This window comes from Anomaloglossus baeobatrachus, chromosome 12 (genome assembly GCF_048569485.1).
Source record: "Anomaloglossus baeobatrachus isolate aAnoBae1 chromosome 12, aAnoBae1.hap1, whole genome shotgun sequence".
In the NCBI taxonomy this organism is placed as follows: domain Eukaryota; kingdom Metazoa; phylum Chordata; class Amphibia; order Anura; family Aromobatidae; genus Anomaloglossus; species Anomaloglossus baeobatrachus.
The window spans coordinates 119,425,526-119,569,704 of record NC_134364.1 but is presented as its reverse complement, the minus strand read 5'-3'; the positions used below and the strand labels follow the sequence as shown (position 1 = coordinate 119,569,704).

The 144,179-nt window shown below is 50.5% G+C and overlaps 1 protein-coding gene across 2 annotated transcripts; it reads right to left on the bottom strand.

Moving 5' to 3' along the window:
- Window positions 1-50,135: 50,135 nt before the first annotated feature.
- On the bottom strand, window positions 50,136-112,925 carry SPINT1 (serine peptidase inhibitor, Kunitz type 1). Of its 2 annotated transcripts, none has more exons than XM_075330951.1 (10): window positions 112,148-112,925; window positions 78,076-78,230; window positions 75,134-75,278; window positions 70,800-70,979; window positions 62,592-62,624; window positions 61,985-62,110; window positions 58,180-58,230; window positions 57,472-57,642; window positions 56,416-56,472; window positions 50,136-52,977 (listed from the first exon to the last, which is right to left on the bottom strand). In XM_075330951.1, exons 1-10 carry the CDS (start codon window positions 112,539-112,541, stop codon window positions 52,787-52,789), a joined length of 1,503 nt encoding a protein of 500 aa, XP_075187066.1. In that variant the 5' UTR covers window positions 112,542-112,925; the 3' UTR covers window positions 50,136-52,786. The 2 variants fall into 2 exon arrangements, with proteins under 2 accessions (XP_075187066.1, XP_075187067.1); XM_075330952.1 differs by lacking the exon at window positions 112,148-112,925 and adding an exon at window positions 99,608-100,010.
- Between the last annotated feature and the right edge of the window lie 31,254 nt (window positions 112,926-144,179).

Sequence of the window (144,179 nt, the reverse complement as noted above, 5' to 3'; positions counted from 1 at the left end):
TTCTCTTGATGAGCTTCAAGAGGTAGTCACCGGAAATGGTCTTCCAACAGTCTTGAAGGAGTTCCCAGAGATGCTTAGCACTTGTTGGCCCTTTTGCCTTCACCCTGTGGTCCAGCTCACCCCAAACCATCTCGATTGGGTTCAGGTCTGGTGACTGTGGAGGCCAGGTCATCTGGCGTAGCACCCAATCACTCTCCCTCTTAGTGAAATAGCCCTTACACAGCCTGGAGGGGTGTTTGGGGTCATTGTCCTGTTGAAAAATAAATAATGGTCCAACTAAACGCAAACCGGATGGAATAGCACGCCGCTGCAAGATGCTGTGGTAGCCATGCTGGTTCTGTATGCCTTCAAATTTGAATAAATCCCCAACAGTGTCACCAGCAAAGCCCCCCCCACACCATCACACCTCCTCCTCCATGTTTCACGGTGGGAACCAGCCATGTAGAGTCCATCCGTTCACCTTTTCTACAAAGACACGGTGGTTGGATCCAAAGATCTCAAATTTGGACTCATCAGACCAAAGCACAGATTTCCACTGGTCTAATGTCCATTCCTTGTGTTCTTTAGCCCAAACAAGTCTCTTCTGCTTGTTGCCTGTCCTTGGCAGTGGTTTCCTAGCAGCTATTTTACCATGAAGGCTGCTGCACAAAGTCTCCTCTGAACAGTTGTTCTAGAGATAAGGTGTGTCCAAACTTTTGGTTTGATTACTACTTTGCACACTCTTGGCATTCTCTGGATGAGCTTCAAGAGGTAGTCACCGGAAATAGTCTTCACTGCACAAATTTGAAATATTGCCATTTTCTCACTGGCCACTGGGGCTTTTTTAGACCGTAACTTCCTGTTCTATCAGGAAATATGACATGCATATTAGCTACAGTGTTTAGATCGTGACTCGGGATAATCGAATACCGCAAATATTCGGGTTCGCGAATATCCGACGAATAGGTCGCCGCTATACGAATATTCGATGCGCAATGTAAGTCTATGGGAAGCCCGAATAGTTGTTATTCGGGTTTCCCATAGATTTACATTGCACATCGAATATTTGCGAACATTCGAATAGTGATGACCTATTCGGCAAATATTCGCGAAGCCGAATATTTGAGGTATTCGATCATCCTTAATCGCGACCCTATCTTTTGAACTGAAATGTATAATGAGCATGTGCAAAGGTCATTGGGGGAGGGACATCACCTTCTGTAATTGGTGGATTCTGTTTTACCAGCAGTAAATAGAGGTACTGTTATTATAAGCCTGCCTCTGATAAGGAGCCTGCAGAAAACACTTCCTGAAAGTACAGGAAGTATGTGTTAGGATCAGGATCAGGTGGTAAATAACCCAATCGCCAGTCGGGGCCCACCGTGCTCTAGATGACAAAGGAGCTGCTGGCAACTCGAAGGTTAGGCAGCAAATACAGAGCTGGGTGGCTCAGTGAAGACCTGGGAACCGGTCACGTGTGTAGGGACATGTCAGACCGGACGATAACCCAGTTAGCGTTTTGGTGTACCTGGTGCTACACTGACCACGTATGCAGGGAACACGTCAGGCCGGGTGGTGACCAAGTAGCGTTGACCGGAAGACCGCCGCAAAAGCGCCCTGTCGGCCACGTGTGTGAAGGACCCATCAGGCCGAGCGGTCCTCCGATTAGCGTTTCTGGTCACCTCTCGACTGGCCACATGTGTGAAGGACACGTCAGACCAGGTGGTCACACCAGTAGAGTTGACTGGGAAGCCAAAGAGGATAACAGGGTCCACACACCCAGCCCAGAAAACTCCCTGTTAAGGCCACAGGGGTCCTGGGGTATGCTGTCCATGCACGTAGGAGGCACAACCGGACAGGTGGCGCACCAGCCGCAGCCCAGTTAATGCCACCGGGCTGCTGCAGCAAGACTGGAACGGCAGGAGGGAAGCACGGTGCCTGACCCTGATGTGCTGAGTCACGAATCTTGGCGTGACAGGCACCGTTCGCCTAACCCTACCTACCGCTTCCAGAACTAGTGGTTATGGCCACAAAGAGACTCAGTACATGGAGGTGTGCACAAAGCAATGACATAAGAAGACTGTGAACCTCCATGTTGTCTCCAGCCCCTTTTATAACCTGGGTCGGCCCCAAACCCAGGGTGGACCACAATGGCACCCCCAGGGTCCAATAGCAGAGTGCCATGTCATCAGAGACATCACCAGTGGCCTATCCGGAACCGCCACGTCACTGATGACCTCATGGCTGCCACGCCCCAAACACCTCAGCAGTCATCATCTGACGACCAATGGTGAGGTGTCGTGTCATAGGGGCGGGCCTCCACGAGCAAGTCCGGAGTGGCCACATCATCAGGACACCTGATGTGTGTCGGCCTATCAGAGTCTGCCACCTCACAGACATGCCCAGTGAGGTCCTTACCGGACCTAGCCTCTGATGCACTAAGTGCCTGAGCATGCTCAGTAGCCTGAACAACAGTCTCAGAAATCAGACTATCTGCCTGAGCATGCTCAGTAGGCACAACACAGGACTTAGACACAACACGATGTCCAAGTACCTGTGCAAAGAGGCTTTTCGCACTAAGTGTAGGAGCATGCTCAATAGCCTGAACTGAAGACTTGGCCTCAGAAATGGCACTATCAGGCTGAGCATGCTCACTAGACGAAATACTGGACTTAGACTCTGGCTGGGGTAAATCGGCGCGCGCATGCGCACTAGCCTCCTCTCCACACTCGTGGAGGATGAAGCAGCCAGCTGAATGACTCTAGGCGCCGCCAAAAATGGCAGCCGGTGCCTGGGCGCAACTGGAACCGCAACAGGCTGCTTGCGGCTATGGCTGCGCCGATTCGTAACAGTATGACTCTAAAAAAAGTCTCAATGGTCAGTGTGAAAATTGCAAGATTTCAATTTTTTAACTGAACTCTAAAACTACCATGAACTGCTTATAATATTGTGTCAGAGTGGACATTTGTGCCAGCAACTGCCTCCTTCCCTACCATAAGTACTACCCTACTGGTGACCCAACAAATACAGTCGTGCTCAAAAGTTTACACACCCCGGCAGATTTTTTGCTTTCTTGGCCTTTTTTTTCCAGAGAATATGAATGATTATTATTATTATTATTATTTATTATTATAGCGCCATTTATTCCATGGAGCTTTACAAGTGAGAGAGGGTATATGTACAACAATCATTAACAGTACAAGACAGACTGGTATAGGAGGAGAGAGGACCCTGCCCGCGAGGGCTCACAGTCTACAGGGAATGGGTGATGGTACAATAGGTGAGGACAGAGCTGGTTGCGCAGTGGTGTACTGGACTGAGGGCTATTGTAGGTTGTAGGCTTGTTGGAAGAGGTGGGTCTTCAGGTTCCTCTTGAAACTTTCCACGGTAGTGGAGAGTCTGATGTGCTGAGGTAGCGTTCCAGAGTATGGGGGATGCACGGGAGAAATCTTGTACGCGATTGTGGGAAGAGGAGATAAGAGAGGAGCAGAGAAGGAGATCTTGTAAGGATCTGAGGTTGCGTGCAGGTAGGTACCGGGAGACTAGGTCACAGATGTAGGGAGGAGACAGGTTGTGCATGGCTTTGTATGTCATGGTTAATGTTTTGAACTGGAGTCGTTGGGCGATGGGAAGCCAGTGAAGGGATTGGCAGAGTGGCGAGGCTGGGAAATAGCAAAGGGAGAGGTGGATTAAGCAGGCTGCAGAGTTTAGGATAGATTGTAGGGGTGCAAGAGTGTTGGAAGGGAGGCCAGAGAGCAGGAGGCTGCAGTAGTCGAGGCGGGAGATGATGAGGGCATGCACCAATGTTTTTGCTGATTCTTGGTTAAGGAAAGCACGGATCCGGGAGATATTTTTGAGTTGTAATCGGCATGAGTTGAAGAGGGCTTGGATGTGTGGCTTGAAGGATAGAACAGAGTCAAGGGTTACTCCAAGGCAACGAGCTTGTGAGACTGGGGTGAGTGAGCAACCATCAAGTTTGATGGAAATGCTTGTTGGAGGAGATGAGTGAGGAGGAGGAAAGACAATGAACTCTGTTTTGTCCATGTTAAGTTTTAGGAATCGTGCAGAGAAGAACGTTGAAATAGCAGACAGACATTGTGGGATTCTGGTTAATAAGGAGGTGATGTTAGGTCCAGAGAGGTAGATCTGTGTGTCATCGGCATAGAGATGACACTGGAAGCCGTGGGATTCTATGAGCTGTCCCAGGCTGAAGGTGTAGATGGAGAACAGCAGGGGTCCAAGAACTGAGCCTTGGGGGACACCGACAGATAGGGGGCAAGATGAGGAAGTGGTGTGAGAATGGGAGACGCTGAAAGTTTGGTCAGTTAGGTATGAGGAGATCCAAGATAGGGCCAAGTGTGTGATGCCCAGAGATGAGAGAATCTGTAGTAGAAGGGAATGGTCTCCTGTGTCGAAGGCAGAGGACAGGTCCAGGAGGAGGAGGATAGAGTAGTGTCGCTTGGCTTTGGCGGTTAGTAGATCATTGGTGACTTTGGTTAGGGCAGTTTCGGTAGAATGATGTGGTTGGAAGCCAAATTGAAGCCGGTCAAAGAGGGAGCAGGAGGAGAGGTATGAGGACAATTCAAGATGGACATGCTGTTCCAGTAGTTTTGAGGCATAGGGGAGAAGGGATATGGGGCGATAGTTTGACACAGAGGATGGGTCAAGGGAGGGCTTTTTGAGGATGGGTGTAATAGAGGCATGTTTAAAGCATGAAGGGAATACACCAGTTGTTAGTGATAGGTTGAAGAGATGGGTTAGGGCTGGGATGAGGACTGCGGTGATGTTGGGGATGAGGTGCGATGGGAGCGGGTCCAGTGCACAGGTGGTTAGATGTGATCTTGAGAGTAGAGTGGAGAGATTGTTTTCTGTCATGGTGGAGAAGCTGGATTTGGAGGAAGAGGGATGAGTAGCTATGATGAGGATGATAACACAAAATCTTTTTTTCCACTCATGGTTAGTGGTTGGGTGAAGCCATTTATTGTCCACCTACTGTGTTTTCTCTTTTTAAATCATAATGACAACCAAAAACATCCAAATTACCCTGATGAAAAGTTCCCATCCCCCACTTCTTAATAATGTGTATTGCCCCCTCTAACTTCAATGACAGCTTGAAGTCTTTTGTGGATGAGGCTTTTTATTTTCTCAGATGGTAAAGCTGCCCATTCTTCTTGATCAGATGGTAAAGCTGCCCATTCTTCTTGGCAAAAAGCCTCCAGTTCCTGTAAATTCCTGGGCTTTCTTGCATGAACTGCGCTCTTGAGTTCTCCCCAGAATGGCTCAATGATATTGAGGTTAGGAGACTGAGATGGCCACTCCAGAACCTTCGCTTTGTTCTGCTGAAGCAAATGACAGGTCAACTTGCCCTTGTGTTTTGGATCGTTGTCATGTTGGAACGTCCAAGTACGTCCCATGCAGCTTCCAGGCTGGTGAGTGCAAATTTACCTCCAGTATTTGCTGATAACGTTCTGCATTCGTCTTTTCTTCAACTTTGACCACGTTTCCTGTGTTTTTGTAGCTCACACATCCCCACATCATCGGAGATCCACCTCCATGCTTTACAGTAGGAATGGTGTTCCTTTCATCATAGGCCTTGTTGACACCTCTCCAAATGTAACATTTATGCTTGCGGCCAAAAAGTTTGATTTTGGTCTCATGACTCCAAGTTGCCTTGTTTCAGCAGTTTGGAGGCTTGTCTCTGAGCTGTTTGGCGTATTGTAGGCAAGACACTTTGTGGCATTTGTGCAGTAATGTCTTTCTTCTGGCGACTCGACCATGCAACCCATTTTTCTTCAAGTGCCTCCTTTTTGTGCATCTTGAAACAGCCCCACCGCTAGTTTTCAGTGAGTCCTGTATTTCAGCTGATGTTATTTGTGGGTTTTTCTTTGCATCACAAACAATTTTCTTGGCAGTTGGAGCTAAAATTTTTGTTGTTCTTCCTGATCGTGGTTTGATGTTCACAGAGCCCCTGATTTTCTATTTGTTAATCACAGTTTGAACACTGCTGACTGGCATTATCAATTCCTTGGATATCTTTTGGTATCCCTTTCCTGTTTTATGCAGTTCAACTATCTTCTCCCATCGATCCGCTGACAATTCATTTGCTTTCCCCATGATTTCCAATCCAGAAATATGAGTTGCTGGATAAAATATGCAAGAGCCTGTCTCGATCCCAGAAGCTCACTCAGCTTTTATGCACACACACTGATTACACACAAACAGGTCACAGGTGATGATGTTACCTTTATTAACCATTCACACCCATTTGTGTTAACTTCTGTGCATGTTATCAGCCAAAATCACCAGGGTGTGTGAACTTTTCATCAGGGTCATTTGGATGTTTTTGGTTGTCATTATGATTTACAAAGAGAAAACACAGTAGATGACAATAAACAGCTTCACTCAACCACTAACCATGAGTGGAAAAAACTCGACTAGCCAATTATGAGCAGTAGCACAGCCGGAGTCACCACCATAAGGGTCAAGGGCAAAATGTAATAAACTAAACGCTCCAAAGAACTGTCAGATATCTGTGTTACCCCCTGCAAAAAAAATAAAGTTTATACTATAAGTTAATGCAACCAACTGAGTTCTCTTGTCCTCTTCACGCAGAGATCACCGGTACAACACAGTGACGTTATTACACCACATTCGCCGGGGCGCTCATGCTTTATAGGCCATAGGTCTACAGCATCCTACAGCCTACAGGATGGAGCGTGGTGGAACTGTGTGAAGGTTTCCATTTTGGATTTTTTTTTATTATTAAAACTGATTTTATGTTATTTATTTATTTTAATACCATTAAAACCATTTTTTGTATATAATATTTACTGGTCCCTCAGGAGGACTTGAACTTGTGACCTTTTGATAATACACTGCACTACTTATGCACTACAATGCATTATCTAACCTGTCCCTGTTTGGTTGACCGTCAACCAATCAGGTCCAGCCCACAGTGGCAGCTGATTAGGAATATGGTAAAACACAGAGGCCATTGCCAGGCCTCTGGTTGACAAAGCAGCCCTTCAGCAGCACATGCTTTTGCAAGGGCTTCCTTTGCCTGTGTAGAGAATCTTGGACACAGGTGATGCTCTGCTGCACTGCAGAGCCAGCAGTTACATGTTTCCTCTGTGCAGTGCATTTTGCATATTTGTTGATGCTCTGCTGTGTTTCTCTAAGCACTAGCTGGCAGGTTGTTTGACAGTTCATGATTCCATGCAGGTTCTGGGAGGTGCTGATTACTCAGGTGTCCCACCTTCATGGTAAATAATCTGTTTCATTACTGAGCATGTTCTCCCAGGACCTCGCCAGTTGTACTTTCTGGTTCTGCCGTTGTGCTCTTGGCTTGTGTTTGTGATTGTGCTCTGATCTAGGCTTTTGAACCATAGTGTGTTTATTGACTCCTCTCTGCCCACTCCCTGTTCTTGTCGTTATCTTCTGGCTTTGGACCATGGACCACTCCCTGACCACATCTCTGCTCCCAAAATCTAATATGCACTCTCCTGGAATTCTGACCCTCGGTCTGAAACTTGACTGCACTTCTGTTTACTCCCTGTGTCCTGCAATGTCCTCCTGTTACCTGACCCCGGCTTTTATAACTGCTCTTCCGTCTATACTACCCATAAGTATTGACTAGCATCATAGTCTGCCTGTCACACAGAGATTTTCTCTAACTTCACCGACTGTTGTGGTGTTGGGTCCTGGTCAATTTGCTGATTCTCTTACTCTGTCTGAGTGATTCTCTGGTGTCTGGGAGCAACGTTGGCAGACTCAGGTGTCAAACCACTGTGTGCTGATTCATAAGCAGGCTAGCAAGAATTAATCTCCGTTAGTCTTCTTGTTTTCTCTCCTTGATCATCTGTTAATGAGGGAGCCTATGACATCTGCTCCCGGCCTATTTATACTGGCTGCATCCATCCTCCTATGCCAGCTATAGTTTGTCTTAGTTGGTGTGGTGTAGTCTTTTGTAGTTTCCTTCCCGCTCTTGTTTTCCTCCTGAATCTCTTATTGTCCTATCCTGTGTGTGCAGTGTGCCAGAGTTTTCGTTTTCCCTTGTTTGTCTTCATCTGTGTTTAACGTTATAATCATGTCCCGTCCTTCCGTGGTGGGAGAGTGAGGGGGAAATAAGACTAGGTCTAGAGCAGGGTCAGGAACAGGACTCTGGCCTCTCCACCATTAGGAGTATCCCTGAGATTAGGGACTTCCTAGGGGTAGGGTACAGAATAGGGGACCCTAAGCCTAGTTATCCAACTCCTTACTTGTCGCGGTCACAATTGACAGCGGCGTCTGAGTGATTTAAGTGGTGAAATTGGTGCTCAGTCGGGTCTCAGCACCCACAGCAAGAGTCTGGCTGTGTATTCTAGTTGGCTTTGGCTGTGGATGGCACGGGTACAACACCTGAGCAATCCATCAATCGTATCTGTACACCCAATTGCGGGAAATTGCTGTTCAATGACGTCCATTTGTGGGAAAGGGTGCCATTTATTTAATTATACGGTGTTAGGTTTATTATGGCTACATGCTTCCATTATGCTTTTCCTACGGCACGTTTTAGAGTGCAGCAGGCAGATTATTGGACTGCTTTTCAGTTTATGGCACGTCCATGTAAAATGACTAGTGATGAGCGAGCATGCTTGTTACTACTCGGTACTCGCACGAGTATCACTGTACTCGGGCTACTCGGCGGGTACCGAGTAATTTTGCAATACTCGTGCTTTACTCGTGGTCTTCATTTATGCATGTTGGCGCTCTTTTGAGAGCCAGCCCTCATGCAGGGATTGGCTGGCAGACCACTGCAATGTCACAGCCCTGTTAGTTGTGGAATTGCAGTGATTGGCTGGCCTGCACAGCGTGACCGAGCCTTTATACCGGCCGGCGCGCTGTGCTCTGTACACAGCCATCTCATATTCCCTGCTTTCCACGCCCACAGGCGCCTATGATTGGTTGCAGTGAGACACGCCCCCACGCTGAGTGACAGGTGTCTCACTGCACCCAATCACAGCAGCCGGTGGGCGGGTCTATACTGTGCAGTAAAATAAATAAATAAATAATTAAAAAAAACGGCGTGCGGTCCCCCCAATTTTAATACCAGCCAGATAAAGCCATACAGCTGAAGGCTGGTATTCTCAGGATGGGGAGCTCCACGTTATGGGGAGCCCCCCACCCTAACAATATCAGTCAGCAGCTGCCCAGAATTGCCGCATACATTATATGCGACAGTTCTGGGGCTGTACCCGGCTCTTCCCGATTTACCCTAGTGCGTTGGCAAATCGGGGTAATAAGGAGTTAATGGCAGCCCATAGCTGCCACTAAATCCTAGATTAATCATGTCAGGCGTCTCCCCGAGATACCTTCCATGATTAATCTGTAAATTACAGTTAAAAAACACACACACCCGAAAAATCCTTTATTAGAAATAAAAAACACTAACAAAGTCCCTCATTACCAATTTATTAACCCCGACAAACCCTCCATGTCCGGCGTACTCCACGGACTCCGGCGTCGCGTCCAGCTCTGCTGCATGGAAGTGACAGGAGCTGCAGAATACACCGCTGCTCCGGTCACCTCCACGCAGCTAATGAAGGGAATAGCGCGATCAGCTGCTGTCAGTCAGGTAACTCCCGGCCACCGCTGGATCCAGCGGTGGCCGCGATTAACCTCAGTGACAGCAGCTGATCGCTATACTCACCTCAGTTGGTGCATGGAGCTGACTGGAGCGGCGGTGAGTAGCGCGATCAGCTGAGCTGTCACTGAGGTTACCCGCGGCCACCGCTGCATCCACCGCTGGATCCAGGTAACCTCAGTGACAGCTCAGCTGATCGCTATACTCATCTCATTAGCTGCGTGGAGGTGACCGGAGCGGCGGTGTATTCTGCAGCTCCTGTCACTTCCATGCAGCAGAGCTGGACGCGACGCTGGAGGACTGTGGAGTACGCCGGACATGGAGGGTTTGTCGGGGTTAATAAATTGGTAATGAGGGACTTTGTTAGTGTTTTTTATTTCTAATAAAGGATTTTTCGGGTGTGTGTGTGTTTTTTAACTGTAATTTACAGATTAATCATGGAAGGAATCTCGGGGAGACGCCTGACATGATTAATCTAGGATTTAGTGGCAGCTATGGGCTGCCATTAACTCCTTATTACCCCGATTTGCCAACGCACCAGGGTAAATCGGGAAGAGCCGGGTACAGTCCCAGATCTGTCGCATATAATGTATGCGGCAATTCTGGGCGGCTGCTGACTGATATTGTTAGGGTGGGGGGCTCCCCATAACGTGGAGCTCCCCATCCTGAGAATACCAGCCTTCAGCCGTATGGCTTTATCTGGCTGGTATTAAAATTGGGGGGACCGCACGCCGTTTTTTTTAATTATTTAATTATTTATTTCACTGCACAGTATACACACACCGGCTGCTGTGATTGGGTGCAGTGAGACAGCTGTCACTCAGTGTGGGAGCGTGTCTCACTGCAACCAATCATAGGCGCCGAAAAGCAGGAAAGCAGAGAATACGAGATTGATTAATGAGCGGCCGGCTTTTTCAAAAGAGGAAAAGCCACCGGAGTTTGAACAGCTGTGCAGCGCCGCGGCAGTGATCGGGGAACGGTAAGTAAGAGAGAGGGGGGGGAACTGACCGACAGACTGTGAGAGGGGGACAGACAAGACAGAGAGACCGACCGACGGACTGAGGGAGATAGAATAAAAAAAAAAAAATGACCGACATCGCTAGTAAAAAGCACAAAACGTGCGTTTTGGACATCGGAGTGCCACACAAGGTTTTCATGTAAAATCTTTCATGTATTAATCTCAAAAAGTAACATACACCAGCTCTATCTCACTATTGGGTATGTGCCCTTAACATTTCCGCCATGAAAATTCATTTTGGTGTCATTTTGGAAGGTTTTCTGGTGAGTCCGTAAAAATGGCGTAAAACGCGGACAAAATTGTTCACAGCTGTGACTTTTCAGTGATAAATGCTTCAAGGGGTCTTCCCCATGCTGTTGCCATGTCATTTGAGCACTCTTCTGAGACTTTTGTGACATTTTTAGGGTTTCTACATGCTGCCGGGGGGTCATTTCACAAAAATACTCGGGTCTCCCATAGGATAACATTGAGCTCGGTGCTCGGGCCGAGTACACGAGTATCTTGGGAGGCTCGGCCCGAGCTTCGAGCACCCGAGCTTTTTAGTACTCGCTCATCACTAAAAATGACCATTAGCCTATAGTAGTTTGATAATTAAGAGCAGCCATTAAGGTCATTACAAGTGTGAAGAACCTGAATCCATTAAGAGAACATCAGTGGTGGATTTAGAGCATGTGGAAATAGGCATCATTGCACCACGCGGGTCTCTCCCGGTTAGAGAGCGTTTAGCTCCCATAGATGTGTAAATATCCAGTGCAATGAACCGGTTTGGTTACTTTTCGACAAGGAAGTTGTCATTTCCTCTGTGCGTGACTCGTTTTATATATCCAGATGATATCCTTCATGCTTGGTGACTTTTCTCAATGAAAGTACCTCCCCGGTCGTCTTGCAGTTAGAACTTTTAACAGACAAACAAAACCTACTCTGATGTCGAAAGGCTTTAATGCTGCCAAAGCAAGGTGCTTTTTCTTTGTTAGGATATAGGCTGAACAATAGGCGGTTATTCATCTTCCGTAATTAAAGGTACAAGTTCAGAGTAAATCAGATCCGATGTGGCAATGCATGGAGATTAAGGGTAAGTTCACACCTAGAGCTTTCAGGGTGGCCAACTTCCTTTTTTTGTGTTCTCTGGACAATTTATGCAAAAATTAAGGACAGACACATTTTTCAAGAACAAATTTAACACTAGAAGTCCCAGAAATTTCGAGCTCCCCCCTGAAGTCCCGAAAGAGGGTCAAATGACCCTTAGGCGGGCTTTGCACGTTGCGACATCGCAAGCCGATGCTGCGATGCCGAGCGCGATAGTCCCCACCCCCGTCGCAGCAGCGATATCTTGTGATTCCTGGCGTAGCGAACATTATCGCTACGCCAGCTTCACATGCACTCACCTGTCCTGCGACGTCGCTCTGGCCGGCGTCCCGCCTCCTTCCTAGGGGGGGCGGGTCGTACAATGTCAGAGCGACGTCACACGGCAGGCGGCAATCAAAGCGGAGGGGCGGAGATGAGAAGGATGTAAACATCCCGCCCACCTTCTTCCTTCCGTATAGCCGCCGGCAGCAGGTAAGGAGATGTTCCTCGTTCCTGCGGCTTCATGCACAGCGATGTGTGCTACCGCAGGAACAAGGAACAACATCGTGCCTGTCGCGGCAGCGTAATTTTGAAAAAGTCGGAGCCTACACCGATGATATGATAACGATGCTTTTGCACTCGTTAATCGTATCATCTAGGATTTACACACAACGATGTCGACGGTGACGCCGGATGTGCGTCACTTTCGATTTGACCCCACCGACATCGCACGTGCGATGTTGCAACGTGCAAAGCCGCCCTTAGTCCAAACTGAATAGAACTAACTAGAAACTAAATGGCTAAACTCAATGGAAAACAACACCCTCCCGTGGTGCGACAGTAATGGCCTTAATTACAGAACAAAAGACGGTGATTATAGGATGTTAGCTAATATCCTTCAGGTCATTTGACCCGTCTCTGGGTTCCAAAGGTAGAAATGTTAAATGACCCCTCTCTGAGACTTCTAGTGTTAAAGAGATTACTGTAGCACACCATGAGGCAGGCGGTCAGCCTACTCGTCGCCGGGCCATTTCGGGTTGGGTCAGGCGTTGTTACGGGGTGGCCTTGCCCGATAACGTTGCCCCAAGGCGTACAGTAAATGGTGGGGGAAGCGGGGTAATGAGGAGAGTTTGTCATGACGCCACCTGTAGTATGCAGCCAGGGAATAGCCGCCACTGCAGGGCTCCTCTCCGTGGCTGGTGTTAAGGCAGTTGGGATGGTATCGCTCCCCACAGGTGGAGCGGGCCCCGGGTGGATGATGAGAGTGATAATGGCCGTTGGCGCCTAAGCAAGCCAACACAGTATCTGTGGGTTCAGGGTGTAGTTTACTCACAACTGCAGCTGCCAGCCCGGTCACACTGGTCACTGCCGTGATGGGCTCAGGTCAATCCCAGATCCAGTAAAGGGGTCACCACTGGTGTTTTGAGAGAGGAGTAAAAGTCCTATTTCTAGGGTGTCCCCCTCTGCAGTTAGGTACCCCAGCTGAGTTGTCGCTCCAAGCCCTGGGCCCAGTAAAGTTCAAGTTCTCCAGAGATGTGTTGCCAGGTCTATGGTCCTGACGAGTCTGTTTCTGATGTGCGTGGGTTGTGCCTATATCGACCCCCAGTGGAACCCACCCCCCAGGTGACTATCTTCAGTGATCGGGAAGTCCATGTGTCGCGGGCGGAGGAGGGGATGCTTCGCTCACCCACTGCTCGGGTCCGGCTGCTGCTGCTGCTCGGTGGCTCGAGCGGTGGGCCGGATCCCGGGGACTCGAGCGGCGCTCCTCGCCCGTGAGTGAAAGGGGGTGGTTTGGTTTAGGGATATTGTCCGTGACGCCACCCACGGTTGTGGTGAGGTTGTGACACCACCACTGCTCTGGACGGGGATCCCGGGAGCGATGACAGGGAGCAGCTTGAATGTTTGTTCTCCCCTCCGTGGGTAGGGGGGTTGGTTGTCCCGGGGCCCCGGTGAGGGGTTTAGGGATGGCAGGCGGGTTACAGGGCCTGGTGAGGTGTAGGGTCGCAGGTGCAGCGCTGTGCCACACGGCACGGTGGTACTCACTCAGCCAATGACGAATGCAAAGTTTCCGGTAAAACAAACGGCTGGATGGACGGGTCCCACAGACGGCTGCGGTAGCTCTCCCGGTAGGTTGGGGGTGACTGCCTTTCCCTGCACCTGTGTTGTGTTCACGGTTCCAATGGCTTCCCACCGGTAACCTGCTCCCCAGCTTGGATGGATGCTGAAGGAGCCCCTTTTGCCCGCAGGCTCTGGCCCTGGGAACTGTAGCCTTGGCGGTGACTGTTTCCCTTTACGGTTTGAGCTGTTGCCTTCAATCGGGTCTTGACTGCTGGGAAACCCCGGAGGTTCCCTTCGCTAACGGATTTGACCGGTTTTACGGCGACTCCTAGCCTGGTCGGGGTCCATAAGCCCTGCCGAATGGTGCTGGCTTCTCTTTGCTCCCCGATCCGGTACCGTCGGGCCACCGCCCGTCCCCGGTCCTTATGGTTCGCTCCAATCAGCCTCTCCTGCAGACGGTCACCACCGTCTGCCAACCTTGCTGTATGTTCCCGGGCCACGCACCCGTACACGGTCAGTCTCCTCTACTGCCACTTCACTCTCTAAACTCCAAAATTAATCTGAACTGCTCTCACTCCTTTTCCCGCCTCCTGGACTGTGAACTCCTCGGTGGGCGGGGCCAACTGCCTGGCCCACCCCCTGGTGTGGACATCAGCCCTTGGAGGGAGGCAACAAGGATTTGTGTTTGACCTAGATGTGCCTAGCCGGGGTGTGGGGGGTGTTGTTGTAGTACCTGTGACATCCTTGCTTGTCCAGGGCGCCACATTCCCCCTTAGTAAAATGCAGACCCTCCGCGGGCTGCCCGTCCATCACCGGTTTTATTTTTGGTTAACTGTAGAAAAGGGGGTAAAACATATAAAAACAGTAAAAACAAGCATTTTGTATAAACTTCCCTTAACGGGAGGTACGATTCTTAAACGTTGCAAACGGTAACGGCTTCCGCTTTTCTCCCACCCAAACAACCTGACCCTGATGCTGCCCCTAAGAAGTGGGCAGCACCTCTTGCCCCAGTCAATCACCAGGCTGACCGAGCGGGTTCTGTCTCTTTCAGGGGACCCGCGTCCATGGGGAACCCCTAAACCCCCGGAGGATCGCCACCGGTTATGGTAGTGGCGGGCCTGGGCCATCCCTTTCCTCCAGGCCCATCCTCCCAAATCAGCCTCTCCAGAGGCGGTAACGGTTTCAAGCCAACACATTTTTATTTACATCCGACTAAGTTTGTGGTTGCCCTGCCAGTTCTCGGGCTTGTCCGTAAGAAGTCTCTTACGCAACGGTTGCAGGAAGTCCTTACGGGGACTGGTTGCCGGCAACGGCCGGTTTAATCAAAGTGCCAATCTGGTTACATCTTCATGTGATTCACTCTTATCATTCAAAAACTTTTAAACTGGTGGTCCCAACGGGGACAACTTGCAGCGGAGCTCCGCTGACTTCACTCTGACTCTTCCTCTGAGGTGGCCTCATCCTCTGCCACCAACATTTCGAACATGCAGTGGCAGGCCTGCTGGGAGAGGGGTGCCCGGTATCCATTTCCACCGGTGCGCGGGCTATAGAAAACCACCGGTTCTCCTTCATAGCGGAGATGCTCACTCGCCCGCTCGAACTCAGAGGTGGGCTCGGCGCCGGGGCCGGAGTCATTATCAACTGTCCCTGCGCCAGGCGGGTTGCCACCAGCTGCCGCAGTCTCCGGGTTTCCGGCACTCAGCACATCAGGTTCTACTGTGGTAGCACGGGGCAGCAGGTCAGGTCGGTCAATACTGAGGCGCCCCATGGGTAATGGCAGGGACGATACGAGGGCCGAGACTGGGCCGGGCCCCCCAGCTGCTGTGGCTGGTTCTTGTGGGACATGGGGGCGTGGGTCACCAGTAGGCTCCGTCATGTCTGCACCCACCTCATACATTGGGGCAATCGCCACCAGCATTTCCACTTCATTGGTCCACTGCTCCATCATGAGGTATATCTGATTCTGCTGGCGTTGGTTGAATTCAATTACTCTGGCCTTCATCCACGCTACGGTCCCGGGCTCGGGCACAGCACCTGGTGCAAGCTTTGCCGGGGCTTCTGATACATCTTCGTTAAGGGGCCGCGGTCTCGGCGGATCCCACAGGAGCGGTTCAGGGCGGCCCCGAGCGTCTGCAGCCGGTCGGTCCGCCGGGGCGGATTGGCAGGGTATCGCTACCGGTTGGACGGGTAGCGGGCCTAGTGGCGAGGCGGCAGCGACTAACATGGGTAGCGGGGGCGGCGGCAGGGTGAGCGGGTGCAGGCCGGGCCCCTCAGCCGCAATGGCCGATTCCTCGGGAATACAGGGGCGTGGGTCCCTTACCCGTTCCTCCAAATCCTCCTCCACCTCGCGTCTCCGCATAGCAGCCACCACGTCCGCCATGTCGGTCTCCCACTCCTCCAGGAGGAGCTGCATGCGGGCCTGCAGACGGTTACTCAGCGAGGCGGTCCGGTCCTTCACCCACGCCGCGGTGCCTGGCGCGGGGACTACGGGGTTGTTGGTTGGGCGGTACATCTCTACCATGGTGCTTTCCTTGAACCCAGTATGGCCGTAGAGTCCTGGCGTCCCTGCTTTTATAGCCGCGGGCTACATGCGGCCAGACGCCATCCGTCCCCCTTAGTCTTTTTCCGGCTCCTCCACTACAAGGGCGAGGTTTCGGCTTTCGCGCCTCCACTACTCGGGAAGACGCTCGAGCAGGGACTTTTCGCACCCATAATGGCGGCTTCTCAAGTTTTTCGTCCGGACACCTCCGGCGGTCACAAGGCGCACCTCTACCAGACGGCAGAGCGGTAAGATCCTTTTCGTGACGCCAAGTTGTCGCGGGCGGAGGAGGGGACGCTTCGCTCACCCACTGCTCGGGTCCGGCTGCTGCTGCTGCTCGGCGGCTCGAGCGGTGGGCCGGATCCCGGGGACTCGAGCGGCGCTCCTCGCCCATGAGTGAAAGGGGGTGGTTTGGTTTAGGGATATTGTCCGTGACGCCACCCACGGTTGTGGTGAGGTTGTGACACCACCGCTGCTCTGGACGGGGATCCCGGGAGCGATGACAGGGAGCAGCTTGGATGTTGGTTCTCCCCTCCGTGGGTAAGGGGTTTTGGTTGTCCCGGGGCCCCGGTGAGGGGTTTAGGGATGGCAGGCGGGTTACGGGGCCTGGTGAGGTGTAGGGTCGCGGGGGCAGCGCTGTGCCGCACAGCACGGTGGTACTCACTCAGCCAATGACGAATGCAAAGTCTCCGGTAAAACAAACGGCTGGATGGACGGGTCCCACAGACGGCTGCGGTAGCTTTCCCGGTAGGTTGGTGGTGACTGCCTTTCCCTGCACCTGTGTTGTGTTCACGGTTCCAATGGCTTCCCACCGGTAACCCGCTCCCCAGCTTGGATGGATGCTGAAGGAGCCCCTTTTGCCCGCAGACTCTGGCCCTGGGAACTGTAGCCTTGGCGGTGACTGTGTTTCCCTTTACGGTTTGAACTGTTGCCTTCAATCGGGTCTTGACTGTTGGGAAACCCCGGAGGTTCCCTTCGCTAACGGATTTGACCGGTTTTACGGCAACTCCTAGCCTGGTCGGGGTCCGTAAGCCCTGCCGAATGGTGCTGGCTTCTTTTTGCTCCCCAATCCGGTACCGTCGGGCCACCGCCCGTCCCCGGTCCTTACGGTTTGCTCCATTCAGCCTCTCCTGCAGACGGTCACAACCGTCTGCCAACCTTGCTGTATGTTCCCGGGCCACGCACCCGGACACGGTCAGTCTCCTTTACTGCCACTTCACTCTCTAAACTCCAAAACTAATCTGAACTGCTCTCACTCCTTTTCCCGCCTCCTGGACTGTGAACTCCTCGGTGGGCGGGGCCAACCACCTGGCCCACCCCCTGGTGTGGACATCAGCCCCTGGAGGGAGGCAACAAGGATTTGTGTTTAACCTAGATGTGCCTAGCCGGGGTGTGGGGTGTGTTGTTGTAGTACCTGTGACGTCCTGGCTTGTCCAGGGCGCCACACATGTTCATATGACTACCCCCTGCCTACCCTGAGCCAACCCACTCTGTGTGAAGGTTCCTAAGCTGTGTGTAGTGTGTGTGAATGTGGAACACCGGTGATTAACCCCCTCCTTAACTGAGATAGATACAGCACTTTAATTGAGGTACAGTACCCTATGGCAACCAGAGCCTCAGGGGTGCCACATTACCAGAAAGTAGTACATGGCTATAGTGTGTGTGGGTTTCCTCCATGTATTCCAGTTTTCACACTAAGGCTGGGTTAAAGTGCACCAATCACCAAGATTTTTCTATATAACCTATATCCAGTGCTATTCTGGTGCCATCAGGCTGATTCTATACATACCTTTAGTTGTCAAGCTCGGATGTATAGGTTTTGAAATCCAAGAAAGTAAAGTTTGTAAAATGAGCAGCTTTTTGATTGGCAGCAGCTCCCAATCAGCTGATAGCTGGAGTGGGTATTCATAGTGATTCCCGCCCCCCTGCCTGTCCGTCCTCCCCCTGTTATTTATGCTAATTCTATAGCGCCCTTGAAACCATTAGGGTGCTACAAGGTTCTGCATCCCCACAAGGATACAGGGCCTACCCTCTAGGGCCCCAGAAGACTAGTGCCGGTAACACACAAAAACTCCAAGTAATCCCAGTTTTCCCCAACAATCCACTTACAATGGTACAAGGCTAGGGTCGGACCAATGGATGGCCTCCTTGAGGTGAAGCCAGTCGAGTCCACTAGTTGACTAGGTGGGAGGGGCAGACTGTGGAGAGTAGTCCGAGAGTACAGTAGAGTCGAGGAGTGAAGGTGGACGTGAGGAGACGTTCTGACGCGGGGTTAACAGTAACCTGGTACCCAGGAGAGTAGTTGCCGGTGGAGTACTCCCGGAACTATGCACTGACGGGGTACAGGACCCTAGGACAGGAAAGAGCTCCAAGCCAACCTGTTAACACCTGCACAGCGAGTGGACCATCAAGGACCTTGCTGACCCTAAGAATCCGAAGAATCAGTAGCAACGGGAGAAACAGGGACAGGACAAGAGACTCCAACCCCACAGGATTCACGCTACCGTCAGGTGGACAGATGTGGACAAACCACTGGACAGGGACCCCCAGTTGCTCTACGTCATGGGTACCCATTTACCAGAGACAGGTGCAGGGGAAGAAGGTACCAGATTACTAAACTGGCACTGGGATAAAGGGGACCTGGAGGTGAAACCAGCCGGCCTCGGGTAACCAGTTACCACCAACAAGCAGTGAGTAAAGACCAGTTGCACTAAACATCTGTGTGGACTACCTTCTTCCGACGCCCGTCACATCACCCATCCTCTGGGGCCTGTCCCTGCTTGCGGAGGGTCTACCATCCAGGCTGCAATTAACACCAGCCCCAGTAGTGACATTCTGCAGCGGCGGCTCCATCTATATAGCCGCAACACCTCAAGTGTATGAACACTAACCTAAATCCCCTGTAAATACACTCCCAGGGCATGGCACCGGGCAACGGCCACCAGAGTGACATTCCGAAGATATATACTGCCCAAGACCAAGTACCCCATATCCCTGGGCGCGACAATTCTATTATACAATTGTTTTACTAAGTGACTAGAAGGACCTGTGCTGATGTCATAACCATGTGACCAGAAGGGGCGAAGCCTCAGCCAACAGAAAAATAATGCTGCTTCCTGGTATCAGCTATGTTGCTTTCTCTCAAAGGGCGTGTGCATCCTAGGTTGGAGACCAGGTAACACAGCGTGGCATATGGAGGACCTGGGGCCTAGGCGGAAGCTGGAGACCGGCAAATGTTGGTATCTTCGGGGGAGCGAGTCGGGAACCGCACAAAACATGGGCGGCAACACAGGGGCACAGAAAACCATGTGACACATGAGTGGCCACGCGGATGAGCAGAGAACCACGCAGCACAAGGATGGCAAGGCAGGAGGACAGGGAACAGATATACATTAAGCTGAGTTCACATGTCCTGGAATCATCCGTTAGAATGGATCCTGCAGATATCCGTTAGGAAAACAGTTGTCCATTGTTAAATAACTGATGTCTGACGGATCAGTTTAACATTGGAGTCTATGGAGAAAGACTCCATTATCGGATTGCTATTTAGACGTCCGTTTTTCTTGCACTTGTAATGGATCAATTTCTTTCTTTCAGCATCCGTTTCAATGGGAAGATAAATAGCAGTCCATTCACAAATCCGTCCTTCATAGACTCCAATGTTAAACGGACCAGTCAGACATCAGTTATTTAACAACGGACAAAAAAGTTGAGGTTGCGCAATTGTTTTCCTAACAGATCTCTGCAGGATCTGTTCTAAGAGATGATTACAGGACATGTGAACACAACCTTACTCAGGCCTTCTCCGGTGTCAGGTAGGTCTACGTTAAAGATAGCTGTAGGCCTACTCTGCTGCTCGCAAATCTGCTTCCTTCCAAGTCTTGGCACCAACTTCTTCCCTCCTTGGCAGTCCCAAGTTTTATATTTACCAACTGTGCACAACTGTCACTTGACCCAGTGTCTTTTCTAAACTCTTCCCTCGAGGAAACACACACTCTATTCTTCAGTTCCTAACTTGTTCTTTTCAACCAGCCGATGGTGATAATATTCACTTGCAGATAATATAAGATGTTAACAAAGTGCGTATTTCATTCACCACGCTCTTACATCACAATTTTAATGGTATCTGCATCTTAAGGACGCAGATAACATCGAACATAATGGTAAAACAGGGACATGTCAGCTCTTTCTTCCACTATTTTGCCTGTGCATCTGAGTCTCAACATAGCAGGCCTGAAGCAGTACATCAGAGAGACGGAGCAAGGTGAGTATTTTTTTTAATTAGTACTTGAAGGGGACTTTGGGGGCCAACATACTGTGTGGGGGGGGGTCGTAATACTGTTGGGATCTCTGGGTACCACATATTGGGGGTTGAGTGGTGTGAGGGCATCATATGGTGTGTGAAGGTTCTATGGGGACTATCATACTAATTGTGACAGCTGTGAATACATCATACTGTATGGGAGGGGATTTTGGGACATCATACTGTGAGGTTTACTGTAGGGGCACCATACAGTGTGAGAGGGCTGTCAGGACATCACACCATGTGGGGGACTATGGGGGCCATCATACTAATTGTAACAGCCGTAAATACAACATACTGTATGGGGTGGGATTTTGGGACATCATACTGTGGGGGCACCATACTGTGTGGTGGGGGGGGCTGTGAGGACATCACACCATGTGGGGGACTTTTGGGGCCATCATACTTTGTATGGGGGAACTGTACGGTCATTATACTGTGATTAGTGCATTCTGGCAACATCACAATGTGTTGGAGGCACTGTGGGAGCATCATATGTTGCTTTGGCCTCTGTGGGGTCTTCATAGTTTGTAGTGGCTACTGTAGGGGGTGTCATACTCTGTATCTGGAGGGATTGTTGTTGGCATCATACTCTAAGGGGGCCATCAGAAGGGTATCATAGTGGGTGAGAACACTAAGGGGCTTCAAACTACATGTAAAATAGGTCAATATTTTTAAAAGGTCAGAGGCATGCCAGTTTGTGACTGCGCCAATACATCGTGACCCCACCAACTCCACCAAATAGGGAGGGCATCCCAATTTATTTTTTTCCTATGGGGTCCATGATTTCTATGTAGGCCCCTGATCAGAATTACTATTTCATGTTCCCCCCCGTGGCCCCACAAAGCTTCTCATGAGCCAGATCAGACAACCCATACTTTGCACTGACGAGGGGCAAGCACCCCGAAACACCGTGTCTGCAAATTGGGATTCTGATCTGGCATATATATCCTAAGGGGCACTTTGCACGCTGCGACATCGCAGGCCGATGCTGCGATGCCGAGCGTGATAGTGCCCGCCCCCGTCGCAACTGCGATATCCTTGTGATAGCTGCCGTAGCGAACATTATCGCTACGGCAGCTTTACATGGACTCACCTGTCCTGCGACCGTCACTCTGGCCGGCGACCCGCCTCCTTATTAAGGGGGCGGGTCGTGCGGCGTCACTGCGACGTCACACGGCAGGCGGCCAATAGGAGCGGAGGGGCGGAGATGAGCGGGATGTAAACATCCCGCCCACCTCCTTCCTTCCGCATATCCTACGGGAGCCGCGGTGATGCCTGTAGGAGATGTTCCTCGCTCCTGCGGCTTCACACACAGCGATGTGCGCTGCCGCAGGAGCGAGGAACAACATCGGACTGTCGCGTCAGCGTAATTATGGATTACGCCGACGCTGCACCGATGATACGATTAGGACGCTTTTGCACTCGTTAATCGTATCATCGAGCCTTTACACACTACGATGTCGCATGCGATGCCGGAAGTGCGTCATTTTCAATTTGACCCCACCGACATCGCACCTGCAATGTCGTAGTGTGCAAAGCCCGCCTAAGTCATATGCAAAGGATTGTTAAAAATCCACATTTGACTTTTAGGATCGCTACTTCCAATGGGTGGCGCTGCGCTAGAGTTTGTCTCCTTTCCTGGAGAGACAATTTGAATATTTCATGTGGAATCCCCATGTATGTGAGCTGATATGTCCTCTCTATGATATATGCTGTAATACTATTACTGCACCCAAGGTGCACTGTCCATTAGTCATGTATTGTTCCTTCACTTCCAGGAAGCCTTCTTCTTTGTGCTATTCCATTCTGAGTCTCACGTACACAGGTCTGTTTTCAAAAAAGAGTATTCAAAGAACATATTTGCAGGATGGACAACATTTTTAAAATCCTGGAAAGTCTGTAAATGAAAAGAATGAATGAGCCCGTAACACATTTTTCTTTGTAGATTTTTCTCTGTGTGTCTTCCATTGCGTATTGCAATCCATTCTTTAAATTTTTGCTAGGCCTTGCACATGTGTGACGCCCTGACAAAATCGGGGTGTCACAGATGACTGCACCCCTCTTCCAGGTGCAGGATTCCCTCCTCCTTGGCCCTCCATCACAACCCCACATCCATGGTACACAACACCAGCCAGCAAAGCCTAGTCACCCCCCCATGACAATAGGGACACACCAGTGGGCAGGACCAAGCAGATGGTGACGCCCACCTAGGGGTTCTGAGGTGTTATGGGAGGGAACAGAGTCAGTTAAGTGGCAGAAGAGGAGAGAGACGGTCAGAACAGACAGAACAGAGGGTGAGGAACGTGAAGTGACAAGGTAGTCGGGGGTTGGAGCTCTTGGACTACTGACTAGGTGGCAGTCGGCAGACAGGGCTACAGGCGACAGAAATACGGTTGCGGGAGACCTTAAGTGGACTGGGGCAGAGTTGTAGCCCGCCGGTGTGGCGCCCCAGGACCTGGTCGCCACAACAGCATTGCCCTCCCAAAAGGGTTAATGCTGAGCCTGGAGGTAATTGGGAGATCTATTGGCCAGTAAGTTAACACTCAACACAGTTCTCCCTCCGGCCAGCAGGGGGAGCTCTGAACCTGGAACTTCAGGGAGCATTCCTTAAGTCTGGCTGGAAGGAGGAAGTGTTAGTTAGTTTGGAGACAGGAGTGAAAGAGTGCAGACGCAGAGTAGTGCTGCCTTGTAAACTGGGGCCTAGAGCTGGGATAGCTTGGCCCAGTGAAGCAAGGGGAGCAGAGAGGCACAGCAGAGACTCGGACATCGGAGTCTGTAGTTGCCAGGGCATAAAATCCATCCCTGGTAGCTGAATCCGGAGGGCAGGAGAGCTGCAAGCCCCCTGGCCCAGAAGCAATCTGAAGGTACAGCTGCATCCCAAGGGCCTGGTGTGGGCTCCAGCAGAGAAGCACCAGAGAGGGCCTGCGCAGTCTACCACACAGAAGAGGGGACGAACAACAAGTCCCAGCAGCAAGAGGGCAATTGCTAACCCAAAGTGCAGTGTCCTAAAACAGCAGAGAAAGATTAAGGAGTAGGCCTCATACTCAACTGGCCAAAGATCACCCCAGGCACTTCCAGGCCGGCCGGATCATCTATACCATCTGTGACGGTCTCACTGGACTAAGTTTCTGCCGAGTAAAAGAGGAGAAGGTAAAGAGACTACTGTTTGTGCCTGTTTCTTTCATTGCTTGTCGGCCCTGCACCGTGTTAGTCACGCAGCACCATAGACTTCCACAAGCACCAACTGTGCCCCGGGCATTGCTCCACCTGTGGGGAGCAGTACTAACATTGCTGCCATAACATCATCCCGGTGGCCTCACACAGCAGCGGCGGCTTAATAGCCGCATACCACAGGTGGCGTCACGAACACAAACATTAAAGTCATCAGCCACATATTCAACTGACACCCACCAGGGCCACGGAGCCGGGCCCAGCCACCACTGACTACCACCGGACTAGTCCGGCCCGGCACCGGGTGTCCCATAGCCCTGGGGCGGGCGAGTCAACTTTTGGCGTCACGAACAGGATTTCGTGCCCGGTCACACCGGGTACTGTGCGCCTGAAGAACTGTGTAAAAGACTGTGTACTGGTTGTAAATTGCCGCCGCCATTAGCCGCGCCGAGCGCAGGAAGAAGGGGGGCGTGCCTGACAAAGAGCGCGAAGGGAGCGCGCCATCAGAGCAGAGCGCTGTTAACCCCGCGCGACCCGGAAGAAAATTTGAAAAGTGAACGGAGCCTGGTAAGGTTCACTAAGGGGGAGGAAGATGTCCGAATCCGAGGGAGAGCAGGTGGCTGCCATCGCCCAGGGCGCCGCAGCACCGGCCGAAGTAGTCCCAGTCGCCGTCGCCCCAGCCCCCACTATAGCGCCGGTAATGCCGATCACCATGCCGTACATACCAGGAGCAGAATGGCTGCCGCAGTACTCCGGGGAGTCCCATACCCTGAGTGACTTCAGAGAAAGCCTGCACAGCTTGTTCCGGGTGTATCCGCTGACTGAGAGCCAGAAGGTGGGCATATTAATGGGACAGCTAGCCGGCGCAGCCCAGCGTGAAGCGAAGTCCTGGCCTGATACAGATAAAGGGACAGCAGCCCAGATACTGGCCAAACTAAAGAGCACTTTTGACACCCGCACCGCAGCAGAGATAAAGATGAGATTCTTTGGGTGCAAGCAACGGGCCACAGACAGCATAAGGGACTATGCCTTAAACTTGCAGGAGGCCCTGAAAGCAGTTAAACAGGTGGACCCAGAGAGTGTACGTGAGGAACACAAACTCCTAACTGAGCAGTTCATAGAGGGGCTCCTGTCAGACGCCCACAGGACACAGCTGCGTATCATGGTCCTGCAGAACCCTGCTCTGGACTTTGCAAAGTTTAAGGACCAGGCCATCAGGGTACTGAGAGAATCTACACCGAATGACCCAGTACCCCTCCGGCCTCTTGCTATCACGTACCCCGGGGTGGTGCCTGCAACACGAGCCACTGCAGGGGCTGAGGCGCAGTCCCTGGATAAGGATCCCACGGCAGAGCTCAGACAGCAGTTCCAGGAGCTGACCAAGACTGTGGCTGCCCTTGCCAAGACCGTGCAGTCTCTACAAATGACCCCCTCGCCTGCAAAAATCGAGTTGGCCTCCAGCCCAGAAGACGTCCCATGGATGCGACAGAGGAGGATTCCGCCGACCCGAGGCAGAGACACAGACCGGTATGATTCAACAGGACAACCGATCTGCCGCCACTGCAACCAGGCGGGCCACATTGCACGACGCTGTCCTTTAAACGGGCTGAGCCTGGGGCCAGGAGCCAACCCCCAGGTGTGAGGAAGCCCGGCTCAAACCCCAGCCGCAGCAAGTATGTGGGAGGACGACCGGTCCTTCCCATTGTGCTGGATGGGATCCCTTTGAATGCCCTCCTGGATACGGGGTCCCAGGTAACAACCATCCCCCACAAACTGTACAAAAGATATTGGGCTGATTCAGACATTGACCATGGCCCAGATGATGATTTAACGATTGTGGCCAGTAATGGTCAGCCCTTACCTCAAATTGGGTACAAAGAAGTAACCATTAAAGTGGGGCGGGTGGAATTGCCATGTCAGGGGATGATAATTGTAGATATTGATCGCAAAGAATCTGACCCACTGCTAACCCTTGGTACAAATGTGATAGAAAATTGTATTGCCGAAGTGATAATTTTGTTGCAACAGGCGTCTGAAACTGCCAGCTCCGGGCAGCAGCGTGTCCTACAGAGGGAGATCAGAGCCCTGATGAGGAGGCAGCAAGTAGAGCTGGCCGGAGGAGAAATTGGCAGTGTGAGGGTAAGTGACCCCCTCCCCATTGTAATACCCCCAAGAAGTGAAATGTTGATATGGTGTCGGGCAGCAATAGGCCTCAAGGGTCAGGATTACCATGCCTTGGTAGAACCAGTGTATTCAGACAGTAGGCCTGGAGTCCTGATAGCCAGAGGGGTAGCGGACGTCCGCAAGGGGAGAGTGCCCGTCCGTGTCCTGAATTGTGGGGAGGAGGAGGCCAAATTGCCCCGGTACGCCACTGTAGCAAAACTGTACACTGTCAGTAACAATACCATTAAAGCAGTGGAACCCTTGATCCCGTCCGACCAGGCGGAAGACAATGGCTCCAAGGGGCAGCCGGAAGACTGGTGCCAAAAATTACATGTAGGCACCGACTCCACCCCCTCGCACCAAAAGCATGGGGTTTACCGGGTGGTACAGGAGTACGAGCGGGTCTTCAGCAAACACCCCCTAGATTTTGGGCAGGTGAAAGGGGTTAAACATCAAATCCCCACGGGTGATCATCATCCCATTAAAGAGAGATACCGCCCTGTACCCCCCGCACAGTATCAGTGTGCCAAGGAAATGTTACGGGAAATGAAGGAGGCTGGGGTTATCAGAGATAGTTGTAGCCCCTGGGCAGCTCCACTAGTGCTCGTAAAGAAAAAAGATGGTACAATGAGAATGTGTGTAGATTACAGGCAAATTAACCGCATTACACATAAAGATGCTTATCCACTGCCCAGAATAGAGGAGTCACTAACAGCCTTAAAGTCAGCTAACTATTTCTCCACCTTGGATCTCACCAGTGGGTATTGGCAGGTTCCCGTGGCAGAGGCGGACAAAGAGAAGACTGCATTCACGACACCAATGGGTCTCTGTGAGTTCAACTGTATGCCATTCGGGCTCTGCAACGCCCCAGGGACATTCCAAAGGTTGATGGAGTGCTGCTTGGGCCATCACAACTTTGAAACCGTGCTGTTGTACCTGGATGACGTAATAGTCTACTCCAAGACTTATGAGGACCACCTGAAGCACTTAGCAGAAGTGTTTGAATCCTTGTCGAAATATGGCCTGAAGATCAAGCCGTCCAAATGTCACCTCTTGAAGCCAAAGGTACAGTACCTGGGTCATGTGGTCAGCGCAGAAGGTGTGGCACCTGATCCGGAGAAAGTCACTGTAATCAAGGACTGGCCAAGACCCACCACAGTGAAGGAGGTGCGGCAGTTCCTTGGACTGGTGGGCTACTACCGAAGGTTCATTGATGGTTTCACCAAGATAGCAGCGCCCCTTCAAGATCTCCTGGTGGGCCAGCCAAAGCAGGCTAAGAAGCAGAGCCCTCCATTTGAATGGAGCAGCCAACTGGAAACATCCTTTGTCCGGCTGAAAGGGGCTCTCACGGGAGAAGAAATTCTGGCCTACCCTGACTACAGCCAACCGTTTGTACTGTATACAGACGCCAGCAACGTGGGACTGGGAGCAGTTCTGTCCCAGGTACAGGGAGGCAGAGAGAGGGTGATAGCGTACGCCAGTAGGAAGCTTCGGCCCACAGAAAGGAATCCAGAAAACTACAGTTCCTTCAAGCTGGAGTTCCTCGCTATTGTTTGGGCAGTGACTGAACGCTTCAAGCACTATCTGGCATCGGCCAAGTTCACCATCTTCACGGACAACAATCCGTTGACACACCTGGCAACAGCCAAGTTAGGTGCGATGGAACAGCGATGGATGGCCCGGCTGTCTAACTTTGACTTTACCATCAAGTATCGGGCTGGCAAGAAGAATAACAATGCTGATGCGCTGTCCAGAATGCCTCACTTGCCCGAGTCTGGAGAAGACATGGATGAACTCGAAGAGATAGAGTTACCGGCTTTCCATCACCAAGGTGTGTCCCAGTGTGAGCATGCTGTAGGAGTGAAGCGCTCAAGCCAGCACGGGGTCTCGGTCAACCCCTTACTCCACCATAATTGGGAAGAAACACAGAACGGTGACCCGGCCGTGCGATTGGTCAAAGAGAAGCTAGCGCAAGCTGAGACCCATCTTGGCCCAGACGCTCCAGAGGAAGCCCAGCAGCTGTGGAAGGAGAGGGGACGACTGTTCACCTACCAAGGCAAGCTCTGCAAGAGATATGTCAACTATCGAACAAATGAACTTGTCTGGCAGATAGTGGTTCCGCAGAGAGATGCTCCAATGGTCCTAGCAGCGTATCATGATAACGCAGGACACTTCGGGTGGAAGAAGTTGGAAGCCCTACTCCGTGATCGGTTCTATTGGGTGCACATGAGAAAGATGATCGAGAAGTGGTGCCGAGACTGTGGCCCGTGTAACCTGAGGCGGAAAGACGATGCCAGCCAAAGGTCTCCCCTACAGCCAATTGTCACAAAGCAGCCCCTGGAGTTGGTGGCCCTGGACCACGTGAAGTTAACACCAAGCCGGTCAGGCTATGTGTACGCCCTCACCATTGTGGACCATTACTCTCGTTTCCTGGTAGTAGTGCCTGTGAAGGACCAGACAGCCAGGACAGCAGCTAGAGCGTTCCAGGCATCCTTTTGTCGACCTCACGGCTATCCGGAAAGGGTACTGACTGATCAGGGTCCTGCATTCGAGGCTGAAGTGTTCCAAGAGTTCTGTAACATGTACGGTTGTAAGAAAATCCGAACCACACCGTACCACCCCCAAACCAATGGACTGTGCGAGAAAATGAACCATGTGGTTATTGATATGCTGAAGACCCTGCCGCTGGAGGAAAGGAACCAATGGCCAGAAAAGTTGCCAGATCTGGTAGACCTGTACAACCACATCCCAGTGAATTCGACCAACTGCAGCCCCGCTTACCTGATGCGAGCCAGACCAGGCAAGTTGCCTGTAGACTTTGAGATGGGGACTGTGTCGCCTGAGGCGGTTCAAGAAATAGAGGATTGGGATACAGAACGGCAGCAGCGGTACCGTAAGGTCCAGGAGTGCGTAGAGAGGAGCCTGTCTCAAGCAAGAACGAGGCAAGAACAGCATTACAATCAAACAGCCCCAGCAACTCCCTTAGCACCTGGAGAACAAGTCCTCAAGAAGAAGCGGAAGACGCATAAATTGGATGATCAGTGGGAAAACGAGCCCTACACCATTATCCCCTCCAACTTTGACAATAGTAAGGTATGCCTCATAAGCAAAGATGAAGGCAAGACCTATCAAGCAATTTCCCGAGACCGCCTGAAAGCGTGCCCTGAACGGTGCAGAATCCAAAGAGAAATGGAAGGAGTACAAGGAAGTCCCCAAAGTCAAGAGAAAGAAGGGGAGATGATTCAAACCATCCTTGGAAAGTTCCCCAAAACTTGGACCCGAATAAACAATGCCATAGTGGTACCAGTTTTGACGTTTCCGCAGTTGGTCGAGCCAGAAACAGAAAAGGTTCCGGATCCACCTACAGAATCGTCCGCTCCGGCACGAGATGACACGCCAGCAGTGGAGCAGGAGGATCAACCCCCTGTCAGTGGTGAACCTGTCATACCCTTGGCGACTCCTAGATCACAAAGGCAACCATCACGCTTACCTATGGGGGTTAGGCCCACCTGTAGTGCTGAGATAGAAGACGCACCACGTAGTCAGGGGCAAACACCAGAGCTACGTAGGTCCCAGCGCAGCACTCGGGGACAACCCCCTCTAAGGTATAGGGAGTCAACTGTATAAGGGAAAGAGTACTTATTAGGATGTAAATAGTTATGCAAAATGTCTGCCATGTTGTGTACAAAATGTTTTCTTTTTCTTTGATTGTGAAAATGGACAATTGGGCCACTGGACTATGGGTGGCCAACACCTAAATTGTTCATAGTTAGCACCAGTGTGCTCAACACCCCTGAAGAAAAACCCGTCCGGCGTGCATAGAGTGGGGTCATCAATGCTCTGACGCACGCCCAGAGCCTACGTTGGGGGTTTGAACGCGGCGGGTCCCCCATGGAGCAGTGTAATGGACACCCGGCAGGGAGCCACACTGGACTCTTATAGTAATGTTTAAGGTTGTAACGTTAAAGTAATTGCGCCTCCCATAATGGGATGAAATGTTCTAACATGTCATGTTTGTCTCTACAGTCCGGGAGTACTGAATTTAACTAAGGGGGAGTGTGGCGCCCCAGGACCTGGTCGCCACAACAGCATTGCCCTCCCAAAAGGGTTAATGCTGAGCCTGGAGGTAATTGGGAGATCTATTGGCCAGTAAGTTAACACTCAACACAGTTCTCCCTCCGGCCAGCAGGGGGAGCTCTGAACCTGGAACTTCAGGGAGCATTCCTTAAGTCTGGCTGGAAGGAGGAAGTGTTAGTTAGTTTGGAGACAGGAGTGAAAGAGTGCAGACGCAGAGTAGTGCTGCCTTGTAAACTGGGGCCTAGAGCTGGGATAGCTTGGCCCAGTGAAGCAAGGGGAGCAGAGAGGCACAGCAGAGACTCGGACATCGGAGTCTGTAGTTGCCAGGGCATAAAATCCATCCCTGGTAGCTGAATCCGGAGGGCAGGAGAGCTGTAAGCCCCCTGCCCCAGAAGCAATCTGAAGGTACAACTGCATCCCAAGGGCCTGGTGTGGGCTCCAGCAGAGAAGCACCAGAGAGGGCCTGCGCAGTCTACCACACAGAAGAGGGGACGAACAACAAGTCCCAGCAGCAAGAGGGCAATTGCTAACCCAAAGTGCAGTGTCCTAAAACAGCAGAGAAAGATTAAGGAGTAGGCCTCATACTCAACTGGCCAAAGATCACCCCAGGCACTTCCAGGCCGGCCGGATCATCTATACCATCTGTGACGGTCTCACTGGACTAAGTTTCTGCCGAGTAAAAGAGGAGAAGGTAAAGAGACTACTGTTTGTGCCTGTTTCTTTCATTGCTTGTCGGCCCTGCACCGTGTTAGTCACGCAGCACCATAGACTTCCACAAGCACCAACTGTGCCCCGGGCATTGCTCCACCTGTGGGGAGCAGTACTAACATTGCTGCCATAACATCATCCCGGTGGCCTCACACAGCAGCGGCGGCTTAATAGCCGCATACCACAGGTGGCGTCACGAACACAAACATTAAAGTCATCAGCCACATATTCAACTGACACCCACCAGGGCCACGGAGCCGGGCCCAGCCACCACTGACTACCACCGGACTAGTCCGGCCCGGCACCGGGTGTCCCATAGCCCTGGGGCGGGCGAGTCACCGGTACCGACAGCGGGAATCCGGTCAAGAGGCCGTGCATGACAGGGTACCTGGACCCTAGGGCAAGAACAGCTTCACGCACCTTACTAATTAACCAACCGGGGACAAGATTTCAGGCCTTGTCCCACAAGAGGCCCAGATAGAGCGATACGGAAGCCCAACGAGGGGGATAGGGCGCCGCAATTGCCTGCTAAGATCCCACGGGTCAGTTCTCGTGGGCCACAGCTCCCAACACACAGAATCACCGGGAGTGGACTTCCCCGTTTCATGCGGAGTAGTTAACAACAAGGACACAACACTAAGTGCAGGAGGAAGGGACCCCTGTTTGTTGTACCAGGGTGTGGGATCCGAACACACCCGCCAGAGGTCAATGGTCACTGGCAATTTGGTTTACCCTTTGGACTCTGTGTAGATTATTCAGAACTGTGAGTACACCAACATCATCCGGTCCAACCCTGCAGATTGTGCTCCTGTCGCGGGCAGGGAGGCCGACGACGCTGCTGCGCTCTTGCTAACGCTCGGGTCCGGCGCTGCTGCTGCCGCTGCTCGGTGGCTCGAGCGGTGGGCCGGATCCGGGGACTCGAGCGGCGCTCCTCGCCCGTGAGTGAAAGGGATGTTTGGTTTGGGGGATTTAGTCCGTGACGCCACCCACGGGTCGTGGTGTAGATGGGCACCACCGCTGCTGGTGACGGGGATCCTGGGAGCGATGGTAAGGAGCAGCTGGGATGTTGTTTTCCCCCTCCGTGGGTAGGGGTCAGTGGTCCCGGGGCCCGATGATGTGACGGAGAGGCAGGGTTGGTAAGGTGCAGGGTTGCAGGGACAGCGCGGCGCGGTGCCGGATGGCACGGGTGTACTCACTCAGCAAGAGATGCACAAAGTCCTCGGTAAACCAAACGGCTGGATGGACGGGTCTTGCAGCCGGCTGCAGTGTCCCTCCCCGGACAGGTGATGACGGCTGTCTTTCCCTGCACCTTGATGTACTTTGTTGACTACTATGGATCCCCAACGGTAGTCCGCTCCCCGGTGTATGGGTACCGGAGGAGCCCGTTTGCCCGCAGGTGCTGGCCCTTGGGTCTCTAGCCTTAGGCGGTTGCTGTATACCCTCACGGTGCGGACGGTTGCCTTCAATCGGGTCTTTGGCTGTTAGGAAACCCCTGGGGTTCCTGTCACACTCGGATTTGACTGTTTATGGCAACTCCAAGCCTAGTCGGGGTCCGATGGCCCTGCCTGTGTGTGCTGGCTTCACTTCGTTCCCCGGTCGGTACCGGCGGGCCAACGCCCGACCCCGGTCCTACGGTTCCGCGTCGATTCACCTCTCCTGCAGACGGCCACCACAGTCTGCCAACCTTGCTGTTGGTGCCTGGCCACAAACCCAGACACCCAAGTGTTTACTCCTCTCTTTTTGACCTCTAACACTGATCTGTCACTTTTCCCGCCTCCAGGCCTGTGAACTCCTCGGTGGGTGGAGCCAACCACTTGGCTCCGCCCCCACCTGGTGTCAACATCAGACCCTGGGGGGAGGCAACAAGGGTTTTGTGTTTGTCTAGTGTCCCTGTCTAATGTGGGTGGGGTGTTTGTGTGTTATCTGTGACGACCTGGCTAGGCCAGGGCGCCACACTCCACAGCACCATCCCACCTACATTGGGGCCCCGGGACTACAACCCCCCTACCCGTGGAGGGGATAACATCCAGCTGCCCCACTCCATCAGCCCCGGGCATCGCCTCCAGCGGCATCGGCGGTGTCACTAACAATCACCGCACACCACGGGTGGCATCAATGACAAAACCTCCCCTGTATATAATAACCCCCTTTTTCACTTGCAGGCGACGGACGGGTGCTCGGGCCTAGGTCTGGCTTCCCCTCGAGCCACCGCCACGACCCCGGATCCGAGCATCTCGAGCAACCCTCCTGCTGCGGTCTGTCCCCTGCCCGCAACACAGGCTTTACCAGTGTAGGAATCCCACTCCTTTTAAAATTATAAAAAATCTGTTCTGATGCCATTCTCTTCATGTCTTCCAGGGTGTATTGCAATGCCCCCTTTACATAAATTATGAAATACAGTGAGAGATTGCCCAGCTATTAAGGCTATGTTCACACATTGAATTTTTGCTGCATTTTTTTCATGAGTTTTACGTAAACGAAAAGCTGATTTTCACAGCACCAGCAAAGGCAAGGAGATTTTATAAATCTAATGCACCCAATTGTTTTTTTTTTACTGAATGAAATGGAAAACAACTGAAAGAAGCAGCATTTCAATTCTCTCAGTGTTTTTGCAGCATTTCTGCAGTGTATTTTCAACAATGAAAGCAATGAGAAAGTTCAAAATTGCAGCAAAAACATTACATGTGACCCCTACGTGGTGGAGGAGGTCACGGGTTCACATTTTTAATTTGCCTTATATAGGTCATTATATTATTATATAATTTTTTTTTCCTGTAAAATCAATATTATCTTTGGTTTGGTATGTCTTATTATCAGGTCGTAAAAATGGCGTAATTCTCTAACACCATTGTTCCCAGCAGCGAACTCGGAGTCAGAGCTGTGGCCAGGCGTCTTCCCCATCTGTTCTAGGTTCATTTCAGCTGTGTTTCTGTAGCACCCATGGGACAAGTGGTTAAATCTACTCGTCGCCATGCTGGCGATGTCAGGTCAGGGGGATGTCATGGATGGCCCTGCCCAGCTCCATGGCCTCGAGGTGTACAATAAAAGGGAGGATGATGGAATGGTAGTTTGTCTCGTGATGCCACCTGCAGTATGCGGCCAGGGATTAGTCGCAGCTGATGTCACAGTGTGGCGCCCCAGGACCTGGTCGCCACAACAGCATTGCCCTTCCAAGGGGTTAATGCTGAGCCTGGAGGTAATGGGGAGGTCCATTGGCCAGCAAGTTTAACATCCACCGCAGTTCTCCCTCCGGCCAGCAGGGGGAGCTCTGAACCTGGAATTCTAAGGAGCCTTCCTCAAGTCTGACCTGAGGGAGGAAGTAGAGTCAGTCTGTAGAGAGGAGTGACAGTGAGCAGACGCAGAGTGTGCTGTCCTGTGGATCTGGGGCCTAGAGCTAGAGTAGCTTGGCCCAGGGAAGCAGGAGTAGCAGAGAGGCAGCGAAGAGACTCGGACATCGGAGTCTGTGGCCACCAGGGCTTAAAATACTCCCTGGTAGCCGAATCCGAAGGGCAGGAGAGCTGCAAGCACCTGGCCCATAAACAGCCCGAAGGTACAGCTGCAGCATCAGGGCCCGGTGTGGACTGCAGCAGAGAAGCACCAGAGAGGGCCTGCGCAGCCTGCTGCAGAGGGAAAGGGACGTACCAACAGTCCCAGCAGCAAAGAGGGCCATTGCTGGATTCAGAGAAGCAGGGTCCTATCATAACAAAGAAAAGCACAGGAGTAGGCCTCACACTCAGCTGGCCAGAAAGATCACCCCAAGTACTTCCAGGCCGACCGGATCCCCATCACCACCTGTGACGGTCTCCCAGGACTGGACTGTTCCCAAAGTAAAAGAGGAAAAGGTAAAGAGACTGTTGTTTGTGCTTGGTTCTTTCATTGCCTGTCGGCCCTGCACCGTGTTAGCCACACAACACCATTGACTTTCACGAGCACTAACAGTGTTCCCGGGGTTCCGCTCCACCTGTGGGGAGCAGTACCACCATTGCTGCCATAACATCACCCCGGAGGCCTCACACAGCAGCGGCGGCTTAATAGCCGCAGACCACAGGTGGCGTCACGAACACAACCATTAATAAGCAAGCCACATATTCTACGGACACCCACCAGGGCCACGGAGCCGGGCCCAGCCACCACTGACTACCACCGGACTAGTCCGGCCCGGCACCGGGTGTCCCATAGCCCTGGGGTGGGCGAGTCAACAGCAAGGATGGTTCGGCTCCCCACAGGTGGAGTGGGCCCCAGGGAAGATGATGGAGGTTGTAGTTGTGGCCGTTGGCACCGAAGCGCGGAGTGATGGCAATAAGAGGCTGAGTCAGCTGCTGTGGTTCCAGGTCTTTTTACTAACCGTTCAAGTGCTGCCTCAGTGTACCGGTCTCTGCTCTGATGGGCCCCAGCCAATCCCAGATAACTTGGAGATAGCCACTGGTATTTGGAAATGTCCTTTCCTAAAGGTTGCCCCTGTAGAAGTGAGGAACCCGGGCTGAGCTTCTTGCTCCAAACCACAGGCCCCATGAAGAAGAAAGAAGGAAGAAAGTGGTGTTGTGTTGCCAGAACTGATGTCCTGACTTGACTGAAGATTGTGTAAAGGTTGCTTCTACTTCTACCCCAAGTGGTGCCCGCCCCCCCAGGTGGTTGTCCTAGTGACCGGGAAAGTCCCATGCTTCTTGATGGCCACCCCCCCTTGTCTACCCAAGTCCAATCCCCAGTGAGAGGGTACCTAAGCTGTATGTAAAGTGAAATGTGGAAACACCGGTGATTAACCCCCTCCTTACCCGAGATGAATACTGCACCTTAAGTGAGGTGCAATACCCTGTGGCGACTGAAGCCTCAGGGGCACCACATTTCCATCATTTCATTCATTTTCAGGCCCCACCAGACCTCCTGGAGGATCTGCCTGAAAAATGCTTGAGTATACCTTTGAGTTCCATTATGCTTGTTACTAAAGACGTACAGCCGAGTTTTAGAAAATTGCTCGACTTGAGTAATGGGCGCCCAAGCATTTTAGTGCTCACCCGTCACTAATAGATCTGCTTTAGGTATATTAATGTAAACACTGAAAATAAAGAAAATGAACTGAAAAAGATTCAATTTCTCAACATGTCACATAACACTGGAGACATCTTGTGGGGAAAGTGGCAAACAGCAGCAGCACTGGTAGATAACTATTAAAGAGCAGGTAAAATTGCCAAGTGTACGTTTAGAAAATTCATAACTTACCTTTTATTATTGATGTCCCTATAGTCCGGGGTCACCCTGACAGTTTGTTCCATTTCACCCAAGATTGTAGGGTTAACAAATATATTTGCATTGGTTAATAACATTTCGTTTTATGGAACATCCACTTTTGCTGTTAAACAGGAGATTTTCTGCATTAAAAAAAAAAAAAGCAGAAGAAAATGCAGTATATTCTCCAAGTGTGAACACAGCCCAACTGTCCAAGCAAAGAGGATGATGTTTCATGAAAACTCTTGTCCCATATGCAGCTAAAGGGGTTATTAAATTGTGCAGTTTTGATGCATTTTTTCCTCTATTGGCTTCTATCTAGAGCCTGAAAAATTAAATAAAATATGTAATAAACCCAGATGCATTTTTAAATGCAGAATAAAAGAGGTTTTTTGTACTCAAAAATAAAAAAAAACAAAGTGCATCAATTGGTAAAAGCATAAAAATAAATAAAGTTACCTGTATTGTTAGTTAAGGCCGCTTTACACGCTGTGATATCGCTAGCATCGGCTAGCGATGTCGTGTGCGATAGCACCCGTCCCCGTCGGTGGCATGATATGTGGTGATCGCTGCAGTAGTGAACATTATCGCTACAGCAGCATCACACGCACTTACCTGTGCAGCAACGTCACTGTGACCGGCGAATCGCCTCCTTTCAAAAGGGGCGGTTCGTTCAGCGTCACAGCGTCGTCACCGAACCGCCGCCCAATAGAAAAGGAAGGGAGGAGATGAGCGGTCGGAACATCCAGCCTACTTCCATCCTTCCTCCTGTTCCGGTGGACGCAGGTAATGAGATGTTTGTCGTTTCAGCGGTGTCACACATAGTGATGTGTGCTGCCGCAGGAACGACGAACAACATTGTTACTGCATCAGCAACGATAATTGGGAAGAGGGGGCATGTCACTGATGAGCGATTTTGAAAGTTTTTGCAACGATTCAAAATTGCTCATAGGTGTCACATGCAACAACATCGCTAAAGCAACCGGGTGTGCGTCACAAATTCCGTGACCCCAACGAGATCGCTATAGCGATAATGTAGCGTGTAAAGCAGCCTTTACAGGGATAACAAATGTGTCTGTCACTTGATGATTTGTGGAGGGCTTTTTGTTTCTTTTTTTTAAAATCTATATATATAATTGCCTTATTCTGTCTGTCTGTCTGTCTGTCATGCTCCGAAATTGTGTCCTTACGGTGACACAAAGCTGATTGGCCGCTGGGCTCGCCATGGCCCCGCCCCCCCACACGGATTGGCCTCTCGCCCCGGACTCTGCAGGCCCCGCCCCCCTCACGCAATGCACGCTTGCTCTGGCCCCAACTGACACGGAGCTCCGATTCCCAGGTGAGTACACACACACACATCAGATCACACTCACTCTCACACTCACTCTCACACACACCTCACACATCACAACATCCTGGGATATCGCTTGCTTCTACACCGGCTCCGTCAGGATCCCAGCAGCGCCAGACATAACCTTGCGATGCTGGGATCTTGACGGAGGCCGTGAAAGCTGGTAACCATTATACACATCGGGTAACTAAGGTCCCTTAGTTACCCGATGTGTATCATAGTTACCAGTGTACACCGGCTCACACTCACTCTCACACACACCTCACACATACATCACATCGTATCCACACATCAAGGTCCTGCAGCGGCGGAACATACACACACATAAAAGCACACACACACACACAAATCAGATCACACTCACTCTCACACACACACACTCTCACACACTCATCACATCGCATCCACATACTCACAACATCCTGGGATATCGCTTGCTTCTCGGCAGCGATACTGTGCTGTGAGCTTCCAGGACCTGCCGGAGGATCACATGACCAGAAGCATGTGGTATCTCCGGATGTTGTGAGTATAAGCGCGTATGTGCAATATCGTCAATGTGTCTGTGTGAGTGTATGCGATCGGGTGTGTGTGAGTGTATGCGATCGGGTGTGTGTGAGTGTATGCGATCGGGTGTGTGTGAGTGTATGCGATCGGGTGTATGCGAGTGTATGCGATCGGATCTGTGAGTGTCGGCAGAGGAGCACGGCGTGCTGGAGGAGGCTGGGAGGAGAGAGGCTGATCCTGGGGAAGGCTGGGATGGGGAGGCTGATGCTGGAGACGGAGAGGCTAATGCTGGGGACAGAGAGGCTGATGCTGGGGACAGAGAGGCTGATGCTGGGGACAGAGAGGCTGATGCTGGGGACAGAGAGGCTGATGCTGGAGACAGAGAGGCTGATGCTGGAGACAGAGAGGCTGATGCTGGAGACAGAGAGGCTGATGCTGGAGACAGAGAGGCTGATGCTGGGGACAGAGAGGCTGATGCTGGGGACAGAGAGGCTGATGCTGGGGACAGAGAGGCTGATGCTGGGGACAGAGAGGCTGATGCTGGAAACAGAGAGGCTGATGCTGGGGACAGAGAGGCTGATGCTGGGGACAGAGAGGCTGATGCTGGGAGGAGAGAGGCTGATGCTGGGAGGAGAGAGGCTGATGCTGGGGACGGAGAGGCTGATGCTGGGATCAGAGAGGCTGATGCTGGGATCAGAGAGGCTGATGCTGGGGACAGAGAGGCTGATGCTGGGGACAGAGAGGCTGATGCTGGGGACAGAGAGGCTGATGCTGGGGACAGAGAGGCTGATGCTGGGGACAGAGAGGCTGATGCTGGGGACAGAGAGGCTGATGCTGGGAGGAGAGAGGCTGATGCTGGAGACAGAGAGGCTGATGCTGGAGACAGAGAGGCTGATGCTGGAGACAGAGAGGCAGATGCTGGAGACAGAGAGGCTGATGCTGGGGACAGAGAGGCTGATGCTGGGGACAGAGAGGCTGATGCTGGGGACAGAGAGGCTGATGCTGGGGACATAGAGGCTGATGCTGGGGACAGAGAGGCTGATGCTGGGAGGAGAGAGGCTGATGCTGGAGACAGAGAGGCTGATGCTGGAGACAGAGAGGCTGATGCTGGAGACAGAGAGGCTGATGCTGGAGACAGAGAGGCTGATGCTGGGGACAGAGAGGCTGATGCTGGGGACAGAGAGGCTGATGCTGGGGACAGAGAGGCTGATGCTGGGGACAGAGAGGCTGATGCTGCGGGTAGAGAGGCTGATGCTGGCGCAGCATGGTGGATGGAGCACGTTTGGGAGTGCGCAACATGGCGGATGGAGCACGTTTGGGAGTGCGCAGCATGGCGGATGGAGCACGTTTGGGAGTGCGCAGCATGGCGGATGGAGCACGTTTGGGAGTGCGCAGCATGGCGGATGGAGCACGTTTGGGAGTGCGCAGCATGGCGGATGGAGCACGTTTGGGAGTGCGCAGCATGGCGGATGGAGCACGTTTGGGAGTGCGCAGCATGGCGGATGGAGCACGTTTGGGAATGCGCAGCATGGCGGATAGAGCACGTTTGGGAGTGCGCAGCATGGCGGATGGAGCACGATTGGGAGTGCGCAGCATGGCGGATGGAGCACGTTTGGGAGTGCGCAGCATGGGGGATGCAGCACGATTGGGAGTGCGCAGCATGGCGGATGGAGCACGTTTGGGAGTGCGCAGCATGGGAGATGGAGCACGATGGGGAGTGCGCAGCATGGCGGATGGAGCACGTTTGGGAGTGCGCAGCATGGGGGATGGAGCACGATGGGGAGTGCGCAGCATGGCGGATGGAGCACGTTTGGGAGTGCGCAGCATGGGGGATGGAGCACGATGGGGAGTGCGCAGCATGGCGGATGGAGCACGTTTGGGAGTGCGCAGCATGGCGAATGGAGCACGTTTGGGAGTGCGCAGCATGGCGAATGGAGCACGTTTGGGAGTGCGCAGGATGGGAGATGGAGCACGATGGGGGGTGCGCAGCATGAGGGATGCAGCACGATGGGGAGTGCGGAGTATGGCGGATGGAGCACGTTTGGGAGTGCGCAGCGTGGCGGATGGACCACGTTGGGAGTGCGCAGCATGGCGGATGGAGCACGTTTGGGAGTGCGCAGCATGGGAGATGGAGCACGATGGGGGGTGCGCAGCATAGGGGATGGAGCACGATGGGGAGTGCGCTGCATGGGGGATGGAGCACGATGGGGAGTGTGGAGTATGGCGGATGGAGCACATTTGGGAGTGCGCAGCATGGCGGATGGAACACGTTTGGGAGTGCGCAGCATGGCGGATGGAGCACGTTTGGGAGTGCGCAGCATGGGAGATGGAGCACGATGGGGAGTGCGCAGCATGGCGGATGGAGCACGTTTGGGAGTGCGCAGCATGGGGGATGGAGCACGATAGGGAGTGCGCAGCATGGCGGATGGAGCACGTTTGGGAGTGTGCAGCATGGCGGATGGAGCACGTTTGGGAGTGCGCAGGATGGGAGATGGAGCACGATGGGGGTGCGCAGGATGGGAGATGGAGCACGATGGGGGGTGCGCAGCATAGGGGATGGAGCACGATGGGGAGTGCGCTGCATGGGGAATGGAGCACGATGGGGAGTGCGCTGCATGGGGGATGGAGCACGATGGGAAGTGCACACCTCCCCCCAACACACACACACGCGCGCGCACACTGCATAACACACCACACACACACACTGGGAACCACAAACAACTGCCCTACACAGACACCCACACACACAGACAACGCTGCACACACAAATATACGCACATACCGCACAACACACACATTGCACAAAACATACCTCCCCTCAAAACACACCACACACACACAAACCGCGCAACACACACACAACGCTACAGACATACAGCGCTCCACAAACAACGCAACACACAAACAACACCGCTCTCACCCCCCATCACACCCAGACAACACCCAGAACATGTACAGCGCCCTACACAAACACTTGGTAACTACACACAACAACATCTATATCTATATATATATATATAAAACAAAAATCATACATGAACTACACAATACGTAAATTCTAGAATACCCGATGCGTAGAATCGGGCCACCTTCTAGTGTATATAAATACACACACACACACACACACACAGTATATATATGCGTTTTATACTTTTATTTTTCATTTATTTTTAGCATACACCCTTGGATGGATGTTTTATATAGAGACTGATGCTTTAGGCTCGGTGTGTGATGTCCTATTACACTTGCAGTACATAATGAATCACAATCACATTCTTTAAAATATGATGGCACCACATGGGCAATGCCACAAAGGGGGCTTCACAAGGGAACATCACTAATCCCACTCCCATGGTGTGGGGAGGCATAAGGGACTTTATGGCTTTTAGGGCGTACATAGAACTTCTACAATGGTGCCCCATGAGTTCTATTTTGGGCCCTTCCCTTCCCCCCAAATTAAAAAAAAAACAAGCACGTTTATATTTGGATGTGTAGCACCCAGGGAAATGGGATACTCTGTTCTTGGCAGTGTATATACGGGGAATGTCACGGTGGTGGCCGTTCCACAGTTCCGTGCCCTGGACCCTTTTTGTAATGGGGGTGTAGTTACAGGGGATTGGTGAATAATGTTTATACATGACGCCACTTGCGGTGTTGCGGCTAAGTGTAGGGAGGAGCCGCCGCTGCAGAATGTCTCTACTGGGGCTGGTGGTATTGGCAGCTAGTATGGTAGACCCTCCACAAGTAGGGTTTTGCCCCAGAGGGTGTATGGTGCAGTGAGCATTAGAAGAAGGCGTCCACACAGGTGTTCAGTGCAACTGGTTACTCACTTCTGAAGATGTTAACTGGTTGCCGGAGACCGGCTGGTTTCGCCTCCAGGTCCCCTTTGTCCCACTGCCAGTCTGATTCTCTGGTACCTTCTTCCCCTCCACCTGTCTCTGGTAAGTGGGTCCCCATGGTATGGAACACTGGGGGTTCCCGTTCTGTGGTTTGTCCACTTCTGTCCACCTGATGGTAGCGTGAACCCTGTGGGGTTGGAGTCTCTGGTCTTGTTCTTGGTTCTCCCATTGCTACTGAGTCTTTGGATTCTTTAGGGTCAGCAAGGTCCTTGATGGTCCCTTTGTTGTGCAGGTGTTAACTGGCTGCCTTGAAGCTCTTTCCTGTCCTAGGGTCCTGTACCCCGTTGGTGCATAGTTCCAGGAGTATTCCACTGGCAACCACTTCTCCTGGGTACCAGATCACCGTTAACCCAAGTCAGGGAGTCACTTTGCTTCCACCTTCCAACTCCTGCTGTCAACTCTCAACTGACTACTCTCCACAGTCCACCCCTCCCACCTGTCAACTAGTGGACTGGATTGGCTACACCTCTAGGCCGCCATCCATTGGTTCCCACCCTAGCTGGATACCATTGTATGGGAGAATGTTGGGGGAAAATTGGATTACCTTGTTTTTTGTTGGTACTGGCACTGGGGTTCTGGGTCCCTTGTGGGGATGCAGAACCTTGTAGCACCCTGATTGTTTTGGGAGTGCTACAGATGGGTCACAGAACGTATCACAATTTACAGCCCTTAGAAATTAAATGTTGCTACTATTGATGGCACCAGATTTCCCCTTCACTGCACCCATGTAGTGTGACGCCAACAAAAGTACCCCACAAACACTGATTGATACCCACATAGTGAATTCCTTCTCAGTACCCTCCACACGCAGTATGATTTCTCCTCCACAGCCCTCCATGCAGTATTATGGGTCTATTGCTTGCATACAGAATAATGGCCCTCAAAATACTTTATAGGTAGGTGTGTGTGTGTGTGTGTGTGTGTGAGATTATATATATATATATATATATATATATATATATAGCCTTTTATATTAGTACTAGAAGGTGGCCCGATTCTACGCATCGGGTATTCTAGAATTTACGTATTGTGTAGTTCATGTATGATTTTTGTTATATATATATATATAGATGTTGTTGTGTGTACTTACCAAGTGTTTGTGTAGGCGCTGTACATGTTCTGGGTGTTGTCTGGGTGTGACAGGGGGTGAGAGCGGTGTTGTATGTGTGTTGCGTTGTTTGTGGAGCGCTGTGTGTCTGTAGCGTTGTGTGTGTGTTGCGCGGTTTGTGTGTGTGTGGTGTGTTTTGGGGGGAGGTATGTTTTGTGCAATGTGTGTGTTGTGCGGTATGTGCGTATATTTGTGTGTGCAGCGTTGTCTGTGTGTGTGGGTGTCTGTCTCTCCTCCCAGCCTCCGTCCTCCCAGCCTTCCCCAGCATCAGCTTTCCCCTCCCAGCCTCCCTCAGCATCAGCCTTCCCCAGCATCAGCCTCCCTCTCCCAGCCTCCCCAAGCATCAGCCTCCACCAGCATCAGCCTCTCTCCTTCCAGCCTCCCCCAGCATCAGCCTCCGCCAGCATCAGCCTCTCTCCTTCCAGCCTCCCTCAGCATCAGCCTCCCCTTCCCAGCCTTCCCCAGGATCAGCCTCTCTCCTCCCAGCCTCCTTCCTCCCAGCCTCCCCCTCCATCAGCCTTCCGCTCCCAGTCTCCCCCAGCATCAGCCTCCCCAAGCATCAGCCTCCACCAGCATCAGCCTCTCTCCTTCCAGCCTCCCCCAGCATCAGCCTCTCTCCTTCCAGTCTCCCTCAGCATCAGCCTCCCGTTCCCAGCCTTCCCCAGGATCAGCCTCTCTCCCAGCCTCCTTCCTCCCAGCCTCCCTCAGCATCAGCCTTCCCCTCCCAGTCTCCCCCAGCATCAGCCTGCCCAAGCATCAGCCTCCACCAGCATTAGCCTCTCTCCTTCCAGCCTCCCCCAGCATCAGCCTCCCCAAGCATCAGCCTCCACCAGCATCAGCCTGCCTCGTCCCAGCCTCCCCCAGCATCAGCCTCCCCCTCCGAGCCTTCCCCAGCATCAGCCTCTCTCCTCCCAGCATCAGCCTCTCCTCTCTGTCCCCAGCATCAGCCTCTCTCCTCCGAGCCTTCCCCAGCATCAGCCTCTCTCCTCCCAGCCTCCCCCAGCATCAGCCTCTCTTCTTCCAGCCTCCCCCAGCATCAGCCTCCCTCTCCCAGCCTTCCCCAGCCTCTCTCCTCCCAGCCTCCGTCCTCCCAGCCTTCCCCAGCATCAGCTTTCCCCTCTCAGCCTCCCTCAGCATCAGCCTTCCCCAGCATCAGCCTCTCTCCTCCCAGCCTCAGCCTCTCTCCTTCCAGCCTCCCCCAGCATCAGCCTCTCTCCTTCCAGCCTCCCTCAGCATCAGCCTCCCGTTCCCAGCCTTCCCCAGGATCAGCCTCTCTCCTCCCAGCCTCCTTCCTCCCAGTCTCCCCCTCCCAGCCTCCTTCAGCATCAGCCTTCCACTCCCAATCTCCCCCAGCATCAGCCTCCCCCTCACAGCCTTCCCCATGATCAGCCTCTCTGCTCCCAGCCTCCTCCAGCACGCCGTGCTCCTCTGCCGACACTCACACACCCGATCGCATCCACTCACACACACCCGATCGCATCCACTCACACCCACCCGATCGCATCCACTCACACACACCCGATCGCATCCACTCACACACACCCGATCGCATGCACTCACACACACCCGATCGCATACACTGACGATATCGCACATACGCGCTCATACTCAACATCCGGAGATACCACATGCCTCTGGCCATGTGATCCTCCGTCAGGTCCTGGAAGGTCACAACAGCACAGTATCGAGGCCGAGAAGCAAGCGATATCGCCGGATGCTGTGAGTGTGTGGATGCGATGTGTGTGTGAGGTGTGTGTGAGAGTGAGTGTGATCTGATGTGTGTGTATGTTTGTGTGTGTGCTGTTATGTTTGTGCGTGTGGATCTTCCACCGCAGCAGGACCTTGATGCGCTTGTAACCATGTATCGCCTCCTCGCATGTATCCACACCACTCCCGTGCGAGCGGGGGCCGGGGGGGGGGGTTGAGTACAGTACTCACCTCCGTGACAGCCGTGTCAGTTCGGGGAATGCGCGGGGGGGGGGGGTAGTACAGTGCTCACCTCCGTGACAGCCGTGTCAGTTCGGGGAATGTGTGGGGGGAGGGAGGGGGCGGGGCCAGAGCTAGCGTGCATTGCGTGAGGGGGGGCGGGGCGTGGCGTGGCCGAATTGCCAATGCCTGCAGGGTGCCGGGGCAAGAGGCCAATCTGTGGGGGGGGCGGAGCCTGGGCGAGCGGCTGGCCAATCCATGTGGGGGCGCAGCCTGGGCGAGCGGCCAATCGGTGTGGGGGGCGGGGCCATGGCGAGCCCAGCGGCCAATCAGCTTTGTGTCACCGTAAGGACACAATTTTGGAGCATGACAGACAGACAGACAGACATAATAAGGCAATTATATATATAGATTATGCACCCCATAATCCTCCATTTACTATAATGCACACCCCATAGTCCTCCATGTAACATGATGCACACCCCATAGTCCTCCATGTAACATGATGCACACCCCCATAGTCCTCCATATAGTATAATTCACACCCCAGTCCTCCATATAATATAATGCAAATCCCATAGTCCTCCATATAATATAATGCACACTCCATAGTCCTCCATATAGTATAATGCACACCCCATAGTCCTCCATATAGTATAATGCACACCCCAGTCCTCCATATAATATAATGCACATCCCATAGTCCTCCATATAATATAATGCACACTCCATAGTCCTCCATATAATATAATGCACATCCCATAGTCCAGTCCTCCATATATTATAATGCACATCCCATAATGCTCAATGTAGTATAATGAACCCGCCAAAGTCCTTCATATAGTATAATACCCCCCCATAGTCCTCTAAATAGTATAATGCACACACAATAGTCATCCATATCGTATTATGGCCATCAGCCACCAATGTACTCCTTTAAAATCCTCTTTCCGTCCAGTAGTGATGTCATTGCGCCTACTGCACCGAGCGCAGGCACAGAGGGAGAATGATGGAAAGAGCCAAAGGCGGACATCTCCTTTTCAACAGTATCAGCATCCACAATGCCAATACAATTGAAAGTGCAATGCCAGGCGGTGGCGTACTGTGCAGACACTGGCTTTGGGCCCCTTATTAGCGGCGCAGTCTGCTGCCATTTGCTGTACGCCTCTGGCTGTGAGATAGGCTGGGACCACACAGGGATTACTGCGATCCCCTCGCATGACACTCGGCTCATGCTGGCAGCACAACAGGAGCCGAGTGTCATGCGAGTGTCCCTGCGACTGAGGTCTAATTGTGCGAGCAGACCTCAGCTGCGAGGGGTGGACCGGCAATGAGGAGAGGAGGGAGGGATTTATCTCCCTGTCCTCCGTTGCCGGCTATTGCCATTCTCACCCTCCACTCGCGGTACACCGGTGTACTGCAAGTGCAGTGAGATTTTTCTCTCGCTCCATACACTTGAATGGGTGCGAGCGAATCAATGATAGTGTGACGCCCCTGAACTTTCAGGTCGTTACAGGGTATTACACGCTCTGTTACCTCAGTGCAGTATTCAAATCCCTCATGCTTCTGGGTCCCCGTCTTGTGGTGCTGCCTCCAACAGCAAATCAAATCTTATGAACACCCTGCACCACACCCACCAGACACATCAGTGGGCAGCTTGAGCAGAATAGGGTCGCCCACCTAGGGGTCAGGAAGGGGTGGGTCAGGAGAGTGTCAGTGAAGTGGAGTTAAGTGAAGGAGAGTGACGTGAGGAGGCAGGGAGTGGTGGCTCCCGAGAGTAGCTGTCTAGGTTGCAGGCGGTGTCTGGACATAGAGGAGTCGGACCCTCGGTTGCAGGGGATTGAGGCGAGGTGCCCAGGACCTGTCAAGAGGACAGTCAGCAGTCTATTTCTATCTCTGGTTCGGGATCGAAAAGACGGAGGGGTACACGGACCCTAGGTCGGGGAGAAGCTTCAGGCAACCCGGCAATTAACCTGCGGAGAGCAGAGCCTTTAAGGACTGTTCCCATGAGCTCCAGAATCGGGGCACTAGCGCAACGAAGGGGATAGGGCCTTCCACATACGCAGCCCACAAGATCCCAAGCGTGAGCCCTGAGAGTAGGCTCCCACACTTAGCCACAGTGGGGAGCGGGGCCCAGCAAGTTCCAAACTACCCGGCCACTTCAGTAAATCTCAACTTTGTGCCAGGAGGCAGGTCACAGTACACCAGGCAGCACTGCAGGGGACGGGACCCGGACAAGCTCCCCGAGAGAGGCAGCGGCACCCAGAGACTTGGTTTACCCTGTTGTCAGCGTCTGCTTCATTGATGAATGAGTACATGAGCAGCAGCCGTACTCCCAATTACCGCACACCACGGGTGGCATCACGAACTATCACCCCCCTGTAAATATCCCCTTTTACTTTAGAGTGTGGCCTCTAAGCCCCCGGGTCCGGAGACCCTCGAGCCACGAACTGACACCATCCCGGATCCAAGCGGTTCAATCCGCTGCTGGGGCGGCACAATCGCATTCCCCCTGCAGCATGCTGCGATTGTTTCCTCGGTCCGATTAGGGCGGAGAAAAATAAGCACTCATGTGCGCTGACACAATAATATTGGCCCAAGTGGAATATGATGTTTTATCACATTCCACTCGCATCAATTTTCATGCCGTGTGACTTAGGTCTTAGTGATTAGCCCATTTCCTTGTGATTATTATTATTATTATTATTATTATTATTAACTGTTCAACCTGTGATTCCCTCATCCAGTAACACCAGCACTGCCACAACGATGTTAGGTTTACTGCAATTTTGACGCCCTGGACTAGCCAGGTAGTCACAGATAGACCCCCGCACTACACCTGTCCCCTAAAAAGAAGTCATCAACCAACCACAAAAACCCTAGTCACCTACCTCAGTGTTTGATGGGCACACCAGAGGGCGGAGCCAGGCGGTTGGCACACCCACCGAGGAGTTCGGCGGGCCTGAGGCAGGAAACCCAGCAGTTCAGTTCTGAGTTGAGTGTTGAGGAGTAGAGGAGGACAGGCCTGTGACGGACTGACAGGTGTGAGGCCCGAACACCTTGGCTAGGAGGCAAGCGGAGGCCTCTGCCTGCAGGAGCCGGGAAGACTGCTCGGTGGAACTGTGGTGGACCGGGACAGGGTAGTGGCCCGCCGGTACCAACCCGGGGAACAGACTCTAAAACCAGAGCACACAGGGGGGGTACTCAGACCCTGAAATGATGTCCAGAATCCACTGGACTGAGTTAATTCACTGATTGCGGTCTGGACTATAGGTACTTTACCACCCAAGTCCCGACTGAAGACAACAGCTCACCGAGGGGGATAGAAAGCCACCGCACAGGCAGAGAGATACCACGGGCCAGCGTCTGCGGGCAAACGGGCTCCTCCAACATATACACAGATGGGGAGCGGACGCCAGACGCTGAAGCGCAGGCAGTTTACATCTACACTACATGGTGCAGGAGAAAGGCAGAGACCACCATCCAGGTGGGGGACCCGACCGCAGCCGGCTGCGGGCACCGACCACCATCAACTTAGTTTACCAGCGACTTGTGTGTGTCAATAACCGCGAGTACAACATTGCCTTATGCCCTGCACCACCCAGCTCTCCCCACAAGGTCTCCCTACCCACGGAGGGGTTAACACCTTGCTGCATCACCATCTGCCCCAGGTGCCTAGTAACCACAGCGGTGGTGTCCACCTCCACCACGTCCCGTGGGTGGCATCACGAACTTAAACACGGCTCCGGCCGTACACCTACCTACCACCCCCCTAAGTAGCGCCAGCACTCTTTCAGAGCGAAGTGACCCCGGGTCCGGAGGCGCTCGAGCCACCCACCAACGAGCCCGGATCCAAGCGGATCGGCTGCAGCCGAGCGCGGGGTGGTACACAATTATAGAAAAAGAAATACCAACAAAAGTAAAAAAAAAAAAGATACCCAGAATGTTACAGCCCGAATAAGTATATCTCGTATATATGGGATATTTTGACAATGGAGAAAAAAGGCTCTAAACTCCCAAAAGTCATTGCTTTTAATTCCATGATGTGCTGACAGGGACACCTGATGCGGGCGGTGCGATGGAGCAACTGAGATGTTTGTTTCTTATATATTGTGATCTTCGAATTATTCTATCTATATTGTAGTCTTGCAATTTTTACAATGGCCATTGGGGCTTTTTTTTTTCTACTTTTGTTACTGTTCATTTATACATAAGCATTGAAAAAAAAAAATAAAAAAATCAGATTTCCATCCAGAAAACTCAATTTATTTTGTCTTCACTAGTCATCTTTTTAACAATATATTTTTTTATAGTAGTGGTTATTAAATTTACAAGACCATCTATATAGTTTCCTATGTTACAGAACTGCAATATAGCCATAAAAAATACAGATTATATACTGTGCTTCCACAGAGCAGCCTTTTTCTTTGTTTTGGTTTGGGTTTTTTTTTAGATTTACATGGAGCACTGATCAAAACAAAAAGGCCACGAAGAGTCTAAATTTCCTTATGAGCAGAGGTAGGATTGTGATGATCAATCTCTCCATAAAGCTCAAATGGTCAAAATCCATCATTTACAATAGGAACTGTCAGACTCTGCACCCTCCTCATCCCCATGACTTTTCTATTAAAACTAAAAGAACATATGTATTATGGTCAGGATCTGTTTGTTGTTTAGGTCAATATACATATGTTGTTTCCTGAAACAGAAAATTTGAGCAAAAAAAAAAAAAAATTATATTATATTATATATATATATATATATATATATATATATATATATATATATATATATATATATATATAAAATAAAAATGTATCCATCTTTAACTTTTTTAATGCATATATAAAAAAAATTTAGGCATTTTAACAATACTTAAAAATATACATTATATATTTTAATGCATATATAAAAATATATATTTTATATATGCATTTAATATTTAAAAAAAAAACATTTAAATTATAATTTAAAAGTATATTTTTTTAAGATAAATATATATTTTAAATGTATGTTTAAATATATTGCTTAAATGCATATAAAAATACATAATTTATATATGCATTAAATTATAAGTTTTTTAATATATTTTAAAATTTATACATTTTTAATATACATTTAAAAAAAGGTATACTTTAAAAATATTAAAATATTTTTTTTTAAATACAGTATTTTAAAAAATGTATATAAATCCTTAGTTGCCCATGTGAAAATTGCAAGTTTATATTCTACTTTTTATATACTGATTGATATAGGAAAGAAAGAAAGTCAAATTTTTATTAAAGATATTAAATAGTCACAAAAACCTGCTGTCAGCTTCTGATAACACATTCTCTTTCCATCCAGCAAAATTTCATTGACCCTAGACTGTAAATAAATGAAACCTTTCTCTGACCCAAATGAATGTTCACAATTCTGTTTTTTTTCCTTTTATTCCACATTTTATTAATGGAACAAACAATACTTTGGTGTTAAAGGGTGGAAGAAAATAAAACTATACATATTTAAAAAAAAAAACTCCATATAGTATACAAGTCTTTCTAGTTTTCGAATCCTAGCAGCACTTCTGCTGCCAACATACAAAGTAGCTCCACCACTAATCTGGGAAGGAGAAGATGCCCCTAATCCGGAGTGTAGCTCCCCCACTAATCTGGGAAGGAGAAGATGCCCCTAATCCGGAGTGTAGCTCCACCACTAATCTGGGAAGGAGAAGATGCCCCTAATCCGGAGTGTAGCTCCCCCACTAATCTGGGAAGGAGAAGATGCCTCTAATCCGGAGTGTAGCTCCACCACTAATCTGGGAAGGAGAAGATGCCCCTAATCCGGAGTGTAGCTCCCCCACTAATCTGGGAAGGAGAAGATGCCTCTAATCCGGAGTGTAGCTCCACCACTAATCTGGGAAGGAGAAGATGCCCCTAATCCGGAGTGTAGCTCCCCCACTAATCTGGGAAGGAGAAGATGCCTCTAATCCGGAGTGTAGCTCCACCACTAATCTGGGAAGGAGAAGATGCCCCTAATCCGGAGTGTAGCTCCACCACTAATCTGGGAAGGAGAAGATGCCTCTTATCCAGAGTGTAGCTTCACCACTAATCTGGGAAGGAGAAGATGCCCCTAATCCGGAGTGTAGCTACACCACTAATCTGGGAAGGAGAAGATGCCCCTAATCCGGAGTGTAGCTCCACCACTAATCTGGGAAGGAGAAGATGCCTCTTATCCAGAGTGTAGCTTCACCACTAATCTGGGAAGGAGAAGATGCCCCTAATCCGGAGTGTAGCTACACCACTAATCTGGGAAGGAGAAGATGCCCCTAATCCGGAGTGTGTTGAACCTTATTCCAAGTCTGATTCTTAGCAATGTCCTTCATGACTGCTTGCATTCATGCCCAAACTGACTACATGACCAAGAAACCTTTACAAATCATAAAACTGTTGGCCAAGAGGCAGGTAACGGGGCATACCCATCCTTTATATCCCACCTACTCGTTTTCTTGGCTGCAGAGATATACCAAGCTACACAAGTGCCCACCATGGTACAAACCGCCGAGGCTGACGAGTGGCCGCAACATTCTCGTGTGTAGATTGTCTACTTGGCTGAAGAATTGATGTACAAAAGAATAGTGGGGTGCACTTAATATTGCTACATATATTTTATCACATTTTTAATTTATTTTAGCACATTGCCTTTGAATATTTCATGATCTTGGAAAGCCCCTTTAACATTGCACGGTATCTGTAGTCAGATTAAGACAGACATTTTCATGAGCAAGTTCAACTGTATATTTGGAGTCTTTATACAAAACACATGAATATCTGCCTGACTTGTATTGCAGTCTCTAGATTTGTTGTTATTTTATACATTTCCATTCTGGGTTTTTACAAGATATTCTGGGTGACACTAATTTTGTATCCCATTTATATTGGCCAACCAGGCAGAATTAATCATTGTACAATGTGACTTATTTCTGAATAGTTACTAACTTTTTTTTTAAAGGGTTTTTTCTCCATTTTCACTAATGGGTATTATCAAAAAAAGCATGTAAAAATAAGCAGTTTTGCAATTTACCGTTTATTAATATTCGCAACCGTTCTTGAGATATTAACACTTATGTACATCTCATTGTTAAGGAGACAGACCACTGCTGCTGTCAAGCTTGTAAGCGCTGCTCTGCAAATGGACAAGATTAGGAGACAGCAGCGCGCTCCAGCCATTGTGGTCAGTTTCAAAACTGCCTACCAGCTCAGTAGAGAAGAGCTAGTCCTGGCCAGCTTCAAAACTGCTTACAACCTCAGTAGAGAAAAGCTTGTAAACACTGCACATTCTGATGTTGCCTTGGAAACCGTTCACCAAGGCTAAACAAGCTATAAACAAAAATGTTAATATCTCAAGAACTGTTCAAAATTTTAAAGAGCAGTAAATTGCAATATTGCTCGTATGTACAAGCCCTATCCAACAACACCCATTTATCAAAAATGGAAATAACCCCTTTAACTGACCAATATAGGTCTAAAACTAAAAATATATGTGAAATCATTCTAGGCTCAGTACTTTCATTTATATACAAGAGATTTACTCAAAAGGAGGAAAAAGTTGTTTCTTCACACCAGAACAAGAACTTATCAAACAAAACAATACTATATCTACAATATATATTAAAATACAGGGGAAAATAAGGAATGACAGGAAGGTGCATAGGCAGAGGGAGCATTAAAACGATCGATATATAACTTAAAAAGGTGCCACGTCCTATCACCACCTACTGTGGGCTCGTGTCACAAGGGACTGATTGTATAAGCAACGGGCAGGAACACAAAGCCAGAAAACAAGGACATTATGTAAAAAAATATTGACTAGACCTCCTCCCAAAAGGAAAAAATATTCTGCCTACGCCCTGGTCCGCAGGGTTCTGTGGCTTCCATCATTTGGCAATGGGAAGAAAAAAGTCTAAGTTGTCTAAGTCTTCTTTACCCACTAGGGGCCTTTGTGAACGTTCAGTGCTCTACACATCAGAATGGAGTGTGAATACAGTCCAATGGCAAATCTATTGTTTCCATAGGTCGGCACTAGCCACGTCACACTGGTTTGGTGGTCCGATTATACACAAGGTGTTCTGTGTCTTCCGGTGAGGAAACAACCGCGGTGTTCACATTCGTTTGCCGCTTACGACTGCTTTTCTTCTTTTTTAAGTAGCAGTATCCGATCACCGCAAGGACAACCAGGATACAGATGCCAAGAAACACTGCAATGGCTACTTCAGCCGAGCCTGCGGAAAAACAAGTACAAAGGGTTGTTTGTTTGTTTTTTTTATTTAAAAAAAAAAAATGGCAAATTTTTTTGTTCTTATTTACTTGATTTAAATTCAATTCATGTATTTGGGCTAAAAAATATTAGCAATTCGGTTACGTTAAAAAATTTGCACCATTTGGCTTTTTATAGGCTCTTTGTCCTGTATATTCAACTTTGAGGTGGTCTGTGGTCATAATCCAAGTGAGAGGAGCTCAAACAGGACAAAAAAGTAAATCTCCAACTAACTACGGCCCCAAGGAAGACCACGAAACGTGCGTGTCGGGGCACGTTGCACTGGGCATCTTACAGATATGGGCGAGTTTTCGGTTTATATATGTTTGGCACATTTGTTTAGGGGTATTATCCCTGGAATACTATGGTCTGATAATCTTGGGTGAATGGAGGTATAGGATAGTTATCTGCATCATGGTCAGTTTGGAGATACATCAATAGACATGTTTAACATAAGGGTAATGTATTGACTCTTATTCATCTCTATAAGGGATCCTTTTGGCCCATTAGCTGGGTATGAGATTTGTGGTTATACAGTTTACCATTTGATTGATCTATTAATGCCCATATGAATTTGGATCATCTTTCTCACCTATTTTGTATGTTGCCCTTTTTTTTTCTTGAGGGACCTTCTATGGATATTTACCGTAGCTTTCGCTTTACAAGACGCACTTTTGTTCCCCCATATTTTGGGGGAAAGTAGGGGATGCGTCTTATAAGCCGAATATACGGGGGGGGGGGTATATGTAAAATATAGATTACTAATATACACATACATACACATACACACACACACACACACATACACATACATATATTTTACATACACACTGCAGGGTCCAGGGGAGGTGGAGGCAGCTCTGGAGCGCTGCTGGGGGCAGGTGAACGCTGCGAGCGGCAGCGTTAGATCTCCTGCTCCCGTTCATATAATATGCACAGCCGCTGTCCATCACCGTGGTGCTAAAACCGCACCGCAGTGATGGGCTGGGGGAGCGGTGCATATTATATGAGCCTGCAACCCCCTGTGATCGCACATGCTGCCCCCCCGTGTTAGATATGGCCCCCATGCTGCTGCTCATTCTAAAATAAAAAAAGATTTACTTACCCCCTCCAGCGTTTCTCCCCAGTGTCCCTACTTCCACTGTGATCAGGCAGGCATGCAGAGATGATATCACTCTGCTGTGCCGATCACATGACAGCACCAAGAACCAGGAAGTGGAGGAACAGAAGCACGGAGGGAGAAAGGAGGGAGATCAGCGCTGGAGGAGGTCAGGAAAGAGTGTTTTATTTTACTATGGGCAGCAGCCTGGGGGCGATATCTAACACAGGGGAACGTATGCAATCCATAGGGGGCCATAGGCAGCACAGGGGAACGTGTGCCAGCACAAGGGGGCTATATTCAATATAAGGGGGCCATATCCAGATTAAGGGGGCTAATTTTAGGATGGGGGGCTATGAGGGACATATACCCTATATGATTTGTTAGACAAACACTGGCATTATAAGATGGACACCATTTAACATTAAAAAAAAAAAAAAAAAAAAAAAAAAAAAGAATTCTCTTTTCCTTCACCAAATTTGGGGGTGCGTCTTATAATCAGGTGTGTCTTATAAAGCGAAAAATACGGTAAGTATTTTATGCCTTGAATTTTACCTATTGCTGTAATTTAGGTCCTCAATTAAACTTTTTCTTATGTTGGCAAGTAGGTTGTATGTGAATTGTGTATTTTGAGCCATGTTTATGACTCAGACTACTATAACCCCCAGTCCTCTTGTTCTAAATAATCTCTAGTTTGGGGTGTAGTCATTACATATGAGTACTATGGTGTCAGTCTATCCACATTCGTTTTAAATAACTCTCTAATGGACTGTCATAACAGACTCACTGATTGACTCTCAGTTAACTCATTCAGCAAACATTTGCAATAGAGAACAAATAAATAGTTTGAATTAACAATGTTCCACTAATTACAAAATAAAAAAAAAAAAAAAAAAATTCCAAACTGGTTACATGTAGATAAAAAGAAAATTTGGGTCAACCCTAGTGTTGAGCGAGAAGCTAACTATTCGTACTCGCTATACTCATAACAAGTATTGTCTAATACTCATGTATTTATTCAGAATAGTGTGTGCAATGCAAGTCACTGGGGAAAACTCACAATGTAACGAGTAACCCGAATGCTGCACTATTCACTAATCGCACGAATAGAACAGAATTCGGGTTACTCGTTACACAGCGAGTTTTCCCCCATTGACTTGCATCACACACGCTATTCTGAATGAATATGCGAGTATTGGACAGTCCTCGTTGTGAGTATAATGAATACGAATAGTTAGGTACCCACTCAACCCCTTTAAGTCCTCTTTACCCATTTTCTATCCTATTAACAAAATGCTAGTGACCCTAAACAACTATTTTGAAGCAAACTATTAAAAGATTATATATGTGCAGATGACTAAGAATAACCTTGAATGGTCTGCAGTAATCTCATCTCCATTGAAGTGAATGGGACTGAGCTGCAATACCACAGACAACCTGTAAACAGGCGTGGCGTAGTTTTAAAAGAAATCAGCCCTGTTTTCTAATGTTGAAAAACTTTTTTAGTGCGGAGGTAAGAGCAAAATACAAGAATTGACGGCTCTTTCTAATCTTATAGTCTGAACTGGTGCAAACTGAACATAGCATACATTATCAAAAAGAGCAGCTGCACTCAAGTAGCGGGAGGGAGAAAAACCCCAAAAAAGATGTATAAGCTTAACATTGCAGTAATGCATATTTACATTCCAAAGAAAACATGAAACATGTGAAAAAAAACTTTTGGAAAAAAAGGAGTTATCTAGCAAATAAAATTGGACAAGTTTAATTGAGCCTAGTTACCACGCCAAGGTGTAACTCTTTCAACTGGGTCCTAATGTAAAATTTTTGTCTCGTTTCATGTCATTCCTGACCTCTTTTGCAGGTACTTCTCTAGCCCTTAAGAGGTCAGGAATGACACGAAAAGGGACAAAAATTTAGATTAGGACCCGGTTGAGAGTTACACCTTGGCATGGTAACTGGGCTCAATTAAACCTGGCCAATTTTATTTGCAAAATAACTTGTTTCCAAACGTTTTTCACAATTTTCATGTTTTCTTTGCAGAAATGCATTTTCACATTCCAATGTTCACAATATATATCTTTTTGCTTTTCTCCCTCCCTCTACTTGAGTGCAGTTGCTCTTTTTGTTAAGAGTAGAGCAGACTTTTCTAATACTCTGACATCTTTGAAGCAAATTGGTTAACTTAGTGAACCCAACCATCAAGCTTTTGAATAGGTTAATAAACATATCTAATTACAGATCGTATATACATTGGACATGTTAAAATTAACGTAAAAAAGTAGATGGGAAAAATTATTCGCTCACCTGAACCCCCTTCTTGTGCACTTGGATCTTCTCTATTTGCTCTAAAAACATCATCATCTGTGAATAAGAAAAAGTTTATTACTTTAATCTACCGTGACTATACCTGATGGGGCTGGGGTACTTACAATTAAAACTCCACATAGGATTGGCTGTATAATTCTATTTAAGACTTTACAGTCCTCGTCTGACTGAAAGCTCCTCAGTGTCCCTCCCCCCTGCTGAAGTCTCAGCTAACCAGTACAAGCTGCAGCTGTCAATCAGGCTGGGTAGATGGAGACTGAATATAATTGGACTCTTGAGCTCACTCTTCTGCTGAACTAGTAAAATACTTTAATATCAACAGGTTTAAGATCTATTCAATAATGAATGCAGTTTGTGAAATCTGGGACCAACCCGCTTTAATCAAGTCACTAGTTGTTCACTTTATACATGGTGCCAATGGCAAGGCTTTATCCAGCCTTTAAAATTTTGCCCCTAGTGGCCATGAGGGCAGGTTGTAAAGTTTGGGGCAGACCCTTCTCATTTCTTATAAAACATCAGTGCCTAAAACAAAACCTATAATAAGTTATCTATATCGATCTAAAAAAAAAATAAATAAATAAAATAAATAGAATAATTAGAATAGAAATAGAGATAGATAGATAAATAACATATACACTAATATTATATATATATATATATATATATATATATATATATATATATATATATATATATATATATATATATATATATATATATATATATATATATATATATATATATATATATATATATATATATATATCACATACAAAAAAAATAGATTATATATACACACACACACGCACACACCATGTATGTATGTATATATAAAAATAGAATATTCTATCTAAAAAAATATACTAATATATATATATATATATATATATATATATATATATATATATATATATATATATATATATATATATATATATATATATATATATATATATATATATATATATATATATATATATATATATATATATATATATATATATATTAAAAATAATAATAAATAGGCAGACTTACTGGTAACTCCACTGCAAAACTCTTCACAGTCAACTTCTTGAAGAAAGTTGTTCCTGTTGCCCGAACAGCCTCCATAAGTGAAGCCCATGCACTTCATAGCTACAGGATCATAGTAAAAACGAGAGAAACTGGCTCGGCACGGACCGGTATCGGGCAATTCCACACATCGAGCTACAAATCAATCAAAAAGTAATAAATACATGTATGTTCTGTAAGGGAAAGCTACTTCAAGGGAATCTGTCAGCAGATTTTTGCCATTTAATTTGAGAGTAGCAGAGATCGATTCCTGGGATGTCACTGCCAGCAACTTGCTGTAGTTTCAATACAATCAGCATTTTGTCAGCAGATGATTAGTTAAGAACTAGGCATGGTGTGCCAGGCAGTCTAGCTAATCTGTGTAACCCAACCCCCACCACTGATTGGTCCCTTGGTAACAGTGTGCACAGGAAGCAGCCAATCAGGGTTGTAGGCAGAGTTACACAACTCAACATCCCGACCACTACTACATCTACAGCAGAGAAAACAGGGATTCTATCAAAACTGCAACAAGCAGGCCCAGTAAGTGACATCGATGGAATCAGGCTCTGTGCCCCTACATTATACTGATCTCACATCCCATAGTAAAAAACTTGTTGATAAATTCCCTGTAAGCCCCCAGTTCACCCCAGGCTTCAGTTATAAAGTCTGCTCTCTTTATAAAGCATATACCTTTATTATTTGGAACATCAAGATCTTGCAACTTCTTAAATTCTCTGTCATCTGCAAAGAGGAAAAATAAAAATGGTGAATATACAGATTGTATGTGGGCATCAAATCATTAACAGTATTATTAAGCAAGGAAAGGAATGAAGGACACCGTACTGTCCAATACTGATCCCAAATAGAAGCCAAAGAGTCACGTTCGTTGACATGGAGGTATTTGTGCTTTTTTACGTAGCTGTGGACTGTGCCTTTCATACCGTTATATATCTGCATTGTTAAAGCAAAACGTTTTAGGAGGAGGAAAATCATAATTACACAATGGGAAAAGACAGAGGCTCCAGATGTTAAAGGAGTTTTCTACTGTCAGGTTTTAAGACCCCAAAATGGTTATTTCCTCCAAGGCTGCGTCCTCCGATGAGAATTACGATGATACGTGCAAACATTCAGTGAGCACCAAAATCTGCTGCAGATACTGGAGTGTTTGCAGGAAAGATGGTGAATGAATGAAAATATGATTAAAATTTTAAACAATCTGCAAGGAATAAAAAAAAAAAAAAAAAAAAAGAAAAAAAACAAACCATGTGCAAGAGATTTCAGAAATCAACATTAATGTCGCAGGTACTGTACAATGTTGAAGGTTTTTTGTGAGCACAAATGCAGCATGTGAACATATCCTTAGGTGAGTTAATGATGTTGCAGCATTTCTCCACCTAGTAACTAAATTCGGTTGCTTTTTTTTTCCTCACCCGTTGCATTTTTTTTTAATCCCTTCACAGCTTATGATGTAGGGTATAGGTCATCCCGCTCACTTTGATGCGGGCTCACACACTGAGCCCGTACATGTCTGTGTCATGTGCCTGTAACAGGTTTGGGTGCATCGGAAATCTGCCCCGAGCAGTTAACTATTTAAATCCTACCATCAATTTCTGACAGTGGGATTTAAATGCAAAAAAAATAAAAAAAAAAAATTCCCCCCCCTGAAAAAGTTCAAAATCACTACTTTTGCACCATTAAAAAAAAAAAAAAAAAAAAAAATATAATATAAATTCTACACACATACCGTACATTTGGTATACCTGCATTCAGAAATGCCTGTGCTATTTCTGAATTTTTTTCCCCAAGTTAAACACACAAAAAAAAACACCACACTAAATACCACACCATGTCAAAAACACATCACGAGGACCTAAAACAAAATGCTACCCAAATCTACAGACAACTGTTCATTCCAATCTTTGTTTATGGGCAGAAGCAATATAACTAAGGGGGTACAAGGCTCTGAGGCCCCTGCAGATGTGGCCACCAGGTGTCAATGTGGCTCACTGACCGCTTTCCTGACACTCCGTTAGGTGAGAAGGGGTTAATGGCCGGGAGGAGCATGGAGTATAAAAAGGGCAAGATACCGTAGGAGGGGGGAGGAGAGTCCCTGGTCAGGAGAAGGAGACAAGAAGCCCCAATGTTTGATCAGAAAAGATTCTGGGGAGGCCGAGGGCAAAGAGACTCGACCCGGGGGAGGCCGAGGGCAAAAAAAGTGTAGCTCCCCTGAATCCATCAGGGCACTACAAGGTACTGCATCCTGTCAAAGATGCAGGGCCTACCCCCAGGGACCTGTCAGACCAGTGCCAGTAACACCAAAACACAAACATCCCAGTTTCCCTTTCCCAACCATGGGTGTCTGACTAGCTTGGGACCCAATGGATGGCCACCCAGGGGGTGGGGTGGGGGGGGGGGGTTGGGGGACGGGACATCTGTGCCGCCCCCGTGGCAGCAGCCGAGCTGCTCGGATCCGGGTTCGCTGTGGCTCGAGGGTCTCCGGACCCAGGGGTAGAGCGGCTACTCCAAATGTAAGAGGGGGGGTGGTATTTACAGGGGAGTCTATATAGTTTGTGACGCCACCCGTGGTGTACGGTAATATGGGAAGTACCGCCGCTGCCGTTGTGAGTACCTGGGGTGATTGAGTGGGGGAGCAAGATGTCGTAGCCCTCCATGGGTAGGGGAATGCCCTGGGACTCTGTAGTGGGGATGCCGTGGGAGGCAGGGGTCGCTCTCATACTCACTCAGTTCATAGGCAGTCACTGGCAACCGGGTAAACCAAGTCTCTGTGTACCGCTGTCGCTGAGGGGAGCTTGTCCGGGTCCCGTCCCCAATGGTGCTGCCTGGTGATCCGTGACCTGCCTCCTGGCACTTAGACTTCTTCTTGGTGGCCTGGTAGCGTGAAACTTGCCGGGCCCCACTCCCTACTACAGCTAAGTATGGGAGCTTGCTCTCAGGGCTCACGCTTGGGATTTGCTGGACCGTTTTGGATTGGAAAATCCTATCCCCCTCGTTGTGCTAATGTCCCGATTCTGGAGCGGGTGGGAACAGATCATAAAGGCTCTGTTCTCCTCAGGTGTATTATCGGGTTGCCTGAGGCTACTCCCCGACCTAGGGTCTGTGTACTCAGTCGTGCCTTTGGTCCCGGACCGGCGACCGTGCTAGGCTGCCGGCTGTCCTCTTCGACAGGTCCAAGCACCTCGCCACTTTCCCCTGAGACCGGGGGTCCGACTCCTCTAGGCCCAGACCACCGTCTGCAACCTAGACAGCTTCACTAGGAGCCACCACTCCCGACGACCTCTCTCTCGCTGTCCTCTTCACTCCTCTGACTAAACTCCTCACCTCCCCCTCCCTGATACACCAGTGGGCGGCTTAAATGGAATGGAGTCGCCCACCTTGGGGGGTGTCTGGTGGGTGTGGTGCATGGTGTATCTAGGATTTGATTTGCTGTTGGAGGCAACAACATTTAGTTAGGGACCCAGAACCAAGAGGGAGGTGGATACCGCACGGAAGGGCAGCTTGTGCAGTACCCTGTGACGACCCGATAGTCCAGGGGCGCCACAGATCAGATCCAGTCCACTAGACAACCTGGTGGGAGGGGGCAGACAGTGAAGAAAGTCTGTAGTGATAGTTGAATTAGATGGGTGTGCCTTTAGATGGGGTCGTGTAGCAGTGACCTAGCTAGTGAAGGAGAGTGGTTGCCAGGGAGGGTACAACGAGGTACACATGGAACCATAGCACGCATCAGGCTACCTGACAAATACCGTAACAATGAAGGGACCACCCAGGACCTCACTGACCCAAGAATCCGGGGGCACCAGCATTAACGAGAGAACCAGGGACCGGTACAGATCACTGGCTCTACAGGCTTCACACTGCTCACCGTACGGATCAGAGACTGAACGACACAGGAGGGGACCCACAAACGCTCCAGGCCACGGGGTACCAACCAACCAGTGACCTGTGCAGGGGAAAGAAGCCACCAGGTTACCACACCGGCACCGAGACAAAGAGGGACCAAGATTCTGAACCAGCCGTCCTCAGTGCTTGAACTCAACAGCACCGTGCGTAAACAGAAATTTCACTACATCCCATCGGGTGGTCTCCCTTCTTTCTGTGCCAGTTCCCACCATCCACTCCCTGGGGCCCGGCCCTACTTGCGGAGGGCCTACCATCCAGGCTGCCACCATCAGCCCCAGTGGTAGACTGTGCAGCGGGAGTCCATCTCCATAACTGCAACCTACAAGTGGCGTCAAGATACAAACTGTCATCTCCCCTGTACATAATCCCTTTTAAAAAGCGTCCCCAGGGTCAAGGAACCGGGCATCGGCCATTATACAACCGTGACACAGCATCCCCGTACATATACGGCCCGGAACAGAGTACCCCATAGCTCTGGGGCGGCATAAAACTAGATCTGGGAGGCAGAGTGCAGTCTCTAAATGGTTTCAGGTGGTGTAAGGGGGTTTGGGAATGTAACACTTCAGAAAATACTCACAGTTTTCGCAGGACGCCTCATCAGAATTGTCACTGCAGTCCGGTGTATCGTCACACTCCAGCGCGGCATCAATGCAGCAGCCATCAGCACAGCGGAACTGCGTACGGAGACAGCGGCCATCACACACTGCAGGGACAGATAATATATAGTCAGAATATAGCCAACACCGATATCAGTTATATACTGTACAGAAAGGTTTCTCGTTACTGGACGTGACAGGAATGAAATAATACTGCAATAACACGGCCATCTCCCTCAATAAGGGTCAGATCCACATTGTACCGGGCTCCACCACTCCGCTCTATATGGTCGGGCTTAAGTGCATACAGGATTTTTTAGAATTTATTTAAAGTGGCAGAATAAGAGGACCATAAACTGTAAACTACATACAAATGCTAAAAAGTGGCAATGCTGTACAATAAAATTGCACATTAAATACCAAAAAGCACCTCTGGATGTGCCCTATGGCACAATTTGGCTGCTGCGGCCTAGGAGACCACACTGGCCCATTCTGCCATCAGCAAAACTTTTTTTATTGGATATATGGTTACTAAATTATATGCAATAAACACTAATTCAGAAGGTGTAAAACCAAAAATGTATTTACCGGGCTGCAGTCTTCTTCCTTTATGGCTGCCATCTGCAATACAGAAATGAACAGGTATAAGATGGAAGCCGAAGATCGGCAGAAATGGTCCCAAAAACACCCTAGTATGTGTCGTCTTACACAAGATGGATGAGGAGATCCTAAAAAGCCTAGAGGGATGGTCATGGGTTAATACGGTCCTGGCCATCACATTTCGGGGTCCCCTTTGGTCCGTTAATTTTACACTACAACAGAGCCTGACCCATAGATCCATTTGGAGGGTCTTGTAAAACTTTTCAGCACACAATCAAGCTAAGCACTACACTATATTAAACAGAGGTAAAAACAAGGGGGTGGCAGTATGACCTCACAACCCTGGCATAATATACAGTGACATGTGAAAGTTGCGACACCCTTGGTCAAAATTACCGTTATTGTGAACAGTTAGGCAAGTTGAGCATGAAATGATCTCTAAAAGGAAGAAAAAGTTGAAGATGACAAAATTTCCCTTGCATTTTAGGAAGAGGGAAAAAAAAAAATATGGAAAAATATGGTCCAATGCAAAAAAGTTTGCACACCCTTGGAGATTTGTGTGCTCGTAACTTTGACCAAGGTGTCAGACTTCAATTAGCCTGTTAGGGTTATGACTTGTTCACTATCGGGTGATGCAAATTTCACAGCTTTATAAAAACCCAGCCTCCATCCTTGTGCCAAAAACAGCAGCCATGGGTTCTTCTAAGCAGCTGCCTAGCACTCTGAAAATGATTGATGACCACAAAGAAGTAGAAGGCAATAAGAAGATGGCAAAGCGGTTTCAAGTTTCCAGTTTGAAATGTAATTAAAATGGCAGTTACAGAAACAGTGGAGGTCAAGATAAGGTCTGGAAGACCAAGCAAAATTTATGTGAGAACTGCTCTCAGGATTGCTAGAAAGGCAGATCAGAATCCCTGTCTGACTGCAAAAGACCTTCAGGAAGATTTAGCAGACTCTGGAGTTGTAGTTCGTTGTTCTACGGTTCAGAGACACCTGCCTTATGGCCTTCATGGAAGAGTAATCAGAACTCTCCTGTGTCCTCACCATAGAATTCAGCGTCAGAAGTCTGCAAAAGAACATCTAAAGCCTGATGCATTTTGGAAACAAGTCCTGTGGACCAATGAGTAAAATTTAACTCTTTGGTCCCAATGATCAAAAGGTTTATGTGGTGAAAAAAGGTCAAAGAATATCAGGAATAGAATGTATCTTGCCAACCATTAAGCATGAGGGTGGATCAATCATGCTTTGGGGTTGTGTTGCAGCCGGTGGCACAGGAAACATTTCACGGGTAGAAGATTGGATTCAATGAAATTTCAACAAATTCTTGATGCAAACATAACACCATCTGGGGGGAGGAAAGGGGGGGGGGAGGAAAGGGGGAGGACTTCTACAAATAGATAATGACCCTAAACACATTTAAAAATCCACAATAAATTACCGCCAATGGACGAAGCTGAAGGTTATACAATTGCCCTCACAGTCCCCTGATCTGAACATCATTGAAAATCTGTGGCCAGACCTCAATAGAGCAGTGCATGCAAGACTATCCTGGAATCCCACAGAATGGAAATGTGACGCCCCTGGACTAGTCAGGTCGTCACAGGGTACTGCACGCTCTTTATTCTTAGTGCAGGATTCAACCCCCCATGGTTCTGGGTTCCTAACCTGCAATACTGCCTCCATCAGCATTCAAAAATTCCAATCAATCACACCTCACACCACACCCTGTCAGGCACCAGTGGGCTGCTGAGCTGGAATAGGGCAGCCCTGTCAGACAGACTGGTGGGAGGATGGACGTCAGCGAGGGAGGAAGTGCAGAGCATAGCTGACAGGCAGAAGAGTAGTAGCCCTCGAGGAGTGAGGAGCTAGGGAAGTGTGTGGCTCCTGGGGAGTTGAAGATTGGGTTGCAGACAGTGATCTGGGCCCGGAGGAGTCAGGAGATCCGGTCGCAGGATATTGGGACTGGGTGCCTGGACCTAGTCTTGTGGGACGGTCAGCAGCTGCAGTACAATAGCCGGTCTGGGATCGAAAGCACGGCGGGGTACTGGACCTTAGGTCGGGAAGTAGCTTCAAGTAACCTGGCAATTTACCTGCGGAGGAGAGTGACTTTATGGACCGTCCCCACAAAGCTCAGAGATTGGGGGCACTAGTGCAACAAGGGGGATAGGGCTTACCAAACAAAGCGGCTCATTGAAATACCAAGAGTGAGCCCCTGAGAGCAAGCTCCTCTTCTATCAATAGTAGGGAGCGGGGCCAGGACAGCTTTTTGCCTACGGGCCACTTAGACACTTCTAAAATTGTGCACGGAGGAAGGCTCCAGACCATCAGGCAGTGCTGTAGGGGACAGATACCTGGACGAGCTCCCCCAAGAGGGCAGCGGCACCCAGAGACTTGGTTCACCTTGTTGTCAGAGTCTGTTTTCATCACAGACGCTGTCCGAGGCCATCCCCTGCTTCTAGCAAGTCTGCGCTCCCCTGCACACCACCATTCACAGTCCCTGGGCCTTCCCTACCCGTGGAGGGAAACGTCATCTGGCTGCCCCTTCCATCTCCCCCCGGGCATTCCCATCAGCAGTGGCGGTAATCCCTGTTACCGCACACCACGGGTGGCGTCACGAACTATATCTCCCCTGTAAATAATTCTCCCTTTTTACATTTGAGAGTGGCCCCTAGCCCCCGGGTCAGGAGACCCTCGAGCCACGAGTAACCACCCCCGGATCCAAGCGGTTCGGCCGCTGCAGGGGTGGCACAGAAAGATGTCTCCAAGGAAGAGCAGTGCATGCAAGACGAGCCACAAAATCTCACAGCACTGGAAGACGAGCCAGGAATCTCACAGCACTGGAAGACGAGCCAGGAATCTCACAGCACTGGAAGACGAGCCAGGAATCTCACAGCACTGGAAGACTTCTCCAAAGGAAAAAAAAATAAAAAATTTATAAGAATATATATATATATATATATATATATATATATATATATATATAATTTTTTTACAAGCTATGATGCTTGCCAAAGAGCATGCTACTATGTACAAACCATGCAGGGTGCCCAAAGGTTTGCATCAGTCCATTTTTTCCTTTGTGAATTTATAAAAGTAATAGATGAAAAATTATAATTTTGTTTTGCTTAAACTACAAAGAAAAATGTGTAAATTAAAATATATACATACACACATTATATATATATATTTTATACACACGCACACACATATAAGTGTGTATATATATATATATATATATATATATATATATATATATATAATGCAAATGCATGCATACATAGTGTATGTATGCATATACACACACTATGTATGTAATAGATAGATATATATATCTATCTATCTATCTATCTATCTATCTATAATTATATAATGCATGCATACATAGTGTGTGTGAGTGTGTATATATATATATATATATATATATATATATATATATATATATATATATATATATATATATATATATATATATATATATATACATATACATACACACATATATATACATATACACACACACTATGTATGCATGCATTATATATATATATATATATATATATATATATATATATATATATATATATATATATATATATATATATATATATATATATATATATATATATATATATATATATATATATATATAATGCATACATAGTGTGTATGTGTATGTATGCATGCATATATATTATATATATATATATATAATACATAGTGTGTGTATATGCATACATACACTATGTATGCATGCATTTGCATTTATATATATATATATATATATATATATATATATATATATATATATATATATATATATATATATATATATATATATATATATATATATATATATATATATATATACACACACACACACACACACACACACACGTATTTGTATATGCTGTGTGTGCGTGCGCAATATACAAGGTAACATCATATAATGAAAGCCGCATTTATTAGAATTAAAATTTAAAGTGTTTTATTGAAAAAAATTAAAGAAAAAAAAAAAAGGGGACAAAGTATTATACATCAAGTGACCAGTAGATGGCACCAAATCACTGCCAGGTTATATAGACTGAACAAGGTGCTATACATCAAGTAGCCAGTAGATGGCACCAAATCACTGCCAGGTTATATAGACTGAACAAGGTGCTATACATCAAGTAGCCAGTAGATGGCACCAAATCACTGCCAGGTTATAAATAACTACGCCTGACATACTTGGAAGTCACAGAAAATTATAAAGCATACAGCACCAAAAAGTAATAGATGTTTCCAACAAGTCAAATATAGACATATAATAATAATAATAATAATGCTAAGTATGTGCCATAAATATAACTGCAAGTAACAAGTGAGATGAGCTATGCCAATAAAGTTAGAGTAGAAATGACCTAGATTGCCGTGGTGCCACCTCCCCGACGCACGTTCTGTGTCAATTATAACCTGGCAGTGCTTAATTTCTGTATAATACTTTTTGTGCTTGATTTTTTATTTTAATAGATTTTTCAATAAAACACTACCATTTTAACGCTAGTCTTCATACGCCTTTCTTTAGAGGCTTATACAGTTACTATTTGCACAAGACTCCTACTCTACCCGTCCATACTTTGGTAAACATTTAATTCAATATTCTATATGTACACAATATATTACTACCATTTTTATTACTTTTTAATATAGATTTACAGAATTTGTCAATACTCATTATTAAATGTGCTGAAAGCTATATTTCATGAGAGCTCATAGGTGTAAACAGGTCGGTATTCGCCCAATGAACAAACAAAATGCTGCTCATTCATGGGACAATTGGATTGTTCATGGCGGAACAGAAATCCTTGTTCTCAGCAGCACATCGCCCGGTGCAAACAGCAGACGTGCTGCCCATAACCTCATACTATATGGGGACAGTGATCTACAGTGATCTATGACCGTTCTGTGTACATCATTCTTCCTAATCCTGTGTAAAGAGGCCGGAAAACAAGCCCCAAGGGACAATATACAACACCACCCATAATTCAATGGTGCTGTACATGAGAAGGGGTTCCATACATAACACAAGTATAAATTACAACTGACAAAGAAGCAGTGACAAACCGGTCCAGAGGGGAGAGGGCCCTGCCCTTGTGAGCCTACATCTTACAGGATAACGGAGAGAGACCGTAGGTTGGGGGGGGGGGGGGTTCAGCAGCTCCGGTGGTGATGAGGAGGCAGTCTTGTCATTCCATGCTGTACATTTTCTAAAGAGATGGGTTTCAAGTTCGAAGGTTCCAAATATGGTGGACAATCCGAGGTGTTGGGGCACAGAATACCAGAGAACAGGGGATGCTCGGGAGACGTCTTGTAGGCGATTGGATGAGAAATAGTGATGAGTACTACCACACACTGAACTCAAAGAGCAGTCTGATGCTCGGAAGGCTTGGCTTGTGTCCAGACCATAATGGAAGATGGCTGGTAACTAAAGCATTGTTCCCCAAAAATGCTCACGTTTCCCATAGATGTCAATTGTACTCTGCACATGAGCGGCGCCCATCCAAGTGTTCAATTGCTCATTACGAGTACTGAGCACCCGAGCATGGTAGTGCCCGCTCATCACTAGTTACTAGTACTGAGCACCCGAGCATTGTAGTGCCCGCTCATCACTAGTTACCAGTACTGAGCACCTGAGCATGGTAGTGCCCACTCATCACTAGTTACAAGTACTGAGCACCCGAGCATGGTAGTGCCCGCTCATCACTAGTTACCAGTACTGAGAACCTGAGCATGGTAGTGTCCGCTCATCACTAGTTACGAGTACTGAGCACCCGAGCATGGTAGTGACCGCTCATCACTAGTTACCAGTACAGAGCACCTGAGCATGGTAGTGCCCGCTCATCACTAGTTACCAGTACAGAGCACCTGAGCATGGTAGTGCCCGCTCATCACTAGTTACCAGTACTGAGCACCCGAGCATTGTAGTGCCCGCTCATCACTAGTTACCAGTACTGAGCACCCGAGCATGGTAGTGCCCGCTCATCACTAGTTACCAGTACTGAGCACCCGAGCATGGTAGCGCTCGCTCATCACTAGTTACCAGTACTGAGCAGCCGAGCATGGTAGTGCCCGCTCATCACTAGTTACGAGTACTGAGCACCTGAGCATGGTAATGTCCGCTCATCACTAGTTACCAGTACTGAGCACCCGAGCATGGTAGTGCCCGCTCATCACTAGTTACGAGTACTGAGCACCCGAGCATGGTAGTGCCCGCTCATCACTAGTTACCAGTACTGAGCACCCGAGCATGGTAGTGCCCGCTCATCACTAGTTACGAGTACTGAGCACCCGAGCATGGTAGTGCCCGCTCATCACTAGTTACCAGTACAGAGCACCCGAGCATGGTAGTGTCCACTCATCACTAGTAACGAGTACTGAGCACCCGAGCATGGTTGCTAATCACTAGTGAGGAACGTGCAAGTGTGGAGAGGAGGAGGTGGTCTTGGGAGGACCAAAGATTACAGGCTAGAAGATATTCGTAGATTAGTTCAGAGATATATGCAGATAGGGGCAGCCATATCATTGGTGCAACCTGTGCCCAAGAGGCAAGGGGGCCCATTTCTACCTCCAAAGCTGATGGAATTGTGCATTTTGATGAGTTATTGCACTGAAAAGTACCCCTATATTGTTCTTGCACAGAGGCCCTTTTTTGCCTGCGTCCGCCACTGTATGGGGGGAGACAGATTATAGTTTGCTTTGTAGGTCAGTGCTAGTCAGCGCTAGTAGCTTGAATTGGGTATGTTGGGAAATTGGGAGCCAATGAAGGGATTTGCAGAAGAGAGAAATGGAGAAATAGCTAGGAGAGAGGTGGATCAGTCGGGCAGCAGAGTTAGGGGCGGACTGGTGAGGTGCAAGAGTCATCAGGGAGGACACAGAGGAGGTTGGTACAGTAATTGAGGCAGGAGATTATGACATGCACTAGTGTAGCGCCCCCGAAGCCATCAGGAGCTACAGGGAACTGCATCCTGTCAAAGATGCGGGGCCTACCCCCAGGGACATAGACGACCAGTGCCAGTAACACCAAAACACTAATAATCTTTTTTTCCCCTTCCCCAAGAACTGGTGACAGGCTAGGATTGGACCAAATGGATGGCCACCTAGGGGTGGAGCCGACCCGGTCCACTAGACTACAACCAGGGAGGAGGGGTGAGAGTCAGTAAGTGGAAGGAGACGGACGTAACAATACTGACAGGAGAGTAACAGTGACCTGTCAGGCGCAGGCGTGTGATTGCCGAAAGAGTACGGTGGAGTACTTTTAGAACCATAGTACCGGCGGGGTGCAGAGCCCTAGGTCAGGAAAACGCTCCAGGCATACCTGAAAATCTGCACGGTGAGGGGACCATCCAGGACCTCACCGACCTTTGAGTCCAGGGCACAGCAGTGACGGGAGAACCAGGGGACCGGGACCTGAGATCCGACCCAACAGGGTTCAAACTGCCTGCCATATTGACCAGAACCGAAGGACAACCAGGAGGGGACCCCCAGATGCTCCATGCCACGGGGAACCACCAACCAGAGACCGGTGCAGGGGAAAGAAGCCACCAGGTCACCACACCGGCACTGGCACTAAGCGGATCAGTGGTGAGGACCAGCCTCCATCGGGTTGCAAGCATCACCATGGTGAGTAAAGAACCAGTTACACTGCAATCCCTTGTGTGGTCTACCTTCTTTCCACACCCTGGTACTGTTAATGGACTTAAACATCAATCACCATCATTTATCTCCTGGGGCCCAGCCCTACTTGCAGAGGGCCACAACATCCAGGCTGCCATTAACACAAGCGGTGAGAGACTGCAGCGGCGGCTCCATCCATATAGCCGCAACCCACAAGTAGCGTCACGACAAAACCTTTAATCATCATCCCTGTAAATACTCCCATTTTTAAAAGCGACCCACAGGGTCATGGAACCGGGCACCGGCCATTACATTTCCCAGTGAAACCAGGCCCAAGTACCCCAAAGCTCTGGGGTGCGACACTAGCATTTTAGTAGATTCAGGGAAAGGACTTGAATATGGTCAATCGCATTTACCATTCTGAATTCCACACGTGTTAATGCAACCTAATTGAATGTAATAGTGTAATATGTGAGCATTTAGGGTCGCACTGTGTGCATGATCGGGCTTTGCTCTTCTGCATTGCCAAGGATGCAAATTTACCTCCGTGTTCAGCGGAGTTCACACAGGTTTGTCGGCAGTCCTCTTGTCTGACATAGTTGTTCTGGTTCGCGTTGCAACCTCCAAATACGAACCCTTCACACTCATTTATTTCGGAGTTAAACCACCAGCGCTTAAAGGAACCTCGGCACCGACCAACTTTCTTAGGAGAATGACAGTATTCTGCAAAACAAAAAAAGTGTGATTATTTCTACTTTTTCCTGTATTTGTTAGTCCTTTAAGGGGACTTTATCCTGAGATCATCTGATTACTTGAACTATATAGTGCTGCATATAGTACAAAAACCACACTCTCCTTTGAAGCCCGGACACAGGCTGGATTTCTTCAGAGCTTTGTGATGACAGCCATGTAGGTCTATCTGCTCCCCGTGATTACAGCAAGGGGGCAGAGATTAGCGCATAGAATGAAGCGTCCCCATGGTGGCATGCTGTTAATGATGTGGTCAGATGGTTAACCTGTTTAAGTGCCGCCGTCAGTCACAAATGGCACTCCGCTCCACACGTGGCTCTTAAAAGCAGATCATGGACGTGACACAGCCATTATTTGTCAGGTATGATGTGGACTCAACCAGTTAGCCAGCTCCCAACTTGTGCCTCCCGTGAAGAAGTGAAAAGGTTTTGGTACAGTGTTAGCCAGTTGAAAAATTGAATGTTCTCAGTTTTGTTCCTCTCACATGTAAGACAGATGCCAGAGGAAGGGTTAAGATCCAGCACTAAGAAAATAGATTTTGTCTTTGAGAGAGACCTCTGTAGGTCGAAACATTGGACATCAACACTGTGGAAGACTGGGCTGGAGAGGAGCGATGAAATCGTGGACAATAAAGTCACTCAACTGTCCAGGAATCCAACAGCCCAATCTTCTACCATGCAGATGTCCTCAAGAAAGGCCTCTACGCTGGTTGAGATGTTGGACATCTATAAAAGGTAGAAGACTTGGCTGGAGACGAGCGGTGAAGTTCTGAACACTGAAGCCGCTCTATTGTCTAGGACTCCTACCACACAGATGTGCTTGACAAAGACCTCTACACTGCTCAAAACATAGGACAATATCAGTTCTGCTGATGTTGGACCTTAATAAACCAAACCACTTAGGGTACTTTCACACCTGCGTTGTTTTTTTTTTGGCGCAATCCGCTGTCTTGGGAAACAGCGGAATCCGTTAACGGATTCCGTTGTTTCCCATAGACTTGCATTGATGACGGATTGTGCCAAAAGTACCTGCGTTGCTTCCATTGGCCAATGTAACGTTAAATGCTGGCGTCAAAATGACGCCAACCAACGGATTCCGTTGGTTCCGTTAAAATTTATAATGGTTCCCTATGGTAGCGGATTCCGTTGCTAAGTGCTTAACAACGGAATCCGCTGCTGGATTCCGCTAATTTCTACTGAGCATGCCCAGAATGAAAAAAAATAAAAAAATAAATAAAAACAGAGCCGACGGATTCCGTTAGACGGACGCCTAACGGACGCCAAACGGATGCAACGGTCCGTTATTTCACAGGAATCAGCTAACGGATTCCTGTGAAATAACGGACCCGTTGCATCCGTTGACACCACAAAAATAACGGATGCGTCAAAACGACGCAGCAACGGATCCAGCGGATTCAACACAACGCAAGTGTGAAAGTACCCTTAGAAGACTTCTGTTTAAATGACAATAGACCTATCCAAGGAGATGAAGGTAGAGACAGACGTAACGTGGGAGTGTGTCTGCTCCCGAGCTCTCAGGGACTATGGGCAGTTATTGATGTAGGAGGGACAGTGACAGCAGGTGACCCTTGTATGGCAGTGACTCATGCGTTAATGACCGTGTGCAAGTCCCGGATAGTTGAAGCAGAAATCACCGGGTGTGACAGAGGGCAACCAGAGCTCAGAGCGTGTAATCCGAGTGGATTATTGTAGGCCGGGTTCAGGATTGTATTTGTGCCTTTTCACGTTTCGTTGGCATTTTTCAGGTGTGCCTTTTCTATAGTCCATTTTATTTCTGTAGGTTAGTCATTGTGGGTGGCATTTTGGGGCTTCCAGATGACTTTTTAAATGTTGCCAAACTCTTGTACATCTGTACTCGAGTGCCCAGCTAGATATTGTATGGCTTCATTCAGCAATCTGAGTTTGGCAAGAGTGGTAGCTTAAACCATAAGGGTTTTTTTTTTTTTGGTTTTTTTTATTACGTAGGGGAAGGTTTCTCAAACTTCCATGAAAAGGAACTTGAAAAATCTCAGTACTAGGATGGAATTTAGGACCATTAAACTTGTGTTGGCCGGTTGTATCCTAGACTAGAGGATACCGGCTACAGCAGAGGACACCGCACGTCGTGGCAGCAAGGGAAGGAGAGAAAAAAAGTTTTTTTTTTCTTTTTTAGGGTGTTCGAAAACAGCAACAGAGTGAAAAAAATTATTACAGGATGGGGGACATGTATACCTGGAATGGGCTACCCAGGATGGAGAGGCCATATTATATATCAATATCTATCTCTGGAAGGGGCTACCCCAGCGGCCTTGTGCCATCACCAGGCAGGGGCCAGGGCACGACGGGGTACGTGGACCCCAGGTCAGGGAGTAGCTTCAGGCATCCTGACAATTTACCCGACGAGGACTGAGTCGTCAAGATCCGCTCTCCACCCGCTCAAAAAAAAAAAAAAAAAAAAAAAAAAAAAAAAAAAAAAAAAAAATCGGGGTACTAGCGCAATGAGGGGGATAGGACTTTCCACTACACAGTCCAGAAAATCCCAAGCGTGAACCCTGAGAGTAAGCTCTCACAGTTAGCCACACGGGTGAGCGGGGCCCGGAGAGTTTTATACTCAAAGGTCCAACAAGAGAAACCAGGTGCCAAGTTAAAAGGCCACAGACTAACAGGCAACACCAACGGGCACGGGACCCAGGCGTGCTCCCTCTCAGAGGCAGCGGTGTCCAGAACTTTGCTTTACCACAGTTGTCGGTGTCAGTGTTATTTGACTGAGTACACAAACAACCCCCTTCCCACCACAACGGCACCTCCCAGTCGCCCTCATCGAGTCCTGGGGCATTCTCCCTACCCGTGGAGGGGTTAAACATCTGGCTGCCCGCACCATCGTCACCGGGTACTCTCCATTGCAGTGGTGGTACTCCACCTTACCACACACCACGGGTGGCGTCATGAACGGTCCATACAATCCCCTGTAAATAATCCCCCTTTATTCCAAGTGGCCACGCGACCCCGGGTCTGGAGATCCCTCGAGCCGCCGCGGATCCGAGCAGCCTGGCTGCTGACGCGGGGGCGGCACATACTCACTGGTTTGACGCCCTGGTTTGACGTACTGGATTCCAGGTGCACCCATGTCCTGATGGCTGAGCCTGCCAACCTGGTGCCACTCTCCACTTTTGCACTCTGGTGTATGTGGGTCCTCCCTGGCGTTGAGCACTTGGAGGTCCTCCTGGAGTCTGGGTCCTGCCGCAGGCAGCTTGGACTAATTAAGGCAATATGCCCCGGTCCCCACTTTGCTGCTGATGCCTTGGATGTTCGTGAATGCAGACGAGTCCTGGAAACCCACCCGCCTAGCAGAGTTACCAGATGGCTTGAAGTCCTGGTCTGTTCTGGGATCTGCACCCCATGCGTGCAAAGTACTGTGAGCTCTGGATGTCCACCCCACAGGATCCCTCTGTCCTTGGAGCTTGCTCTCTCTTGCTGTTCTTACAACTCAGATATTTGCAGTCTCTTTCCTTCTTTCTATGTGTCTCAAGAGCCTCTGGTCTATCTTGACACCCTTCCTCTCTCACTTCCTAAACTCTTCTGTCAGTCTACTCACACTCCCCAGGTCACTTTCTCCTCCCCAGGTCCGGTCTCTTCCTCCCAGTTATCTACAGTGCCCAGTGTAAGTGTCCTGGTGTGCTAGTGTGTGTGTGTAGTGGCTGGCACAGTTATGTTGGACTTGGGCTGTTACCTTAATCGTTACCTTCTTTTTGTGACACCTGGTTACCGCAGGGGCGTCACAGTGCAAATATTGAGATGAGAGGAAGACCTGTGACATCACCTATTGCGATCCTGTGCTTTTCAGAAGGCTCATTATCAGCAGAGGCAGAATTACAATGACTGAGACTTATACTATCAACTTCGTATAAAAGGTCTCAAGACATTGTAATTCTGCCTCTGCTGATAATGAGCCTGCTGAAAACTATTGCTGAAAGCACAGGAAGTAGGAATCTCAAATGTTGTAATAAGCTTGATATGGGAAAACAAAAAGCGCATAAAACAGGTAACAAAATAAAATAGGTCATTTTCCGATTATGGATTCTGTAAGATTCTGGATCCTCAGAAGACACTCATCAAGGTCTTACTCACCATGAGTCTGTTCCTTCGTCAGTACAGTGATGGTGACACTGGCCGAGCTCTGGTGACTTGTGGTGTCAGTGACCACCAGCTGAAAGATGTACTCCCCATGCTGAAGATTAGACACTTGTAGGTACTCCGGTTCATCCTCCACTGCCTGCAGGAGAATGAAGATCAATAAATGCACTGTATACAGCAGAGTACAGGGATCCTTCCAGAATTTATCTAATACATTATGCAAACCAGGCAACAAAGATCCCTAATAAAATTATTAACAGACGCAGTTTCTATAGCTTCAGTGCTGCACTGCCTATTGCTGACTATAGAATGAGTTAACTGAGAATCCATCAGTGAGCTCATCCTGACAGTTTACTTTGCCAGGTTTTACTGAGACTCTCTTGGCTGGTTTATAACCACAGAACAGATTGAAGTTTAATCACTTTTTGGGGGATAAATTTATTTAATTTCTATAGATTCAGTAGCACCTGGGCCCAAAATGTTCTGCATCAAATTAAGAGACTTAAGGGTCTTTACACGCTACGACATCACTAATGCGAACTCGTTGGGGTCACGAAATTTGTGACGCACATCCAGCCGCATTAGCGATGCCGTTGCGTGTGACACCGATGAGCGATTTTGCATCGTTGCAAAAACGTGCAAAATCGCTCATCGGTGACATGGGGGTCCATTCTCAAAAATCGTTACTGCAGCAGTAACGAGGTTGTTCCTTGTTCCTGCGGCAGCACACATCGCTCCGTGTGACACCGCAGGAACAAGGACGCTCTCCTTACCTGCCTCCCGGCCTCTATGCGGAATGAAGGAGGTGGGTGGGATGTTACGTCCCGCTCATCTCCGCCCCTCCGCTTCTATTGGGCGGCCGCTCAGTGACGTCGCTGTGACGCCGCACAGACCGCCCCCTTAGAAAGGAGGCGGTTCGCCGGTCACAGCGACGTCGCCGGGCAGGTAAGTATGTGTGACGGGTCTGGGCGATGTTGTGCGACACGGGCAGCGATTTGCCCGTGTCGCGCAACAGATGGGGGCGGGTACCCACGCTAGCGATATCGGGACCGATATCGCAGTTTGTAAAGCCCGCTTAATACTGTTAAAGCACATGTTTCTTGGCATCTATGGTAAAAAAAATAAATAAATAAATAAATAAATATGAAGACTAGTTTTGTGACGAGGGGCTGCTGACAAGTCTTTGGCTTTGTGATTTTTTGTTTCTATGGTAACGAATGTTACATCAGATGAAGCCTTATGTGTCTAATATGTGTTTTCAAAATGCTGTGTTTGTTGCTTATGGCAACAGTGTTCTACACACGCGGGAAAACAAAATGGCAGAGTCTAATGCGATATTCACAGCAATTGAAAGCAGAGGAGGATAAAATTCTTGTTTCTGCAAGGAGAGTCCACAAAGGATATTCTAGGTGATATGTCGCAGACATTGGGGGATCAATGTCCTTCATATTCCACAGTTAAGGACTGGGTTGCCAAATTTAAAACTGGCCACTTCAGCCCCAATGATGAGGAACGTCCTGGACGCCCGAGAGTAGTTGTTGTTCCGGAGATCCTCGATGCTGCGCACAACCTCATTCTGGAGAATCCACTAATTTCAGCTAAAGCAATAGCAGACATCATGGGGATTTCCCGGGAACGTGTTTGTGTCATTTTCCATGAACATTGGACATGAGGAAGCTTCTGCAAAGTGGGTCCCCGAATGCCTGACAACAGATCAGAGAAGCAGCGAGTGACAACTTCCCGCTCTATTTGTCAGCGTTTCCGGACTGATAAGAACTTCCTAGAGCGACCGGTCACTATGGATGAGCCCTGGATTTATTTGTATGATCCTGAAAACAAGGAGCAGTCAAAAGAGTGGAGGCACAGTGGTTCTCCTCATCCAAAGAAGTTCAGGGTACAAAAATCAGCCACTAAAAGGTGATGGCGTCTGTGTTCTGGGATAAGGAGGGTGTGCTGCTAGTGGACTACCTTCAAAAGGGTTCCACCATCAATGCAAGGTATTACAGTGAACTTTTAGACCAATTGAAGGCAGCTCTGAATGCCAAAAGGCGCAGCAAGCTGTCCAAAGGAATCTTGTTCCTGGAAGACAACGCCTCCGCTCACACTGCACAAGTGACCACGGCAAAACTGGCAGAGCTGGGCTTTCAGCTGGTTGACCACCCACCTTATTCACCAGATCTAGCTCCCTCCAACTATCATCTGTTTCCAAACCTGAACAAACGCCTCAAGGTGCCAAATTTCATACCATGTCTGGTGCCATGGCTGCTACAGATGCCTGGTTTGAGCCACAACCGAAATCCTTCTTCTTGCTAGGCTTACAGAACTTGGAATACCAATGTAAGAAGCGTGTTGTCATCAGTGGAGAGTATGTGGAAGAAATGTAATGTTTCATCCTGGGTAAAGCCAAAGACTTATCAGCAGCCCCTTGTATATAGTCCTTATTGGACTCCTGCCTGTGATGATAGTGAGACTGCAGAAAAATGATCTATAGCGAATAGGAATGGACAGCTTGTTATTAAAATTGTTAGTTTTAAAAAGGGATTTTGTGGTGAAAACAAAGTTCTCACCTATGAACCAGATTTTCTGTTCTTGTTTTTTCCCTAATATATAAGCAGAACCACAAAAATAAATTTGGCCAGACTAGTTCTTCTTAATATTTCCAGAAGTCATGTGCAACAAGCTGTGGTGTAATGCAGATTCTGCTTGCGTCAGACACAGACGATCTTTACAGACGGCCACAAGAGAGCGGTTGTATATAATCTTCCTTTATTTTTCCTGTCTTCACCTTATCCCTTCCGCTATGGAGTATATAGACTATATACCGCACTGCTCTGCGTCACCACTTCCACATGGCCGCATGTCGTTATTTGGCGGTAATGATGGGTCTACATTGGTTTGCATTCGGTAACTTTCCATTATGTTTTAGGGACTTTTACCTGATAGACAACTTCAGGGTCTCCAGCGAGCAGGCTCCATTCATAGGTCACAATGCCTTCTTTATCCCAGCTTTCCTTCCCGCTCAAGGTCACCTCCTGGTTGGGCTGAACTTTCACATCTCCGCTGACGCGGGCAATGGGAGGCTCATCATCTCCTACAGGAAAGATGGGTCACAGATTAGAAGCTGCAATGTACAACTTAGCCATGAAATTAGTCATTTTTGATTGGATAATTTTTTTAGAGTAGAGACAGTCTCACAAAACTAAAACTTTCAGTGGCGAGATGATAATCTTATAAATGTGCCTTGTCATAGTAGTGTTTGGCCGTACAGGGACTCTGATCGTACGACACCTCCAGGGCAGGGTAGGAAGCAAAGAAAGTATAAGAATGCAGCTGTCACTTTCTGTGAGGTAAAACATGTTCAAACAGGCAGGGGAAGGTTTTACACCACAGAAAGATTCAGCTGAGATCCCATGCTATCCCATATGAATACTTTGTTTCTAGATTTAGCAGGAAAAAGCTCTTAAACTAATCAAATATTATAATGAGACAAGACCGTAGGGGGGGGGGGGGGAAATCACCGCTGTTACTTTGTGAGGTTCGAATTGTCTCTTTAGGGAGGAAGGAGATGAAATCTAGTACCACCTATTGGAAGTAGCAATCCTAAAAGTAAAAAGTGGCCTTTTAACAAGCCTTTTCATATGACTTAGGATTTAGGACTGGTCAGAACCTCAATTTCCAGACACTGTTTTGGGGTGATTGTATGCCGCCCCTGCAGCAGTCGAACTGCTCGGATCCGGGGTCGCTGTGGCTCAAGTGTCTCCAGACCCGGGGGCTTGCGGCCACTTCGAAGTGTAAAGGGGGAATATTTACAAAAGGAGAGTTCGTCACGCCACTCGTAGTTCGCGGTAAGGGGAGTACCGCTGCTGCCGATCGGAGTACCCGGGGGAGATTGAGCGGGGCAGCCAGATGACGTTCCCTCCATGGGTAGGGGAGACCCCAGGACTCTAGAGAATACGTGGAGAATAACGTGGTGCGGGATGTGTGGGCAGGCAGGACGCAGGGAGGGAAGCGTACTCAGGCCATGTGGATGTTGTTGCGACCATTAAAACAGATTGACACAGAAGTAACCCAAGTCTCTGGGTGCCGCTGCCTCTCTGGGGGGGTGGGGGGGGGGGGGGGGGACTCGTCCGGGTGTCCGTTCCCGCTAGTAGTATTGTTTGGTGGACTGGAGCCTGCCTCCATGCACATATAGATAGAGGTTTCTGAGTGACCCCTCGGCCTGAAGCTGTCAGGGTCCAGCTTCCTATAATTAAATAAATAAATAGAGGAGTTGTGCTCTCAATGGCTGACACTTGGGCTTTCCAGCTTATGCGGCCCACTGAAATCCCATCCCCCTCGTTGTGTTGGTGCCTTCGATCTCTGAGCTCTTGGGGAAAGTTCATAAAGAGACTATCCTCTACAGGTGAATTCTCAGGTTGCGTGAAGCTACTCCCTGATCTAGCGTCCTGTACCCCGCTGTGCTCGGTACCGGTCCGGTTACTGGGCTTTCCGGTGCTAACCGTTCTCCCAAACTAAGACTGGGCACCCTTCTCCAATACCCTGCGACTCCCCTGGTCCCAGACCACCATCTGTGACCCAACCAAAAGTCTCCCAGGGAGCTCCAACTCTCAGCTCCTCACTCTGAGGGCTACTACTCAACTCACTATGTCCCTCCCACTGACCCCTAGGCGGGCGGCCCTATCCCAGCTAGACCACCCACTGGTGTGCCTGACAGGGTGTGGTGTGAGGTGTGGCTAGGATTGGTGTAAATGATGGAACACAATGCCACAGTTAGGATCCCAGAACCATGGAGGGTGAGTTCTGCACCATGAGAGACAGCGGTGCAGTACCCTGTGATAAGATCAGGGGCGTCACAATTGCCCCTCATCAGTGCAAAGTATGAGATACTGAGAGAGATAAGGGGCACAGCAATAGTCCGCTAATAAGCAACAATGGGTGCTATACTGTGCATAGCCGACATAGAATAAGGAGAAAAGACACTGCACATGGAGGGCAAGCACAACCAATTATATGTACATTTTAGAAAGGGCTTTTATTGACAATAGGGTACTACCAACTCCCACCATGTGCAGTAAGATAGTACATCAATACTGACCACCACAAAACAAGGACATTGTATCATATGAACAAGAGGCAAAGATTGGTAAATACAGTGCATATACCTCCACAAAGTGTTACCATCCCCTATTAATAGTCACAATAGAAAAGAATAAAGCTGACCAATGGTTCTATTGTCACCCTGTAATGTGGCTCATCCCTATAGCTGTATAGTGTCCAGAGACCATATAACACATACATGATAGAGGGGTTACAACCATGGGTTAACCACAAACAACATGGATAGGTGACCAAAGTGCAGAATCTGGCATTACCATGGGTAAACTGCTCTAAGGTCCATGAGCAGCCATATCAATGCAGGTCTATAGGGGGGATAGGAGGAGCACAGAATTAGCTGCAGTCCAATGTGGTCTTGTTTAATGAAGATAAATTGGACTGTTAAAGAGCTTTCCCTGCTATATTTATTTACCAAAAAAGTATTCATACAGGAGGACAGCACAGGATCAAGACTGAGTTTCTGTGAGGTAAAACATTTCACTGCCCATTTTTAAATGTGTCTAACATCACCGAAAGGGTCGCGGGCGGAGGGGCCGCTCTCGCCATGCTCGGGTCTGCGGCTGCTGCTCAGTGGCTTAAGCGGTGGGCCGGACCCGGGGACTCGAGCAGCGCTCCTCGCCCCCGAGTGAAAAGGGGGTGGTTTGTTTTGGGAGATAGTTCTTGACACTAGTGATGGGCAGTCCGGCTCTTTTTGATGAGCCGGCTCATTCGGCTCGGCTCACCAAAAAGAATCGGCTCTTTCGGCTCAAAAAACGGCTCTTTTTTTAAAAAAACCCCTCTGCTCCACCTTGTGATGATACAGAACCTCCCCTGTACATTGGGAACCTCATTCTACACCCTTGTATGTATCTAGTGAAGCAGTAAAAACAGTTTTTAGCATTATTGTTTCCGTTTCCTCAGATTGTCAGCTCTTCTGGACAGGGCCCTCGCTCCTCTTTTATGTGGTGTTTTTGTACATGTCCTTTCTACATTAGTCAGTGCTCTGATATGTGTCGCTCCTACAAAAGATTATAATTCCTGAAAATAAAGGCGAGTTGCAATTACTGTACTGCCTGTCACTATATGTGCAACACACACACACTGTACACACTGAACACAAAGGACACACATTGTACACACACACACTGTACACACACACACACACTGTACATACTGAACACAAAGGACACACATTGTACACACATACATACACACATTGTACACACACACTGTACATACTGAACACAAAGGACACACATACACACACACATTGTACACACACACTGTACATACTGAACACAAAGGACACACATACACACATTGTACACACATACTGTACATACTGAACACAAAGGACATACATACATACACACATTGTACACACATACTGTACATACTGAACACAAAGGACATACATACATACACACATTGTACACACACACTGTACGCACACCAAAATATGGAAGCATAGGATACTGAATAGCAAAATCAGTTTATTTCAACACAACCTGGAACAGAAATGTTTAAATGCTAACATAGCATGGGTCCACCTTCTGCTGGTGGTGCACAGCACTACAAATCCCAGCAAGTGGAACACAATATGGCAATACAACACTAGTTACATACCAACTTTTTTAACAGTTAAGTGACAATAAATGTCATTGAGGTAGTATTGCACATAAAACAAATGTATAGAGGTTGTGTGCAGATGTCAGATCTATTTACATCTAAAAATACCAGGATTTGTTAACAGAAATAGAAAAAAAAAAGTCTTAACTGCGAGAATTGTGACACCACAACGCCACAGACACATGCATATAGAGGCTAATGAATATGTTGTATGTAGTCACCAAACTAGTAAAAAAATATCAATTGTGGTCACAAAAAAAAAATAACACACGCACACATGCACAGACACTCACACACACACACACGCGCACAGACTGTAGCTTCCACTAAACATTGAAGGAATGGAGACATGGTTTATTATCAATGATTTTCTCTTTTTTATGCCAGAAAGAAAACCTTACAGGGTTAAATGAACATGTCAGGGGTCATCTGTTCTGTGCACACACTGGACACTAAAGCGGGCTTTACACGCTGCGACATCGCTAATGCGGAGTCGTTGGGGTCACGGAATTGGTGACGCACATCCGGCCGCATTAGCGATGCCGTTGCGTGCGACACCGATAAGCGATTTTGCATCGTTGCAAAAACGTGCAAAATCGCTAATCGGCGACACGGGGGTCCATTCTCAAAAATCGTTACTGCAGCAGTAACGAAGTTGTTCCTCGTTCCGGCGGCAGCACACATCGCTGCGTATGACGCCGCAGGAACGAGGAAGCTCCCCTTACCTGCCTCCCGGCTCCTATGCGGAAGGAAGGAGGTGGGCGGGATGTTACGTCCCGCTCATCTCCGCCCCTCCGCTGCTATTGGGCGGCGGTTCAGTGACGTCGCTGTGACGCCGCACGGAACGCCCCCTTAGAAAGGAGGCGGTTCGCCGGTCACAGCAACGTCGTCGGACAGGTAAGTATGTGTGACGGCTGTTGTGCGACACGGGCAGCAATTTGCCCGTGTCGCGCAACAGATGGGGGCGGGTACCCACACTAGCGATATCGGGACCGATATCGCAGTGTGTAAAGTAGCCTTAAGGGTACCTTCACACTTTAGCGATGCAGCAGCGATCCGACCAGCGATCTGACCTGGTCAGGATCGCTGCTACATCGCTACATGGTCGCTGGTGAGCTGTCAAACAGGCAGATCTCACCAGCGACCACTGAACAGCCCCCAGCCAGCAGCGACGTGCAAGCGACGCTGCGCTTGCACGGAGCCGGCGTCTGGAAGCTGCGGACACTGGTAACTAAGGTAAACATCGGGTATGGTTACCCGATGTTTACATTAGTTACCAGCGCACACCGCTTAGCTTAGCGCTGGCTCCTTGTTCTCCTAGCTACAGTACACATCGGGTTAATTAACCCGATGTGTACAGCAGCTACATGTGCAGAGAGCCGGAGCCGGCAGCACAGGCAGCGTGAGAGCTGCGGAGGCTGGTAACTAAGGTAAATATCGGGTAACCACCTTGGTTACCCGATGTTTATCTTGGTTACAGCTTACCGCAGCTGCCAGACACCGGCTCCTGCTCCCTGCTCGCTTCATTTGTCGCTCTCTCGCTGTCACACACAGCGATCTGTGTGTCACAGTGGGAGAGCGCCTTTGAAGAAAACGAACCAGGGCTGTGTGTAATGAGCAGCGATCTCGCAGCAGGGGCCAGATCGCTGCTCAGTGTCACACACAGCGATATCGCTAATGAGGTCACAAAAAACGTGACTCAGCAGCGATCTCGGCAGCGAGCTCGCTGTGTGTGAAGCACCCCTAAGTGCTGACTTCTATTACTAACTCTATACAATGATTGAAGCTGTATACACTTCTTTACATATGTTTGGTCTAAAATGCTCTTACTTACCCAACAACTGGTCAGGTCTTTACTGTAGTGGTCCTGAACCCTGACTAATACCTAGAGAAGATGATCATTGTTATCAGCAAACAAGCTGAGCCCCTCTCCTCCTACACATTACCATATGTGCCAGCCGAGGTCAGAAAACTTAACCCTAGCACATCATTCCCTGGTACTCAATTGTACCCACTGAACTAATTAAGAACCACTATGTGTGTATAGCTTTAAGTGTCAGCTCCTGCCCAGAGCTTGTGTTTACTTTACTCTTCTCCTTATCTCCTGCTTCCCCCTGAAGCAGTGAAAAAAAAAAAAAAAAAGCGGCTCTTTATGGCTCATTCACTTTGATGATTCGGCTCATATCGTTCACTTCAAAGAGCCGGCTCAAAGAATCGGCTCGTTTGCGAACGACATCACTACTTGACACCACCCATGGGTCGTGGTGATAATGGGCACCACCGCTGCTGGTGATGTGAAGCCCCACAGGTGTTGTGTCGGTGCATTACCTTCAGGGACTCCACTCAGCTGGATCTGGTCACAGGTAGGAGATCTTCTTCTTGTCGTGACGCCACTCTCAGTATTGCGGCCAGTAGGGACCGCCACTGCAGGTTGAGGGACGCCTGGGGCTGATGGTGAGTGCAGTTAGTTGGAATAGCCTCCTGAGAGTGAGGCAAGCCCCAGGGCCCTGAGTAGGTGCGTAGAACCACAAGGCGCAGAATGACTCAACACAGGCAGGATGTCTTTCAGGGTTTTTACTCACTTCAGGTGGCAGGGTGAGTAACCCGGGCGTAGCTGGGATGAACCAGGCGGGAACCAGGTATCCTTCAGGCTGACTTGTGAGGGTGACTACTAACTCGCCTTCCTTAGCCCTTGGTGGTTTGGGGTAACCCCGACTTTGAGTCCCTATGGGGGTCACCCAGGGAAGATGCTGAAGCCTCTCTCTCCTTCGTTTGCCGTGTGCTTGTCGCCTGGGCCAGGCCACTCCAGCTGCTTGCCTCCTGTGACCTATGGGCCCTAACTGTGGCTACGTGGCTGCGGCTTTTGTGGTGTTGTGGCGTGGGCTTTGAGAGCCCCACACCGGCAGGTTTAGCAAAAGAAAGCTGGATCTATCTCCGCTTCGGGATCTGCCGCCCGTTTGGGCCTGGTTCTCCCTAGCAGTCTCCTTACTTCCCACTCCGTGCTCTTCTCTCTAGCTGAGATGGGTTTCGGGTAGCACTCCTAGTTGACCGTTCTCCCCCGTCGGTAGCCACTGCGCGGACGCTGTCAGACTACAGCAGCCCAGGGGAAGGGGTCAGCTCTCCTCGGAGCTCCCTGGACTCTGCTCTGAGCCGGCTCACATCTGGGACCTTCACTGCTGCTCCTGTCTGAGCTCCACTTTCCTGCTCCTCACTCCTCCACACTGCTACAGACTCTCGACTGTTTACTCCTCCTTTCCCTTTTGTGCCTGCCTACGCCACCTAGCAACCAGACTCTCTTACCACACCCCTTGAGAGGAGATGGAGGCTTTTGGCCCCCTCCACTATTCCAGTGAAGGTGAAGGCTTTTCCCCCTCCTGGGATCCCCAGGGGTCCTCTCATGGGTACATGTGTGAGACCTGATCACTATGCGCCTGTGTTCCACACCCCGGTCAGCCTTCTGGATTACCTGTATTGTACTGTCCCCAGCATGGGTGCAGTACTCAGTGGTGCCTGACCAGGTCAGGGGCGCCACATTCCCCCTTAGTTATCACCAGCACGTCCTCGGGCTGCAAGACAACATTTTTTTAAAATGCATAAAACATTAAAACATGTAAAACATTTTTAAAAGCACCAGGTACCATACATCACCACCCTCCACCCACAAGTCCGTTAACCCACCCAAAACCCTTTCACGTTGGCCGCGCCTTCAGCCACTTCTGGCAGGATGTAGAGGCGGCTTTCATGGTCTGGTGGTTTCAGGGTATACCTGGCCTGGTGGATCCGCGCCTTCAGCCTCTTCTGGCAGGATGTAGAGGCGGCCTCCACAGTTGGTGCTGACCAGGTACCCTCTTTGTGGTGGAGAGCCAGGCCCCATAAACAGGCATGCTCTCTGGTCGCAGGTGAGCCAAGGCCCTATATACGGACGGGCTCCTCCTGGTTGCAGACGAGCCAAGCCCCTAAACAGGCTGACTCTGGTGGTGGTGGTGCCCTCTGGTGTAACTATTTACACTGCGAGAGTTTGTGGCTATAGCCAGTTCATAGCCTTAAGGTTTATTTCTCACATCAGTTTATGTGGGCACATACTTGAACTTTTAAAACGTTGCAAAACAAACTTTCCAACTGGTCAAAACTTGCTGTACTTTACTTGAACTTATGCAGACTCCTCTTCACCAGGGCTTGGGCCTGTAGGGCTGCGGCACCTGTTGGTTTCTTGACCTTTTTCCTCATCTGTAGTGGTCTCATCATTAGGTCTTTGGTCTTTTCTTTCTTTATTACTGTCTTTCCTTTCTTCTTTGGGACATGGTACTACATCTAGCGCGTACCAGCCTCTTTCGCCTTGATGCAGGGTAAACTGTACGGAATCTCCCATTCTTAAGTTTCTGCCAGGGTGTCCTCTGGGCAGATGAGCTCTCACATCTCTTCTATTGACGAAGATACCTTCTTTGATACCAGGTGCAACAATGAACCCGTATCCTGACTTTAGGCTGAAGTCCTCCACTACTCCTCTACAAAGGGGTCCTCTGACCTGGGCTTTGGACCTTCTCAGGAACAGTTTTTCTTGTAGGTCTCTAGCCGTGACTTCTCTCTGCTCTGGGGATGGCGGTGCAGGGAAAGACTGGGTTCTACTGCGGCGCTGTGTCTTGCGGGCTGGATTCTGCGAAGTGCAGCTTACAAGCTCCCAGGTGAGGCTTTGGGGCAGATCTTCCTCAGCAGAAGGTGTCAGGTCTTCCTCATCCCAGCGGGAATACGGCAGCATCTCCGGCTCGGGGCATGGATCCACTGCTGATGGCTCCTGAGTCAGCTCCTCATCTTCCTGGCCTCCTCTCCCCCTTAGTTCTTCTTGGCACTCCTTTGGTGGCAGTGCTGGGGATGGGCTTTCTTCAGCAGGCCCAGGCGGGGGACTCTTTGGCGTGGTTGCTGCAGGGGTTGCTGGAATCCTCTTGGGGGTATACGGAGGGAGCATGTACCGGTCCACCAACCATTGTGGAAACTTGGCCTCCATGTCAGCCTTCAGCTGCCAGTATGCGGGGTCCTCCCCCAGCGTGGGCTTTCCAGCAGGGACCTCTTTGGACTGGGGAGCGGTGTCTGCTCTGGCCTTGCAGGCCGGGGAAAATGGTGATGCAATCTCTTGGCGGGCCGCGCCCTGTATGGCGGCGGCCTGGTCTTGGCGGGCCGCGCTCGGCATGGCGGCGGCCTGGTCTTGGCGGGCCGCGCCCTGTATGGCGGCGGCCTGGTCTTGGCGGGCCGCGCCCTGTATGGCGGCGGCCTGGTCTTGGCGGGCCGCGCCCTGTATGGCGGCGGCCTGGTCTTGGCGGGCCGCGCCCTGTATGGCGGCGGCCTGGATCGGCGTCGCAGCTGCGATGGGATCTGTGCAGGCTGGGCTGGGCGTCGCTGCAGCGATCTGGGCTTGGTGGGCCGCACCTGACGGGGCTGCGGCCTGGTTCAGCACCTCACTTGCGGCGCGGACGAGCGTTGCTGCTGCGGTGGGGTCTCGGCGGGCCGGGCCTAGCAAGGCGGCGGCCTGGGTCAGCGTCACACCTGCGGCGTGGATGAGGGTCGCGGTGGCAGCCGGTTCTTTGCGGGCCGGGCAGGGCATCGCTGCAGGGACCGGGTCTTGGTGGGCCGAGCAGGGCATCGCTGCGGCGGCCTGGGCTTGGCGGGCTGCACCTGGCGTGGCTGCGGCCTGGCTCAGCGTCGCCGGGCGCCTCTTCAGGGACCGCGGGCGTGGCAGCAGGGGTCGGGGCATCCGGGCCGGCAGGGGTAATACTGGACTCACCCATCGGTGGCAGCATCGGGGTCTGAGTCGTTGCCACTCGGTCTGGCACTCGGCGCGCGGCTCTCCCCTCATAGGCCTGAACCGCGGCAGCCATCTCCAGAAGTTCCATGCGTTCTTCTCTGATCTGCTCCACGACCCGGGTCTCCAGTCGGTCGCAGAACTGGGCCAGCTCCCGATACCACCAGGCAGCGGAGCCCGGTTCTGGGTTTCTGCGGTCAGACGCCATTTCTTCTGCGCCCTCTTCTGTACGATTTCCCAGCAGTGGACTCGTCGTTGCCTCTAGTAGCAAGCTGTTCAGTTTCCGCTCTGCCTCTTTCAGCAGCTCCTCTCCCAGCAGCAGGCTTCTGGCTCCCTTTCTGTCCCGACGTCTCTGGACGCCTCCGCTCTCTTCACAAGCGAGGTCAGAACTCTGCAGGGGATCTCTGGGTAGCCACACCTCTTCGTGGGCGGTAACTTCTCCCAGCGCGGGCTGCTGTTGTTTTTCAGCGCGCTTTTCATGGTGGCAATATGGCGGCGCTTCCAATTTTTCAAGCGGACCGCCTAGGCACATGGTCACCTGTCTGAACAGGTCTAGTCCTTATCCTGTTCGTGACGCCAGATGTGAAGCCCCACAGGTGTTGTGTCGGTGCATTACCTTCAGGGACTCCACTCAGCTGGATCTGGTCACAGGTAGGAGATCTTCTTCTTGTCGTGACGCCACTCTCAGTATTGCGGCCAGTAGGGACCGCCACTGCAGGTTGAGGGACGCCTGGGGCTGATGGTGAGTGCAGTTAGTTGGAATAGCCTCCTGAGAGTGAGGCAAGCCCCAGGGCCCTGAGTAGGTGCGTAGAACCACAAGGCGCAGAATGACTCAACACAGGCAGGATGTCTTTCAGGGTTTTTACTCACTTCAGGTGGCAGGGTGAGTAACCCGGGCGTAGCTGGGATGAACCAGGCGGGAACCAGGTATCCTTCAGGCTGACTTGTGAGGGTGACTACTAACTCGCCTTCCTTAGCCCTTGGTGGTTTGGGGTAACCCCGACTTTGAGTCCCTATGGGGGTCACCCAGGGAAGATGCTGAAGCCTCTCTCCCTTTCGTTTGCCGTGTGCTTGTCGCCTGGGCCAGGCCACTCCAGCTGCTTGCCTCCTGTGACCTATGGGCCCTAACTGTGGCTACGTGGCTGCGGCTTTTGTGGTGTTGTGGCGTGGGCTTTGAGAGCCCCACACCGGCAGGTTTAGCAAAAGAAAGCTGGATCTATCTCCGCTTCGGGATCTGCCGCCCGTTTGGGCCTGGTTCTCCCTAGCAGTCTCCTTACTTCCCACTCCGTGCTCTTCTCTCTAGCTGAGATGGGTTTCGGGTAGCACTCCTAATTGACCGTTCTCCCCCGTCGGTAGCCACTGCGCGGACGCTGTCAGACTACAGCAGCCCAGGGGAAGGGGTCAGCTCTCCTCGGAGCTCCCTGGACTCTGCTCTGAGCCGGCTCACATCTGGGACCTTCACTGCTGCTCCTGTCTGAGCTCCACTTTCCTGCTCCTCACTCCTCCACACTCTGCTACAGACTCTCGACTGTTTACTCCTCCTTTCCCTTTTGTGCCTGCCTACGCCACCTAGCAACCAGACTCTCTTACCACACCCCTTGAGAGGAGATGGAGGCTTTTGGCCCCCTCCACTATTCCAGTGAAGGTGAAGACTTTTCCCCCTCCTGGGATCCCCAGGGGTCCTCTCATGGGTACATGTGTGAGACCTGATCACTATGCGCCTGTGTTCCACACCCCGGTCAGCCTTCTGGATTACCTGTATTGTACTGTCCCCAGCATGGGTGCAGTACTCAGTGGTGCCTGACCAGGTCAGGGGCGCCACAGTGACGGGGATCCCGGGAGCAATGACAGGGAGCAGCTAGGATGTTGTCCCCTCCGTGGGTAGGGGTTGGTGATCCCGGGGCCCGGTTGTGGAACGGGGAGGCTGGATGGCTGGGGTGCAGGGTTGCAGGGGCAGCGCGACGCGGTGCCGGATGGCACTGTGGTACTCACTCAGACACAGATGCACAGAGTCTCTGGTAAACTAAACGGCTGGATGGACGGGTCCCGCACCCGGCTGCAGTGTTGTTGTGCTCTCCCCGGACTGTGATGGCGGCTGTCTTTCCCTGCACCTTGTTAGAATGTTCTGACTCCTGTGGTTGCCCACCGGTAGTCCGCTCCCCGGCGTATAGGTACCGAAGGAGCCCATTTTGCCCGCAGGCGCTGGCCCTTAGATCTCTAGCCTATGGCGGTGGCTGTGTATCTGACTCGTCCACCCCAGGGCTATGGGACACCCGGTGCCGGGCCGGACTAGTCCGGGGGTCGTCAGTGGTGGCGGGGCTCGACTCCGTGGCCCTGGTGGGTGTCAATTAAATATGGCTTCAGGGACTTGGGGTGAATAAAGTTTGTGTTCGTGACGCCACCTGTGGTATGCGGCTATTAAGCCGCCGCTGCTGCTGTATGAGGCCTCCGGGGTGATGGAATGGCAGCAATGGTGGTACTGCTCCCCACAGGTGGAGCGGTGCCCCGGGGACACTGTTGGTGCTTGGAAGTGTCTATGCAGAGAAATAACTGAGGCAACACCAGGGGTGCAGTTTCAAGGTCTTTACTCACAGTTCTTGTCAAGGCCTGCAGGAGCCTTTGGACTGCTGGGACCACCGTCAGGGACCTCCGCCGATCCCGGGTAGATCTGGGGGTAAATGCCAGTGCACCCCTCTAATTGTGTCCTTTCTCAGCTGACGTCACTGGCCACCAGCTCTGCAGCTATCTGTGGCCCTGGAATCCCTTTGTTCCCTGCTTGGTGTCACCTGGACCCTCCGAGTCCCAGGGTCTTCACCAGGAAGCGTCACTTTCTTCTTTCTATAGCTCCTGCGTGACTAGAGCTCTTCTTCTACTCTCTGTTCCTCTCCTTCTCTGTTGCTTTCTTTCTCTGTTGCGGACACTCTGAACTCACAGAGCTCCTTTCTCTTTCACAGCTACATGCTGGCTCCTCACTCTCTCACTCTGAGGTAAACAAACTCTGACCTTCCTCTCTGCTCTACACTCGGCTGGCTCCTCCCACCCCCGGTTGCTAAGCTACCACCCTATGGGAGCAGGGATGGGTCTTACGACCCCTCCCAGCATGCAGCATGGGAGGGTTGCTGCCACTGTCCCTGGTCCCAGTGTGTGCCTAGCAATGGGTGTAGTGCAGTTTTACCTGTGAACTGGCATGTACCCCTTTCCTTACCCAGGATGGGACATCACACCTCTGACTGGGGTGCAATGTCTGTGGCGACGGAAGCCTCAGGGGCACCACATATCCTCACGGCGTGGACTGTTGCCTTCTGTCGGGTCTTTGTTGTTGGGAAACCCCTGGAGTTCCGGTCACTCTCGGATTTGACCGTTGTTGGCGGCTCCAAGCCTAGTCTGGGTCCGATGGCCCTGCCTTTGTGCTTAGCTTCATTCGGCTCCCCGGTTCGGTACCGGCGGGCCAATGCCCGACCCCGGTCCTACGGTTCCACAGAGATCCACTAACTCCTGCAGACGGCCACCACCGTCTGCCAACCTTGCTGACAGTGCCTGGGCTCCGACCCAGACACTAACAGGTTCTGTCCTCTCACTTTCACCTCCAAACTGAAACTGTCTCTTTTCCCGCCTCCAGGCCTGTGAACTCCTCGGTGGGTGGGGCCAACCGCCTGGCTCCGCCCCACCCGGTGTGGGCATCAGACCCTGGAGGGAGGCAACAAGGGTTTTTGCCTGGTTAGGTGACAGCAGTCAAACAAACAAAATCCTTGTTGCCACCCTACAGGCTTGATGTCCACACCAGGTGGGGCGGAGACAGGCGGTTGACCCCGCCCACCGAGGAGTTCACAGGCCTGGAGGCGGGAAAAAAGTTAGTTGAGTTGGGTAGTGGAAGTGTGAGGAGTGAGAACTGTGTGTGTCTGGGTTGGAGCCCAGGCACGTAATCAGCAAGGTCGGCAGACGGTGGTGGCCGTCTGCAGGAGGTGGTGGAAGTCAGCAGAACCGTAGGACCGGGGTCGGGCGGTGGCCCGCCGGTACCGAACCGGGGAGCAGATTGAAGCCAAGCACCAAGGCAGGGCCATCAGACCCCGACCAGGCTAGGAGCCGCCGAAAAGGTCAAATTCTCTGATTGCGGTCTGGACCTCAGGGGTTCATTCCCAACCAAGTCCAGTTAGAAGGCAACAGCCCAACCCGTCCGGATAAGAGCCACCGCCAAGGGCCAGCGCCTGCGGGCAAAAAACGGGCTCTCCCGACACGTACATGTGGCGCCCTGGACAAGCCAGGACGTCACCGGTACTGCAACAACACTCCCTACACCCCGGTTAGGCACATCTAGGTCAAACAAAAATCCTTGTTGCCTCCCTCCAGGGGCTGATGTCCACACCAGGGGGTGGGCCAGGTGGTTGGACCCGCCCACCGAGGAGTTCAGTCCTGGAGGCGGGAAAACAGATCAGATTAGTATTGGAGAGTGAAGTGGTAGTAGAGGAGACTGACCGTGTCCGGGTGCGTGGCCCGGGCACATACAGCAAGGTTGGCAGACAGTGGTGACCGTCTGCAGGAGAGGCTGATTGAAGCGAACCGTAAGGAACGGGGACGGGCGGTGGCCCGACGGTACCTGATCGGGGAGCAAAGAAGCAGGCACGATTCGGCAGGGCTTACGGACCCCGACCAGGCTAGGAGTCGCCGTAAAACCGGTCAAATCCGTTAGCGAAGGGAACCTCCGGGGTTTCCCAGCAGTCAAGACCCGATTGAAGGCAACAGCTCAAACCGTAAAAGGGAAACACAGTCACCGCCAAGGCTACAGTTCCCAGGGCCAGAGCCTGCGGGCAAAAGGGGCTCCCTGAGCATCCATCCAAGGTGGGGAGCAAGTTACCGGTGGGAAGTCATTGGAACTGTAAACACAACATAGGTGCAGGGAAAGGCAGTCACCATCAACCTACCGGGAGGAGAAACACCGCAGCCGCCTGTGGGACCATCCATCCAGCCGTTTGTTTTACCGGAGACTTTGTATTATTCATTGGCACAGCGCTGCCCCCGCGACCCTGCACCTCACCAGGCCCCGTAGCCCGCCTGCCATCCCTCCCTCACCGGACCCCAGGACAACCAATCCCCCTACCCACGGAGGTGAAGAACAACATCTAAGCTGCTCCCCCAGTCATCGCTTCCGGGATCCCCGTCCAGAGCAGCGGTGGTGTCACAACCTCACCACAACCGCGGGTGGCGTCACGGACAATAAATCCCCACAACCAAACCCCCCTTTTCACTCACGGGCGAGGAGCGCCGCTCGAGTTCCCGGGATCCGGCCCACCGCTCGAGCCACCACCGAGCAGCAGCAGTCGGACCCGAACAGTGGGTGAGCGCAGCGTACCCTCCCCGCCCGCGACATACACGCCGGGGAGCGGACTACCCGTTGGAAGCCATAGGAGTCAAACACACATACATAGGTGCAGGAAACTACAGCCACCATCAACCCGTCCGGGGAGAGTGAGAACACTGCATCCGGTTGTGGGCCCCGTCCATCCAGCAGTTTGGTTTACCAGAGACTCTGTCCTTCTGTGTCTGAGTGAGTACAACAGTGCCATCCGGCACCGCGCTGCATCGTAACGTTGCACCCGCGCCCATGCTGCCTCCCCGCACCAGCACCTATACCCTCCTTCCTACCGCCCTACTCCCTAACCGGGGCCCCGGGACCAACAGCCCCTACCCACGGAGGGGTCAACACTGCAGCTGCTCTCCTCTATCACTCCCGGGATTCCCCGTCACCAGCAGCGGTGGTGCCCACCATCACCACAACCCGTAGGTGGCGTCACGACCGACATCCCACCACAAACCAACCTCCCCTTTTCACTCATGGGCGAGGGGGCGCTGCTCGAGCCCCCGGGTCCGGCCCCGTGTTCGAGCCACCGAGGAGCAGAAGCACCGGACCCGAGAGCCAGCGATTCCCAGGCGAGCGGCGTTCAACCCCTCCACCCGCGACACTTCCCCCACTGACGAGGGAGCGGTGGTATTCAGACCATGTTCCTGTACAGTGCTGCATTTAAAAGTGGCACAATTTTAAAGGGGGGGGGGGGGGTTCCACTGGTAAAGAAGTACCAGAAGGAGAATTTTTATATACAGGGTGCTGGTATTAGACGTCCAGCAAATATGGACCAAGTACAGACCTGTATTGGGATTTGGATCAGTGAATGATTGAGAAACATGAATAGATAATCATTTATTCCTCTTTGCTCAGTAACTAATAAGAGAATTCATAAAACGTTTTTGAAAAGTAGGAAAAATTTGTGCCGCCCCTCAGATCCGGATCCGCGGTGGCTCGAGGGACTTCCGGACCCGGGGGGTCGTGCGGCCACTCGAATTAGGGGGTGGCTATGTACAGGGGAGTAAAGTAAAGTTTGAGTAAAGTTTCTGACGCCACCCGTGGTCTGTGGTAAGGGTAAAGTACCACCGCTGCGGCTGGGAGTACCCGGGGTGATGTGTGGCCAGCCAGGTGTTTAACCCCTCCACGGGCAGGGGGGATGCCCCGGGACTCGATGATTGTTTCGGGGAGGTGCAGTTGGACCGGTAAGTGTTAATTGTGTACTCAGTCCAATAACGCTGACAACCGGGTTAAACCAAAGTTCTTGATACCACTGCAGCAGGGAGGGAGCACGTCTGGGTCCTGTGCCCGTTGGTGTTGCTCGTTAGTCAGTCACCTTTCCCTTGGCACCTCTTGTCTGTAGTTGGTCCCTTTTAGCATGAAACTAAACGGGTACCGCTCACCAGTATGGCTAACAGAGTGAGTTTGCTCTCAGGGTTCACGCTTAGGATTTTCTGGACTATGGATTGGGAAAGTCCTATCCCCCTCGTTGCGCTTGTACCCAGATTTTGGAGCGGGTGGAGAACGGATCTTGAAGACTCAGTCCTCGTCAGGTGAATTATTAGGACGCCTGAAGCTACTTCCAGGCTTAGGGTCCATGTACCCAGTCATGCCCTGCCCCCTGCCCGGTGATGGCACAAGGCCACCGGCTGTCCTCCTCGACAGTCCGTGCCCCCTGTCACGATCCCCTGCGCCCGGGGTCCAGCTCCTACCAGGCCCAGACCAACGTCTGCCATCTAGTATACGAGGAGCCCAGCTCCAGACCTGTCCACTCGAGAGTCCCTTCTCTACTCACTGTCTCCTGACACTCCTGACCTCCCTTAACCAACCCCCCAAGTGGGCGACCCTATTCCACTCAGGCCGTCCACTGGTGTGTCTGGTGGGTGTGGTGCAGAGTGTTCCTAGGATTTTGATTAGCTTGTTCTTAGCAACACCAAAGGTCAGGGACCCGTAACCAAGGAGGGTGGATACTGTGGAGAAGGGCAGATTGCACAATACCCTGTGACCACCTGATAGTCGACGTGAATTTGTGACACCCTGGCCTAATGAATGATGTAACATTGTAAATTTCCCTAATCTCTAAATCATTTTCAATACTGGGCTGTACTGCGGCCGGCAAATTAGTATCAGTGAATATAAACAATACATGGATAACAACAATACGGCAAATATATACTACAGTGCCGGCAGCCTGTGTGCAACAATGCAGGGCAGAGACCAAAACAGACGAGTAAAACAAGTCTATACAAATCTAAATTGTTTGGCTGCATCGCAATTACTGGAGGTTCATGCTCTCTGTGGCCCATTAAAACTCATCATCATCCTCCTGATCTACGGCTACTGTTTCTCTGAGCACCACATTTTACAGGGTTCTCTACTTCTGAACAGGCGCGCACCACTCCACTGTCTCCCAGTATTGTGTGGGTGGGGGGGGGGGGAATGGGGGTGCAGCACTCTGAATTGATGGATTGTTCTTAACAAAGGCACCCTCCTCGCCCCACTGGCCCAAACAGAGGCACCCTCTTCGCCCCACTGGCCCAAACAGAGACAGCGTGGCGCCCCAGGACCTGGTCGCCACAACAGCATTGCCCCTCCAAAAGGGTTAATGCTGAGCCTGGAGGTAATTGGGGGGTCTATTGGCCAGTAAGTTTAACATCCAACGCAGTTTCTCCCTCAGGCCAACAGGGGGAGCTCTGAACCTGGAGTTCCAGGGAGCATTCCTTAAGTCTGACCTGAGGGAGGAGTTAGTGTTCAGTCTGTAGGAGAAAGCAGAGAGTGCAGACGCAGAGTGTGCTGTCCTGTGGAACTGGGGCCTGGAGCTGGAGCAGCTTGGCCCAGTGAAGCAGGAGGAGCAGAGAGGCACAGAAGAGACTCGGACATCGGAGTCTGTGGCCACCAGGGCCTAAAATACTCCCTGGTAGCCGAATCCGAGGGGCAGGAGAGCTGCAAGCACCTGGCCCATAAACAGCCCGAAGGTACAGCTGCATCATCAGGGCCCGGTGTGGACTCCAGCAGAGAAGCACCAGAGAGGGCCTGCGCAGCCTGCTACAGAGGGAAAGGGACGTACCACCGGTCCCAGCAGCAAAGAGGGCCATTGCTAAATTCAGAGAGCAGGGTCCTATCACAGTAAGGAAAAGAACAGGAGTAGGCCTCATACTCATCTGGCCAAAACGACATCGCAGTTACTTCCAGGCCGGCCGGAGCCCTCTACCACCTGTAACGGTCTCCCAGGACTAACCGTTTGTGAAGTAAAAGAGGAGAAGGTAAAGACACTGTTTGTGCCTGTCTCTTTCATTGCCTGTCGGCCCTGCACCATGTTATCCACACAACACCATAGACTTTCACGAGCACCAACAGTAGTCCCCGGGGCACCGCTCCACCTGTGGGGAGCAGTACCACCATTGCTGCCATATCATCACCCCGGAGGCTTCACACAGCAGCGGCGGCTTAATAGCCGCAAACCACAGGTGGCATCACGAAATAAAAACTTTAATTACTCCCAAGTCACCAGCCATTTTAAATGACACCCACCAGGGCCACGGAGCCGGGCCCCGCCACCACTGACGACCCGAGGACTAGTACGGCCCGGCACCGGGCGTCCCCTAGCCCTGGGGTGGGCGAGTCAACAGCTTTGCCTTTAGAGCACTGCAAAGTGACGCCCTGGACCCCAGGGATCACAGGTCACAACACTAACCACATACACCCCCACACTAGAAAAGGTACCACTAGTCAACCACAAAGACCTGATTGCCTCCCTCAGTGTTAGACAGGTACACCAGGTGGGTAGAGTCAGGCAGAAAGACAATCCATGGCCGCCTGCAGGAGACCGGGAATACGACCAGCGGAACCGTAAGGGACCGGGACAGGGTAGTGGCCCGCCGGAACCGAACCGGGGAGCTAACTGGATACCGGAGCACCTGGCAGGGTACTCAGACCCCGAACTAGGCTATATGCCACCACCATAGTCAGATTAACTGATTGCGGTCTGGACCTCAGGGGTTAATTCCCACCAAAAGTCCCGATTGAAGGCAACAGCCCAACCCATCCGGATAGTAGCCACCGCCAGAGGCCAGAGATCCAAGGGCCAGCGTCTGCGGGCAAAAGGGTCTCCTACGACACATACACGCTGGGGAGCGGACCACCACTGACAGTGGTCACGCTACAAACAGAGGTGCAGGAGAAAGGCGGACATTGCCAACCCGACTAGGAAGCTGCAGCCGGCTGCTGGCCCCGTTCATTCCTCCGTTTAGTTTACCAGTGACTGTGTGGTTTAATCGTGAGTACAACAGTGCCATCAGGCACCGCACCGCAACACTGCGCCCTGTACCCCTGCCCACAGCCCGACCGGGCCCAACATCCCCTACCCACGGAAGGGTCATCACCTAGCTGCGCCACTACACCGCTCCCGGGAGTCCCCGTGCCTTCACCGCAGCAGTGGTGCCCACCATCACCACAACCCGTGGGTGGCGGCACGAACAATCATCCCAGAACCCAAATACCCGCATCCCCTGTGTGTAACGCCAACCCCCTTGCAGAGCGACGTGACCCCCGGGTCCGTGAGAGGCTCGAGCCACCACCCGTAGAACTCGAGCATGGATCAGAGCGGCTCGGCAGCCGCAGCCGCGGGGCGGTACAAAAGCAGTGCTGAGATAATCATATGTTGTGGACGGGGGCCGGGGCCGCTGCAGGGGTTGCTCAGATCCGGGTTCGTTACTGCAGCTCGAGTGGTAGCCGGACCCGGGCTCACACGGCCGTCTGTCCTCACAACCGTAGGAAGGGGGTATTTACATAGGATGGTTTTGTCTGTGACGCCACCCGTGGGTTGTGGTGAGGGTTGGTAGCACTGCCGCTGTCTGGTGATGGGGACGCCCAGGGCTGATGGAGCGGGGCAACAGAATGGAATCCCCTCCACGGGTAGGGGAGGTGTAGTCGCGGGGCCCAGGTACACGGGAGTAATGGCTGCTGGAGGTGACGTGCCGGGTTGGACCGGGGGTAAATTGTGTACTCACAGTTCAAAGAATCGCACACAAGTCCAGTGGTAAACCTAATTGCCAGTGACCGGTTGCCTCCGGCGGGTGTATTCGGGTCCCACAACCGGGTGTAGCAAACAGGGGTCCCTTCTTCCTGCACTCAGTGTTTGTGTCTTCACTGGGACAACTCCGCTTGGAACGCGGAAGTCCACTCCCAGTACTGTATATGTTGGGAGCTGTGGCCCGTGAAATCAGACCCTTGGGATTTCTGTGGGTTCTGACGGACAACCTATCCCCTGCGTTGGGCTTCCATTTTGCTCTCTGGGCTTACTGTGGAACAAGGCCTGAAACCTTGTCCCCGGCTGGTCAATTAACAAGGGGGCTTGCAACCGTCCTCGTCCTAGGGTCCAGGTACCCAGACTGTGCATGGCCTCCAGACCTGATTGCCGCTGTCGGGCTACAGCCCTCCCCCGGTCCATTTTAGGTCTCCCGCGATCGGATCGCCGTCGCCTGTGGTCCTGCTTGCCGTCTGCCACCTAGTCCCGGTAGTCCAGGGGCCCCTATCCCTGACTCCACTGCACTTCCACACTCCTCCACTGTCAACTTCAACTGTCGTGTTCCCGCCCCTGACACCTCAGGACCCCTAGGTGGGTGCGCCCATCCGCCTGGTCCCGCTCACTGGTGTGTCCCTATTGTCAAGAGGGGGTGACTAGGCTTTACTGGTCGTGTGGTGTACCTGGGTGTGGGTTTTGTGTTGGTATGCCAAGGAGGATGGAGTCTTGTACCCAAGAGATTTGTACAACCTCTGTGACTACCTAGTTTTGCCAGGGTGTCACACATATATGTGCCCCTGCTATGTACTGTGTAATGGCCGTGTCTGACGGTACAGGGATATGGTCTGATCCTACCACAGCTCCTAGGGAGGGGAGAAAAGGAAACAAGAGAGAACAAAGACAGCACGGGATTGCAGCTGCTCCTTTCTGTGTGGTAGAACATGTTTAACAACAGACTGAGTGATTTACCTCACAGAAAGAAAAAACTTTGAGCCTGTCTGGGTACTTTTGTGCTACATATAGCAATATAAGTTCTTGAATTTCCCTATTATCATTCATTTTACGGGTGAAACCCATATTCAACTAAGATAATAATGAGAAAGCATACTCGCTTGATATGCCAGCATGAGAACCATTCTCCATATACAACTTCGCTGGCAAAGAAGTCAAAAAGGTGGCCATAAACATTAGGTTAAGGATAGCCAAACCTTGTGACTGATGGGAGAGGACGAACAAGAGGAAATTATCTTTTTTATTGAAAAACATGCTGACAAGAACTTTTCTAGTGTTTTGTGTATAGGTCTCCCATATTAAATGAACCATACCTGACCCCTTTCTCATGCCAGCGCTGCCCATCTGTCACTGCCCCCAGTTTTTTAGGGGTACAAACGCAGGGGTGACACATGACTAAGGAACATAACCACTGCAGACAATCACGGTAACAAGCAAAAAAAAAAAAAAAAAAGGCAGCATGATGAATACTAGTGCTGTGAGAAGCCAGCCGAATAGCTTCGCCTTTACTATAGGTAGAGGTACAACCCTGATCTACTCCAAGGTCCAATATTGGTAATTGTCCCATTTAAAAGCACTCACCTTCCTTGTCTTCCCAGGGGTGCAGATGTTTGCTGACCTCCAACGTGATATAATTGTTGAATCCCTCCTTCCTGACAAATTTACACACAAACTTCTGCTTGTAAATGCAATTGAGGAGGAAACAAGAGTGGATCAGGTCATCGTGCCGGTGATCTCGCTCCACCAGCACCAAATTACAGGCCGATACCCTGCAGCAAGCCAACAGGCAGTCCCTGACCCGGTCCAAAGGGGGTGCGATGAGGAACGTGGCTCCGCTGCTCACAGAGTCATTCAGATCCAGCACAAAGTTGGGCAAACCCTTGGTAAAATTCTCCAAACAGCTCTGTCCTTGAGGCTTAGAGCAGACCACCCAGATAGAGGCCACCACGGCGGCGAGAGTGACCAAGAGCCGCATCCTGAGGACAAACTGCCACTGAGAGATGAAGACAAGAGCACGGGCACTGGTTTTTATATGGTCAATCATGTCAGACTGTCTAACAGGAATAACCCACAGGAAACCCACAGGCAACGAGAAAAGGAACTGCTGATGAGTTGTGACAGCGAAGAAGACTTGCGAGTCCTCTATACTGCTCTGTGTATATAGTTGTTCATCAATGTGTATATGACGCGGGCGGGGAGGATGCCACCGCTGCTGGTCTCTCGCCAACGCTCGGGTCCGGCGCTGCTGCGGCTGCTCGAGCAGTGGTCCGGATCCGGGGACTCGTGCGGCGCTCCTCGCCCGTGAGTGAAAGGGGTGGTTGGTTTGGGGGATTTAGTCCGTGACGCCACCCACGGGTCGTGGTGAAGATAGGCACCACCGCTGCTGGTGACGGGGATCCCTGGAGCGATGGTAGGGAGCAGCTGGGATGTAGTTTTCCCCCTCCGTGGGTATGGGTCGGTGGTCCCGGGGCCCGGTGGTGTGACGGGGAGGCAGGGTTGGTGAGGTGCAGGGTTGCCGGGACAACGCGGCGCGGTGCCGGATGGCATGGGTGTACTCACTCAGCAAGAGATGCACAAAGTCATCGGTAAACCAAACGGCTGGATGGACGGGTCACACAGCCGGCTGCAGTCTCTCTCCCCAGACAGGTGGTGGCGGCTGTCTTTCCCTGCACCTTGATGTACTTGTTTCACTACTATGGATCCCCAACGGTAGTCCACTCCACGGTGTATGGATGCCGGAGGAGCCAGTTTGCCCGCAGGCGCTGGCCCTTGGGTCTCTAGCCTTAGGCGGTAGCTGTATGCCCCCACGGTGTGGGTGGTTGCCAGGGGCGTAACTAGAGTTTGATGGGCCCCGGTGCAAAGTTCAGACCTGGGCCCCCCCTCCACGTACATCGACATTTAGGGTACAGGATAATGACACCGACACTCGGGGTACAGGATAATGATGCTGACACTTGGCTCTTACCCACAGCACCCAGATTTCCCATGATCTGAAATCCCTCTATCAGCACCCAGCTTTCCCATTTTCTGATATCCATCTTGTCCTCGGCACACTGCTTCCCCATGCTCTGCTATACATCTTTCCCTCAGCACCCAGCTTTCCCATATCAGAGCATGGGAAAGCTGGCTGCTGAGACATGATGTATAGCAGAGCATGGGAAAGCTGGGTGCTGAGAGAAGATGTATATCAGAGCATGGGAAAGCTGGGTGCTGAGAGAAGATGTATATCAGAGCATGGGAAAGCTGGCTGCTGAGAGAAGATGTATATCAGAGCATGGGAAAGCTGGGTGCTGACATGATGTATAGCAGAGCATGGGAAAGCTGGGTGCTGAGGGAATAGAGCCTTTTTCCCTCAGCAGAAAATGTTCCCATCCCCTGCTTGTATCTTTGTCCCCCCTTGTATATAGTTCTCCAAATACAATAATGGCCCCCACATAGCCTTCCAAATAGTATAAAGGGTCCCACATAACCCTTCATATATTAGAATACACTTCCATAGTCCTCCATGTATTATAATGCATTTCCCATAGTTCTCCATGCATTATAATTCAGCCCATAGTACTCAATATATAATACTGCACCACATAGGCCTCCATATATTATAATGCAGCCCTATAGTCCTTGTATAAAGTAGCCCTCCAATTATTATAATGAATTTCTCATAGTTCTCCATATATTATAATTCACCCCATAGTTCTCCATATATTATACTGCACCACATAGTCCCCAATGTTTTATAATGCACCCCCATAGTCCATGTATAAGGTAGCCTCCATAGCACTCCATATATTATAATGTAGCCCCAATAGTCCTACATGTATTGTAACGCAACCCCATAAAACTTGATATTGCATTATGCAGCCCCATACTCCTCCATGCATAAGGCACCCCTATATTCCATGTAGAAGGTGTCCTTCATTTTGTATTATGCAGCCCCCCCAGACCTCCATATATAATAAATGCAGCCAGCCTCTCCAGGCCTCCATGTATAATAATGCAGCCAGCCTCCTCAGGCCTCCATGTATAATGTAGCAGCCAGCTTCTCCAGGCCTCCATGTATAACAATGCACCCAGCCTCCTCAGGCCTCCATGTATAATGCAGTATCTCCAGGCCTCCATGTATAATAATGCAGCTTCCCCAGACCTCCATGTATAAAGCAGCCTCTCCAGGCCTCCATGTATAATAATGCAGCCACCCCAGACCTCCACGTATAAAGCAGCCTCCTCAGACCTCCATGTATAAAGCAGCCTCTCCAGGCTTCCATGTACAATAATGCAGCTTCCCCAGAACTGCCTTCCTAAGCCTCTGGCCACCGTTTACTCACTTATATTAAAAAAAAAAAAAAAACAAAAAACAAGTACTCACCTTCACTCTTCCTTCCACCGCTGCTGTCCTCCCCGCTGCTAGTTCTCCCGATGCTGCGGTCAGCGTCCTCCTGTCCTGCACTCTGCACTCAGCACAGCAGTCGCTCGGGAGTGACGTCATCGCACAGGGGGAGAATGGTGATGCATATGTCGCGGGCGGGGAGGAGGGTGTCAGCACACCGCGCTCACCCCTTCTGCTCGGGTCCGGCAGCTGCTCAGTGGTGGCTCGAGCTGTGGGCCGGATCCCGGGGTTTCTCGAGCGACACTCCTCGCCCGTGAGTGAAAGGGGGGTGTTTGTTGGGTGTGGGGATTGTTATAGTTCGTGACGCCACCCACGGTTGTGGTGATTGCACCACCGCTGCTCAGTGTGGGGGTCCCGGGGATGGTGATGCGGAGCAGCCAGGTGTTGTGTTGCCCCTCCGTGGGTAGGGGTTGGTGATCCCGGGGCCCGGTGATGAGATGTAAAGTGTAGGGCCTGGAGGGCGCAGGGACGCGGGGGCAGCGCTGTGCCTTGCGGCACTATGGTACTCACTCAGCCTGACACACGGACACAGTTTGTACGGTAAACCAACGGCTGGTAGGACGGTCCCACAGACGGCTGCACCTGCACTCCCGGTAGGTGACGGTGATGTCCCTCTTCCTTGCACCTGTGTTGACTGATGTAGCGGTGGATTCCCTCCGGTTACCCGCTCCCCGACTGCAATCTGGGCCGGAGGAGCTCTACACTTTGCCCGCAGGCGCTGGCCCTGAGAAACTGGTGCCGTGGCGGTGGCGGTGTCTCTCCAATACGGGTTGGGCTGTTGCCTTCAATCGGGACTTGGTTGTTGGGGGATCTGCGTCCCCATCACTGACGGATTTGGCAAATCTGGCGACTCCTAGCCTTGCCGGGGTCCGAGAGGCCCCTGCCCTGGTGCTGACTGTCCTTCGGAACACTGCTCCAGACCACCGGGCACACAGCCAACGGGGTCCTTCCAGGAACTTCCGAACGGTCCCCCTCCAGACAGTCACCGCCGTTGCTGAACTTGCTGTTCTGGCCCTCACAAAGCTGGACCCTTCAGGCTGTCTCTCTCTTCTGTCACTTTACTTGCTTTTCCTCCTTTACTACTTTCACTTTCACTTTCTGAACTCCTCTACTTAGCTCCTCACACTTGCCCTGCCTGGGCTATCTGCCTGGTTTCTTCCTGCCTCCAGAGCTGTGAGCTCCTTGGTGGGCGGAGCCAACCGCCTGGCCCACCCCCTGGTGTGCACCATCAGACTCTTGGAGGAAGGCAACAAGGATTTCTGGTTAGCTGTGATGTGCCTACCTGGAGTGTGGGGTGTGGTGGTGTTGTGACCTGTGACCCCTGGCTTGCCCAGGGCGACACACATAGCGCAGCACCGGCCGCGCTATGCTTCATCATTACTGTGCGCGGTGACGGGGGAGATGCTGCAGCCGCTGACACCAGGGAGGGGGCCCCGGTGCCGCCGCTGACAGCAGGCAGGGGAGCCCGGTGTCGGCGGCGGCAGCGGGTCAAATAGCGGCCGCGAGGTCTGTGACAGATCAGCGCAGCTCCTCTCACACTGACAGGAGCTGGCTGCTGATCTGCCTGGCGGCCGCCGGGCCCCTGACCTCCCGGGCCCGGTCACGATCACGGTAGTTACGCCACTGGCGGTTGCCTTCTATCGGGTCTTTGGCTGTTCGGAACCCCAGGGATTTCCTGTCACACTCGGATTTAACTTGTCGGCGGCTCCAAGCCTGGTTGGGGGTCCGATGGCCCTGCCTGTGTGTGCTGGCTTCACTTCGCTCCCCGATCGGTACCGGCGGGCCAAACGCCCGACCCCGGTCCTTACGGTTTGCTCCAATCAACCTCTCCTGCAGACGGTCACCACCATCTGGTAACCTTGCTGTATGTGCCCGGGCCACACACCCGGACACAGTCAGGCTGCTACTCTACCACTTCACTTCTCTAACTTCAAAACTCATCTAATCTCTGACTGCCTTTTCCCGCCTCCAGGACTGTGAACTCCTCGGTGGGCGGGGCCAACCACCTGGCCCACCCCCTGGTGTGGACATCATCCCCTGGAGGGAGGCAACAAGGATTTGTGTTTGACTTCGGTGTGCCTAGCCGGGGTGTGTTGTTGCAGTACCTGTGACGACCTGGCTTGTCCAGGGCGCCACATTCATCTACTATATCACCCTCTTCTATCTTGCAAGGGATCTAGCCTAACTGGAGATGGTATACCACCAGGCTTCTCCACCATCTACCCTTGAAAGCCTCACTGCAGCCCCTGGCCACCCATGGTCAGAACTCCAGCTAGTGTCACGACCTACCTCTCCTGCAAATACCCCCTTTACTTGTCTGGTTAGGGTCACATCTTCTGGGGACCTCCACCGTGATATGATCCACCAGGCCCCCAAGCAAACAGAGTATCCTAGGTCCTTGCAACCGCACCATAGATGCCCCTGATGAAGCTTTGAGGCAGCAACCATCACCCCACCTGTCTGAGGTCCTCTGTGGGTTTCATATGAGCCGGATAATGGTCATTTCTATTTGGCACAAACCCAATTTTAACCCTTGATCTGCAAGCTAGGTAGATAGAATACATTCAAAGCATGTTGCAAAAAAAAAAACGAGCAGCCAGGAAGTGAAACGTTACACCTGAGGCCTCCACTCCCCACCATCTGAGTCACATACTGCGATTCCTACATTAGTAGTCACCAGAGGTAAAAAAAAAAGCCATGACGTACACAGGGAAATAAACTGGCCGAGTCCAGACCGGTAGTAGGACAGTCTCCAGGAGTAAACATCCCACCAAGATCCGGGCAGCATCGGTGTACGGCTACGATAAGAGAAGAGTTCTCTCGTACACGGAAAGCACATTGACCTAGTTCACATCATAAAGGGTAACTTTGGAGCAATGTTGGCTTCTAGTGCTGGATCTGAAAAGGGCGTCACTCTTAATAATGGAGCGTAAAGAAAAACATCCGTTCACATGATGCAGAAACAATCCGAATCACGTGTGTGGGAAGTGTCTGCAATTATTCTGCTACATGTGAATATGCCCTAATAAACGGGTTATTGGCTTTGATTCATAGCTAATCATAACTTGTGAAATTGGAGCATTTCCTATAAAACGTGCAACATTTTCAAAAGCAAAACACGATCGGCACAAAAGTTTTTTTTGCAATTTCAGAGAAAACAAATAGTATCGTGGCTTAGCGGAGTTAAGCCACAATTTGCAGTGGTAATAATTAAGAAAACCCCCAAATGCTTCTGTGGCGCCCCTGATGCTTTAGTCGCTACAGGAGGTACTGCACCTCAGCCACAGGTGTGGTATACCATACTGGGTACGGAAGAGGTCATCTACCGGTATGTGTGCCGCCCACGTGCCAGCAGCCGGGCTGCTCGGATCCGGAGTGACTCGAGGGGGGTCTCCGGACCCAGGGGTCGTGCGGCCACTCAAATGAAAGGGGTTATTTACAGGGGATTATAGAGTTTGTGACGCCACCCGTGGTATGCGGTAATTAGGAGTTCCACAGCTGCAGCTGGAAATACCCAGGGGCAAAGGAATGGGGCAGCCAGGTGTTAGAACCCTCCACGGGTAGGGGGAATGCCCCGGGGCTCTGTGATGGGGTTCGGGAAGTGCCGATGGGTGTGAAGGGGGTCACTTTCATACTCACTCAGTCCATTAAGCTGACAGACAACTGGGTAAACCAAAGTTCTGGATACCGCTGCCGCTGAGGGGAAGCTAGTTCGGGTCCCGTCCCCAATGGTGCTGCCTGGTGATCCGTGACCTGCCTCCTGGCACTAAGTTTACTTCTCTGTTGGTCACAGTAGTATGGAACTAGTCGGGTCCCGCTTACCACTATGGCCAAGTTTGGGAGCTTGCTCTCAGGGTTCACGCTTGGGATTTTCTAGACCGTTTTAGTGCAAAGTCCTATCCCCCTCGTTGCACTAGTACCCAGATTTTGGAGCAGGTAAAGAGCGGATCTTGAAGGCTCAGTTCTCGTCGGGTAAATTGTCAGGTTGCCTGAAGCTACTCACTGACCTAGGGTCCACGTACCCAGTCGTGCCCTGGTCCCAGCCCGGTGATGGTGCAAGGCCGTCAGCTGTCCTCCTCAACAGTTCCGTGCCCCTTACCACGATCCTCTGCGACCGGGGGTCCAGCTCGTCTAGGCTCAGACCATCGTCTGCTACCTAGATGGCTTCCAAGGAGCCAGGCTCCTGACCTCCCCTTTCACTTCCAACACTTCACTCTCTACTCCTATTTCCTGACACTCCTGACCGCCCCTTAACCAACCCCCCACGTAGACGACCCTATTCCACTCGGGCCGTCCACTGGTGGGTGTGGTGCAGAGTGTACCTAGGATTTTAACTAGCTGATGTAGGCAACACCATGTAGTTGGGGACCCATAACCAAGGAGGAGGTGGATATTGCACAGGAGGGCAGATTGTACAATACCCGGTGACGACCTGATAGTCCAGGGGTGTCACAGTTACACCATTACTACTGGCCACGGATGGGCATTCCAAAGTATGACAGTAGCACCCCTGAGCCACTCAGGGCATTACTAGGAACTGTATCCTCACCAGGATGCAGGGCCTACCCCCTGGGACCTGGAACACCAGTGCCAGCAACACCTAGACACCAAAATCCTAGTTACCACTCCACACCAGGGGTAATTGGCTAGTCAGACACAAGGGAATGGCCACCTAGAGGGTGTAGCCAGATCAGTGGGACTAGACAATTTGGCGGGAGGGGACAGCAGTCCGTTGAGTAGTAGTGAGGGAAGTGGAAAGAAGTGCCTAGAGCTTGGATGTGTAACTGTAGCGCCCCTGACTATCAGGGAACTACATACTGTCCTCCAGGGTTCAGGATCCAACTGCCATGGTTCCATGTTCGCAATAACCGGTGTCACACCATCAGCACTACAAATCTCAACCACACCTCACATCAAACCTTTCAGACACCAGTGGGATGGTCAAGCTGGAGTAGGGCCACCCACCTAGGGGTATCAGGCAGACTGGTGGGAGGGAGGAAGGGAAGAAGTCAGTTTAGAGTCAGCTCTCAAAGTGAGAGGAGTGGAGTAATAGCCCTCAAAGAGCGAGGAGCTGGGAGTAGTAGCTCCCAGGTAGAGAGACCAAGGTTGGGTTGCAGACGGTGGTCCGGGACCACAGGAGTCGGGGACAGGTAGCAGTGACATTGGAAAGGGGTGCGACGGACATAGTCTTGGAGGACTGTTGGCATCAGAAAACCCAATAAACGGACCGATACAGAGCACGACGGGGTACAAGACCCTAGGTCAGGAGCAGGTTCAGCCGTACTGATAATTAACCTGGGAGGGAGTGTATCTTTATGAACTTCCCTAAGAGCTCAGAGATTGAAGGCATCAGCACAACGTGGGGGTTAGGGTTCTCCATATAAAAGCAGCCCAACTGAAATCCCAAGTGCTAGCCATCAAGAGCACAGCTGCCCTACACACAGGTAGCGGGGCCCCAACAGCTTCATGCCAAGGGGCCACAACAGACAACTAAAATTGTGCACAGAGGCAGGGTCCAGACTATCAAGTGACACCAGTGGGAGCAGACACCTGGACGGGCTCCCCTGTAGTGACTGACGCACAGAGACTTTGATTTATCTTCAGTGTGAGTGTCTGCTTTATAATCCTCATCCTGCACCACGACTACCCACAGTGAGTCCCCTGCACCCTGCGCTCCCCAGTGCCCACCAAAAACCCCAGAGGCCGGGGCCTTCCCTACTTGCGGAGGGACTGGCACCTTGCTGCCCCACACCATCTGCCCCGATACTCCTTCCAGCAGCAGCGGTACTCCCATTACCACAACCCGAAGGTGGCGTCACGAACTTCTCCCCTGTAAATATCCCCTTTCAAGGATCAGAGTGTTAGCCGAGCCCGGCTCCGAACCCCTCGAGCCACGACCACCTCGGATCCAAGTAACCCGGTCTGCGCCGGGGCGGCACATAACGGTTGCCCAGGGGCACGGGAGAGTGGTCGCCAGGGCAGGTACACCCGTCCCGCCCCAGCAGCGGATCGAACCGCTCGGATCCGTGGGCGGTGTCCGTTCGTGGCTCGAGGGTCTCCGGACCCTGGGGCTTAGGGGGGGGGTAGTCACACTCTAAAGTAAAAGGGGATATTTACAGGGGGATTATAGTTTGTGACGCCACCCGTGGTGTGCGGTAATTCGGAGTACCACTGCTGCCATTGGGAGTACCCGGGGTGATGGAATGGGGCAGCAAGGTGTTGTTACCCTCCACAGGTAGGGATATGCCCCAGGGGTCTGGAAGATGATACTGGGTGCAGTGATGGGGAGATCACTCATGTACTCACTCATCCAGTAAGCAGACGTTGACAACCGGGTAAACCAAGTCCAGGGGCGTCACACACCCGAGTACCGCTGGGACCAGAGCACCGACGGGGCACAGGGCCCTAGGTCAGGCGACGGTTTCAGACGGCCTGGCAAATACCTGCACTGTGAGGGGACTTCCCTGACCCACAGATACGGGGGCACCAGCAGTAAAGGAAGGATCAGGGTTCGGGACACAGACCAGCCCTACAGAGTCTTCAATGCCTGCCGTACGGACAAGGAGACTGCCACACAAAAAGGGATAGTTGGGCACCAAACGCTCCACGCTACGGGGACCCAACCACACTGAGGGTGCTGGGGACATAGCAACCGAGTCATCAACTGGCACTGGAACTACAGGGACCTGAAGCAGCCGTCCGAGTTTCCAGAGTGAGTAGAGACTTAACTACAACCCACCGTGTGGTCTCCCTTATTACTCCATCATACATCTCCCAGGCACAGCCCTGACTGCGGAGGGCCTACCACCACAGCTGCCATTACCACCAGCCGTGGAGATAACCAACTCAGCAGTCGCGGTTCCACAATCTTAACTGCAACCCGCAGGTGGCGTCACACAAATGACTTTATTCTCCCCTGTAAATACTTCCCATTAAAAAGCACCCAGGGCACGGAACCGGGCAACGGCCACCAAAGTGACATTCCCCAGTGATACACCCGGGACAGAGTACCCCATTCCCTGGGTGACATATGACCACCAATTTGAAGCCTTCATTGTATAAATACTAGCACCTATAAGATGGGGCAGATGGCATTTAGTTAGGATGTGCCACAGCTTTATGACCAGTGATGGTACCAACTCTGTGTTCCATTGATCTGGAAAATTAATGTCCCATACATGGGCCACGCGAAAATACCTCTAAAATGATTGACAGTCCAGACTAATGGCATAGTTAGGTCACTTGAAACTAAGGACTCCCGTGCTGCGAGCAGAGAACTTCGAAGGAGCACAGGGGACAGCAATCTGGATAGCGTCAGAGCCAAACTTTCAAGTTCAACAGCAAAGAGTCTTGAAGTGCTCCACTCATTGCCTAGGAGACCTACCACCACTGACCGCAGGAGTGAACGGTCTCCTAGGCAACAAGCACTAACCAAAAGTTAAAAATGCCTCTGATCTTGAGAACGGAGAGGATCTTTAACAACAAGCAAACTGCAGAGTTGCTTTCCCCCTTAATAATTGTACCCCGAGTAGTAATAGTAGTAGTATTATACAGGCACCATGAACTAAAGCTGTCCGTTGCCAATAGCAACATTTCATTTCATAAACTGAAATCTGCACCATAATTGGTAGTCATGAACAACAACGCCATGATGTCAAGGGGGATAAAGATCAGGAAGTTTGAACTCAGATGTCAAATATGTCGAGTCCCAAGAACACATGAATGATCATCTGATCTGAGCATTCTGGATAGGGGAGGGTCAGGAGAGAAGTCTGTCCAGTTTTCATAATCCTAGCTTTTTTTTTTTTTTATTAAAAGGGATTTTCCTGGGTTGAGAAGCCAAGTCTGTAGTCCTTGTGTACAACAGCAGGCTGCCAAATCATGACAGTGTGTGACATCCACACTGTCAGGATTCCCCTGTATTCCCATGAGAATGGGTGGTCACAAGTATACGATTTGCATTACGATTTGTATATCGACTACACTCTGTCTCAATTCTTTATCAAGGAGAAGTGGAAGAGAATCTTGTTGCTCCATAACTATGTAACTTGCATACTTGTGGTTACGTCGGGGGCGGACAGAAAAGTGGTGCAACCACACAAAGGCCCATTTCAACCTCCAAAGCAGATAGAATTGTGCATTATGATGAGCTTTGGTACGGCAAAAGAGTCTATATACAGTTCTTGCACAAGGGCCAGTTTCTGTCTGTGTCCACCAGTGGGTGAGGTTACCATTCACACTCGCAGGGGAATCTTGACAGTGTGCACCTTGCCATTATCGACAATGTGTGAGACACCCCCCCCCCCCCCCCCCCCCTAAAAGCAACCCTTATCTCCTTAAAAAGAAAAAAAGATAGATAGTATTTGCATATTGACTTACAGACATTTGTTTGGGGGTTTTTTGTTGCCATTTTTTTGGAGCGTTGGGGGGGAGGGGGGGGGGGTTACATGTGTGGAGGGGGTGTGTGTTTGGATAAAAGTATAAGAAAATACACACACACACACACACACACACACACACACACACACACACACAGTTTGTACCAGAATTTTGGCGTAAAACTGGAGGTGTCAGAAGATTTTGTGCAACCACAAACTGTCAAACAGTTTACACATTTATTTTTTATTCTTTTTTGCGTTGCTTACAACTTTTTAAAAAGTGATCGAAACTTATATGGCTAATAAATCCTTCCTAATTTAGGCCACAAATGTGAAAAATTGTTGTGTATTTTCTTCGGAATCCGTGCCAGAAAGCTGCCACAGGTCTCAACTCCAGTCCTCAAGACCCACCAACAGATCATGTTTTCAGGGTTTCCTCACTATCAGACAGGGAATAATTCTATCACATGTGCAACATTAAGGAAATCCTGAAAACATGATTGAGGAAAACCTGAAAACATGATCTGCTGGTGGGTCTTGAGGACTGGAGTTGAGAAACACTCAATAGCTCAAACGCTAATGTGAGCGCCATCCGAATACCAGTATGCATTTCTTTAACATTGGTCCGATTCCTCTATGGATTCTGTGCCAAAAATGTGAAAATTTATAAAAAAAAAAAAAAAAAAAAAAGCCGCTAGTTGACTAAATCAAGTTCAAGAAAATGGCTAGGAAGGTGGTGCGTGCGCAGATAGTACTCTGCAGCCATTTTCTTGAAGTCCGTTGATCTGCGCACGCACCGGCCATTTTCTTGAAGTCTATCTCGTCAACTGCGGCAGATTCAAAGCAACCCACCAGCAGATCAATGGCGCTCAGTGTTGTCACACCCCACAGCAGTATTGCCGACCCCCCGCACACTGACCCTCTTGAGTTGCAACACCCCCTCATCCAAGCCCGCAGCATCTCCTACCCTGCCTCCTGGGACCTTCAGAGCCGCTCCACCACCACCGCTCCCCTCTATTGAGTATGGCTCTCCCTAACTTACATTTTAAAATATGTGGTGGTTTCAGCCAAAAATTTTCCCGACCCCTGCTCTAGATGATAGCTGTAATGCACCGTGCACGGTTTTTGGAGGATGTTTTGCATAACTTTATTTTTGGGTTGGCATTATTTCTCTAAATACTGTATACTTAAAGTAATGCATATTTTTTTAATTTTTACTTTTCAGGCTTCTTTATAGACCCTTGAAAAACATGAAGAGGACAATTTAAAAGTAATGAAAATTTACTCAAAAAAAAAAAAAAAAAAAAAAAAAAGAAGAAGAAGAAGTGAATGACCGGCTCAGCGTGTCGCACTCACCTTCCTTGTCTTCCCAGTGGTTCAGATGTTTGCTGACCTCCAACGTGACGTAATTGTTGAATCCCTCCTTCCTGACAAATTTGCACACAAATTCCTGCTTGTAGACGCAGTTGAGTAGGAAACATGAGTGGATGATGTCATCTTGACTGTGATCTCGCTCCACCAGCGCCAAATTACATGCCGGTACCCTGCAGCAAGCCAACAGGCAGTCCCTGACCCGGTCCAAAGGGGGTGAGGTGAGGAACGTGGCTCCGCTGCTCACAGAGTCATTCAGATCCAGCACAAAGTTGGGCAAACCCTTGGTATAATTCTCCAAGCAGCTCTGTCCTTGGAGCTCAGAGCAGACCAGCCAGATAGAGGCCACCACGGCGGCGAGAGTGGCCAAGAGCCGCATCCTGAGGACAATCGGCCACCGAGTGATGAAGACTGGAGACCCCGACCTCAACAGCTAGTTCCCGTAGTCAGGTCTAGTGCAGAAAACATAAGGGGCACATGTCCCCCTATTCCGGCTCCTTACTGTGTTATGTCCATAGGTTTCCTGGTAATAAGGCGTCTCTGGAGTCACGAGCTTCTTCCCTATGACAACACACAATGGTCCGAAGAGATTTCCAGGTGAAGCGTTGAAGTACCTTTTTTGTTTTCCTTTGACGACTCCGAAAAAGCAGACGTTATCCCCTATTTTTTTTTTGTGTGTGTCCTCTGTAGGTTTCAGATGAAACTGAAATGGGTGTTCCCTATCACCAGGTATCCACCTTTAACCCCTCACCTGCCAACCAGGTATATAAAGTGCAAGGAGGAGCCAGGAAGTGAAACTGTACACCTGAGTCCCGTCCCCCCCCCCACCCCATACCTGAGTCACAGGAGGAAGGGGCAGGGGAGAGAGTGCTTTCCTTTTTAGTATTCTAATGTGGTCACCTGGCTGCACCTTCTTAAGTCATCGCATGTCCGGAAGAGAAAGCTGCACGAATAGTGCGGAGGGGTTGGGTTGTGACAAGGGGAGGGGGGTATACATGGTGCAAAGGGGTTAATGTTTTGCAAACTGCTGGAGAGGTTAACTGGAATGTTAATTAAAAAAAAAAAAGCCTTGTTGAGTGTTGGCCCTGTGGACAGACATATCTACAGTGAACGGCGGAGTACCAGAACTATATTTGTGGTGGGCGATAAGCATTATCCAAATATACGGCGTCGTGTGATGTTCCCTTTGCCTCAACTGTACCGCGAAGCGTCAAATCTTACTACACTAACAAATGGAAAAAATAACAGAAATGTCGTCGTATTGGGAAGTGAATATATATATATATGTGTATATATATATATATATATATATATATATTCTATATATATATTATATATATAACGTATTGGAAGAAATGGTCAAATGTTGTGAGAAACTAGTCAGAGTTGTATTGGATGGATTTGAAATGTACACATCTTTGTTTTTCAGCGCAGGTACCCCCAAAAATAGGAATCATTCCATTGATAGAAAATCGGAATCATTCCATTGATAGAAAATCGGAATCATTCTGACTCGCCCACCCCAGGGCTGTGGGACACCCGGTGCCGGGCCGGACTAGTCCGGTGGTAGTCAGTGGTGGCTGGGCCCGGCTCCGTGGCCCTGGTGGGTGTCAGTAGAATATGTGGCTTGCTGAATAATGGTTGTGTTCGTGACGCCACCTGTGGTATGCGGCTATTAAGCCGCCGCTGCTATGTGAGGCCTCCGGGGTGATGTTATGGCAGCAATGGTGGTACTGCTCCCCACAGGTGGAGCAATCCCCGGGGCACAGTTGGTGCTCGTGAATGTCTATGCAGCCGAAATAACAGAGGCAACTTCAAGGGTGCAGTTCAAGTTCTTTACTCACACTTCTTGTCACAGTACTAAGGGACCCTCGGACTGCTGGGACCACTGTCAGGGACCTCCGCCGTTTCTGGGTGATTCTGAGAGTGAAAGCCGGTGCCCTTCTCTTAGTGTCTCTTTCTTCTGCTGTCTTCCTTAGCCTTGCCTTTGATAGGATAAACCTGGCTTGGCCTCCACTACAGCCTCCAGGCTGGGGGGTCACCTGTCGGCTGATTACCCCTTTTCTGGAAGTTCTGCTGTGGGTTCTGGCCCGGGGAGTCTACAACATTCCCTGGGCCTTGGTTTTTACTGTTTGGAGATGATCTTTCCACTCCTCCAGTCTCTAGGGACCGTCCCCTGTCGCAGCTTGATCCCTCCACCCGTCGGTTGACTTCCGAGTGCAGTCCGATTTTTACAGACTGACAGAGTAGAGAAGGTGGAGAAACTCTTTTTTTCTCTGCACTTTCGAGAAACATTGATCAAATTCTGATCAGAGTAAATGGACCATTTTTCTCGGCTTTGGTGAAAACAGATGTATGTGTGCCGCCCCAGTGATGACCGGGGTGCTCGGATCCGGGGTGGTCATGGCTTGAGTGGTCCGGACCCAGGCTCGGCGGACACTCAAACTGAAGAATGGGATTACAGGGGAAATGTTTGTGACGCCACCTGCGGGTTACGGTAATGGGAGTACCGCCGCTACTGCAATGAGGACCGGGACAGATGGTGGGGAGCAGCAAGGTAGGGAAGGTCCCGAAGCTCGAGTGATGAGGAGATATAGAAGGAGAGGGTACAGGGACAGGCGTACTCACTGCGGTGGTTGAGGCGGTGGATAGGTGGAGATGAAATGAGACACACACCATTCTTGAACAAGTCTCTGTGCACAGCTGCTGCTGCCTGGAGCACGTCCAGGTTCCCGATACCACCGGTGTCACTAGCAGTCCATAACCAGTGTGACGCCCTGGACTAGCCAGGTAGTCACAGATAGGGCCCCGCACAACACCAGTCCCACACTAGGTAACACCAGCCAAACCATAAACCCTAGTCACCTCCCTCAGAGCTTGATGGACACACCAGGGGGGCGGAGCCAGGCGGTTGGCCACGCCCACCGAGGAGTTCAGAGAGCCTGAGGCAGGAAAAAGCAAAGAGTTCAGTTTGAAAGTTAAGTGGAGGAGGTCAAGCCTGTAATACAGGCCTGTGACAGACTGACTGACAGGTGTGAGGGTCGTAGCCTGCACACCTTGGCTAGGAGGCATACGGTGGCCTCAGCCTGCAGGAGGTGGGAAGACGGCTTGGTGGAACCGTGGTAGACCGGGACAGGGTAGTGGCCCGCCGGTACCGACCCGGTGAACCGATTGGAAACCGGAGCACACAGGGGGATACTCAGACCCTGAAACGAGGTCCAGAATTCACTGGACTGAGCTAATTGACTGATTGCGGTCTGGACTATAGGTCCTTTCCCACCCAAGTCACGACTGAAGACAACAGCCCACCGAGGGGGATAGAAAGCCACCGCACAGGTAGAGAGATCCCACGGGTCAGCGTCTGCGGGCAAAAGGGCTCTCCCGACATATACACAGCCGGGGAGCGGACTCCCGTCGCTGAAGCGCAGGCAGTCTACACATACACTACACGGTGCAGGAGAGCGGCCAAGACCACCTAACCGGGTGGGGGACCAGACGCAGCCGGCTGCAGGCACCGACCACCATCATCTTGGTTTACCAGAGACTTGTGTGTGTCAATAACAGTGAGTAAAACAGTGCCATCTGGCCGCGCACCGCCCTGCACCGCCCAGCTATCCCCAATGGGTCCCAAGGCCACCATCCCTGCCCATGGAGGGATTAACATCTTGCTGCATAACGATCAACCCCCGGGTGCCCCGTAACTGCAGCGGTGGTGTCTACACCTTCACCCCCTCCCGTGGGTGGTGTCACGAACTCAAACACGGCTCCGGCCGTACACCTACCTACCAGCCCCCTAAGTAGCGCCAGCACCCTTTGAGAGTGAAGTGACCCCGGGTCCGGAGGCGCTCGAGCCATCCACCAACGAGCCCGGATCCGAGTGGCTCAGCGGCAGCCGAGCGCGGGGCGGTACACCTGCCTCCGTGCACTGTTTGTGTCTGTGTGGGTCCATATAGCTTGAAGCTGCAAGGGCCAGTTCTTCAGTCTTGGGTGAAGTCTTGCTCCTAAGGGCTGGCACTTGGGACCTCAGTGGATTGCTTTATTTGGAACACTCTGTCCCCCGCGTTGTGCTGATGTCCTCAGTCTCTGAGCTTTAGGAAGGTCCCTGAAGGCCCCCTTCCTCTGCAGGTTAATTGCCAGGACGTTGAATTGGCTCCTGACCTAGCGTCCTGTACCCCGTTGTGCTCGGTACCGGTCAGTTCTATTGGTCCCTGAACCTGGTCACCGACTCCTCTGGTCCCAGACCACTGTCTGCGACCCAACTCCTGTCTTTCTAGCTCCCCGGGAGCTAACACTCCAGTTCCGCTCACTTTAAGAGCTGTCACTAGTCTGACTTGGTCCCTCCCACCAGCCTGCCTGACCCCTAGGTGGAGGGCCCTGTTCCAGCTAGACCAACCCACTGGTGTGTCTGACAGGTCATGGTGTGGGGTGTTAGTTGGGGTTTGTAGTGCTGATGGAGGTCACACTGGTTTCTGGAAACCTGAAACCATACCGGGGTAGGTCCTGCACCCTGGAGAAAAAGGATGCAGTTCCCTGTAGCACCCTGATGTACTCAGGGGCACTACATATGACCCTACGCTGGGGCTAAATTCAGACATCCAAGTACAGACCACAAATCACAGACTGACCATGGGTTGATTGACCTGAACTCTACAGACTCGTATGTGCCCACATGGCTATCAAGTTGAAAAGAACTCATGCCCATTGTAGTTTATGGGACCATTCACATATACGTTTTGTTTTTTTTTGTGGACTGAGTGCTGGAGTCAGATGTTCCTGATTCACGAAGAGGTGCCTGTGGAGCATGTGACATGTGGCGTACACCTCAGTGCGTTATGCCAGAAGCCTTACTCCAGTCAATTAATGATGAGTTGTGGTGTCCCACCCCCATCCTGCTTATTTCGTCAAAGCTTGGAGAAAATGACGTGAAAGTCACAAATTTTGCGACTTTTCAAAACTTTTATGCCAAAATTCTGGAGAGAAGGCTATGAGGACTCAGGTCCATACTTTAGATGGAGGTCACACAACTAAGACACCACATCAAAGCCCAATAGGCACCTTTTGTCTCACCGCAGACTAAGGGGCACTTTGCACGCTGCGACATCGCAGGCCGATGCTGCGATGCCGAGCGCGATAGTGCCCGCCCCCGTCGCAACTGCGATATCCTTGTGATAACTGCCGTAGCGAACATTATCGCTACGGCAGCTTCACATGGACTCACCTGTCCTGCGACCGTCGCTCTGGTCGGCGACCCGCCTCCTTATTAAGGGGGCGGGTCGTGCAGCGTCACTGCGACGTCACACGGCAGGCGGCCAATAGGAGCGGAGGGGCGGAGATGAGCGGGATGTAAACATCCCGCCCACCTCCTTCCTTCCGCATATCCTACGGAAGCCGCAGTGACGCCGGTAGGAGATGTTCCTCGCTCCTGCGGCTTCACACACAGCGATGTGTGCTCCCGCAGGAGCGAGGAACATCAGACCGTCGCGTCAGCGTAATCATGGATTACGCCGACGCTGCACCGATGATACGATTACGACGCTTTTGCGCTCGTTAATCGTATCATCGAGCCTAAATGTAAATGACTCGCCTACCCCAGGGCTATGGGACACCCAGTGCCGGGCCGGACTAGTCCGGGGGACGTCAGTGGTGGCGGGGCCCGACTCCGTGGCCCTGGTGGGTGTCAGTGATAAAATGGCTAGGTGAATAAAGTTTGTGTTCGTGACGCCACCTGTGGTCTGCGGCTATTAAGCCACCGCTGCTGTGTAAGGCCTCCGGGGTGATGATATCGCAGCAATGGTGGTACTGCTCCCCACAGGTGGAGCGGTGCCCCGGGGCACAGTTGGTGCTCGTGAGAGTCTATGATGTGGTGTGGAATAACAGAGGCAACTCCAAGGGTGCAGTTCAAGTTGTTTACTCACAATTCTTGTCACAGTCCTGCAGGAACCCTTGGACTGCTGCGATCACTGTCAGGGACCTCTGCCGTTTCTGGGTGATTCTTAGAGCAAAAACCGGTACCCTTCTCTCTAAGGTGCCTCTGTCTTCAGCCGTCTTCCTAAGCCTTGCCTTTTGTAGGATAAACCTGGCTCAGCCTCCACAACAGCCTCCAGGCTGGGGGGTCACCTGTCGGCTGATTATCCCTTTTTATAGAGGTTCTGCGGTGGGCTGTGGCCCGGGAAGTTTACAACTTTCCCTGGGCCTCGGTTTTTACTGTTTGGAGATGATTTTGCACTCCTCCGGTTTCTAGGGACCGTCCCCTGTTGCAGCTTGTTCCCTCCACCGATGTTCCTGTGGAACAGGCCACCGCAGCTCTACAGCTATCCGTGGCCCTGGGATCCCTTCTGTTCTCTGCTTGGTGTCACCTGGACCCTCTGAGTCCCAGGATCTTCACCAGGAAGCGTCTCTTCCTTCTTCTCAGCTCCTGACTGACTTGGAGCTCTCTTTCCTTTTACTTCTCCTCCTTGCCTGCCTCCTGCAGACCTCCTCCTCCTTCCCCACTCTCTCTCTCTCTTCAACTACTCAAACTAGACTTTCCTTTCTTTGTCTGCTCTCTGGTGGCTCCTCCCACCTCCCCAGTTGCTCTGATCTACCCTATAGGAGCAGGGATGGGTCTTACGGCCCCTCCCAGCATGCAGCATGGGAGGGTAACTGCCACTATCCCTGGACCCAGTGTGTTCCTAGCAATGGGTGTAGTGTAGATTTACCAGGGGACCGGCGTTCACTCCTTTCCTCACCCAGAATGGGGCATCACACCGCTGGATGGGGTGCAATGTCCTGTGGCGATGGAAGCCTCAGGGGCGCCACATAAACAAAAGCCTTAGTGTGGATGTACCGTCCCGCGCTCGGTTGCAGCCGAGCCGCTCGGATCCGGGCTCGTTGGTGGGTGGCTCGAGCGCCTCCGGACACGGGGTCACTTGAAAGGGGGTGCTGGCGCTTTTGGATGGGGGTAGGTAGGTGCACAGCCGGAGCCGCGCTTGAGTTCGTGACGCCACCCGCGGGATGTGGTGAAGGTAGACACCACCGCTGCAGTTACGGGGCACCCGGGGGAGATGGTTATGCAGCAAGATGTTAACCCCTCCGTGCGCAGGGATGATGGCCCCCGGGGCCCGTTGGGGGTAGCTGGGCGGTACACGGCGGTGCGCAGCCAGATGGCCCTGTTGTACTCACTGTTATTGACACACACAAGTCTCTGGTAAACCAAGTTGATGGTGGTCGGTGCCTGCAGCCGGCCGCGTCTGGTCCCCCACCCAGTTCAGTGGTCTTGGTCTTTCTCCTGCACCGTGTTGTGTATTTGGGCTGCCTGCGCTTCAGCGACGGGAGTCCGCTCCCCGGCTTTGTGAATGTCGGGAGAGCCCTTTTGCCCGCAGACGCTGGCCCGTGGGATCTCTCTGCCTGTGCGGTGGCTTTCTATCCCCCTTGGTGGGCTGTTGTCTTCAGTCGTTGTCTTCAGTCGGGACTTGGGTGGGATAGGACCTATAGTCCGGACCGAAATCAGTTAATTAACTCAGTCCAGTGGATTCTGGACCTCGTTTCAGGGTCTGAGTACCCCCATGTGTGCTCCGGTTTCCGAGTCGGTTCCCCGGGTCGGTACCGGCGGGCCACCACTCTGGTCCCGGTTCCACCGAGCCGTCTTCCCGACTCCTGTAGGCTAAGGCCACCGTTTGCCTCCTAGCCAAAGGTGCCCGGGCTCCAACCCCGGCACCTGTCAGACTGCTGCAGACCTGGGCACAGGTCTGCTTCCACACTGACTACTCAACTACTCACTGTTTCCTGCCTCAGGCCCTCTGAACTCCTCGGTGGGCGTGGCCAACCGCCTGGCTCCGCCCCCTGGTGTGTTCATCTAGCACTGAGGGAGGTGACTAGGTTTTAATGGTTGGCTGATGACACCTTTTTGGGGGACAGGTGTAGTGCGGGGGTTTATCTGTGACTACCTGGCTAGTCTATTGCGTCACATGGACACAGTTTTATATTGTTAATGCAGTTAACGGAGATGGTACTCAAATATATAGGGGGGTAGAATAGAACTATATCTACCACTATTAGGCTTAGTTCTCCCGGTCATGTGCTGATTGCCTTACAGCCTGTGTTTTGCAGCCAAGGGAAGCAAGAATCCATGCATATGTGACGCCCCTGCGGTAACCAGGTGTCACAAAACAAGGTAACATCGTCCTACATAACTGTGCCAGTCAATACACACACCAGCACACTAGGACACTTACACTTAGGACCAGGTGATGGGGCCGGGCACTGTGAGCTAACAGGCAGCCACCTAGGGGAGGAGAGAGTAGACTGGGGGGGTGGGTAGAGAGTTAGAAAGAGGAGAGAGAAGGGAGAAGGTGGTTGAGAGGAGTCTGAAGTGAGCAGTAGTAAGAAAGACAGAGTTGACAGCAAAGGTGTCAAGACAGACAAAGGAATCTTGAGACACAGAGCAAGAGAAGGAAACTGATAGGAGAGTGAGGACGGAGTAAGAAAGCCAGTGGAGTAGTAATAAAGACACCGCCAGGACCTGAGGATAAACATCAGCCATTCAGGGGAGAAAGAAGCTGGAGAGCGAGAGAGCAAGTTCCTAGGACAGAGGGATCCTGTGGGGTGGACATCCAGGGCTCACAGTACCTTGCACGCACGGGGTGTAGATCCCTGAAGAGACCGGGACTTCAAGTTATCTATTAACTCTGCCAGGAGGGTGGGTTTCCAGGACTCATCTACCAACACTAACCGAGGCATCAGCAGCAAAGAGGGGACTGGGACATATTCCCCTAAATAGTCCAAGCTGCCTGCGGCAGAACCCAGACACCAGATGGACCTCCAGGAGCTTCAAGCCAGGGAAGACCCTCACACACACACGAGTGCATCGGTGGGCGAGTGGCACCAGGTCGACTGGCACAGGGACACAGGACTCGGGCACACCTGGGATCCAGCACGTCCCCAGGGCGAGAACCCAGCTGTAAGTAAAAGCGACCAAACTGCACTCCCCTGTCTGGACTGAGTTATTTACCTGCGCCTCCACGTTAACCCCTACCTACCCCTGGGGGAAAGCCCTACTCGCGGAGGGCTTCACCATCCACGCTGCCCCATCCATCATCCCCAGAGAAGACCATCAGCGGCAGCCATACTATCCCTGGCCGCACATCGCGAGTGGCGTTGACTATTTTTATTATTTTCCTTTTATTTAAAACTGATCGACAGTGCCCCCGGATCCGGGACCCCTCGAACCAGGGACTGCCCGGATCAAAGCAGCCCGGCTTCCCCGGAGCGCGGCACATAGTAGTGGATACAAGGTCTCATGGAGGTGCATTGAAGTGTCCTAACAAGTGACCACTGCAAACCCCTTCACCTGGTCTATGAAAGGGCAGGCTGTAGTAGCATCTCACACCTATAGTGCCACTATGGGGGATAACTTAGTCTTTATCAATGCTCAACTTGGTGGACGCTTCTACGAAGATCCCTCACCTTGGTTTATGGACCACTCTGGTTCAACTACATCTGTGAGGTTCAGAGGAAATCTGTTTCAGGAACACAAGTCAACGAGTGTCCAGCCTCCAGAACATGTCTCAAGGTACAAACTGGTTGTAACTTGGTAATTCTGAAACACTCTGACCTAATGGCCTTGGTGCAGCAGCTGGCAGCTCCCAACCCCCTTCCCCAGGTACTTCTGTATTGATCTTTGTTAATGAGCTGTCATAGTAGTGATAGGAGCAGATACTACACTGGATCTTAGCCAAAAGGCACAGACATCATGAAAGGAGGACTACATCTGAAAGCCCCCTCTGCTTACTTTGTGCTGCCCACTAAGGAATGTTAATTCTTGACATATTTCCAAAGTAAAAACCTGGATGGGGCTGTAACAACTGCTCTAGGATTGACATGCCTGCTCCAATGATGTCCAAGCAGTTACCTGAGGGCCAAATGGATTACTTCTTTTTGAGGAGTTCTTAAAAGGAATTTGTCAGTTGTATCAACCAGGGACATAAGAATCACAGTCAGAAAGACCACGACCGGGCCATGCTTCAGGGGGACCCACCAACTCCAGCGCCTACACTTCATCTAGATGTGCATCTGAGGAGATGCAGCTGAAGTGTATTGCTGTGCCGAGGCCCACCAAGTGCCTGCATCACAACACACATCAGCATGTCGTGTCTGGGGGAGCATGCCAGTGACGTTATGTGCCAAGGCTGCTAGCTCCTGCATCGGCAGTAGAAGATGCCACGCGGTGTGGGACCGGGGGAATACGAGTGGAATCTTTTTGACATAGATGCCTGGATGGGGGACATATATACCAGGATTTGTGACATGTATACCAGGATAGACCCTGGATGGAGGAAATATATACCAGGATGGGGGACATATATACCAGAATGGGGGACATGTATATCAGGATAGACCGTGGATGGAGGAAATATATACCAGGATGGGGGATATATATACCAGGATGGGTCCAGAATGGGGACATAGATACCTGGATGGGGGTCATATATACCAGGATTTGTGACATGCATACCAGGATGGGTCATGGATGGGGGAAATATATGCCATGATGGGGTACTTATATACTTGGAAGGGGCCCAGGATGGGAGACATATATATCAGTATGAGCCAGGAATGGGGACATAGATACCTGGATGGGGGACATATATACCAGGATATGTGACATATATACCAGGATCTGGCCTGGATGGGGGAGATATATACCAGGATGGGGTACAATGTCCCTCATCCTGGGCCCCTTGCTGGTATATATGTCTTTCATCCTGGGCCCCTTCCAGGAGCCCAGGATGGAGGACATATATACCAGTAAGGGGCCCAGGAGGAGGGACATTGTACAGGATGGAGGACATTACTACATAATGGAGGGAGAGCAACACATATGTCTTTATAGGATTTTGAACTCTACAAGAGCCCAAATATTTGACCAATATGCAGGAGGTAATGTGGAGCCCAGATCCAAATCTTCCACCAGGGCCCATCGAACGCTAGTTGCAACACTGGGATCAACCCTCCTAAACCATCTATATGAGACTGTGGGTGGTCAGAAAGTTGAATAAAATTATACCTTGAAAACTGTGATCTAATGTCTTATTCCAGAGAAATCTCTGTGTTCCTTAATAATGTAAATGAGCTGTTACGATTTATGGGCCAGACATAGATCTGCCTGAGAATATGCCTGCAACAGTGGTATTACCAATGTGAGACATTTAATGGCAGACCGTCTGCTCTCCTAATCTACATGTTTCACACTGGTAACGCCTCCTTTGGAGGCGGAGTCTCAGGGAGCTCTAAGTCCAGCCAATAGATCTTAACAGCTCATTTACATATTAAGAAAAATGTGGATTTCTGTGGAATAAGACATCAGATCGCAGATATCAAGGTGTCATTTTATTCAACATCCTATCACCTACATGGCCATATAGACGGCTTAGAAGGGTGGATCCTTCTGATAGATTCCCTTTAAACCCTTTGATGCATTTTGGCGGTCTATTTTATCTTTTCCTATTGCAGCATAATTGAAGTGTGGCTTTTTTTGTAGTATAAAAAGATAAATCCATGTGAAAGCCACAGAAAGCACTAATAGCCCAAAAAAAAAACCCCGAAATACACTGCTGGGACTACATTTTGCACACCTCTAAAATTTTAAAAGGAAATCCCTGCCTACCATGAGACAGCTATGCCCACCGGCTTGTCTTGCCACTTTCCAAAAGTGATCAGAGAGAAAAGTCACAAATTTCATCCCAAGTATGGTAAGTGACAAAATGTGTGACTTTTTATTCCTAAATTATGATCCAAAGCCTTTGAAAACCTCAAAGCTGTACAATGAAAACTAAGTGTTATTTGTATAAATCCAAGAAGATCGAGACCAATGGTGTTTAGGATGAAGTAATATGGAATAGGGTAGACGTGGAGATCACATGAATGTATAGACCGGATTTTCATGGCTAAAAGGGGCTTTATGTACTGGTATTTGCGAGATCTCTCGGAGCAGGGAAACCGGTAGGTCTCATCTGTAAATCTAGTCACTTACCTGCCCTAGGGGAGTAGACACAGATATTTTAAATTCTTGATGGAGCTCATTCCTCTGAGCCAATGGGTGTAGTTCGGTGACCGTCCCCTCCTCATCACAGTGATATTTCTTTACTACCCGAATTCTCAACTCTTTTGTTAGACTTTAATTTATATTACCAGCTTTAGATAGCTCTGACTCCACAAGTACAACTTCAGGAAATTGTACTTAACACATCTAGATTTTTTTGTGTCCACCCCCTGCCCCTTCCGGGCTTTTACTCTTATAGAGCTTGTCAACAATTTGCTTATTTTTTTCTTCCAATTGTTGAACAACATTTTTATTGCATTATATGGCAAGTGAGACATTTTGGTTTCAATACCCAGCATCTTCCAAAAGACACCACTTTCGTGATATAAACTTGATAGGTGCCTCATCGTGCCCCAGCTCCGCAGGATGGAACAAAGATGAATCAATGTTTGGACAAAAATTGTATGTCATCAGCCACCCTTGGAGGACATACTGTATTCTTCAGATTATAAGACGCACTTTTCCTCACAAACATTTGGGAGGGAAATGAGGGGTGCATCTTAAAATTCGAATGTCGCTTACCGGTGGGTGCTAGAGAGAGGTCACAGGAGGCAGGACAATGCTGTGCTGCGGGCTCTGCTCTCTGCGGCTCGGCTCTGTGCGGCGACCGGGCAGCGAGGCTCTGTGTGGCGGGCAGCAAGGTTATGTGCGGCAGGCGGGCAGGCAGCGAGGCTCTGTACGGCAGGAATGTGGGCAGCAAGCCTCTGTACAGCAGGCGGACGGGCAGCGAGGCTCTGTGCGGTGGGCGGCCAGCGAGGCTCTGTAGGCGGGCGGGCAGCGAGGCGCTGTGCGGAGGGCGGGCAGCAAGGCTCTGTACAGCAGGCGGACGGGCAGCGAGGCTCTGTTTGGCGGGTGGGCAGCGAGGCTCTGTAGGTGGGCGGGCAGCGAGGCTCTGTGCAGCGGGCGGGCAGCGGGTTGGCAGCGAGGCTCTGTGTGGTGAGCGGGCAGCGAGGTTCTGTGCTGCAGGCTGGCAGCGAGGCTCTGTGCGACTGGTGGGCAGCGAGGCTCTGTGCAGCGGGCGGGCAGCGGGTTGGCAGCGAGGCTCTGTGTGGTGAGCGGGCAGCGAGGTTCTGTGCTGCAGGCTGGCAGCGAGGCTCTGTGCGACTGGTGGGCAGCGAGGCTCTATGCGGTGGGCGGGCAGCGAGGCTCTGTGCGGTGGGTGGGCAGCGAGGCTCTGTTCGGTGGGCGTGCAGCGAGGTTCTGTGCTGCGGGCAGGCAGCGAGGCACGAGCCATTCTGAAGATGTCGGCGGTACGTTCTACAAATAATGGTGCCCAGAGATGGCGCATATGTGATGGCCTGGCCGGTCCAGGTAGTCACAAATAGGGCCCCGCATTACACCTTTCCCTCACAGGTGACAGCAGCTAACCCTTAAAACCCTAGTCACCTCTTAGGGCTTGATAGACACACCAGGGGGCGGAACCAGGCGGTTGAAAGACACCCACCTAGGAGTTTTAGACAGCCCGGGGTGGGGAAAAGTCAGTCAAGTTTGGAGTTCAAGTGGGAGAGGAGTGTGGGCTGGAGCTGTGTCCAGCTCCAGCAGAGGCGAATATCCCAAATTGGACAGGTACCAGGGTAGGAGCCCTGGTGCCTTTGGCTAGGAGGCAGACGGTGGTCTCTGTCTGCAGGAGCCGGGAAGATGGCTCGGTGAAACCGAGGTGGACCGGGACAGGGTAGTGGCCCGCCGGTACCGACCCGGGGAACCAACTCGGAAACTGGAGCACACAGGGGGGTACTCAGACCCTGAAGCTAGGCCCAGAAGCGACTGGAACTAGTTAATTAACTGATTGCGGCCAGGACTAGAGGTCCTGTCCCACCCAAAGTCCCGATTGAAGGCAACAGCCCACCGAGGGGGATAACAGGCCACCACCAAGGCTCAGAGATCCCACTGGCCAGCGTCTGCGGGCAAGGGCTCCTTAGGCCATAACCAGCCGGGAGCAGACTCCTGAAGTTTCAAGCACAGGCAGTCCACCATTCTAACACAGGTGCAGGAGAAAGACAGAGACCACCAACCAGGTAGGGGAACCCACACGCAGCCGGCTGTGGGCACAAACCACCATCACCTTGGTTTACCAGAGACTCATGTGTTTTTCTAATAGTGAGTACATCAGCACCCTGCGGTCACCCATCTCCCAGCACCACCAAACCCCAACGGGTCCCGGGGCCACCATCCCTGCCCACAGAGGGGTTAACAACTTGCTGTGCAACATCTCCCCCGGGTGCCCCGTAACTGCAGCGGTGGTGTCCAATATCACCACATACCGTGGGTGGCGTCACGAACTCTGTACGGCTCAGCCCGTACATATACGTCCTACATCCACCATCCCATCACTCCCCCTTTTCATTTGAAGTGACCGCGAGACCCCCTGGTCCGGAGACCCTCGAGCCACCCACAGAAGGACCGGATCCGAGCAGCTCGGCTGCCGAGAGTGGGGTGGTACACCTCAATTTCTGGCGTCATGAACAGGATACTTACCCATCCACTTACCTTGTGGAAGTGCGCCTTATGTTGAAGTCAGCAGTGATCCGTTGCAAAATTTTCAGAATCCGCCATCTTGTCGCCATCTTGTTGGCGCGAAAATTCCCACCCAGGGTCTCCTTCCCCGATAAAGGGCGCGAAGCTGAAGCCCCGCCCCCTGGGAACACGGCCGAAAAGTAAGGCCGGAAGTCGAAAAACGAAACTTACTGGCCAAAAAGAGGAGTGCCAGAAAAAGACCAAGGGGGAGAAGCGGGAAGATATTCATGCCAAACCCCGACGGCGGAGTGGCGGGGCTCCGAAGTGGTAGAGGCGGAGTGGTCTTTGATGCGGAGGAATGGAGCTCGAATCGGCTACCTGTAGGGACTGCTGCCTGGCTGGAGCAGGAGTTATGCAGATTCTGCGTCCGGGTGAGAGCCCAAACACTGCATCAGGTGCTCGACTGGAAGGCGGAAGTCCGGAGGATGGTTGCCATGGTGTGGGCCCGTGAACAGCGGGCCACCGAAGCCGTGTCGCGCCAGGATAAAGCTACACAGACCCCCGTGTCGTCCCTCATTAGCTGGGAGCTGGAGCCTTCCAGTACTGCGATAAGTGAGCCCCGTGTAGCGCAGCTTCTGGAGGAAGCGGTGCCGTCCACGATTCCACCACCATTCCCGTTGGAGGTTCAGTGCCCGGGGATGTACTGCACCTGGATGGGGAGCCCGGTGTCCCGGCCGAGGATGGAGCAGTACGGTCCTCTGCAGTGGTAGCGGCACCCCGTAAGTTAACCCTAAGTTCACAAGTTTTAAAGTTGAAAAGTTTTTAGTAAAGGACTCGCTCCTGGTATACGCCTGACCTTTGATGAACATCTCCAAGTTCCCGGGAGATGCCATCCTGCATACAGGGTGGAAGGAAAGGAGGATCTTGTCCGACTTGTTGAACGCCACTGTGGTCGGAGCCCCAGAGGGCGCCATCAGGGGTCGGAGCCCCCGGTGGAGGACGACAAGAAGTTGAGTTGGAGTGAGGACAGTTCCGTTTGCAGGGTCCGGTTTGAAGGAGCAATCGTACCCACACAGCAGGCAGTGGAAGACGGGGTCTTTATGGACAGTGTCGCCCGTGGATGATAGGTGGCATTGGGGACCCGTGCTGTCCTGTGGTGGACTGTGGGAAAGTTGCTAGAGGAAGTCATACCTGCAGTGAGTCAAGTGTTTTACCCAGACCACCCTTTTCATCATGCCGCAGTCTTCGGAGAGGCTGGTTGGAGGAAGGGCCTGCAGCAGAGTAGACCGAGGTCCCGTCACCATGGAGACCGGTGACTACCCTCCGATTCAGGGGTCCCCTGGACGTGGGGCCTCTGCGAGAGACTGCCGGGCAAGGAACTTATTACCCGGCCCGTATGAGCAACACCCGGACCCGATCCCGTTTCCTGGACTGGGGAAAAGGGGTGCGCACCAGTGCTTAGCGCTGGCACCAGGGCTAGGTTTGCTTGGGTGGGCAAAAATGAAAAGGATCCGGGTCCCGTCCCAGTTAATAAAAATGTTTTATGCAACGTTTAAGCAACCAGCCTCCCGTAAGCGAAGAAAAACAAATATTCATATAATGTAAATATGTTAGTATAATTGTATATGTTTTCTTTTATCTTTTCCAGTTCAAAAAGCAAACTAAACCGGTGGTGGTCGGACAGCCCGCGGACGGTCTGTGTTTTACCAAGGGGGAGTGTGACGCCCTGGCCGAGCCAGGAAGTCACAAATATGGCCCCACATTACACTTATCCCTCACAGGTGACAGCAACCAACCCTTACAACCCTAGTCACCCCTTAGGGCTTGATAGACACACCAGGGGGCGGAACCAGGCGGTTGGAAGATACCCACTTAGGAGTTTTAGACAGCCCGGGGTGGGGAAAAGTCATTCAAGTTTGGTGTACAAGTGGGAGAGGAGTGTGGGCTGGAGCTGTGTCCAGCTCCAGCAGAGACGAATATCCCAAATTGGACAGGTACCAGGGTAGGAGCCCTGGTGCCTTTGGCTAGGAGGCAGACGGTGGTCTCCGTCTGCAGGAGCCGGGAAGACGACTCGGTGGAACCAAGGTGGACCGGTACAGGGTAGTGGCCTGCCGGTACCGACCCGGGGAACAGATTTGGAAATCGGAGCACACACTCAGACCCTGAAGCTAGGCCCAGAAGCGACTGGAACTAGTTAATGAACAGATTGCGGCCAGGACTAGAGGTCCTGTCCCACCCAAAGTCCCGATTGAAGGCAACAGGCAACGAGGGGGATAACAGGCCACCGCCAAGGCTCAGAGATCCCACGGGCCAGCGTCTGCGGACAAGGGCTCCTTAGGCGACAACCAGCCGGGAGCGGACTCCTGAAGTTGCAAGCACAGGCAGTCCACCATACTAACACAGGTGCAGGAGAAAGACAGAGACCACCAACCGGGTGGAGGAACCCACACGCAGCCGGCTGCGGGCACCGAGCACCATCACCTTGGTTTACCAGAGACTCGTGTGTTTTTCTAATAGTGAGTACATCAGTACCCTGCGGTCGCCCATCTCCCAGCACCACCAAACCCTAACAGGTCCCGGGGCCACCATCCCTGCCCACAGAGGGGGTTAACAGCTTGCTGCGCAACATCTCCCCCGTGTGCCCCGTAATTGCAGTGGTGGTGTCCAATATCACCACATACCATGGGTGGCGTCACAAACTCGGTACGGCTCAGCCCGTACATATACGTCCTACATCCACCATCCCATCACTCCTCCTTTTCATTTGAAGTGACCGCGATACCCCCGGGTCCGGAGATCCTCGAGCCACCCACAGAAGGACTGGATCCGAGCAGCTCGGCTGTCGAGAGCGGGGCGGTACACTTACACAGATGGATCTCTCATCTTAAGTTCTTATCTCCGTACGCGCCGACTCAGGTCGCCTTATCTTTGAAGCCCGCACCGCCGATATCTTCAGAATGGCCAGTGCCTCGCTGCCCACAGCGAGCACTAGTAGAGAGCAGCTCTGAGTACTCCAGCACATAGCAGCATTGGTCGCCCCACCACAGAGCAGTGCAGGCCACCACAGTGCCACAGTGAGTATCAGGGACCTCCTCTGCACCACCCGCAGCATCGACCTGCTCCACCACCGCCGCTGCCTCCTATGACCCCCGCTCCACCACAGCTGCCGCCCCCCTCCGGTAAGACACCACCGGATTATAAAAGAGACCCCATATTTTTTTTACCTTTTTTATTTCTAAATTTGGGGAGCGTCTTCTAAAACTAAAAATACGGTATATTATGATATTCCCATATATCCTTCGTATCCAAAATTTATAAAAAAAATTGTTGTTTTCATTCAAGGTTCCATTCTCCATTTACAGTACAGGGCTCTTCCCTTCAGAAGGTCAAAGACTCGAAGAGTTTTTACCCAATTGTTCCACAATTGTTCATCAAAACAAAAGAAGTCCAACAAATGGCTAAGCTGGACGACTCATACGACTCTCTAATTCTTCATTTACACATGAACTTTTCAATTTTATCCTATTAGGGTGAGAACATAAAACTCAGAAAATCCAATTTCTCCAACCAGTATCTGATCCTCATGAAGGCAAAGTTATGGATTTTTTCATTTAAAACACATTTTGATTTGGAGAACTTCACTGGAATATTTTCAAGTGGGAAAGCAAAAAAAAAAGACTTCCATGGACCTTCAATTGTTCCTAACTTCCAAGGCCAGAGTACTACTTTTTGTGGTGCCACTTAGATTAGGAAATCCCTCAATTTCAATTTTCTATGTGTGATGCTAGTCACTACTTACGGGTAGAACAAACGGTAGAGTAGTCAGGAAAGACAGGGTCTGGTAACAGGAAGACATGTATGGACACAGGGAGTACACAGACGGGTAGTCAGGTCATGATCAGAGGATAAAAAATTCCGGGAAGGCACTTAATGGATTCAGGGAGAAAACTGAGACGTGGTTGTTACGGGGCTGCCTGGTATTATAACTAGAGTTGAGCGGACTGTCAATCCGGTTCCGGCGAATTACCGGTGGGTTGACAAAGAAGTTCGGATCCGATCCGGAATCCGACCCCATATATGTCAATGGGGAGCTGAATCCAAGATGAGAGAGAGATGAGAGAGAGAGATGAGAGAGAGAGATGAGAGAAAGAGAGAGAGAGAAAAAAAAAACAAAAAACGGATCCGGATCAAACCGCGCAGATCCGGATTTTTCCGGTCCGGGTCCGCTCAACACTAATTATAACTAATTACAAGTAACAGGCAGTCAGGGCCCACCGTGCAACTGCTGCTAGTGACAGCAGAAAAGGGTGTCTGTACCAGTACCAGTACCAGAAGTAGTACTTGTTCCTGTTACTTCACAGCAACACTAGGACTAGTACGACACACCCTGTTTAACTCACAGCGAGTACCGTATTAGCATAAACTAATATGTGGTGGCAAATAAATAAGTTAGGGCCACTACCCCATACGAATCGGAAATACCTCTGTTACTTCACAGAAGTAAGCTAGTAAATTAAAGCATAAACTATGCTCCTAGGAGGAGAGAATGCACAGGTCTCCTGTTAATGGTCACAGGCAAACCTAAGAACTAACCTCTATTATGCTCATAGAGGAAGTGTAATATGACAACTGATAACAGAGAGCAATAGCTTTCTCTGAAATGGCTCAAGTGCAAGTCCCTGTCCAAGCCCCGTGTGCTAACCTCACTATAAGGAGCCAGGGAACTCTCTATGCTATCCGCAGAGAGTAAACAGGAGCGATGGGTTAGAGGTTCCTACCTAGCCCGACTCCCCTAAAGCATGAGAAGCGGGTATATTATGCAGACTCGCATGGAGCGTCTACTCCCACACAAGCACATGTAACGACTGAGCACCGAGAGGCGGGCTCCAGGGCCCTTTATAAACTTGGCTCCACCCACAAGATGGAGGATAATTAACAGGAACAACCCTGGGCCAATAGTAACGAGCAACGACAGAAGTGACGTCACCCTCAGCCAATCATGTAATGCCACGTCACATGCCGAGGACCATGTGATCCCCGCATCATCTGTGACATCACCCACGGCCAATCATGTAATGCCACATCGCAGACATGCTCAGAACAGAGTACATACTTAGCTTCAGAAATGACCGTGAAAGTCCGTGAGCATGCTCAGTAGCTCAAAATTGGGACTTAGACTCAGGAAGCTAAGAAGTTCCCAAACTACTGGAATGACGCAATCGAGAAGCAGAAGGGGAAGAAGGGGAACGTGGAGCAACAGACCCAGGGGCTGTAACAGTGGTCAGGTAACAGTCCGAGGTCAACAGCCAGGAGGTCACGACAGGAACAGGGAGCGGGCAGAGAGAAGTCAAGCAACAGTCCGGGGTCAGGAAACAAAGAACAGAGCACAGGCAGGAACACAAGCCAACAGCACAAAAACAGAACCAGAATGTACGACTGGCAAGGTTCTGGGAGAGCATGCTCAGTAAAGAAGCAGAGAAATTACCAGGAAGATGGAACACCTGAGTATTCAGCACTTCCTAAAACCAGCATGGAACCCAGCACTATCAATCAACCTGCCAGCCAGGAGCCCAGGAAAACACATCAGAGCATCTCTTAGTGTGCAAGATGCTCTGCACAGAGGAATAATGACGCTATGATTTCTTCTTGGGTGGATAGTTCAGTCAGTTTTTGGTTACCTCCTAGGACCTTGGGAGGACTAGCTAATTCAGATTATCACATCAGTTTATGGACACTCTCTTACCATTTCTGTCAATAGATGGCATCGCACTAACACCACAGATTCTGCTGAGTGACGCAAGCATGTTTCTGTTTCATCTTCTGCCCTCCGTACAGGGAACTTGGTGGAGTCAGTTCCTGAAGTTATTTTTCTCATTAACTCCTTTCTATGAGATTCATACAATATAAACCCTTAGCTCCCTGCTTCCAGTTGCCAGTTATAAGGTTTACCTGACCCTGGTTCACTCTTTTCCTCTTCTACTTAATCTAGTTTAAGTCCCGTTTCTGATTTGTTCCTGTTCAATAATGTTTTTTTTTAAATTGTGTAGCCATTGTTTCATTAAAATTAGTGACAAATAAATGGGCCAGTACCACTCTGTTTTGACTCCTTAATTGTTTATTTTCTTAAGGAGAATAATTTTCAGCGGATCTTACATTAACCCCTTCAGCACCCCAGCCTGTTTTCACCTTAAAGACCCGGCCATTTTTTGCAATTTTGACCAGTGTCACTTTGACAGGTTATAACTCTGGAACACTTCAACGGATCCTGGCGATTCTGACATTGTTTTTTCGTGACATATTGTACTTCATGTCAGTGGTAAATTTAAGCCGATATTTTTGCGTTTATTTGTGAAAATTTCGGAAATTTGGCGAAAATTTTGAAAATTTTGCAATTTTCAAAATTTGAAATTTTATGCCCATAAATCTGAGAGATATGTCACACAAAATAGTTACTAAATAACATTTCCCACTTGTCTGCTTTACACCAGCGCAATTTTTGAAAAAAAAAAATTCCGTTAGGAAGTTAGAAGGGTTCAAAGTTCATCAGCAATTTCTCATTTTTCCAACAAAATTTACAAAAAAAAATTTTTTAGGTACCACATCACATTTGGAGTGATTTGAGAAACCTAGGCGACAGAAAATACCCAAAAGTGACCCAATTCTAAAATCTGCACCCCTCACTCTGCTCAAAACCACATCCAAGAAGTTTATTAACCCTTTAGGAGCTTCACAGCAACCAAAGCAATGTAGAAGAAAAAATGAAAATTTTACTTTTTTAACACAAAAATGTTACTTTAGCCATAAAAATTAGTATTTTCACAAGGGTATCAGGAAAAATGAATCATCAAATGTATCGTGCATTTTCTCCTGAGTACGCAGATACCTCATATGTGATGGAAATCAAATGTTTGGGCACACAGCAGGACTCGGAAGGCAAGAAGCGCCATTTGAATTTTTGAGTGCAAAATTAGCTGCACTCATTAGCGGACGCCATGTCGGGTTTGAAGACTCCCTGAGGTGCCTAAACAATGGAGCTCCCCCATAAGTGACCCCATTTTGGAAACTAGAGCCCTCAAATATTTTTTCTAGATGTTTGATGTGCACTTTGAACCCCTGGGGGCTTCACAGAAGTTTATAACGTTGAGCCGTGAAAAGAAAAAAAAATTTTTTTACCACAAAACTGTTGCTTCAACCAGGTAGCTTTTTTTATCACAAGGGTATCAGGAAAAAATGCACCATAAAATGTATTGTGCATTTTCTCCTGAGTACGCAGATACCCCATATGTGGTGGAAATCAAATGTTTGGGCACACGGCAGGACTCGGAAGGCAAGGAGCGCCATTTGAATTTTTGAGTGCAAAATTAGCTGCACTCATTAGCGGACGCCATGTCAGGTTTGAAGACTCCCTGAGGTGCCTAAACAATGGACCTCCCCCATAAGTGACCCCATTTTGGAAACTAGAGCCCTCAAATATTTTTTCTAGATGTTTGATGCGCACTTTGAACCCCTGGGGGCTTCACAGAAGTTTATAACGTTGAGCCGTGAAAAGAAAAAACATTTTTTTTACCACAAAACTGTTGCTTCAACCAGGTAGCTTTTTTTTATCACAAGGGTATCAGGAAAAAATGCACCATAAAATGTATTGTGCATTTTCTCCTGAGTACGCAGATACCTCATATGTGGTGGAAATCAAATGTTTGGGCACACAGCAGGACTCGGAAGGCAAGGAGCGCCATTTCACAGCAAAATTGGTTGGAACTATTAGCGGACGCCATGTTGCGTTTGGAGACCCCCCTGAAGTGCCTAAACAATGGAGCTCCCCCACAATTGACCCCACTTTGGAAACTAGACACGTCATGGAATTTATCTAGCTGTTTAGTGAGCACTTTGAACCCCTGGAGGCTTCACAAACGTTTGTAATGTTCAGCCTTGAAAATATTTTATTCTTTTTTTTACCACAAAATTGTTTTTTCAAACAGGTAGCTTTTTTTTCACAAGGGTATCAGGAAAAAATGCATCATAAAGTGTATTGTGCAATTTCTCCTGAGTACACAGGTACCTCATATGTGGTGGAAATCAATTGTTTGGGCGTACGGCGGGGCTCAGAAGAGAAGGAGCGCCATTTCACAGTAAAATTGATTGGAACTATTAGCAGACGCCATGTTTCATTTGGAGACCCCCTGAGGTGCCTAAACAATGGAGCTCCCCCACACGTGATCCCATTTTGGAAACTAGACCCCCCCCATACAAAAAAATTAGTTTGGCGAAATAAAAAATACAGACATCAGTAAAAAAAAAATAAAAAATATGAGCGCCTGCCACTAAGACCAGTGCCAAACGTGAGAGCAATGCACGAGTCTCGCATCGCATCATCCACTGCAGTCTGGAAGCGAGCAACTGCACTGGATAATGCGATGCGAGAGGGCGGGGCGGCAGATGAGAAAGGGCGCAGCAGATGGAAGATGGGAAAGGGCGCAGCGGAGGGAGGAGCGGCAGAGGATGGGAAAGGGTGCAGCGGATGGAAAATGGGAAAGGGCGCAGCGGATGGAGGAGCAGCAGAGGATGGGAAAGGGCGCAGCGGATGGATGATGGGAAATGGCGCAGCGGATGGAGGAGCGGCAGAGGATGGGAAAGGGCGCAGCGGATGGATGATGGGAAATGGCGCAGCGGATGGAGGAGCGGCGGAGGATGGGGGGGAGGTGAGATGGGAAAGGGCGCAGCGGATGGAGGAGCGGTGGAGGATGGGGGGGAGGGAGGTGAGATGGGGATACCTACCTTACAGGATGGATCTAGGCAGCAGGATCACAGCAGACAGAAGAGGCAGCAGATGAAGGAGGCAACAGATTGAGGAGGGTGAGAGGGGGCAGTAGATGAAGAGGATGGGAGAGAGCAGGCAGCAGATCGGGGAGGGGGGCAGAGTCTGATGGGAGAGAGAGATGGCACATGGAGGAGGGGGGGCCCCCGGGGGGAGGGTGGCCCCCAGAACATGGAGGGGGGAGGGTGGCTTGCAGCACATGTGGGGGGAGGGTGGCTTGCAGCATATGGAGGGATAGGAGGTGTAGTGGCGATGGAGAAGGGGCAGCCGATGAAGGAGGCGGCGGCGGCCGCTGATCGGGAACAGTGGGGGCCGATTCGGGGGCAGCTGAAAAAGGTGGGTGCGACGGCGGCGGGGACAGTGGCGAGCATGGCGGCGGGGACAGTGGTGGATCGGGAGCGGCGGCGGGGACAGCGGTGGATCGGGAGCGGTGGCGAGCGTGGACAGTGGCGAGCGTGGCGGCGGGGACAGCGGTGGATCGGGAGTGGTGGCGAGCGTGGCGGCAGGGACAGCGATGGATCGGGAGCGGTGGCGAGCGTGGACAGTGGCGAGCGTGGCGGCGGGGACAGTGGCGAGCGTGGCGGCGGTGGATCGGGAGCAGCCGGCGGGGACAGTGGCGAGCGTGGCGGCGGTGGATCGGGAGCAGCGGCGGGGACAGTGGCGAGCGTGGCGGCGGGGGCAGCGGTGGATCGGGAGCAGCGGCTGGGACAGCGGCGGGGACAGTGGCGAGCGTGGCGGCGGGGACAGCGGTGGATAGGGAGCAGCGGCGGGGACAGTGGCGAGCGTGGCGACGGGGACAGCGGTGGATCGGGAGCAGCGGCGGGGACAGTGGCGAGCGTGGCGGCGGGGACAGCGGTGGATCGGGAGCAGCGGTGGGGCTGGCAGGGCGATCGGGGACAGGGGCGGGTGGCGGGGGCAGCAACTTACCGATGGGCACCACTGTCCTCGGCTTCCAGGGACGGTCACAGGCCCCAGATACACATTGATTGGAGAAATCGTTCAAAAGACCGGTCTCTCCAATCAGAGCTGGGGGCGGGTGAAACACCGATCACCCAGCTCCAGCCAATGGCCAGTGCTACAGCAGCACTGATCAGGGCTGGATTTAAATGTTCCAGCCATTTTCAATGGCTGGAACATTACAGTGACTGTAATTGGCTGAGCGGCGTTTGTCAGCCAATCACAGCCTCTGTAGGTTCGGGGAGGAGGCACCACCCCTCCTGAGGTCAGGCAGAGGTCCCCTCCTTCCCGAATCTACCGTTTAATCAAAGAAATTGGACTCCCCGGGGCTCCGGGACCGCGATTTCGCCATGACGTACTGGGTACGTCATGGGTCGTTTAGCACCATGTCACCGTGACGTACCCAGTATGTCAAAGGTCATTAAGGGGTTAATGATAGAAGATTTTCAAACAAAGGTACTGCAGAATAGGGCAGTGTAAAACATATGCAGGGATGCCTGTTTCGCCACTATCTGGTGCTAGTGTGGCGCCCCTGAGACTTCAGTCGCAACAGGGTACTGCACCTCACCAGCAGTGCAGTATTCATCCCGGGTACGGAGGAGGTCATTGCCGATAAACCACTACAATCCACCATAACACATAGTCAGCTGCCCTTCCACCGGGACTGGGTTAGACTAGGGTCATTTGGATGGTCACCACAAAGTATGGGACCTCCCACCCACTAGTTCAGCATCCCAGGGGGGTGGAGCTAGACACTAGGGAGCAGTCGATACACACACAGACAAAACAGGGAGAGACAGGAAACAAGTGAGACGTAGGAGGACGCGGTCGCTGAGGGGAGAGCTGCACGATAGCTCCCTCAGGACCGAGCGTACAAAACAGGGTGCAGAGCCCTAGGCTGGTGGGCACTGCACATCCCGCCAACAGAATCCGCTGGGCAGAGGATTTCAAGTCTTCTGGCCCACACAAAGTGCCCGGAGCACAGCAGCATATAGAGCCAGAAGTCGTGACAAAAGAGCGGCACCAGTAACGGACTCACGCTGCCTGCGATACGGGACAGGAACGGAGCCAATCCAAGGACTCGGGTCCCAGCATAGCTTCAAGTTGCAGGGACTCACAAAACACGGCGCAAGTAGGAAGGACTCACAGAAAGAAACACCGGTTCTGGCCCCCGAACTATCCGGGATCGGCTGGAGCCCATGACGGCGGAGTCTGGCAGTCCACAGGTGGTGACATCTCAGTGGGTAATGACCTTTGACTACAACCTCTGTGTCGTCTCTACCGGTGACGGCGCCCACACGCTCCGGCGCCATTGACTACTACTAAGCCCATCATCCTCCCCGGGGCCTGAGCTCTACCTGTGGAAAGCTGTAACAACCAAGCTGCATCATCATCTGCCCCAGAAGACATCCTTCCTGAAGCGGCGGCTAATACCTGGCCGCATACCACAGGTGGCATCACGAATATAAACTCTCTCCCCTGTAAATACACCCCATCTCTTCATCTTTATTGATACCGCCGGGGTCACGGAACCGGGCCTGGCTGCTGTGACATCCCAAAGCCTACACCGACCTGGTGACGAGTAACCCCCAAGACCCCATGGGCGCGTCACTACCTTGCTCTAAAATTTTTCTTTAATATGCAAACTATTGCTGCAAGTGCTCTGGTGGGCGTATCACTGCACTTGCATTCCTCAGCTTCACTTGGCTTCTCCTTGCGAGTGCCGTCTTCTACTTTGTGGTTGACAGTGGAGAACAGAGGTGAAGTTATGCAGCAGAGCCTATGTCTCTGCTGTCAGTCAAGAAGCAGGGCAGCTCCGACTTGGAAAGGCAAGGAAGAGCCAATGACTGCAAGTGCACTGACACGCCCAGCTGTGCACTTGCACAGCTAATTTGAATATGCATTAAAGACCCATTTCAGAGGAAGAGAGCATTAGGTGGGGTAAAATAAGTATTCCTGAAAATGTTTTATATTGCCTTATTGTGCAGGACCTCTGTTTGCTTTGGACTAATGTTACTGACAGATTTGTTCTAAAATAAGCAAGTTTGCAATTAACTTTCTTTTTTAACTGCCTCTGTTCTTCTTTGGTTTATTGTTTACAACATGTTGCCAAGGAGACTGACCACTTCTAATTCAGCAGCATGAGCTGTTTAGGCTGAGACTGGATGGACAATACTAACTTCTCACCCTGCACCATCCCAGTGATCCAGGTGATACCCCATCAGAACATTGATCTACCCCGTCCTATGAATTAGATACTGTAAATGCGGCAAAGCCAGACAAATAGACCTTTTATGTGTGCATAGACTGCCATTGTTCTCGACCGCACATGACAATCTGTTGCCGAGAGCTATTATTTTTAAGCAAGCCCAAGATTTCCTCTCATTTCCAATAACCATGTAGCGGAAATGCACCTATTTCCGTATTTAACGTGTCAGTCTCCAGATGGGCAGCTCTAAACTAAAAAGATCTAGTCTATTGTACAAAAGCAAATAAATAGGTCTGGAGTAGAGATAAAGGGCCATAAATCTGCGGGGTTGCTGAGATCCTGCCCTTGACTCCTGGGATGTGTGCTCACCTGCACAGCCATCATTGCCTTCGAGTCTGGAGGACCATCCTCACACCTAGAATCATCTGATGAGGTTAGAATCTTCTCCTTTCATATCCAAGTTTTCTGTCTCCAGATCTGAAGACGTAGGGCAAAAGCGGCAGAAGTCAGACATCAGGTGAACTGCAACAGCCAAGGGCAACCGTGTAAAATAATCTATGGACAGCTGGATCTCCAACTCATAATTTAATGAAACATGGACCCCGATCCATCTAGACTTGCATTTTGGATACATTATTGAAGAATGTGCTGGGGTATGATGTGCCAGTTTTATTAAGAGGTGTGTGCCTGTTACGGTCGCCGAGGGGCGGCGAGTGTTCGATGGTGGACCCACTGGAACGTACACCGGACTCCCCCGAAGGTGGAACAAGCAGTGTGGCGTGTGGTGCACCAATGATAGGCCTAAATGCACGGTAGCCAGGGACCTCTAGGGATAGTCTCTTATTAACGGGTACAGTCTCATAATGTCCAATAATGGAGTTCAGAGTTGCAGCAGCACAGAGATGGTGGCACAGAGGGGATGACACAGATGCAGCAGCACATGGTGAAGGCTCCGATGTGGCGTCAGAGCGGTGAAGGCTCAGGCGTGTCAGCGCAGGGGTAATGGTTCAGTTGTGGCACAGCGGTGACGGCTGAGGCGTGTCGGCACAGGGGTGGTAGATAGCAAGCTCTATAACAAGAAAGAGGTTAGATACACGAGACTGGTACAAGGACTAGACACAGTAACATACAGGGACCTGAGAACTAGCAACGCACTATAGGCAACATTGCTCAGGCGCTTCCTGTCAGGGGAGGCGAACTTAAATATTTTTAAGGTAATAGGTGACCTCTGGAACAGCTTCCGGGTAATGGGACGCCGGCCCTTTAAGAAAGGGGGCATGGTCACGCATGCACCCTACAGGCAGACACAGAAGCAGTGCGTGCGGCTTGGAAGCACGAGGAGGCTGCGGCAGCCATCGAGGCAGAAGAGGAGAGGATAGGGCCACCGGGCAGGAGAAAGGGAGGACGCCCCTGCTAGAGCATGGGAGCGGAGGCATGCGGAAATATCACCCTTGGGCTGGGCAGGTGAGAGGAGGAATGCCCCCGCCACGACCGGGGAGCGGGGACACGTGGGGATACAACACGGGGACCGGGACCGGAAGCTACAATATCTTAATGAATTTGGTGCATCGTTTAGCTACAGCGTGCCACCGCAAGAGCCTGTCATAATATTACTTTGAAATTTTCCGTCATGTTCTGATAACATTCCTATTTTAGTGGGGTCAACACTACTCCTCCGAAAAATGGAAGAGAGACCTATCAAAACACTCTTTGTTCCCCAAAAGGGTACCAATAACAACATTAGCAAGCCCTCATGCGGTTCCATCGACAAAAAATCAAATCTTTTTTGGATCAACCGTATAGTATCTAATAGATTTCAATTCTTCAATATAGGAAACTGTATTTGTTCCTGTACATTTTAATAGCTACTGATGTATAAACACAGTCGGATGATTTTTTGCGAGCTTAGACTAAGGGACTCATTCACACATCAGTTTTTTTCACATGTAAGAAAAACGGATCAAGTTTCATTGGTAATTTTCACAAGTGTTTTATTAGTGTTTGGTCTGATTATCATCAGTCTTTGTCATATGTGAAAAAAGATAAAGTTTCTATACCTTTTCCTAACTGTCCGTGACAATTGATAGTATCCTGGCGCTGTCCGATTTTTTCACAGACCCATAGACTTGCATTGTCAATTTTGATCTCTGAATGGTGCCTTAAGGGTGCTTTACACGCTGCGACATCGCTACCGATATATCGTTGGGGTCACGTCATTAGTGACGCACATCCGGCGCCGGTAGCGACATCGCAGCGTGTGACACCAAGGAGCAACGATCAACGATCGAAAAATCGTTTAAAAATGGTGCTCGTTGACACGTCGCTACTTTCCTTAATATCGCTACTGCTGCAGGTACGATGTTGTTCGTCGTTCCTGCGGCAGCACACATCGCTGTGCGTGACACCGCAGGAGCGACGATCATCTCCTTACCTGTATCCACCGGCAATGAGGAAGGAAGGAGGTGGGCGGGATGTTACGTCCCGCTCATCTCCGCCCTTCCGCTTCTATTGGCTGGCCGCTTAGTGACGACGTAATGACGCCGAACGCACCTCCCCCTTGAGGGAGGGATTGTTCGGCGGTCACAGCGACGTCGCTGACAAGGTATGTGCGTGTGACGCTGCCATAGTGATAATGTTCGCTACGGCAGCGAGCACCAAATGTCGCACGTATGACGGGGGCGGGTACTATCGCTAGCGATGTCGCAGCGTGTAAAGCCCCCTTTAGGCTGTAGTCGCACATCTGTGTGAAATGTCGGTGTGCTGAGCTTTTTTTCCTTGCACAGCACGCGGACCCATAGAGTTTCATTGATCCATACCCACATCAGTTTTAAAAATGGATCCATGTTTCTGATCCAAGAGACCAGATTTTTCCATTAAAATTCACAGGGAGTTCTTGTAAGGCCTCCTTCACACATCCGTGCCTCTGGTATGTGTGACATCCGTTTTCACACGTACTGGAGACACGGGCACTCGTAGACCCATTAAAATCAATGGGTCTGCACACATGCCTGTTTTCCCATGGACCGTGTGTCCGTGTGGAGCATACGTGTGTTTGTGTGCTCCACATGTAGACATGTCCATTTTTCTCCGGCAGCACGGGTGTCACACGGACCGCACGGATGTGACATCAGTGTGACACATACCGGAAAAAAACAAATTTCTGTGAAATAAAATGAATTTCTGCACTCACCTCCTCCAGCCCTGCTGTATCTGCCGCTGCTATCACTTGCTTCCAACCCCCACTCATTATACTCATCGCATATTCACTGCATTGAGGACCGGAAGCAGCAGCAGTGCCACAGACCGCAGAGCGGAAGACATCAGCACCACGGACAGCAACGCCAGGGACAGGTGAGCATAAAGTTCCTATTCTCCATGGATTATCACGGATAGCACACGGAGAACACTCTTGTGCCAAAATCACGGCACATGGAGGGCCATATGTACCTTTTACACGTCTGTGCAAAACGTGTGGTTTTTCACGGACGTGTGAAAGAGGTTTCCAACATATGACACATACTTTGTGCTTCAAATTTCCATCTGAGTTTCATTCATTTTTGACAGATCCAAAAACAAATTTAACCATTATGGCCCCGGAGAAAAAAAATCAGACCCCTTCTTCAGACTCTTCTCTGTGACTGGCTGCCTCACTCTAGATTTCCCGCAAGTGCTGTAACTCCCATAGATGGCACATGCACAGATTAATAGTCCACCTATCGCAACGATATCTGGACCTTACGGCCTCAGGAATTACGGGACCTGCAGGAGATCTTGGGTGGTGGAGCAGCTCATGGAGAAAAGTGACCTGTTAGTCGGTGACAGGAGGCTGGCAAGGAAATTGCTAGAGGCCAAGCCTCATGGATTGATACAGCAAAGGTGTGGATTTATTCTGCATTTCATTGACCCAAAATATCTCTTTGGGGTACAAAAACAACTAACAGGTTCCTGTAGAGCCAAAAACTAGTTTGAGAGCCATAGTGGTCTAAATAAAACAAAAAGGCAAAGCTTCAGAAAAGTACAAAAAAATTGATTCACTGAGCGGTAGAAAAGCATTGCTATCATGAGTGTGTCACAGCCTGATGTGAGCTCTGGGGGCTCTGGGATCTGAAGGTCACAGCATACTGTTCATCACACACCTGCTTTAGTGCCTGCTCCTCGCTCCTCCCTTTGCCGGCCATAGCTCATACCTATGCTGTCCATGTTGAAGGAGCTCGTCTCTGCATAGCTGTGGCATCGTTTCTGTTGCAGCTGTGAAATATCCTGCTGAAGAAACCAACACATGTTTTTGCTGTGTCTTTCCCCATCCGTTTGCTGACCTTCCTGGTGTTGTCTTATTGAAGTGGCGAAACTAGCATCTCACTGGCCTTCACTAGTCAGGGTGAATTCAGGGCTAGTGAGGGCCTAGGCGTGTGACGGCGCATGGGGAAAGGACCCATCTAGGGATGTTAGAAAGTGCAGGGATCAGCATCAGGTGAGTATTAGGTGACCCAGCTCCCCTCTCCTTAACGTCTGTTGTATTGCTACCCTAGTGTTCCCTCTGTTGCGTCGCTCACCGAGAGCCCTCTTGTGCCTGGCGTGACGCCTGCAATCTCATTGTAACAATTCTTAATTATAAAGTTCCCCTAATAAGGTGCCCAAAGACACTATGATTATTACACAAAGCTCTTATGAACAGATAAAAGGCATTAAATTGTTCACAAGAGGCAAAAAACACCAAAAAATAAGAATGTAAAAAGATATATATTTTATTAGAAAAATATCTGTGAAATATTTGAATATTGCGATTTTTTTTTCATTATAATTACTGGGAACAAAAAGTGCTTTAAAAAGACAGAGTAATTCCAAAAAGGCAAAGGCGAGGAGAATAAATACCAGAGGGACCACCAAAGACTGTAATTAAATATCCATCAAGTCACAGCGAAAAATAAACAAACTACTAGAAAGAAAATTAAATGCAGTGCATTTCCAATATTTAGGCTCCAATAGCAGATGTCAATGTAATAATAAAGTGCAATAGTGCTCAAATAGATGCCTCAGACTGAGGTACTGCAATGGAGACTGCAGAGTAAAGCAATAGAGAGGGATATTAAATACCTAAAACAGGCTCCATGGAACTTGTCAGCCTTCACCCCGACGCGCATTTCGTCTTGCATTAGACTTCCTCGGGAGGATAGTGAAACAAATTTGTTTTTACTCTTATGAACCATTTCATGCCTTTCATCTGTTCATGGGAGCTTTTTGAAATAATCACATTGTAACAATTGCCTGGTCAGATAAATTCACATTTCTGTTGTACCATGTTGATGAATGAGTCCGAATTTGGAGCAAGCACAATAAATCAATGAACTTTTCATGTCAGAAGCCAGCAGGTCTGGCTGGTGGAGGTGGAGAAATGGTGTGGTGCATATTTTCCTGGCACGCCCTAGGTCTGCTGATATCTGTAGATGATAGGATTGATAGAAAAAATCATGGTAACGGCCGCGCTGCTTAGAATGGAGATGGT

What these genes read in the sequence shown, in the direction of transcription:
- SPINT1 (XM_075330951.1), bottom strand. Translation starts at nt 112,541, where the DNA reads ATGCGGCTCTTGGCCACTCTCGCCGCCGTGGTGGCCTCTATCTGGCTG. An exon ending in GAACTCCGCTGAACACGGAG is followed by an intron (nt 62,625 to 70,799) that starts GTAAATTTGCAT and finishes TCTGTATTGCAG; the next exon opens with ATGGCAGCCATAAAGGAAGA. An exon ending in TGCACAAGAAGGGGGTTCAG is followed by an intron (nt 52,978 to 56,415) that starts GTGAGCGAATAA and finishes GTTTTTCCGCAG; the next exon opens with GCTCGGCTGAAGTAGCCATT.